Here is a 143,327-nt window from a genome sequence, read left to right as displayed (position 1 = left end):
AAATTTGTGGGGAGCTTTGTTTGTTTGTTTTCTGTGGAGGGAGAATTACCTGCTTCTTCAAGGAACTGGCCATGACGTGAGGTAAAATAGCTTAGAACATTTTTATATGAAAGAAAGAAATTTGTAAGATTTTTAAGACATGATAAAGGATACCATCTGTTGAGCTAAAACTAAACTGAACTGAAACCCAAATCAATGGAAATGGAAAGGAATAATCAATATTGAGTGCTGGGATGCTTGGTTAATTATTTGTAAAATAAATCAATTTGCCTTACACCCTATATCAAAACTGATTCCGGAGTGATTAAAGAGCTAACTGGAAAAAATAAAATTATACTTGGTGTGATGGTTCATTTTATGTGTCCACTTGACTGGGCCATAGGGTGCTCAGTCATTATTTGGCCAAATATTATTATTGGTGTTTCTGTGAGGATGTTTTCTGGATGAGATTAACATTTACAGAAAACTAAGTAAAGCAGATTGTCCTCCACAGTGTAGATGGGCCTCATCCAATCAGTTGAAGACCTGAATAGAACAAAAGGTTGACCTTTCCCCAGAGCAAGAGGCAATTCTCCTGCCTGATAAATCTTTGAGCTGGAACACTAGTTCCTCCTGATTCTAGAGCAGCCTGGTCTTTGGATTCAAATTGAAACTTATGTCTGAAGATTTTAGACTTACCTGCCTCCATAATCATGTGAGTGAATTCCTCACAATAAACTATATATATATCCTATTGCTTATATTTCTCAGAGAACCTTGACTAATACATCTGGAAAAAAGAAAGGTAGAAGAGGTTATAAAGCTTGGGTTTACAAAGGAATTTCTAGCCTTAAAAGTGATGGTAGGAGGAATCTTATGGCAGAAATTCTCAAACCTCACCCCAATCTGTGCCTCAAAATTATCTGGGGCCCTGGCCCACTCCTATGAGTCTGATTAAATTAGTCTGGCTCTTGTCTTTCTCCCTGAATTATGAACACTATGTTCTCGAATATATAGGTATACCTCATTTTATTGCACTTTACTTTTATTGCACTTCGTAGATACTATAAATTGAAAGTTTGTAACAACTCTGTGTAGAGCAAGTCTGTTGGTGACATTTTTCCAACAGGTTCAGTTAGCATTTTTTAGCAATAAAGTATTTTTTTAATCAAGGTATGTACTTTGGTTTTTTTAAAACATAATGCTATTGCACATTTAATAGACTACAGTATAGTGTAAACATAACTTTTATATGCACTGAGAAACCCCAAAAAATTTTTTTAATATATCTTTATTGATTTCAGGGAGAGGAAGGGAGAGAGATTGAAACATCAATGATGAGAGAGTCATTGATCGGCTGCCTCCTGCATGCCCCCAACTGGGGATCGAGCCCGCAGCCCAGGCATGTGCCCTGACCAGGAACTGAACCTCGATCTCCTGGATCCTAGGTCGATGCTCAACCACTGAGCCACTCCCAGCTGGGCAAAACCCAAAATCTTGTGTGACTCATTTTATTGAGATGTTCACTTTACTGTGGTGGTCTGGAGCTGAACCTGCAGTATCTCCAAGGTATTGTATGTGTGTATGTAAGGAGATGGAAAGAAATGGAAAAAGGGCTCAGAGTGACTGCTCTGGCTGGGGCAGATGTAGTGAGCCACCTGAGAGATTTCTTGGGGCTGCATTAGAAATATTTGAGAGATTGGTTATTCAATCCCATTGGTTCTAGTGGATCCTCAGAAGTAGTTATGAGGATGGGAGTGGTTCCACAGAGGCCGGGAGAAGGATCGCTGGGTGTCTGGTGGACTGTGAGCCTCACTGTTAAACCCTTGGATTCAGGTAGGCTCCAATCCCTAAGGAACTCAATACTTACTCTATGACCAATATTGCTTTCACTTTCTCTTTGTTTACAATTCAGAATTTTTAAAACTTTCCAACAAATACTACTTTGGGGCAGTGTATTTTTATTGTGGTAAAATATACACAACATAAGATCTACCACTTTTACCATTTTTATTGTACACTCAATGGCATTTAGTACATTCACAGTGCTGGGCAAGCATCACCACTATCGAGTCCCAAAACATTTTATTTTCCCAAAAGGAATCACTCCCTTTGGGGAAGCAGTCACTTCTCATACACTCCTCCTCCCAGCCCCTGGCAATCACTAATCTGTATTCTGTCTCTATGAATTTGCCTGTTCTGCATTTAAATTTTGTAGAACTGGAATCAGCCTTTTGTGTCTGGCTTCTTTCACTTAGCATATTTTCTAGGTCCATTCATGTTGTAGCATGTGTCAGTATTTCATTCCTTTTTATAGCTGAATCACACTCCATCTCATGGATATACTTCATTTTCTTTACCCACTCATCATTCATCAGTTTATGGACACTTGGATGGCTTCCAACAAATATTACTTTTGCAATCGAGAAAAATGTCAAGTATTGGATTATTGTTTGTCCTGTTTATTTGGGTTACCAAATCCCTTCTATTCATAAGGCAGGAGGAGGTTCATGTTCTAGTCTTTCCTCACCAACCAACCAAAGGCAAATACCATATTTTCTCAATTCTAAGGCTCATGGATCTTTTTTGTTTCTTGGTTTAGAATTTTTTTAATGTTTCTGAAATGAGAAGGCATCTTAAAATCTGTTTACTTTTATGGTGGTGCAGTGTTGGCTTTTTCCTTTCTGTAAAGCTGTTGCTATATTTTGGCAGTTTTCAAACTTTTTCATCTCGTGGCACACATAAACTAATTACTAGAATTCTGCGGCACACCAAAAAATATATTTTTGCCAATCTGACAAAAAATAGGTATAATTTTGATTCATTCCCACTGGATGGCTATTGTTGTGTTGGCTATTGTCATTTTTTTACTTGACAATCTAAGGGAAAAGAGGGCAGTGTCCCTGACTAAATAGTCAAGTATTGCATGTTTTAAAAATTATTGCAGCATGCCAGTTGAAAATTGGTGCTATATTTCATCAGTCTAAAAACACCATCAATGGTAAAATGCATAATTTTTTGTACCACTAAGAAAGGAAAAACAATAATTAAACTATGACACAATGCTTTCCTACTCACAATTTTCATTTCAACTTATTGCAAGAGCTATTTTAAAGACTAATTTAAACATAGATTTTTATATTATATTATTCTTAGGCTTACATTCAAAAAATAAATCAGTTAAGATTTTCCTAAGCTTTCTTAACATTCAGAGTCCAGCCTTTCTGAGTGACTTCTCAACTCAAAGTCATTGATGTCCATATTGTTACATCCATATTCTTTTCGGTGACCTTGAGTGTTATGACACAACACTTCTTATAAGAGAGCTTCACTTTTTCCAAGTCACTGTCACCTATTCTGCAAGATTTAAAACTTACCTTTCCAGAAGTTAATAGAGGGTTTTAAAACAATAACTGAAGATTTGTATTCCTTTCTTAAATGATTTGGTGACTGCAAACCAAAGCATAGAAGCTGTCCATTCACACCACCAGGAATGACAACCAAGTGTATGTATGTGTGGGAACGTGCGCCATGATCATGATTACCACCTGCTCAACAGTCATTATAAGGCATCATTTGTGTAAGATAGCCTCCCCTCCAGAGCTGACAAAATAGTTCTTAAATCTTAGAATCAATGAAATGTGACCTTAAATCTATGAGGACTTAGAACCAAATGTCATACCTGTATGATCTTGATAAAAGGAATGATAAGAGCAGAAACAAGCAAAGACACAGCTGTGTGTCCCATGTGGACCTTTGCCTTGGGGAAATTAGGAGAGTTGTGGACATTAGAGCTTCAGGAAAGACTTGTAGAAACCATCCAACCTATCCTCACTCTACCGATGAGGAACTGTGGGCCCTGGGAGTTTCAGTGATTTTCTGCTTCTTTCTCAAATGAGAAGAAACCCAGTCTTACGACACACACAGTCCTAATAGCTAAGTAAAATTGTATTACATCTTGCCAGGAGAAATTGTAAAAGACTTTCAAACAGCCAAAAAAGATTACTGGGTTATAAGTGTCTTTCATTGTCTTTGGGTAAATTGTAGAAACTGATAAAAATGCAAATTCCTTGTGTCCATAGAATTGCAAATAAATTGTATCCAGTGGAATGCAATTGATTTTGCAATATTGCTTTCTGGACAGTTTAGAAACTATTTGTAAATTCATTTCAGCACTCCCTATTGTCTATATATACGCAGTTCTTTAAATTCCATTGAACCAATTGTAGCATTTTACTGGTTCCCTCATTCATTAATAATTTAAATAAAATCTTTGACATGTACTCACTTTATATTTGTATGAGAGTCATAATTTTTACCTTTGAAAAATTATCCATGCACTATCTGCAAAATAGAATGTCAGTCAGCCAGTAAAAAATGATGTATACAGAGTCCTTTGCTTGAATGATAATAAAACTGCTTAAAAATAATGCTCAGTGAAGAAAACAAGATAAAATATTGAAAAATACAGTGGGATTCAACCATGTCAAAAATGTAAAGAAAATCAAATGGAAAGAAAGAAGACAAAATATGAGTAGGGCCTGCCAATCCTACTCAGTCCTTAGGTACAAAGACCCTGAGTGGCAGGGTTTATATTCCTCCTTCTTTATGTCATTCTGCACTTGGCACATTTTTCCAGTGGACATGAATTGTTTTTATAGTCACACAAAAAACCTTTGAAGAGGAAAGACTGCAATACATTCTCTACTCAAAGCAAGACCTGAGACTGAGAAACAGGTAGAGCAGGGATTAGGAAACGAACAGCACCGACAATACAATAAACGACCAAATGCCTCAACAGGGGAGACGCAACTGGCAATTTGCCAGGGACCCGAAGCGCCTCTTGCAGTTCATGGGTATTTTAGTTTTCCTCTTTACAAAGGAAACAGACATGGCTCAGTGTTTGCTCCTAAGAAAGCAACTTCTAGGCTAATCAGTGTAAAATAAATAGAGATTTAAATTTAAATTATATGTATAGCCTGAAAAAACACCTCCCCAGCCTTTAATCTCCACCAAGATGCTCATTAGGCAGTTTAGTGAATGCTTATTACCTGTCCCTGTCGGAGATAGTCCCAGGACCTTTTTTTAATCAGGAAACCTACCAGAACCACATTCCAGAACCTTCCAGAATTACACAAACCAGAGCATTCCAAAACCTTGTGCTTCGCAGATGTCAGGCACTGAAGACACAAAAAGACACACGCCACATAAAGATGAAATTTAATGCTCAAATAAGGTAATAAAATAAGCTCGTTTGTACCCATTATTGTATCTTCCTTTATAAGAAAATGATACATGTACGTTTTGCAGCGGTTTTCCTTAGGCCATAGCTTAGCTCCCCCCTACTTCCCCACTTCCCCTGGGTCTGATGCGAGGCTGGTCCTCTCACTGTTATCAACACATGTTGCATTAGAGGGACTAGGGAGTGCGGAGGAAGAAACGCATGGCTCTGCCTGGCAGAGGCCTTTGTGGAGTTGCAGGCAATTAAGGTGAATGACGGTGAGTGGTTTTTCCACGGGGAGAAAAGGGAAAGGAGCTCTCCAGGACAGGGGGACAGCTGAGCACTGGCTAGGCCAGCGTGTGCGCCCTGCGGCTCTCTAGGGCCGCAGGGTAAGCGGGGAGAGGCCAAGTACCCAGAGGTGTGGCGGGAAGGGAGGCAGGAGCCAGAGCACCGGGCCGGGGTCCTGTGAGGCCCGAGAGACCCAGCCCCGCAGGCCCGCTGACGCCCTCACCGCGCTGCCAACCCAGCTCGCCGGGAAGAGCCCCGCGGGCGCCCGCCAGCCCCGACGGCCAGTGTCATTGTGATCTATTCGGTGCACAAACGTTCACAGCCGGCCAGCGTTTCCAGGATGATGGCCAGTCTCATGTCAGATGGACCGGCCAGGGGGTGTCTAGATTTAGCATCGTTTCTAGGTGTGCCTGAGAGGGTGCTCCAGAGGCGATTAGCGTTTGAGTTGATGGACTCAGTAAAGAAGACGGCCCGCCCCAAAGCGTATGTGGGTCACCCAGCCCCGAAGAGGGCAAAGGCAGAGAAAGGAGATAGTTTCTCCCCTTTTCCTGCCTCGCACTTGCGCTGCACCATCTCATCTCATCTTCTTCAGCCTGGGATTTACAGCGGGGACTCCCCTCAGTCTCAGGCCTTCCGACATGGACTGAGCTACACCACTGGCTTTCCTGGGGCTCCGGCTTGCAGATGGCAGATCGTGGGACTTCTCAGTCTCCATTATTGCATATTGCATGAGCCAATTCCTCCCAACATATATGAGGAATACATATATCCATATATATATGGATAGATAAGTATATGAGGAATATATATATCCAGTTAGCACTACAAATTGGTTTGTATGTGCCATAAATCTTTCTTTAGGCCTTAAGGATTCTGGACTGAGGTTCTCACAGGGTCAGTAATCTCTTAGAGTCCAGTCAGCTACCCCCCATTTTTCTGTTCTGGGGGCTGGTACCCCTGACCAGGGCTCCTGGGCACTACTGGGGAGAATCACACCATCATGTGGACTGGTGCCCAATAAAAAATCAGGGGCTCCATCCTGGCTGTGCCCTTGGCACCATCTTGTGTCTCAGCAGAGGTTTTTCTCAGTCGTCCCCAATTCCCTCAAACCCCACCTCACACTGCTACGGACACCCTCATTCTCAAGTTAGAGAGATACCAGGCTGGCAAACCTGGGCTCTTCACCATTTCCCACTGCTTTTCCTTCCCTCAAGGACCCTTCTAGATGCCAAGTCCTCTGCCCCTCCGCAGACCTACATGCATCAGTTATCTTCATTCAGCCCTCACCAGTATTTGCAGCCTCCCCATTTCACCCATTCACCCTTCATCCCATGGCAAGGGAAATAATAAAGCTGCTTGGTACAATAGTTGCCCCTGCTGAAGAGATTGCCTTAAATTAGTGTTGCTGGAAGAGGGAGACTACATAAGTAGGTACCCCGGTGTGAGCCAAGACAGGCCCTGAACTAGGGCTGGAAGGACCAGTCTTCTCAAATAAGGGTGAAAATGCCTGAGGTCCTGGACTGACCCAGCCAAAGTCTGGGAGGTCAAGGGCTCAGCAAACTGAACACTGACTTAGAAAAGCTTAAGAATTCAATTCCTAATGACTCTGCTCTTAGAAGGGTCAGGGCAGCCCTGTGAGCCTCCGTTAGCAGGTTTGGGAGATATGAAACCCAGGCGCAGAAGAGAGAGCACTCGGTGGCCATCAAAGATTTAGGAAACCTTTGTGCTTCTTGGACATCCATTTGCCCTGTACCCCTGCACATGCATGGGCCCACCCACACCCAACTCCCACCCTTCTCACTGACCCAGCATCTTCCATTCAGTCCATCTCAAGAAACTAGCACATTCCCTGGGATTTTTAAACCTGGTTTGCATTTCAAGAGAAAGTTAAGTTGCATTCCATGATTTACTTATATTTACCTCTTCCACTGGCTGGCGCCAAGCTGCTGGAGCCCTCTACACAACAAGCCTCTTTTCTTTGAAACAGGAAGTGTCATTTGGCCCAGTCTTAAAGGAGTAGTCCTTCTAGCCCCCTGGAGGAGCACCACCCACGGTTGGCTCTGGGGCCTCCCTCTACCCCCCTCTGGGCTGAGGGAGCCATAGGGTGGGATCTTGCAGTCCATGGAAAAAGCAGGGGATGGGACCCAGGAGCAGTCCTTACTTAAAACTTGTCTGGAACTGGGACTAGCAGGACTGGGTCATGTTTGCTGGGGGAAGACCAGTATCCTGATCTCCATCACTTTTAGTCTAAAATAGATTCTGTCCTCTGCAAGGCATACTGATTAAGTGGCCATGCCCTCATTGTGACTACAGTTGGTGTGAGAAGAGTAAGGTTTGAAGGGAAGGGACGGGAGGAACAAGTCTTTCCTTTGCCTTGGTGACACTGGGAATTTATAGGTCCATATCAGCAGCAACTGGTTGAGACTCTTCATTCACCCTCAGTCTCTGTCTAGTTACTAAAACCACAGCTCTGATTAAAGAGAGTTCTGACCTGTTTCTCTTCCAGGTGATATGCGGGCAGGCCAAGGGCACTCTGTAAAATTCTAGGCTTGTCTTTGACTCTCATGTCCCCAATCCTACTCTCCCTTTCTCTAACTCCACCAGACGTGAATTCCCTGGTCAACAACAAAAAGCTCAGACACCCTCAAACAATGGTAGACTGATGGGAGGAAGAGATGGCATTGAAGTCCAGGAGGGCCTCCTCTCCTTCCTTCCAGGCCCATCATGATGACAGCTGCCTACCGCTATGGGGACATATCTTGTCTATGGATCCTGAACTGCTCTGGGTTCTAAGCTCAGCTGGAGAGCAGTCTGCTTGGGAAGGACCCCTCAAGGCTGGATTGCAGTGAAGTTACACCTGCCACCCTGGGGACAGGCAGGCAGGAAGCACCACTGGGCTTGGGGGGAACATCAGTCCTCTCATTCTGGTCCTCCTTCTCTCCTTCTCTCCTTCTCACCTTCTCACCTTCTCACCTTCTCACCAGCAGCAAAACTGGGTCAGGGAATTTGGATTTCAAATAGACAGTCTGAGAACATTATCAGGTTCAAGTACATAGGAATAAAAGTTTTCCATCCCCAGCCCAGAGACTCCATTTTCTGACCACAGGGCTCATACATACCTGTTTGGATCTCTGTGGTAAATCTTTACACTAAAGACCTAAGGCCTCTTGTCCTGGCCTGGTGGCTCAGTTGGTTGGCACGTAGTCCCATACACCAAAATCTTGCGGGTTCCATCTCCAGTCAGGGCACATACCTAGGTTGCAGATTCGACTCCAAGTTGGTGCACGTACAGAAGGCAACGGATCAATGTTTCTCTCTCATATTTATGTCTCTATCTATCTCTCTCTCTCTTTCTCTCTCTCTCTATATCAGAAAAAAAAACAATATATCCTCAGGTAAGGATTAAAGAAATAAATAAATAGAGGCCTAAGCCCTCTCTGCAATGTGATGTTACCTCTCCTCCCATCAAGATGGAGTCCATGTCTCTGGGCAGTCCTTGTGATCAATAGAATGTGGAAGAAGTGACACTGTGAGTTCCAGAGCCTGGGCCTTAAGTGACCTTACAGCTTCCACCTTTGTCCCCATGGAATGATGCTCTCAATTCAGTCTACTTACTCCTGGATGAAAGACTACATGGAGAACTAAGATGCCCCAGCCAACAGTCAAAGCCCTCTGCCAGATGTATGAATGAGACCAGCTTGGCTCTTCCATCTGTTTCAGCTGCCCTCTGACTGTTCAAAGCATTAGAAAGCCCTGGCAAGATCACAGAACTTCCTGGCAACTCACAAAATCATCAGAAATAATAAACTGTGTTGTCTTAAGATACTCAGTCTTGGGGTGGTGTATTATGCCACAATAAATAATCGACATGATCGCCTTCGCTATTACTTACAGCCAAGATGGTAGGCCCAAATGCCCACCCCTAGGCTCCTACCTTGCCCAGTGTGCCCCACTCCCCAGGTCTTGCTTGCTCTTCCCATTGACCTGGCACACCCATCCCCAGGGCCTACTAAGCCATCCCTTGACAAGCTCACTACCACTCATTAATCACCAAGAGTCGCAAAACCACCTAGCCCAGACTCCTTGATATGTGCTCTGCCTTCTTCCTACCCTGGGGAGATCACCTGCTGACCAACTTCTGTATGAACCACCTTGGAGTCCACCACCCACTTTAGTCAAGGAGACTTACCTGCTGGCTATATTTAACATGTCAGCCTCATGGATTGGCCTCTAGTGTCACCTTAGTAAGCCCTTCTCAGGCCACACCCACAACTTCTTTCAGCATCATTCTTGCCTGTCTAGATAGTTATTGGCTGGACCCTGAAGATAAAATTATTACAATGTAATTACAGATTGTCTCCCAAACTGAAGTTTTCAAGGGCAGAAACCAGGTCTTATTTATCTCTGAATCTCCAAGGCCTTAGTAGTGCCTGAAGGAATGAATGTATGAAGGCAAGAAGGCAGGAAGGATAGACAGATAGGAGGGAGGGAGGGAGGGAGGGAGGGAGGGAGGGAGGGAGGGAGGGAGGGAGGGAGGGGGGGAGGGAGGGAGGGAGAAAGGACAATGACCTTCCATTACTATAGTCCCTCCTTATTCTTAGGGGATACATTCCAATACCCCTGGTGGATGCCTGAAACTGTGGATAATACTAAACCCTATATATACTATGATATTTCCTATATACACATATCTTTTCACTTAGGGGAAACACTTTACAGCTTCTCTTGGCATATCCCAATTGCCAGTATCACTGCTCTTGAGCTTTGGGGCCATTATTAAGTAAAATAAGGGTTACTTGAACACAAGCACTTCAATACTGAGACCATCCATCTGATAACCAAGTGACAAACAGGGCTGGGAGTGTCTACGAATAGAAATGCTGGACAAAGGAATGATTCACGTTCCGGGCAGACAGAGCAGGATGGCAGGGGATTTCATCACACTACCCAGAATGGCGCACAATTTAAAACTTACGAATTGTTTATATCTGGAATTTTTCATTTAATATTTTCAGACTGCAGTAGAACATGGGTACCTGAAACCACAGAAAGCGAAACCATGGGTAAAGGAAGACTGCACCTCCACCCACTTTGCTAAATAATTTTACATTACAATAGATGGAGGAGATAGGTGTCCTATCCAATCCTGGTTGCAAAATGCCTTGGGACACATACATGCAAAGTTGGGTGCAAAGTAACTTGGCTAAAGTACAGAATATTTGTATTATTTCCCCAGGAGTGCCCACTGTGAGGTTGGGTATGGTGCAGAACTGAGATGGGGAAATTCAAAGAGAGACCTCAAAGCTGTCAATTTGTTCCTGGGAATGACTCTAACAGGGAAAGATCGGTGAGGTAGGCTTTGTTACATCAAACAGGCTCTTTCACCAAACAGGATGTTCAGTCAAAAGAGACCATTTCACAGAAAATAGTCTACTTATAATTTTAATAAACCTCCTAAGACATATTCAAGCAGCCCAATTTGCCATCATTCTTGGGGAAAATATTGTATATGAAAATAGTTCTGTTAACTTGTAATGCTCTATAAAAATGTTAGCTAATTAATTCTTCTTTTACATCATAGGCAAGACTGGAGTCCATGCTCAGTACCTTTATGGATTCCTGGCTACAGGTAACATGAGGGTTCCAGCACTCAATAAAGCAAAGCTGCAAAAAGACAGTTTAAATAACTGTCTTTGAAGTCAGACAGACCTTGGGTTCAAGTCCTGGCTTCTCCTTAGCTAGCCATGTGACCCTAAGCTACTTAGTTTCTATGAGTTTTAATTTCTTTTATCTGTAAAATGACCTCACAGGTGGTAGTGAGCATCAGAAATAATGCATGTAAAGTTCCTAGCAGAGCACCTGGCCCAGAGTAACTGCTCAAAAGTATCAGCTATCATTAATAATAAAAACATAAAAAATACAGGGTGTTCATATGGAAAATAATACAATAATTCATAAATAATAATACAGGAATAAACTGGGTTTCAGGTACTCACAGCTGTGAACCTACTTTTCCCCACTCTGTATTAGCGATTACTAATCACAGTATATTACATACAAGGAAATTAAACTCTCTTAAGGAGGACAATATGCCTAATCCTGTCTCCCAGATGAGCTGGGGACTGGGGTGCTGAACAGAGTTGTAGCTTTGGTTCCCCTCAAGGAATCCACTGCCAGGCATCCTCTCGAAGCGATTCAGCAGCCCAAAGGCACTGGGCAAAGAGGAGGAAATTATGAGTTTAAGGCAGCTGGAGGGACACTATGGGAACCAGATGAATTCAAAAGGTTCCAAGTGGGAAGCAGGAGACTAAGGAAATTCGAGAACCCAAAAGGAAGGCTGCAGCTTCGCTTTATTGAGCGCTGGCAGCCTCATGGTACCTGTAGTCGGGAACCCATAAAGGTACCACCAAGACCTGGCTCTCTTCCCCATCTCTCTCCAACCCGGTGGTAAATGTTTAACAACCAACTTGGTTGGAGTGGCCTATTTGCATATTAGTTTACTGATATAAAGAATGTGTAATACAGCTGGGCCGGGCGTGGCTCAGCAGTTGAGCGTCGACCTAGGATCCAGGAGATCGGGGTTCGATTCCCGGTCAGGGCACATGCCCGGGTTGCGGGCTAGGCAGCCGATCAATGACTCTCTCATCATTGATGTTTCTATATCTCTCTCCCTCTCCTTTCCTCTCTCTGAAATCAATAAAGATATTTTTTTTTAAAAAAAAGAATGTGTAATACAACTTACAAATAATAATAAAATATACAATACTCATTATTATAAATGCCATATATCCAATTAATCAATAAAACAAAGAAGCTTTTTATTAATTTTTGCCAAACTCTCTTACAGATAGCCCACCTAAGTTGCAATTGCCAACCGAGTATAGTTCTGACATAAATATTGGTTGATATTTTGTTTACAGTATCAAATGGCCTACTCATTATAGTACTAGAAGAATGTTTTCTCATTTTTGTGCCATTCACAATGTAACAGCTATGATACAATACACTTATAAGTTTAATACTCATTATTATTATTTTCTCCATCACTTAAAGTCTAGATAGCCAACAAAAAAATAAACCAAGCTCTGATTTGTAGCCTTTGCTAATTTCTGTGATATAAACACTAACACCATGGCCAGTTTTCAAGTTATCAACATAAAGTTACTACACAATAAGTCCAAAAATGTTTCAATACTGTACCATTATGTAGTATTTTCACCATATAGATAAAGTAGACATAACCTCAAAAACATAGAGAGTTGTCGCCCTAGCCAGTTTGGCTCAGTGGTGAGAGCGTTGGCCCTTGAACCCGGTCGGGGCACGTGTAGAAGACAACCAGTAGATGTGTCTCTTTCACATCAATGTTTCTCTCTTTCTCCCTTCCTCTCTCTCTTAAAGCAATGGAAAAAATATCCTGGGGTGAGAATTAAAAAGTAAATTAATTAATTTTTTAAAAACATAGATAATTGTAAAAATGTAGTAAAATAATTAAGATGTGATGTTTTAGTATGTATTACCTTTGTGGGATATAATTTATTTAACTGTACATTTCAATAAATTAATTTTTAATAATGGCTATGTTTAACAACCAGTTCACAAAATTCCTGAAAATTTAGCAATTGGCTCTTACAGGTCACTACGAGCCACCTCTAACACATTGCTGTCCCAATCCTTCCTTCTCCACCAAGACCCACCGCCACCTTCACCTGAGCCATATAGTGTTTTCCCAGCTGGGTCTGGTAGGAGGGCCTGACAAGGCCTGGCAACTTTTTGGAGATGAGTGTCCATCCCAGAGTCACTTCTCTGACCCTTATCAGAGGCACTGAGAAACAAAACAAAACAAAATGAAATGAAAACTTTCATGAGGTTGGCAAATTTGTAACCTCATATGAAGACAAGTAATAACATAACACTTATTAGTGCTGTCAAATGCCAGGCAATTTGTTAGGCTGTGTTTAATTCTCATTCCATCCATATGAGGTAGTTACTATCATTAATCTCCACTTTACAAATAAGGAAACTGAAGCACAGAGAAGTTGAGTACTTTGCCTAGGGTTACACAGTAATGAATGGCAGAGCCAGGATTCAAACCACAATAAGAAAGAACCCTCAGCTCTCAGTAAATGGGGGAGAAGTGTTGGAGAGGGAGTTATGCATGTTTGTGCCTGGAAAAGACTCAGAAGGCATCTGCCACCCAAATGGCCTCCTCAGGGACACAGAGCCCGCCAGGACACTTTATGTACAAGCCTTTATCAGTGAGAAGGGCATTCTGGGTGAGCTGTTACTGCCCTCACACTGTCCTACGCTGGGCGAGCTAAGATAGGCCAACATTTCTCTGTTCTTCATTTACAGAGACCTTCATCCGTTAGGCTCCAAGATAGAAACAGGACAAAATTCCATATGCACCTCAATCCTGTTCCCATTGGTCAAAACCCAAAGTGCAGCACTTGCCTACTGCTACCCCTTTCCAGACAACTCCTTTTTTTATTGACCCTCTCTTTTGAGACTCACCCCACCCGACTATACAACCCTTTTCACTTCCACATCACTTCCCTTTCCTGAATTCCTTCTCCATTAAAGAATTTGCCACCTGGATCAACCTTTCTCTGCTTCTTGGATGAGTTAGATGTCTACCCACAAAGCTAACCCATCCAAAACCTTGGCTTCACAGTTCCTTGACAGCCTCACCTCCACCTCAGCCACCCATCCCCACAAGCACCCCCTGGAACTTGTCCCCTTGCCCCACCTTGCCAACTCAAACATCCCACTCTCCAACCACAACACTAATTTTCCAGCTTGTTTGTCCAATGATTCACACTTAATTTTGACTGTCCTTAACCTCTCCAAAACCTTCATTACATATTAAATAAATGCTTAGTATACAATAGACAATGAAAATGGTCAGTTATAATAAAGTGTTCAAAATTTAATTGAAACTCAGAATATACTCCAAAGATGGGTTATTTGTGGAAATGATCATTTGTAATTAGATCTTATAGACAACTTTTATCTGTGAAGGAAAAATATACACTGTTCATGGAGTTTTAAAAATACATTTTGCCCAGCTGGGCGTGGCTCAGCGGTTGAGCATGGACTTAGGATCCAGGAGATTGGGGTTCAATTCCCAGTCAGGGCACATGCCCGGGTTGCGGGCTACAGCAGATCAATGACTCTCTCATCATTGATGTTTCTGTCTCTCTTTCTCTCCCTCTCCCTTCCTTTCTCTGAAATCAATAAAGATATATTTAAAAAACAAACAAACAAACAAAAAAACTCCATTCCACTGGCCTTTTTAACAGTTAAACTTCCTCTGTTTACTTCCCTCTCTTTATAGCTTGGATTTCATATTCCTTCATTTCTGTCACACTCCCCCTATTTTGTCATACCTGTTTGGCAAAGTTCCAATGCTATATATCCTGTCATATACTTTCTTTGTGCCTAGGCCTGGGTAGCTAAAAGCTGCTGGAGAAATTATTCCATGAGTAGAATTGTCTTACAATAAAATTCATGACCATCAACCTCAAGCAGGCACTTAACGGCCTTAAACAACTCTTCTCTCTGGCCGAGTCTCTGCGGTGACAATGTCAACTACCCTTCCCTGTCCTCAGACTTTTGATCCCCCCACCTCCTCCCTAGGGCCTAGCGGGTGACTTCGCCTCCTACTTAACAGGACATGGTTAGAGCTAAATTGCAAGTGTATGTGAGCGAGTGTGTGTGTGTGTGTGTGCGTGTGCATGTGTGTGTGCGTGTGTGTGTGTGTGTGTGTGTGTGTGTGTGTGTGTGTGTGTGTGTTTCCACCTGAACTGTCAGGGAACTTTCACCTATTTTATTTAGGTTTTCATTTTTTCCAATTCCAGCCACAAACTAAAGACAATTTTAAATTGTAAGCACTGGTTTTACTGCAGAGAAGGAAGATCACTCAGATTTAATCCAATAAAAGTATGCTACCCTTAAGCAAAGCTTTACTTACCTTAAACAAAAAACAAACCTATGGAGTAGTCTTCCATTATGTTCATTGTACAAAATAAGTTAGAGTCTTGATACTCAAATTTTTTCTTAGAATTTAAGATCTCTAGCATATAAATTTTTCTATTCCAAAAAAAACTCCATGGAATTTTCTTTAGAATTGTGTAGAAATCCATTGACTGGCTAGAAACCAATCATATTTTTATCTCTTAAAAGTTGAACTAAGGGAAATAGATGGTGGGTACTTATGAAAAAAAGGCCTTAAATCATAGCTGAGATGGCCAGTCTAGGCCACACACAAGATACACGAGCAGAAGCAGCTGGTCAGGAGGGAAATGGAGAAAAGAAGATGTGCCCAGAAACGCAGAGAGGGAGAGGGAGACAACAGCCTTTGTTTCTGCCGGCACTCAGTTCCTACCCCAGCCCTGCTCTATTTTCTGCTCTGTGTACTGGGGGATACCCTCTGCTTCCCGCCACCCCCAAATAAATCCCACTAATTACTTGATCTAGCTTGAGTATGTGCTTTTCAACCAAAAAATCATTGATTAAACAAGCAGAATGTCAATACTTCTTACACTCAAGAATATCAGTACTGGAAAGGGTCATTGCAAAAAAAAGCAAACCCCTTCTCTACTCAGTAGCTGCCATGCAGACCGTGGGATTGACCCCGTCCCCTGTCCAGGAGTGGTCTGCAAGCCGGTCAGGGGGATTCCAGTCACCTCCCCACGGTGATAGGTTCTCCTCTCTCCAAATAGTGACAGGTGTAGGAGTGACTGGAACCTTGATGTAAGATGGTCCAATCTGAGCAAATAATCCTCACCTATGTGTGTCTGTTTTAACAACAACAGAGAGGAAGAGAATAAAACTTCCTTCAATATTATGCAATTAGCATGTTTTTCCTGAGGAAAAATTTAAATACAGGAAAGCATGAAGAAATAAATAAAAATAGCCTCACTGGTAATCAAGGAAATACCAGAGAAAACCAATGAGACGTCATTTTTCATTCATCAGACTGGATATTTTTTTTCCTTTATGAAGTGTTGACAAGGTTGTGAAAAATGGATACTTTAATACTGCAACGGGAATGCAGTTATTAATTATTTAAGCCCCCATGGAGGGCAAATTGCCAGTATCTATTTAAGTTTAAAGTCTTTGAGCCCAGGGTTGTGTATCTGCCTTGAGGAAACTCGTGTACCTATGCCCAAGAAGTTGTGTTCAAGGATGTTGACTGGAGCATTGTTTGCAATGACGAAAATCAGAAACAATCTGAAAGTCCATGAAGAGGGAGTAGCTAAATTATAATAAAGCCATTCTATGGATTAGCATGCTGTAGTTAAAAGAGTGAAGCAGACCAATGTGTCGTAACACCCAACAAGGCATGTTGTTGAGTGAAAAATGCAATTTGCAGAAAGAAAGGTAGAGTCCAGTGTCATTTAAGTTTTTAAAAATGCCCTTCACAGCCCTAGCTGGCTTGGCTCAGTGGTTAGAGCGTCAGCTGCAGGCTGAAGGGTCCCAGGTTCGATTCCAGCCAAGGGCATGTACCATGGTTGCGGGCTCCATCCCTGGCCCAGGTTGGGGCTCATGCAGGAGGCAACCAATCTATGTGTCTCTCTCACATCAATGTCTCTCTCTCTCTCTCTCACTTCCACTCTCTCTGAAAAAGCAATGGAAAAAATATCCTCAGGTGAGGATTAAAAAATAATAATAATAAAATAAAAAATAAAATAAATAAAAGTAAAAATGCCCTTCACACAAAACAATCTGATTCTTATCTGTGTTTCAATATGTGTGTGTGAAAGCATAGAAAAAGCCCCAAAAGGAGCAATGGCTAAAGGGGACTTAGTTTACTCTCACCATAAAACAGTAATTTTGCTCAAGAAGACTGCAAAAACATAAAATTTTGTGATTTTACATTCATAAAATTAAGGTGTTAAATATATATATGTATATACATACACACAAAAGAAAATTTGGAAAACACAAAAAGAACAAAGAAGTAAACAAAATAATCTCCAATCCCACCTTAACGGCTAACCCTCTGGAGCCCTTTGGGAAGGGTCAGGGGTCAGCTCAGGGCCTCTCAGAGCACACCCATCGGGCCATCAGCTGCCCTTCTGTCCACAAGGGAGTCTGGCTCCATTCAATCCAGCAGACCTCCTAATCCAAAGAGCACCCTAGACTTTGCAAAGGTCATGGGGCCCACCCACCACTTGTGATTCAAAATACACAACTCTAACAAAGTCCTGAGTTTTCTCCATGATTACTTCCATCAAAATCAAAATCTTTTCAAACCAAAGCTCCCCTCCTCTCTCTTTGTTTGGATATTTGTTCTGTTTTGCTGTTTTCTGTCAGGAGTTTTTGTGTCCCTGCTTCTTGGTGCCCGGTTGACTAATCCTGCGCCGCTCCTCTCCCCACCCCCAAGAAGGCCGGGTGTGAAAAGACACACCCAGGCTGCCTGCCCCCACCCGCCCCGCATCTCTCCCGCTCTTTCAGTCTGGCCATTGTGTCCCAGGCAAGCTGCAGAACAACGAATTCTTAGCAGATGATGGCGCTGCCCTGTCTTCACCATCTGAGCCAGCCCCAGTTATGCCTGGCATCTGGGAGTCAGCATTTCCTAGGCTTCTGTGACATTTTAGAGCTTACATCCCACTTCTTCCAGCATTTGGAGAAAAGAAGGAAGGACAGAGGGCTGCTCTTCTCACCACCAATGAGCTCGTCCTTCTCAGAGAGGCTACAGGAAACTAAATTTCAGTTCATGAGTCAGGAAGCCTGAACTCGTGAAAAAGAGCAGATTCCTCAGCCGCCCGACCACAAAGCTGACCTTTCTATAAAAAGAAGAAAGAGACCGGGCCTCCTCCCTAGAATGAGACAACTGATTAAACAAAGAGAGGCCTTTCTTAATGAAACAAACCTTTCATGCCATCCACCTGAATCCTTTGATTCCTGTATACCTTCCAAAGTCACTGTTTTTTCCAGGCCTCTTGCAGCTGAAGACACATTTCTGGGAGCGCTTCCCAACTTCAACACTTGGGGCAGTATAACCACCCCTCTGAGTTTCTGTTTCTCAGTCTGCAAACCCAGATCACTAATTCCTACCTTTTTGCATTGTTGGGAGGATTCACTTTGTGCCCCCAATAGTTACTTCACTATGTTAAAATAGTGACTGCCCAAAAAACGGCTAGGAAATGGTGCCACGGGATTCGGGTTGACCCTTCATCAATACTCACTCTAGACTGAAGCCGCTGAGCTGAGGTCCCTGTCTCACAGAGCAGTGGCCTGGTTCTCTTACCACCGGCTCCTCAGAATGGAGAAGGCTCAGTGTTGTTAGCCTTCCTGTTTTCTCTCAAACTCAACTGACCATAGCAAACCTCCCGGCCAGGTTTCTGTCAGGCGTTTTCCTCTAGATTCTTTACCTATGGAGCCAGTCTGCCCCTGTTCTCTTTCTAAATGATTGCTTTACATTTATTGTCAAGCATATCTCTGACTTTCTTTTTACTTTCCTCAGTGGGAATTTTGAAGACTTTGGCATCAGAGTCCACAGGTTCTTCTTTCTCCCTTGGCCAGCCTCCAGGGCCCTCCCCTCTCTGAAAGGCATCTGATTTATCTTTCTACTCTTCAGCCTTTTGTGAGTTTGCCATGAAGATTATGTACCGATTCAGGATCTGTGTTTGGTCCAGGCTTGGAGTTTTCAGCCCTGAGCCCAGTAGCCTCTCTGCAGCTCTGTAATAAACGGTGTCTGTTGCTGTAAAGCATGGCATTGGTACACATTAGCTCCAAATTAACCTCTAGTCCTTTTATGGGCTGGTGATCTTTATTCTAGATCTCTTCTTTTATGGTACTAAAGTCACTAATGATTTTAGAGTAGTCAGGAGTAATAGAAAATGGGGGGGAAAAGCTTTTAGGTCCTTCTTCTGTGATTGCTTCATCCATTGACCCAAAGCTTCTGGAAGGAAAGGCAAAACTGTGGATGGAGGACGGGGGAGAGATGAAGAGACAAAACAAGGATTTTTAGGACAGTGAAAATACTCTGTATGTAATAAGATAATGGATATATGTCATTATACATTTGTCCAAACCCACAGAATGTACAACACTGAGAGTAAACCGTAAAATATACTACAGACTTCAGATAATTATGAGGAGTCAATATAGGCTTGTCCTTAGTAAAAAAATAAAAAGTAAGTACCATTCAGGTGCGTGATATTGAAAATGGGGGAGGCTATGCGTGAGTGAGAAATCTCTAAATTCCTCTCAATTTAATTGTATACCTAAAACTCCTCTTTTAAAAATCTCTTTAAAAAATAAACTCTGGAAAGGATGTCTGCTGTCCTCGCTTGGCTGAAGAGCTTTTCAGGAGGCTGCTCAGAGGTAGAAATGCCAAACTTCTAGGAGCCTGACCCAGAGGCATTCTGCTTCACTCAGTATAAGGAGGTCGTCTTGCTTCTTTTTACCCTCCTTTACTCTTTTTGTTTCCCCCACCACCGCTTTTCTTCATCTGGGACCTACTTTTCTCCTTCTGTCTCTTTTCCTGTCCTTGTTTGTCATGATCATTTTTGTCTTCAAAGAGGCTTAAATTGTGCCCTGACTTGCATACTAGATTGGGGTGGACCTTAAATCCAATGTCTAGTGTCCTTATAAGGAGAGGAGGGGACACACAAACACACAGAGGAGAAGGAGTGATGCGGCCACAAGCCGAGGAATGCCAGGAACTGTGGGCAGCTACCAGAGGCTAGTAGAGAGGCATGGAACAGATTCTTCCTTGGGGTTTCCAAAAGGCACCAACCCTGTCATCACCTTGATTTCTGAATTCTAACCTCTCTGTAAGAGAATAAATTTCTGTTGTTTTAAGCCAAAAAAAATAAAAGAAAGTCAACAGTGATTGATTATGGTGACGGTTACACAATTCTGTGAATATACTAGAAAACATTACATCATTTACTTCAAATGGATGAATTATATGGTATGTGAATTACATCTCAATAAAGCTGTTACATTAAAAAATTGTGTCCTGACCTGCCAGTGGCCTCTTTCCTCCCACTTTCATCACGGGTTTCAGAGGCTTTAGTAAACATTCCTCGAAGAGCTGTTTGCCTTAATTGAGCTTCTTGGCCTTCTTGCCTACATGGATCGCAGTCCTGGGGCCTGCCCACCCCAGTACCACTCTACCAGATCCAGGAAAAAAGAGAGGCACAGAGAGAGGGAGAGGGAGACCTCTGGGTTTCCCAGATATGGAAAAGATGGCTCAAAGGAATCTTATCTAGTGTTTAAAGAATTAGGGGACCCTGGCTGACACTTGGGCAACACTTCATTAGCTTCAAAACAGGCTGAGGTGCCCAGCCAGCATGGCTCAGCGGTTGAGCATCCACCTATGATCCAGGAGATCATGGTTTGATTCCCGGTAAGGGCACATGCCCAGGTTGCAGGCTCAATCCCCAGTGGTGAGTGTGCACAAGGCAGCCAATCAATGACTCTCATCATTGGTGTTTCTCTCTCTCCCTTTCCCTTCCTCTCTCTGAAACCATTAAAGATATTTTAAAAAAAAAAAAAAAACACAAAAAACAGGCTGAGGCAAAGTTTTTGCATTCATTTTATTATGTTATTCAATTATTATTCATTCATTCATTTAGGTATGCAGACAATTGATAAGTCGCATTTGTGGAGATTGGCACATGGAAGGCACTGAGCAATAAGCTCTGGGGATTCAGCGGTGAACAGTGAACGAGTTACCTGTTCCAATCCTCATCGAGCTCCTGACTGATGAGTAATGAGGTTAGGTGAGCACAGAGGACTCCATACTGTATCGAGGGTAAGCACAGGAGGGACAACACAGGAGCCACCCCCCCGGGTAGTCATCCAGCCTCTAGGCAGTACAGGTGGCACATCCAAGGGAAGTGTCAAGAAAGCCCTCCCTTTGGACATGACATGACTGCGGCTAGCATTGCCTGGGTCCCCTCAAAGGCCTTCCTTTCAGCTGAGCTTCAAGGCCCTCCTGGACACTTACAGTCCCTTTTCCTCCCAGAAGCAAGTCTTTCTCCTCCCAGCCGCAGTCACTCTGGCCTCTGGTTCTCCTCAGCTCACCCTACCTCAATCCAAAAAGTGGAGTAAGTCACAGTCTCCTCAATCCCTTTCTGTATTACTCCCCAGAAATAAAGTACCTAGGAACCTTGTTTTTGAGAATTGTACTGCTAATAACTATAAGATAATAGGAAATATAAAATATGATAAAATTTGTAATACACATGTGTTACAAATATTCCAAATTCTTACCTCATTCTTACAGTCCTGACATTGAGTCCTGTTCCTGATATTTTTCCCTGAGATAGTAAGAGAAATAATGCTGATGCTGATGCTGATAGCATGTATTGGGTGTCTAGGATTTTCAGGAAACTTGCATTCTACAAATGCACAGGTTTAGTAGAATGACTCCCCTTTTTGCAAATGAAGAAGCAGAGACTCAGTGGTAAGTGCCTTGTCTAAGGGTGCAAACCTAGTAAGAGCAGAGCAAAGGCAATGCTGTGTGCACCACACCACCCTGCCCCCAGTGGCCTTCGCCCTCCACATGTATTCCTGAAGACAGACTCCACCATCTCCTCCTCCTCCCTTTGACTAGACCGCGGGCAAAGGTCATATGGACCCTTTCCTCCACACTGGCCCCTCTTCTCAGCCTCTTTGTTTCAAGTAGGCAGTTTTCCTCACCAAGTGTTTCTGGGTCCGATGATACCTGCTCTCTGAGCTTCTGGGATGACCTAGATTGAGCACACTCTTCCTCACAGCCATATTCTTATCACGCTTAAGTAAAGCAAGGAACTCACCAAGGGAGATGTTGGAGCCTGCAAATAGGAAAGCTTTCCATTTCACATATTTTTGGAAGGATAAAGTCATTTCTGGGAAAACAGTTAACAGAGTAGGTCCTAAGTGTTGTGACTTGAAACTAAGTGGGCTTTTCACTCATCTCTAACTGGCTGGTAAATTCTTCTCAAGCCTTCTACCAGCTCCTGGCTGCTCACTCTGGAAACAAGAGGCCACTTGAACGAGCTCAGCCAACCAAGCTTCTCCCTAAGCCTTGACCTCTTCCCTGTTTTATGGGTCTCCCTCTCTCTCAGAAGGAAGGCCACCTTCCAAGGCCCACCTCTCCATCGCGCCTTAGACCCCTCTCCCCTCTGAGCCAGGCTGTGTCAAGTTTAGTCGGATTTCTCCTCCCCATCTCCTTTCCTTCACCTACGCACATGCTTAGTCTTGCCCAAGATTTTTTTTTAATATATATATATCTCTATTGATTTCAGAGAGAGGGAAGGAGAGGGAGAGAGAGAGAGAAACATCAATGATGAGAGAATCATTGATTGAGCCCACAACCCGGGCATGTGCCCTGACCGGGAATCAAACCCTGATCGCCTGGATCCTAGGTCGACGCTCAACTGCTGAGCCACGCCCGGCCGGGCTTGCCCAAGATTTTTTACAAAGCAAACCTCCTGACCTTGTCCCCCTCTCAAGTCTCTACCCTTTACTCCTTGGCCCCGTCACTACTAAACTCCTATAATGCCCTACCCACGTGGCTTCCTATGAATGTCATCATAAAAGTCACCAAGGACCTCTGCAATGCCAAATCTAGAGGTCTATTTTTAGTCTTCATTTTGCTGCCACACTTGACCCTCAAGACCACTCCCTATTCCTGGAAACTCTGTCCCACCTGAGCCGCCATTCTCAACAGGTTCTCCTCCTGCACCTCTGACCGTCTCTCACCTTCTTAGTCTCCTTTGCCACAATTCTTCTTCTCTTTAAATGTTGAAGGCCCCCAGTTTTCTCTCCTTGGCCCCTTTTTCTCCTCACTTTATACACTCTTCCTGGAAAAGCTCATCCACTAACAGATCTTCAATATTCTTCCAAATTATCATTTCCAGTCCCTGAGCACTGGAGGCAGGGAGCTAGCAATGCTTTATTGGGAATTGTAGGTTCTTTGAGGGCACCAGGGGTGGCACTATCCTACCCAAAGCTTGGAATTCTGCCTGGTGACTCACAAGCATTTTATGCTTAGCTGTCAAAGTGGATCCATGTGCAAGGCCTTCTGCTAGTGGGAGGGAGGGTAACAGCCTGGGGGTGGGGAATGTACATAGACTTAAAGCCCGGGAAGTTGATCACCTCCTCCTACTAGTGTCCCACAGTGGGGCAAAGGTATACTGGTCAACATAACAAGAAGGTATCTTCAGACCAAAAGACAAAGTAGGCAACTCCACAGAATATAACAGAATTTATTATATGGTAATTTACTTACAGGAAGATTGGGCCAGAGTCAACAGATGGCCCAGCAGTTTTGCACAGATGATTCTCCTCTAACAGACCCGTGTATGCTCTTTGAATAGTACTAATAATTAACAAGACAGAGGGACAGAGAATGCAGAAGCACCAGGGGCCATGCCTCCTAGTGGTCTTGTGATAGATGGTTGCTTATATCCAATACTATTACCAGTTTGATATTCATCGTGGTTGTCATGCCATTCTGGCTATTTCTAACGAGAATATTTATTTCTGCATTTTAAGAAACACAAATAATCATCAACTAGAAAGCTTTGATATGCTTACTAAGGACAGCGAGGTTGGTCAAAGGTCACAGCATGAAGCTTAAAAAATGAAATGAAATCTAGGACACGGAGATGGAGTTAGTTTTGTTCACCTCTACATCTACGCACCTAGGACATCCACATGACCACCAAGCCCATCCCTGCCATCACGTGTTCTATGCAGCAGAGAGAGTAATTCAAAAAGGAAGAGCTGCTCCACCTTTGCCAACACCCCAATTCCTGTCTCTCTTCCCAACACCCTACCCATCGCTCCATCCCATCCCCCAAAGTGAGATGGATGTGATCTCACATGACAACAGTGCCCTCTAGAGGGGAACTTTCAAATTGCAATGGTGCCCCCTAAGAGGGTGCGTCAGATTGCATTTTCCAAAGATAGTTACAGAAGTTGTCTCCCATCCCACCTGCTCTTCTTATAAGGTGACTTTGTCACTCGGTACATAGAAAGGTGTTTATGTTCTCTTATTCAGATGGAGCAAGCTTGGGATTATGAAGGAAGAGATGTTATGTCACTTCCAAGGCTAGGCCACTATCTCCCTTGTTCTCAGCTTTGGAGCCCTGAGCCACCCATAATCACTTCAACTGCCCTGAGGCTGCCATGCTGTAGGGAAACCAAACTAGCCCATGCAGAGAAAACCCATGGAGAAACTACTTGAGAGACAGCAGATTCAGCCCCACACTAGTCCAGCCCCAGCCATTAACTGACTATAACCACTTAGAGACCTAAGTCAAAACAGCCCTGCTGAGCCCTTCCCAAATTCCTGCACCACGGAGAACAAGGGGGATAATAAAGTGATTGGTGCTGTTTTGAGACATGGAGTTTTGGGTTGACTTATTATGCAGCAATAGATAATTAGAAAGGTGGATCATGAATTCAGTTTAGTGGATTATGACCAGTATGATTTTTAAAACTAAGCAGAACAGTCTGGGCCAGGTGGCTCAGTCGGTTGGAGCACCTTCCTGGACACCAAAAGGTTTTGGGTTTACTTTCTGGTCAGGACACGTACCTAGGCTGCCAGTTCAGTCCCCGGTCGGGCACACATAGGAAGCAACCAATCGATGTTTCCCTCTCTCTCCTTCTCTCCCTTCCACTCTCTCTAAAATCAATAAACATATCCTCAGGTGATCAGGTGAGGATTTTAAAAAAACTAAGTAGAACAGAACAGAATAGAATGGAAAACATAAATATAAAGATATACATATTGTTAAGAATTTTTTTTGACAAATGGATATGTTTGTATATATTATTCTGGACCAAGAAGTAAAATGTGCCCGGCCAGCATGGCTCAGCAGTTGAGCATCAGCTTAAGGTCCAGGAGATTACCGGTCAATTCCCGGTCAGGGCACATGCCCGGGTTGTAGGCTCGATCCCCAGTCGGGGGATTGCAGGAGGCAGCCGATCAATGACTCTCTCATCATTGATGTTTCTATCTCTCTCTCTCCCTCTCCCTTCCTCTCTCTGAAATCAATAAAGACATACTTTTTTAAAAACAGAAAGAAAAAAAGAAGTAAAATGTATTTGCTCCTGTGAATCATATACAAATTTTAAGGTTTGGAAAGGCTAGACTATTATTGCAATCCCAGAGGTTATAAAAACCAAAGCCCATTGAGGCCAATATCTGCAGTGAGTCAAGGAGGCTGGGATTTCTAGTACCTTGCAAACATGTTACAGCTGGGCTCATTTAGCTTTATCATCTAGAGTAGAGAAAGAAGCAGAAATGCATTCTGCTCATGAGTACAAGAAACAAGGTGATCCCTAGGAAAGGGATATTCTGGTGGTTCTTGTATATTTTTATTATAATACTTAGGACCTTGACTCTCTCAGTAAATACTGTTGCATTGATGGAATTTCTAAGACAGTTTGATGTCATGTTTCTCCATGAAACTCCTGCATCAGAATCACTTGAGGACTTATGAAATGCAGGTTCCTTCCTGACCAGTGTGGTTCAGTGGTTAGAGTGTCAGCCCACACACCAAAGGGTCATGGGTTCAATTCTCAATCAAGGCACATACCTAGGTTGTATGTTCGACCCCCAGGCCCAGTTGGAGCAGGTGCAAGAGGCAGTCAATCAATGTGTCTCACATCGATGTTTCTCTCTCTCTCCCTCTTCCTCTCCCCCTCTCCCTCTCCTTTCCTTCCTCCCTTCCACTCTCTCTTTAAAAAAATCAATGGAAAATATCCTCAGGTGAGGATTAACAATAACAACAAAGCCCGGCCAGGCATGGCTCAGCGGTTGAGCATTGACCTAGGATCCAGGAGATCAGGGTTTGATTCCCAGTCAGGACACATGCCCGGGTTAAGGGCTCGATCCCCAGTTAGGGGCGTGCAGGAGACAGAAGATCAATGACTCTCTCATCATTGATGTTTCTCTCTCTCCCTTTTCCTCTCTCTGAAATCAATAAAGATACATTAAAAAAAACACACACAATAACAATAACAACAAAAATGCAGGTTCCTGGGCCTCTCCTTGAACCTACCATATCAGAGACATGGGGCCCAAGACCCAGCCCCCTGGTCATGGCATACTAAAGTTTGAGTTCCACTGAGTCGCAGGGAGGACTGTCAGCATATTTTAAATTCTAACTCCCTTAGAAAATGAAGGTTAACTCTATCATGCAAAGGCTAGAATTCTGAGAGTTCTCACTGCACCATGAATGTAACTGAAAATAATCTTCATTGTCCAGAAATCTCATCCAGGACTCCCTTAAAGCGAGAGGGCCAAGGCTGGAACTCCCCCATTTTTTCAGGAGATTGTATTTCTGAGGAGGAGTATTGTCTGTGTCTGCATGTGTCTCTCTGTGCTATCTGAGTGTGTCTGAGTATGTTCTGTGATATACAATGTATTATAATATAGTACTTTAATATATAATATATATTACAGGACACACTCAGATACACTCAGATATATTATTATAATAACTATTCTATTATTTTCTGTATATGATAATGTTTGACATCTTCAAAAACCTTTCTGTTTGAGGAGAGATTGCCCCTCCCAGGGCTAGTCAATTCTTAGAGATGGCAAAGAACCCAGCCAGCAGCATTCCCTTGATGTACAAACAAAGCAATCCAGAGCTAGGCCATACCTCCTCGACCTGGCACCCCAAAGCACTATTCCTGTGCCTTAATCATCTTAGGGCCAAGTACCAAAAAAAAAAAATGCCCCCTCAGCCCCCTTCCCATCCTGATTAAGAGCAGATTTGGATTGATAAGCAGTGTGAGTTTTACTGGACCACCCAGGCTGCTCCAGCAACTAGGGACTATCCCTATAGCTAAGAGGCCCCTGAAATTATTCAAACTAGCCAATCTTAAATTGTTTTCCTTGCCCTGCCTTGCCTTTGCCAGGGAAACTCCAATAAAAGCCATGGACTAAGCACTCCCCTGCCTCCTGCCTCCTGACCACCCTGGTGTCTTTCCCATGTGGCCCTGTGCGGTGTGCCACAGGAGTGTCTCTAGGTCCTGTGAGTATAATAAACTTTCTTTTCCTGAGCCTCTCTTCTGTCTCCTCTTGTGGCTGCACCTGACTAACCTTCTCACAAAAGAATACAAAACAGTGTCTGTGTCTATCTATGTCTGAGTGTGTCTGTGTTTGTGTGTGTCTCTCTGAGCGTCTCTGTCTTGTCAGTGTATGTCTGGGTGTGTGTGTGGCCACAGAAGGAGTCCTGGGAAGGCCCTTTAGGTAAAGTGTTTCCTGATAAGCTCCAGGAGCAGTCCTTAGCTATTCATCTGAAGCCTCCTTGTGCTTCAGTGTGTTGTTGTTTTTTTACAAACAAACACTCTGCACACCCAGCAGCACACACACTTTGCCTTGATTGGTAGATACCTAAGTTCCTACTAGATGGGGTCTCCTACCTTTGTTTCTTCTTTCATTCCCAAAATGCCATCAATAGAGATTCGCTGACCTAAAAGGAAATTTAGAGATCCTACAATCCAGTGCTTTGTTAAGAAATCTGACAATTAAAAAAATTTTAAATCACCATCCATTGATGAAATGTGAGTAGGGTCACTTGGATTCAACTAAGCAGCCAAAATGATCTCACAGAAGGATCCATAGTTTATGTATATGTTATTTTATCTCATTCTGGAGTGGCAAATATTAGAACAGTTGTATTGTATGGAGAACAAAAAGCACAAACTATGACAAAAGTGTGTAATAAATACAATTCAAGAGGTCTAACACAATGCAATGATCATCAAGCAGATGATGGGCCTCCACCCCACCATGGTTGGTGACCACTGCCTATCCATGCCGCACGCCTTCTATCTCTTGTGCCTAGGCCTGGATCGCCACCACTTAAAGATAGTTTATAGCATAATAATCACAACATATGTGTGTTTCTATTTTATTACATGTTTTTAAATGCATTTAAGAAAAAATATTATCTGGCCCAGCCAGCATGGTTCAGTGGTTGAGCATCAACTTATGATCCAGGAGATCATGGTTCAATTCCCCGTCAGGGCACACGCCTGGGTTTCAGGCTCCATCCCCAGTAGGGGGTGTGCAGGAGGCAGCCGATCAATGACTCTCTCATCATTGACATTTCCACCTCTGTCTGCCTCTTCCTTCCTCTCTCTGAACTCAACAAAAACATTTTAAAATTTTTTTAAAAAAGAAAGAAAGAAAAAATATTATCTGAATTATTTTGAGAATTTGGTTTTGGTTGGTTTTAGGGTTTTAAGGGATCACCTCACAAAACAGAAATTTAGAAACTGATTTAACCTCATTTTCAGCTAGAAAAACTGAGTCCAAGAAAAGGAAAGACCTGCCCAAGATGGTACATCTTCTTTGTTTCAGATTCTCAGGAGGAAAAAACATTTGGAGAAGATTCACAGGCCTGCTTAAGACCTCCTGGTCTCAATCCTTGGGGGGCCCATGAGACACTGCAGGGAGTCCCATGGGAGAATTAGAAGAACTAGAGCTATTGCTAGAATTTCCAAGATGTTAAGTATTTAAGACATCGATCTGGTCCATGATACTAATTTAGATATTTTATTATTTTCTTAAAATGTATAACTATCTAGAGTTTATAAATAACTTACAGTCTAATTGGGTGAGTCTAATTTGTCTGTTTTTCATCCCAGCAAGACTCCAGGAGAGGACACACTCCCACTCACTGTGACAATACTGGCTGAAACCACAACGAAGTCAGATCCGTTCAGCTCCGCTATGTTCATTGGCATAGTTATACAGACCTCGTGAGATAAACACTGGCTCCAAGTTGCCCTGATTTCCCTTGAGCTCACACCCTGAAGCTGGTGAAAAGCTGCCACTTGGTTATAACTTATCATTCGGTCTGTTCTGCTCACCTCTGTTAATCTACTTGCTGTTCTTTTGTTGGATGTCTTTCTGTTTAATCTGCTCCATCCCAACTTGGTCCCAGGCCAATCAGCTCCTAACCTCACGATTCAAATCCAATTTACAGCCTGTCTTTGCACCTCCCACATAGTGCCTCCAGCCATGACCTCCACTTCTCTTCTAAGAGGCTGTCTCCATCCTGCTATTCTGCTTCAGCAGTGAAGTAAACAGTCCTCTCTACTCTGACCCCGAATAGCTCTCTGTACATAGCCTTGGAAGAACCTGAAGAATTCATCCTACCCTTAGAATCAAGCATGTCCGATGACATCAAGCTTAAGCTATAAGGTTCCAGAGGCACCTCTGGGCTGCCTGGAGGACCAGGCAGCAACTTTCCACCGGTATCTGGACATAAGAATGCAGAGGAGGACTCCACCCTGAGCCTCACAAACTGAGCGCTAGAGGCCACTGCAGGGCCTGTCCCCAAGACCCATGCTGCAGCCTCTTGGAAAAGTAATGCCTTATTCGAGATCTTCTCTAGTTGCCTAGCTCACCTCTCAAAATTTCTTAGGGTCTTATGAATATTCACAGGCAGAGGTCTACTATCTTGGATAAAGCGAAGTACAATCAATTTGTTAGTTACATAGTTATGGACTATAAATTTGCCTCTAACACCAAATTAGCAAATACTGAACTGTTGTTCCTAGGGGAAAATACAGGGTTAGGTTCCTGTGAGCATCTGGTCACAGCCTTTTTGTCAAATGATCAACACAAACTTTGGTGAATAAATGAACTATTTACTGATTACTGAATATGTTGTTCCAGTCCCAGTAACATAGTTATTTCATTTCCTCCTCAGAACAACCCAGAAAGGCACAATTTTGGGGGAAATGAAACAAGTAACCCAAAGTTTTTTAATTTGCTCTTTGGGAACTCACGGGGTGATTAAGTCTTTGAACATGTTCATTTGTAACTTACATGGTTATTAGGATGCCTGGCACATACCAGGTGCTCAGTAAATGTCACTTCTCTCCTCCATGTGTGAATGGTCCCTAAGGAACAAAGAATATATTGCAGAACCTGCCCCCATTGAGAGGCTTACACTCTGGTCACAAATTTCTCCTTAAAAGGAAGAGCTAGTTCAATGTCTATCCTCGATTTTTTCGGTTCCGCTTCTTCGATGTGCGCAGAAGAATCAAATTGAAAAGTCTGCCAAGAGCATCACTAATAATACAATAACTGACAATTGTAGAGCATTTTATAGGTCTTAACATATTGGTGTGGCTGTGTGCATGCACAAATATACATAGAGAGGGTAACAGCAGATCCTCGTGACCACTACAGTAAACAAATTAACAGGTGTCTCTCCCATCAGAAGTACTTTACAACCTCTGGCAATCCCATCAGAAGTCAAAGCTCCAGTGAGCCCCTATCTGTTTGTATACTCCAGCCAGCTCACCTGCTTTGCCAAAGTTACAGAGGAAAAATAATCCTGTTAAATCACAGAGTAATTTACATGGGCAGGCCAGCAGAAGTGAGTAGGAGGGTGTTTTCTTCAAGTTGAAGGAGGTAAGAGAAAAAAAAACCATTGTAGTAATCAGATTGTCGGTCCCAAAAATAGAGTGACTCAGGACAGGTCCTTGGCAAGCAGGCACTGAGCTAGGACAGGCCCACCCTCTGGAGAATCAGAATAGCATTATGTGACCCAAGTGGGAAGGAATGCATCCGCTCAGGAAGCCAGGTGAGGCGAGGCTGTCATTAAGGCAACCTGGGCAGAGCTATGATTACAGATGGGCCGGCCTGTCGGGATGAAGCCCGAAATCCACACAGCCAGCTCCCCAACATGGGGCCGAGCCTTTCCCATGCTCCCCATGTTACTCCAACTAGTATATCTGGGCAGTGACATGGTCCTGAGGCTTTGTGGGGAAAGCACCTGACAATATAAATAATAATAATTTTAAAGTGTTGTTGAATGAGCTGCAGCCTTACATGAGCTGACCCATCCTCATTCTCTTGCTGATCAGTTATGATAGAATGTTCTGGCATGAGAGAATTTTTATATAACCAAGGGAGACACATTTATTGGAGAAAACTTAGAAATGCCATGTAAACCTTCAGAAGAAAATCATAACTATTTATAATTCTATCATCCATATGTAACAAACCTTAACATTTTATTATGTAACTCTTCAAACTTTTTTCTATTCATATATACTTTTGTTTCCTATAAAAATAAACAAATAAATAAATAAATAAATAATCATGAGGTACAGAACGCCTTTGTTACTTGATTTCTTCACTCACTCAGATGTAACATACATCTTCCTGTGTCAGTGAAAAATACTACTATAGCATCATGCTTTATGTCTGCAGGGCACCCATTGTATGGTACTTGTAGTAGTCATCAGTTTCCTATTGTTACACATTTAGTTGTTTCCAAATATGGACTATTATAAATGCTGTATTAAACATCCTTGTTCATGTATTTTGCCAAACATGACTGATTATCCCCCTAGGGCCCTCCTTTAAAAGAAATTATTGGGCACCCTGGCCAATATGGCTCAGTTGGGCGTCGCCCCATGCACTGAAAGGTTGCCAGTTCCATTCCCAGTCAGGGTACATGCCCTGGTTTGGGGCTTAATCCCCAGTAGGGGGTGTGCAGAAGGCAGCCAGTCGATGTGAGAGCAAGGCACTGATTGGCTGCCTTCTGCACACCCCCTACTGGGGATTCTTGCTTTCACATCGATGTTTCTCTCTCTCACTCCTTCTCCCTTCCTCTCTCTCTAAAAATCAATTCTAAAATCTTTTTTTTTAAAGAAAGAAAGAAATTGTTGGGCTAAGAAGTTTTTATGTATTTATGACTTTTGATATATATTGCCAAATGGTCTTGCCCTACTGATAAGTCATACCATTTTCATCTCCACCACCATCGTATAAATGTTTTTCTTCTCTCATTTTCACCTGCAATTGGTTTTATCTTGCTATCTAACAAATTGAATGGTGATATAAAGAACAGTGATTTTACTTTTTATTTCTTAAATTTTTAGTGAAGCTGAATGTTATTCCACATGTGTATTGGTTTCCTAGAGCTATTATAACAAAGTACAACAAACAGGGTGGCTTAAAACAACAGAAATGTATTGTCTGAGTTCTGGAGGCCAGAAGTCAAAAGTCAAGGTTTCAGTAGGGCCTGGGCCATGCACCCTCCCTAAGATTCTAGGGAATATGTTAGCTCCTCTGGCCATCTGGCTTCTCTGGTACTTTCATCACCATACCACTCAGGTTTTCACACCCTGACTCTGCTTCTTTCTGTTCCTCTTTCCCAAACTTTTCCACTGTGCCCACCAGAACTTGTTCTGTGTATAATAAATCCCCCTATACTGTCACCCTTTCTACTAAATGTTTCCTTCATTTCCTTACCTTAACTGAAATGTAGATTTCTCCCCTTGGGTCTCTTCAAAAATATTTTTAAATTCTATGACCCCCATTTCATTTCAAAGCAATTTTTCCTCATTTCTTCTGCTTTCCTTTTTATTTATGTATTCATCAGTCAGCTTCATTTTTATTTGTCTACGATCCCATTGTCTCATCTTTTTCCCCCCATTTCCTAGACATTACATTTTCTTGAATTTACCTAAAGAACATTGCAGATGTTATCTGAAATCTTCTTTTGTTTACTGTCAGAAATCTTTTTCAAAGGTATTTTTTCCTTCACTTATTCTGTGTTATAGTGTCTTTCTTGCAGGGCACTGATTTTTTATAGATCTCCTAGGTTAGGGGATGGGGTGATGTCCATCAGTTTCCTCATTTCTAAACTGTAAAGGTTTTATCCAACTCTGGTATTTTTCCTAGAAACTGGGTGCATGGGTTTTTCTTAAAACTCCTCACTCTCACCCTGGCCAGCATGGCTCAGTGGCTTGAGCGTCAGCTCTCACACCGAAGGGTCTCGGGTTCCATTCCCAGTCAGGGGCACATGCCGGGGTTGCAGGTTTGATTCCCAGCCCTGGTTAGGGTGCATGCGGGAGGCAACCAGACAATGTGTCCCTCTCACATCAATGTTTCTCTCTTCTCTCTCTCTCCCCTGCTTACCCCCTTCCACTCTCTCTGAAAACCAATGGAAAAAATCCTCAAGGGAGGATTAACAAAAATAAAAATAATAAAATAAAATAAAATAATAAAATAAAATAGATCATGCCTTCATTAGCAGGCATGATCTTTTGCACCTCAGGTTGAAGAATGCAATGCCTGTTCAGTGATCCAGATGTCCAGAGGAACCAAGGCCATAGGGAATCATGAGAGAGGAACTCTTTCTTTGCAACTGTTTTCTACATTTTTTAGTGAGGTTGCTGTACTGTGACACCAGGTAGCTCTCAGCACCACTTAACATCTGTAACAAATCTTGCAAATTCCACTGTGGCTGCTGCCACAGCCAGACTATAGACAGACAGCTCTCTGGCAACCCACCAGGTCTTCCCTTCCCCTTCTCCTCTCACATTCAGCCCAGTTTTACCAGGCTGACACCTCTTGTGTCTGTAAAGAACTTGGCTAACACTCTAAGTGACTCACTCCTCGAAAACCACTAAAGGCTTGCTGCCTTGTTACAGCCTCCTGAGCCTCAGTGCCCCATTGCCACCACTGCCTTGAACCCCACTGATCCACAGGGATCACAGGAACCCCCGTCAATATGCATGAAAGCCTGGTGGTTAAGTGCATGGCCTTTAGAGACAGTTAACCTGGATGTAAACCCTGGCTTTGCTATTTGCAAACACATGGCCTTGCCCAAGGTACTCAACTTCCCTGCTTCCTCAACTATGGGAGTGAGTGTAATCCCCCATAAGATTAGAATAAGGGTTATTAAATGAATAGATATTTGCAAAGTACCTAGAATAATGTCTCCATGTAGTAGGTGAATAAATAAACTTTCCCCACCACCAGACCTATTTCCTCTATGCCCCAGGTTGATCATGGGGCCCATGGTCTTCTCCATTTATTTTCCTCTTAGTTTTTTACTTTAACTATTACAAGCACATGGGAAAGGGCCAGAGGAAAGAGGAGCCAAACCTCTCAGCAGATGGGGTGTTCTACTTCTCCAAAAAGACAGGAATGGCTGAAGACTTACAAACCACACTGTCCTAGGTTCAAGTTAAAGTTGTTTGCTGCACTGTGATGCGGTATAACTTCTGTGGCTTCAGACCTTTGGTCAACTGCCACCCACACATGCTCCACTGTGTCCATGGTACCGAGAGGGTGTATAGGAATCAGGGCAAATTCTAGTGCAAGATGACAGGGTTCAGAAATGGGATCGCACGCACAGGAGATGAGATGTGGCAGCAGGAGAGAACACACAGGCAGAGAATTCCAACCAGGATTAAGTGAGAGAAATGGAAGCCCCTTACAATTCTCAGAGAAATTGGGGGGGTGCTCAGTCTCCCAGCAGATGTAAATGAGGGCTCGAGATAATTTTACTGAAATCTTAAAGGACAGGTGGCCCCAGTAGGGAGGACTTTGCAGACATTCAACAGCCAACAGCAGCACTACACACGTCTATGTGCCTGTGCCAATGCCAAAGTGGTAAGAAATTACACCATCAGCCCCAATGCAGAGTCCTTCATCAGACAATGAAGATACCTTTGTGTTTCCTCTTCAATCTCTGCCTAGTGAATCTGACCATCTTAGTTCAGGCAACAAAGTCTGGCAATTGTCAGCGCAATGCATTTATTATGCTCTGACTTCTTCATACACTAACTTGAACCACATTTTCCTTACCACAAGACTATCACTTCCTCGTGTAGTTAGGCAAGCCTACTGTGTGCAGGACATTCCTGGGCTCCAAAGGAATTTAAAGCAAAAGTAAGATGTGGTTTCTGCTCCCTGGGTTCACAGTCAGGTGGCTATGGAAAGCTGAGTGAGATGAAGAGCTGGAAAAAAAATCATTCCCACAGGTGTTACAGAAATGCAGAGAAGTGGGATAGGTCACCATGAGTGGGACTATTCCAGGAATGCCTCTCTCTGGGCCTTGGAGGACAAGTAGGACTGTGTAGGAGGAAAGATGCTCCAAGCTGACTTGTGCCACTGTCTCCTTGGCACATCAACCGTTAGCCCAAGAGCCCCACTTCCAGCAGCAAGAGTTCAGGAATCTCATTTGAGATCATCAAATGTTTAGCAGAGCAAGAAAGTTCTTACCACTGTTGATCTTCAAAGCATAGATAAAATTCTGTCTCCTCTAAAAAATTTGAATAGAGCCAGTTAGGCTCTTTTCTTTCAAGCAACCTTCCCAGGCTCCTTCTTCACACCACACAAGCTGAGAAAAGGAAAATGTTGCCACAGTCCCAGAAAATACAACCACTCTGTTCTCCAAAGGGAAAAGCTGACTGGGGGAAGGAGGCCAGCCCTGTAGCTCCCTTCTATCAGAACAGGTCTGAGAGACGAACATACAAACGAACAGTGGCCAGACCATATGTAAAAACAGAACCCTGACCCACAACCTGCAGCAACCGGTCCAGGAAACCAACCCGCTTGTCTACAGTAAAACCCAGGAAGCCGGCCTGCTGTAAATCAGACTTGCAGGAAGCCAAATTGCTGTCTCTAATGACAATCCAGGAAGCTAAACAATAACTTTGGTAACAGTCAGCCCCAAATGGCCAGGGTTTTATTCATAACTGACAACTTCCCTAATGTTTGTCCCTACTTCAAATTTACGACCAATCAGAGAAAGCCAAATATACACCTTTAATCAATCACATAGGATGCCCCGCTTTTATTTTTTTATTTTTTTAATCCTCACCCAAGAATATGTTTTTTATTGATTTTAGAGACACTCAAAGAGAGAGAAACATCAAAGTGAGAAACATTGATCGATTGCCTCCCGTCTGCGGCCCCACCGGGGATCGAACCCACAACCTTTTTGGTATATAGGACAACACTCCAACCAACTGAGCCACCGGGCCAGGGCTAGATGCCCCACTTTTCGTTAGCTTACCTACAGCTTCCCCATGCCAACAACCTCCAATCAGGACAGACCTGAAGCCTTCCCTTTTTTTTACTATAAAACTTCCCCACTTCTTCTCCTTGAGTCCTTGAGTCTCTGCCCAAATGCAAGTGATGCTGGCTGACTCCCTCACTGCATCAAGTTCAGAATAAATAGCCTTTGCTTTCTCATTCAGTTGATCTTCATTTATTTCCACAGTCCCAAGGGATGACCACTCTATATGATGTCCACACCCCCAGGTTATAGGGAACCCAAAGTGCCATCAGGATATGGGAGCTCAGGTGGAGTAGTGATGGGGGCAAAAAAGTACAGGAAATTCAGTGCTGAAGTACACTCAAGGCTCATGTACACGCACCATGTCTGTACTCCAGGCAACTCTCTGGATAACTACTGGCTAGCTCCTTCCTTTTCTCTCACCCACTGTACATCTCACACACACAGCCCACCCTTTTGTGGTTGTCCTTTTGTGTGATACTTTATCACCTTCACATCTGCCTATCAAATACATTTTAGCTTTATTATTCCTGAGTACAAATGACTAAGAAACTTAGCCTTGGTCACACCCCATGCCTCACTCCTTTGAGATGTGCACAGTTCTCTGGGTAGCTTGAGGTCCTCTCAGGCTAGCACAGGTGAGCCAAGGGTATTTGTTTTCCATTTCTTGACACTTTATTAAGAACATGCTCACCCAGCAGGTGTGGCTCAGCGGTTGAGCATTTACCTAGGATCCAGGAGATCACGGTTCAATTCCCGGTCAGGGCACATGCTCGGGTTGAGGGCTCGATCTTCAGCAGGGGGAGTGCAGGAGGCAGCCGATCAATGACTCTCATCATTGATGTTTCTGTCTCTCTCTCCCTCTCCTTTCCTCTCTCTGAAATCAATAAAAATATATTTTTTTTAAAAAAGAATGTGCTCACCTGGCCCCTGCAGAGCGACTCTCCATGCTTCCACCAGAGAGGACAGAAAGTCATGCTGATTACCTTTCCCATTACTACCAACATTGCTTCATGTCAGGAGAGGAAATGCACTCCACCCCCTGTGCTGTTCAGACGGACCCACCCTGCAGGTCTGCTAAGACTTTAGCGGGAACCTAACAGTCCTGCCTCCTGACCTTGGGTTCTTGACCAGGAATCACAGGCTGCATCTGGGGGCCCCACCTCAGCACTGACCTCCTAAATGGCAACTCCCCCTTCCCTCCCCTTACCACCCACTAAATTAGGTTGATTTCATGACACAAGTAAGCATACAAATCTTGTTTTTAGAAATCGACAGCAACCTTTTAATTCTCTAGGATTAAGTGACTCACAGTGATGAGGGTCAGATGAGGAATGAGCTGCTTGTGCTCGCCCTGTCAGATCTGAGATGCCTAAACTTTATGTGAGTGCCGCTGACATTCTCCTATCACCAAGAGAAACCACATCGAGCCAACTAGCATCACTCTTCTTGTTAAACTCAGGTATATTTTTAATATTTGCACTGCATGGTGTTTGCAATAGATAATAGTATTCAGTGTTTATAGTAGAAGTCAGTCTTTGTGACTCCCTGGATCCCCTTTTAAAGTTTCTCCCCAATCACTGGTTTTCTCAGGAGCCCAATGTCCTCATTCTGTTTTCTAACTGCCCACTCTTTTCACCACTTATCCTCTCGACCCCTACCACTTCTACTCAGTCTCAAAAAAACCCTCAGAATGGATCTCCCTCCACTCGTATCCTTCATAACCTGGTGGTCAGGTATGTTTTCCAATTACTAAGAGACTCTCAGTCTCTTTGGTAAAGGGTATCACACAGACTAAAGTTGATGAGAACCATAGAGATAATCTAACCAAATCCTGCTAATTTTACACATAAAGAAACTGAGTCCCAGAGAAAAGAAGACCTAAGATGAGCACAAAGACGTCAACCAGAGTTCCCCAGATGGGCCTTCACTGTATGAGAAACAGAGCCCTCTGGGTTAAGAACATGTACGATAGGCCTCTCTTCCTCTAGGCTGAACTGAACACTACCCCACAAAAGGTCTTCCTTATGGGGCTCCTCAGCACTGTTCCCAAAGCCTGGCCCACAGCAGTCTCCACAAATTATTATTATCATTATCATTGTTGTTTTCACTATAACAACCAAAGTAATAAGAGTGGGAGAGAGAGAAATACAGGATTTCCAACAACAATAATAACTATTTACCTCATACCTCAGAGACACTAACTCACAGCCTGTCACCACACCCCTGAGAGTTAATAGTATTTATATAAGGGAGAAGGAAGGAAGAGAAAGGGGGAGTGGCTCTGTGACTTAGCCCAAAGACAGATTGTCAGAGGTAGGCTGAAAACAAGAAGAGTTTGATGCTCAGCCCAAGGTTGACTCTGTAGACCTGTGTTTATCAGAACCCAGATCTGTGACCTACATAATACTTCAGCACAGGACTTTCAAAACTCATGACCATTACCAACAGTAAGAAATATGATTTTACATATAGAGGGAAGGGAAAAAAAGCTTTTACAAAAACATCCCTTAACCCTTACCATGCGCCATACAGTCTGATATTTTCTCTTTCATTCCAGCCTATTCTATTTTGTTCTTTAAAGTGCTGGTTGCAGTCCCCTAAGTGTATTGCACTGGACACTAATTAGAGTTATGACCCACAGTTGGAAAACAATATCTTCAGAGGGAAGATGAAAGAGCAGTCCTAAAGGAGCAGGGCTGCAAGAGAGTCTTCTCCAAAAAAGCAGGAAGAAGTTCAGTTACACAAAAAAAGTAGAAGAAAATTTGCAAGATTAAGATATAATAGCTGCTCTGGCCAGTGTGGCTCCATCGTTAGAGCACCAGCCCAAACACAGAGGCTCATGGGTTTGATTCCTGGAAAGGTCACATACCTGGGTTGCAGGTTTGATCCCCGGCCGGGTCCAGGCACGGGTGGGGGAGGGCAACCAATAGATGTGTCTCTCTCATTTATGTTTCTCTCTCTCTCTCCCGCTTCCTCCCTCCCTCTCTTCCTCTCTCTAAAAATCAATGGGAAAAAATATCCTCAGGTGGATTAACACAACAAAAAAGATATAATAGCAGAACCCTGGCCAGCGTGGCTCCGTGAGTTGGGGCATCGTCCGGGACACTGAAAGGCTGAGGTTCGATGCCGGTTAGGGCACATGCAAGAAGGTTTCGGGTTCAGTTCCTGGTCTGAGCGAGTGTGGGAGGCGACCGACCAATTGATGTTTCTCTCACGCATCAATGTTTCTCTCTCTCTTCCTTCCACTCTCTCCAAAACACAATGGAAAAAATATCCTTGTATAAGGATTTAAAAAAAAAAAAAAAAAGATATAATAGCAGAAGTACACCTGCAATAGCATCTCACCTATACAGAATTTTTGACCAAAATGTTTAACCCAAATCTAAGCATGCAGGCACAGTCAGACAAGTCCTGATTGTGGAACATTCTACAAGACTGGAAGTCTTCAAATTTTTTATTTTCATAAAAGACAAGAAAAGGTGAGAGATTGTTCTAGATTAAGGGATTCCAAAGAGATATGACAACTAAGTATAACATGTGATCCTTAATTGCATTCTGGCTGGAGAAAGAAAAAAACCGCCACAGAGTACATTGTAAGGACAGTGAGGGATATTTGAATATGACCTTATAGCAGATGGTACTGCCGGGTCAGGTTAAGTATCTTGGGTGTGATAACGGTATTGTGTTATGTGAGACAAGGCCCTTGATCTTGGAGGTACATACTGAAGTATTTAGGGGAGAAAAGTCATAATGTTTGAAATTTACTTCACATGGTTCAGAAAAGAGAATATGTGTATAAAAAAAGAAAGAAAACGTAAAGGAATATTAACAGTAAATCTAGGAGAAAACTATGTAAGTAGATCTTCATTGTTCTATTTGTTCAACTTATTTTTTTAATATACCTTTATTGTTGAAAACATTACAGATGTCCTCTTTTTTGGCCCCATTTACCCCCTCCAGCCAACTGATGTTTCTTTCTCTCCCTTCCTCTCTCTCTAAAACATCAATAAAATCATATATGAAGAAAGAACCATTCGTTTCATATACACAAACTAGCAAGGCTGCATTACTCAAGGAATTTTAAATTCATTTTAGTGTGGTTAACCAGGCTCCTACAAGTAGGACTTGTTGGAGAGATTCGGTCTGACATAAGGAATGAGGGGAAAGTGAGGAGTTTCAGATTGTGCTCTAAAGAAGAAAGGCCTCTCAGTGGAGTATGGAGACATAAGTGTAAACATTAAGTCATGATTGAGGTTTCTACTCTAGAATCTGATGTCAGTTCACTCAGGTTGGAAATCTAGCTCCATCAATTCATGCTTCTAAATGTGTAACCTTTGGCAGGTGGCTTAGCCTCCCTCGGCCTCAGTTTTCTTCCTGACTGGGAGAAAAGTGGATAACAAAGTACTCATCTCATAGGATTGTTGTGGGAATTAAATGAAATAATCCACGCAAAGCACTTAAAACAGCGCCTGGCACACTGTAATAATAGCTAGTGTCACCCTGATTCCAGCAGCTGCTGGAGACACCTCTAGTCTGGTTTGAAGTGGAAAGGGTGCCTCAAACCCTGAGCAGCAGTGTCCAGGGAGTTTTACCAGCGCTTGGGCTAGAGAGAGCCTAGTGCTTGAACAAAGCAGCTTTCTTTTCTTTTTTTTAATCACAATTTATATTCAATATTATTTTGTATTAGTTTCAAGTGTACAGCATAGTGGTTAGACAGTGTTCCCCTGATATTTCCAGTACCCACCTAGCACCATACATAACTATTACAATATTATTGACTATATTTCCTATGCTGTACTTTACATCCCCGTGACTACTTTGTAAGTACCAGTCTGTACTTCTTAATCCCTTCACCTTGTTCACCTAGTCCCCCAGCCCTCTGGCAACCATCAGTCTGTTCCTTGTATCTATGAGTTGGTTTCTGTTTCATTTGTTCGTTTATATTGTTCGTTAGATTCCACAAATAAGTGAAATCATATGGTATTTGCCTTTTTCTGACTAACTTACTTCACTTAGCATAATACCCTCCAGGTCCATCCAGAAAGCAGCTTTCTTAAAAGGACGATAGGTTGACACAAGCTTCCCCCTGCCTCCAAACCAGAGTTCTCCTGCCATCTAGTGCCCAATGGCGGCAAATGCCTAAATTTCAATGTCAGGGCACCTTTCCTTGTGCCCCCTCACTCATCAGTCTCCTTTTCTATTCCAGGATCCAAGTCAGCAGAATCACTTGGCTTCCCCAAACTTCAAGCTATTTCACATTGTTTTGTTCACAGCAGCTCCCCGCGCCTGGCATGGCATTCTCGTCACCTCTTGTGTGCCAGGCAAGCCTCTAAGAAAGCTTTCCTAAGGCAGCAATTCCACTTCAAGATATTCTTCTTGCCAGCCTGGACCACCCCCTAGAGCACATCTCTTCCAACATTGCCTGTGTCTGCCCTCTTCACCTTCACTAATGCTCCCCTATGCACCCTTACCCCTACCTAGCACAGTGCCTCATGTCTAGCAAGGGCCCAATATGTGTTCAATAAGCATAGGATAGTAAAGTTGGGGGTGGAAGGTGAGGCATTCCAGATGGAACTGTTCCAGGAGCTCAGAAGCTGCTTGCTGTTGCTGGAACATAAATGCTCCACCTGTAGCCTCTGCATTGCCTTTGAGGCTAATATTTTATAAATGCATAAACATACATCTACCAACAATCCAACAATTCCACTTCAAGATATTTACCCAACAGTAATGGAAATCTATGTCTACAAAAGACTTGCTCAAGAATGTTCATAGTCACCGCTTTATTCTTAACAGCTAATAGCTGGAAAAGACCCAAATGTCAGCAGGGGAATGGAAAAACAAATTGTGCTATGTCCCTTTAGACAACAAACAGGAATCAACGACAGGGCTGGATCTCAAAAGCTTATGCTAGTGAAGAAATCAGACACAAAAAAAGTACGTACTGACATATATGTGGGGGGGGGGTAAAGTAGGTTTACAGTTGTGAGTACTCAAAACAGCTTATTCTTGCATTATATTTATTAATGATTGTGTTATTTTCCATACAAACAACTACAAACCTACTCTTGCCCACCCCTATATATAAAATTCTAGAAAGGGAAACTGTAACCTGTAGAGACAGAAAGTAGGTCAGCGGTTACCTGGGGTAAGGTGGTGAAGGAATAGGGGGAGCAAGGACAGAGACTGGGAAAGAGCAGGTTTGTCAGATTCACCAAGCTGTGCCTAAGAGCGGAGCATTTTTCTGCACGTTAATTATACATATCAGGTATGTGTTAAGAGTTAGAAGGAAGAGCAGGGAGGCGCTCCCCCGGCAGCTGTGCGGAGATCGGGGGAATGAGCCCCTCGCTGCGGGGGGCGGCTGGATCGGGGTGCTCACCGCAGACTCCGAGCGGCTGGGCAGGGCCGCGGGGAGCCGGAGGGGGGCCGAGCGGGAGGCGGAGAGGGGCCGGCGTGCAGTTGCTCCTCTCGGACGCCAGGGGGCGCCGGGCGCGGGGAAGGACGGGCCGCGGCGGCCCGCGACCCGCGGCGAGGGGGCGGGTCCCGGCGCCGAGTCCATGTGGGCGCCGTAGCGGCGCGGTGCCGCGCGGGCAGCCATGGCGGACGTGCAGCAGCTTCGGGTGCAGGAGGCGGTGGACTCCATGGTGAAGAGCCTAGAAAGAGAGAATATCCGGAAGATGCAGGTAGCCGGGCGGCAGCCGACTCGGGGGGAGCCCGGCGGTGCGACGTTCCCGACCCCTTCCCGCAGCCCGTTTCCGTCCCGCAGCCGCCCCTCCCCGCAGAGCCGGGTCGGGCGTCCCCAGGGTCGCCGCGGCGCCCTGGGAAGCGGGCCCTGCCCTCCTCGGGTGGAAACGCTGGCGTTTGGGCTGCGCGGATGAAACCTGCGCGTCCTCGCCCCGCGCGAGGCCGTTTATCGCCCCGACCGACCCGGGGGCGAGGAGGGGCCCGGACTCGGCTTAGGGAGCCCCTGGGGTGAGGCGTGGGCCCCGCCTTCCCAGCTAGCCCGGCCCCCGGTGCGGGCGAGCGGCCTGAGGCCGAAAGAGCGTGGCCAAGGTGAAAGACCGGGGAGGTGAAAGCGCCTCCTCAGGGGCCGGGCCATGCCCGGCTCTTCCCGCGGCGAAGCGCTGGTTTATGTGCTGTTCGCGTTGATCCCCTAAATGTTTTGTGGCTGTTGGTCCTGCTTCCCTAAGAGGATTGTGAGTTTCCCTTGTAGTACCCCCCGTCATTGATTAATGAATGGGTTACCCCCTGGTGGAATACAGATTACTAGGCTGCCGACCTCTGAACCCTGTGTTATAGGCGCCTGGTTTTCAGAATTTGGCTTCATCCGACCCTCGGCCACCTTCCCCATCCATCCAGCCCCGGAGGCAACAGTTGCCACTGAGCTAGAAGCAAGAAGGCCAGGACACGCTCTGAGAGGCACAAAGGATCATTTTCCCGTGCCTGATGTCTAGTCTAAGGAGAGGTGCAAATATATAGGCACTCCTCCTAACGCCTGTTGCACTCCATGATCATCTCTGTCCCTGGGGCTTAACTGCCTGACCCCTCTCTACCCTCCCTTACCAGGGCCTCATGTTCCGGTGCAGTGCTGGCTGTTGTGAGGACAGCCAGGCGTCCATGCAGCAGGTGCACCAGTGCATTGAGCGCTGCCACGCACCCCTGGCTCAAGCCCAGGCCCTGGTTACCAGCGAGTTGGAAAAGTTCCAGGTGAGGAATATCCCAGACAGGACTCTAGTCCTTGATGCTGTTCTTTTGCAGATGACAAGCATTTGCTACAAAACTCTTCACTTTAGTGTCTTGGTTCTATTAACACTGGTGACAGTGCTGTGGTCAACCAGTCTTCACAGTGTTTGAAATTTGGGCACAGTCCTGGAGATTGCTTGCTGTATTTCCCATAGAAACAATGAGTTACCAAGGGAGTTCATGACCAAGAGCCTTATGCTTTTTTTTCTGTAGTTACCAAATACTTTATATATATATATATATATATACACACACACATATATACATATACACACACACACACACACACACACTGTATAGTGCAAACCTTTCTAAAACATATATTAATTCCTTCTTACAATAGCAGAATCCCCAGAAAAATGGAATAGACTTGTCTTAAAAAGGTACGGACTGCCCACTTGCTACACCCAGAGGGCAGCCTCCATGTCACTAAAGAGCAGTCATTTATATGAAGCGTTATTGTTGACTCCCTGAAGCCTGCCTCACAAGCCCCTCTGAGGTCACTAGGAGCCCCCTGTATCCCTGTCTGGAGCAAAGGGTAGCCACAGCTTCATTTTACTCACTTCCTCTGAGTATACTTTTCTGGAACTTGGGGGAAGCAGGGCCCATTTCTATTAAGTTTTTCATAGCCTAGGTTTTGGTTCACATGGATAAATTATATCTAATGTTATACATTTTTACATTCTGCTGTATAAAATTCTTTAAAATTGCTGATAGGAATAATGTCTCCAAAATCATTAAACTCCAAAGGGGTTTTATGTTTATTTTGACACCTAATTTTATAAATAGGATCTTTGAAATTTTGATTCTTGGATTGCTGTATGACATTTCAGTCCTCTCCAGTAAGACTTACTCTCCTACTATGCCAGAACGGCTCTTACCATTCCCCTCCACGGGGCTAAATCCATGGGTCATTTCTCATTTTTCATCTTAATCTACTTACATCATTCGCATAGTAGCATCATTCTCCCGCTCCTTGAAACACTTCATTTAGTTGGCTACCAGGACACCTCACTTTCCTGGTTTCTACCTCTCTCCTTAGCTGTCCTTTTGTGGCCTCCTTTGCTGGCTTTTACCCTTTCCAACCTCTGCACATTGGAGTTCCCAGGGCTGTCCTTGAATCTTTTTTCTATCTAGTTCTCTCTAGTCTCATGGTTATAATTATCATCTATATGCTTACGACTTCTACATTCATATCTCTAAACCAACTTCATTCCTGATCTCCAAATTCATATATCCAACTGTTCCCTCAACATCTCCACTTATTTATTTTATTGGCCTATCTCCCCTTACTGGAATATAAGTTCTGTGAGGGCAAAATTTTATCTGTTTTATTCATTGCTGTATCCTTCATTAGAAAAATGCCTGGCACATAGTAGATGGTCAGTAAATAATTGTTGGGTGTTTTTCTGTAGCAAGGACAGGCATTAAATAATCAAGATGTTTGTAAGTCTTTCTGTAATTGAGTAACTGGCCTCTGGTTACTTCTCACTTCCTGGAAGGGGCTTCTGTATAATTTATTCTGTCATTCACCTGCTTTCTAGTAATGCTTTGTCTGGGCCCTCCTGGTGCCACCCTCTGTTTCAATCAGGATAATCCAGTTAATTTCACGATAGTGTCTCTTTTCATTTATTTTTATTGTTGAAGAGTATTACAGATGTCCCTATAGTGTCTCTTTAATTCATCAAGATAATACATGTTTGTTTGTTTGTTTGTTTGTTTGTTTAAATATATCTTTATTGATTTCAGAGAGAGGAAAGGAGAGGGAGAGAGAGATAGAAACATCAATGATGACAGAGTCATTGATTGAGCCCACAACCCGGGCATGTTCTCTGACCGGGAATCGAACCCCGATCGCCTGGATCCTAGATCGATGCTCAACCGCTGAGCCACACCCGGCCGGGCAAGATAATACATGTTGAGCCAAAACACAGCACATCCTCAAACAATGTCATTTTGTTATAACATTGACGAAATACCATAGGAACTTAACTATTTTATATCAGTTAGCCTATGGTAAATTTGGTTTTATTGTACATTGTTTTGCCGCAGTTCCATTGACAACATTAAGTAAGGACTTAACTATATGTAGAATAGGGCCTAGCACATGATAAGCATTCCGTAACTAAAGGCCAGTTTCTCAGCCTTCTCTCCCCTCTTGCCACAGGACCGCCTGGCCCGGTGCACCATGCATTGCAATGACAAAGCCAAAGATTCAATAGATGCAGGAAGTAAAGAGCTTCAAGTGAAGCGGCAGCTGGAGAGTTGTGTGACCAAGTGTGTGGATGACCATATGAACCTCATTCCAACCATGACCAAGAAGATGAAGGAGTCTCTCTCAGGCATTCAGAAATAGAAGTCTTTGCCATTGGCCATTGAGGCTGAGGGCAGGAATCTATTTAAAATGAAGAGTGAGAATTTTGGTCTTTTAAGCAAAGTTTATGGATGAAGAAATTAAGGATGGCAGCAAGTTTAAGGCATGTGTCACTTGCCCCTGGACATTGGTTCTTTTATGTTTTAATCCTAGAAAGTGAAATGGAAAAAACTGGTGCTAAAATTTGGGTCAGAGAGTTTTGAGAGCCTAAATTTTATGTGAAAAATGCTTATCCTGGTAGCAGGCATTTCCCTCAAACAAAGCCAGAGCCCTCTTGAGATACCAACAGGCTGACAGGTTCCTCTATAACCTGCCAGTGATCTGGCAGAATGTGAGAAGAGGTGTTTCTGTTTGTTGCCAACCTCCTGTTTACCAGAAGCATTACCACACCATTTTCCATAAGCTGTGAAACAAAAGCCATGAGGTCACTAATTTAGAATGGGAAAAACGGTTTCTGGGTATTTGTTTTGCTTGGTTTTGTTTTATATACAAGGGCATGAAGTTGATTTAAGATGTGGAGTTTGGGGAGGTAGTTTGGATAAAAACTTGGAAAAGTTCCTTTGGATATCTGTTTCTGTCTGTCATGTGAATGTGCACATCTTAAATTCTCACACATTACATCTTCCAGCTCAGCGACCCTCCAGAAACATGAGAGGCAGTGTCACACTGGGTGTGGAAGCAGACAGACCTTCCTTCTCACTGGCTGCTGAGATGGGCCCTAAGCCTGTCTATAGCAGAGTGACGGGACAATCTTGCAGTGGTACTCTACCTTGAAGGAAAAGGGGGTTTCGATTGTGCTATATACCAATATCCAGGATTGAACAGTGCAAGAGGAACTGTTGGCTGCTTCATTAAGTTACTAAGTACTGGATTTGGGAAAAACCTGGTTTTCAGGAATGAAACCTAAACCCAGTATTGCTTACTTAGCCCCCTCAAATAACAGAGCCCTACTGAGATAATCCTTTGGCAACAGGAAGGTCAAGGGAGAAAAAGCAAGCAACTCAGAGGTGAGCTATTGCTCCATTAGAGCAAAAGAGGGGCAGCCCCTCATTACCCAATACCACTTTTGGCTGGGGCCTTTGCAACATGTGTTCCTACCCCAGCTTTGGCACCTTACTATTTTGATAAGGACCTTGTTGTCTTTTTACCAACTTCTTACTTGAAATGATAATATAGCCTGTCTGTTTCCTGTTTCAGGGCTATGATATATTTTCCTAGTGGTCTGGTTTTAAAAAATAAATGAGGTTTAATTTTTCCTCCACTATTGTGTTTTTTATATCTGGGCAGTGAATATATAACTTTCTAAGAATGCTTTTCTTTGTAATGTGTGAAATAACTTTCTTAAGAGGTCCAGAAGAGTGAAAGTTAGGTGTTAACGGTTTAGATGCAGGACCTGGTCATTGTAAACGGGAAAATTTTCGTGGGCACCTGAAGTCCATTAATGTCAAAAGATAGAAACTGTCTATAAGACTAAAAAAACGATTTCAGTAACTATGTCAGGTTTCTAGTTTCAACTAAACACTAACAACAAGAGGTAGAAAAGATACAGTTATGACCCCTCTTGAGAATATGCAATATCTAGGATTTTAAGTACCAAGAGAATACAAAATATGTGATTAGTTTAAGTCTTTACTATCATTGGTATTTCAATACAGGGGTGGGCAAAAGTAGGTTTGCAATTGTTCATATGGAAAATACAATCCTTAATACAAGAATAAAGTCTGTGCTTTGTGTACTCACAACTGGAAACCTCTTTTTGCCCATCCTGTAGAGCCATTCCTGAAAATTGGGAATGAATTCAATTTTAGAGAACCATCCAGCACTTAGAATCACCAAAGCTTTTCTATTTTGGTCCAGGTTTTCTATAATCCCTATTGTATTTGATTCATAAATGTGGATTCTCCTATTTGGGGTAACTTAACTGGGAATAAGTCAGAGACCACTTTTTACACTTACACTCTAATCAATACCTCATGTTAAGAGAGTTTGTGTGCTGCACTTAACATTTTATGTATGGGATCCAGGTACATTTAATTTTAAATGGGGATCTGGATGCAGTGTTACAAGAATAGCAAGACCGTCCAGTCGGGAATACACACCCTGGCTCTAGACTGAAAGTCTTGAAACTGAGGCCCTGCCACGCTCCTCTTTGGCAGAGGTCACTAATTGCGATGTTAATGAACCCCTGGGTTTAGGTATTATATGCTGTGGGAATACGTTCCAAAGAATTACCAGGGGGCCACTTATCTAGAGTTTATTTTCATTTGGTATATATTAATAAGATAAACGACGCGATCCTCTAAGATTAGGGACTGACCCGTGTCGTTAAACTAGAGTCGGGACATTTATCTCAATTTTACAGAAGCTGAAACGGATTAAGGACGCCGCGAGCCCCCCCAATCCAGGCCAATCGCCGGCAATGCAACCGGAAGCTAGGGACAGACATAACAACTCAGTCTTTCCCCCAAGTATCGCGAGGTGAAATGTGAACGTTGCCGGCAGCCGATTGGCTAACAGGATCGGTGACGCCAGACGCAAAACGCTGGGCCTACCGCGGGAGCGTAGGAGCGTCCACGAATTCCGTTTGGAGGTATCTTTGAGCTCGCTTCAGCACCATGAGCAAAGCTCACCCTCCCGAGTTAAAAAAGTAAGTATCCACGAAGGCCGCGGGTGATTGGCAGCTTTTGTGTGCCTCGAGCGCCTTAGATTGCGCTCCGTTTCCCGTCCGTGCCCCTGGTGTGCTTATTCGGCTCCAGGGCCGCCGAAATCCCGAGCCAAGGGCCCGCGCTTCCGGGCCTGGCCCCCGCGCACACGCATTTTTGCCTGGTCGGCATGGTTACCCAAGGCGGCGGAGGCGCCCGTATTTAGCCGACTTGACCGAGCCGAAGTCCCGGCCCCACGTCTCCCCCACGCTCCCCCTTGTTACTTGAAGATCTCGAATGCCACCCTTTGTTAACCATCTTAAATAGCATCCTGTTCTAGGTTCTGCTGAGGCGGGATTTTTCTTGTTTGAATTGTTTAAAGCTTCAAAATATGCATATATTTTGCTGAAATATACTTATATGTTGAAGCATAAAGCTTAATACTAAATAAAACGCTACTTATTGTCTCAAATATAGAACAAGAGCTATTGGATTGGATGTGGTCTGATTACAACTTTCGATTTCTTCACAATTTTGTTTGGTTTTGGAAATAACCAAAATGTAATCAGATCTTTGTTTTTCTGTTATGGCTATAAAATCCAGTCATTGAAAATTAGGTCAGTATTAAACAACAAGAATGTTTTTTGTATTTCACATCAGTGTAAAGACTCAGTGTGCGTTAATGTGTTTTAAAACCTATTCTGCTTTTATTGATTATCTTGCCCCTTCCCAAAATACATTGCTTTGTATAAATACTAACTGGGGTGGCCCATTACTCCCTCATCCTTTACAGCAGTACAGGGTTTTTACTATTTTAAGTTTCATTATTTCTATTGTGTAAATATAGTTTTAGCAAATTATATTGACTAGCTAGTTATTATATAATTAGGTATATACCTGCTTTTGTGCTAACTTATGCTTAAGATTTTTAAGTCAGTTATATAATCTTTATCTCTGCTTTTTCAGATTTATGGACAAGAAGTTATCGTGTAAGTTTTATTTTTTTGTTTGTTTTTAATTTTTCAGTTGCTTTTTACATGTGTCTTGGCAGTATACGATGTTTGGAGCAACTTTATAAAGATTCATAGCACACAGCCTCTAATGAATGAAGCAGGTTTAGGAAAATCCTAACCAGACAGTTTTATTTACCTAAGTTTGGGGATTTAATAAATTTCACAGTACTTTAGACTTTTCATAATTTCATATAAGCCCTCCCTGTCACAAAATTAACAGAATTTCCCTATTTTGTGATATTTGAAAATTTATCATCCTTTTTTTTTTTGGACATAGAGGACTAAAAATCTAACCCGTGTAGTACTTGAAGTTTGTAGGGGTTAAGATCATGGCTTCAGTTTGAATCCTAGCTGTACCACACAGTAGCTGTATGACCTCGAACCAGTTATTTAAAAGCCTTATACTTCAGTTCCCTTGTAACAAGTTAGGATACTTCTACTTGATAAGATTTTTGTAAGTTTAAATGTGGAAGTAAATGTAAAATTTTTAACCCAGTGCTTGGCATATAGTAAGGATAATGGATTACATATATCGTATACTGGGTTTTACTCCACCTACTTTTTAATGAATACTTGATTGATAATGGCCAGTTTTATTAAAATTCCTTTTTCCTTTTTTATAGTGAAATTAAATGGTGGCAGGCATGTCCAAGGAATATTGCGGGGATTTGATCCCTTTATGAATCTTGTGATAGATGAATGTGTGGAGATGGCAACCAGTGGGCAACAGAACAATATTGGAATGGTGGTAAGTAAGGATGTGAGATTTCTCTTAAGAGATTTTATTTTTCATTTGGAATAAGCATTAACTTCCCTTCTATCAAAGTCTTGAATTAAACTGAAGTTAGGCAAACTACAGGCAAGATTAGACTTCCCATCTTATGAGTTTAACATTTGGCAGTCAATTCAACTGTGAAAATATCCCAGTTACCTTTAAGTTAGATCTGAATCTTATGTAGAACCCTCTGAGGTCCTTGGGTTTGAAATAGCTGTTAGAAATCATTTTTTAGCTTTATTCTATAATAAAAGTCCGTAGTCAATCTTTATTAGAGAGCAATAGTTCTCCATCTTAATTGCATCTTAGAATCAGATTAGTTTGGGACGTAGCATAAAGGTTTTTTTTAAGTTCCGAAGATGATTCTAATGTAAGGCAAAGATTAACCTCTAGTATAGAGTGTTTACCATTACCTGAGTTTTCCCAAAAAACAAAAACTAGATTCTACCCCAAAACAATTGAAACTTTATCTCTAGCCGTGCTTCTTTTTGTTAAAATATTAATGTGTTGTGAAGGTTAAGAACATGCTTATAAATTCTCAGGCGGTCTTTTATTTTTAATCCTTACCCAAGGATATTTTTTCCATTGCTTTTCAGAGAGCACGAAAGGGGAAGGGAGGGAGAGAGAGAGAGATAAGAGTGGGAGGGAGAGGGGGAGAGAGAAATGTGAGGGGGGAGAGATGTGAGAGTGGAAGGGAGAGAGAGACAGGTTGCCTCTGATTGAGCCTGCAACCGAGGTACTGCAACTGAGGTACGCAGGCCAACACTAACCACTGAGCAAAACCTGCCAGGGTTCAGACTATATTATAAAAATACAGGTCTTAATTCAGTAGGTGTGGGGTGGAACCTGAGATTATGCATTTCTAACAAGTGTCCATTTGATGCAGATCTGCCAGTCCACATATCACACTTTTATTTTTAATTGTGTATATAATTAACCTGGATTTCTGGTTTATTGTGCCCAAATTTTAAAAGTAGTCAAGATAAGTCCTGGCCAGGTAGCTCAGTTAGTTAGAGTGTTGTCCCAGTACGCCAAGGTTGTGGATTTGATCTCCAGTTGGGGCACATAAAGGAATCAACCAATAAATACGTTAGAACAACAAATTAATGTTTCTCTTTCTCTCTCCCCCCATCTCCCTCCCCCCTTCTTCCCTTTCTCCCTCTTCCTCCTCTTCTTTCTAAAATCTATATATTTTTTTAATTAATAAAAGTAGTCAAGGTAAAAGTTGCAAAGATGGTCAGGTCATAATTACAGTCATTCACATTGGAAGAAAACAGGAATACTGAGTTCTTAATTATAGGAGCAAACATTTCTACATTCATTAGGCCATAGTGGTATGACTACTGAAGAATTATTTTTGGTATTTCTCACCAAGACCCAGACTTTGAATCCCTCTCTTTTCCCAGCACAGGACAGTATACCCACTAAGTGGTAAGTCCAAGTGTTTTGGGAAAGGTGAATCAAAAAGGACAACTTGCCCAGCCGAGCTTGGCTCAGCGGTTGAGCATCAACCTAGGATCCAGGCGATCAGGTTCAATTCCCGGCCAGGGCACATGGCCAGGTTGCAGGCTGCAGCCGATCAATGACTCTCTCATCATTGATGTTTCTATCTCTCGCTCCCTCTCCTTTCCTCCCTCTGAAATCAATAAAGATATTTTTTTTAAAAAAAAAAGACAACTTAGCTTTAGTAAATCATAGAGCATAAAGACCTCTGTGAGGTGATAAGAGTTCCTAATTGTTAATAACTTGTTCTAATATTTGTGTTACTTTTTATTTCAAACATATTTTCATTACTGCATTTTGAAAAGTCCATCATCAGGGCTGGAAAAACAGCTTAGAGTGTCTAGGTATGACTTTGCCCCAGATTTCCTGTAAATCAATTTTTTCAGGTACATTCTCCTTGAGCTTCTATTTAACCCAATCGGATTGACCAGGGGCCTTTTATACAAGGTGTGACAAAAGTAGGTTTACAGTTGTTTATGTGGAAAGTCTTATAATAATTAATAAATAGTACAAGAATAAACTGTTTTGCATACTCAACACTGGTACACCTACTTTTGGCAAACCCTGTATTCACAGACCCCTTGCCTTACAGTTTGACTTACTTTTCTATCCCTCCTGAACTCAGTACCAGCCATTTCAGCTGTGCTATCATAAGTATCCTGGCTTATCTTCATTTATGGAGACACATTATGGCTGTGTCAGGCATTATGCTAGTCCTATAACTTCCTGCCTCTCTCCCCCATTCTCTTAGTTAACCCTTGAACAACATGGGTTTAAACTATGCAGGTCCACCTATACTTGGATTTTTTTCAATAAGTATCCCTGGGTTTCACACATCCACAAATGTGGAGAGCCAACTGTATGCATTATATAAGGGACTTGAGCATCCTTAGATTTTGGTACCTGCAGGGGGTCCTGGAAACAATCCCCTTCAAGGTATGACTAGAAGTCAGAAGCTATACACAGATTTTTCAACTGTGTGTGGGGGGGTCGACACCCCTATGTCCTGTATTAATTGTCTATACTGTTGCCAGAACTGGTCATTCCAACTGTGAAACTTTCACTGGTGCATTTTTGGTCTCATGATCCCCTCCACACACTTTTAAGATTGGTGTTTAAGCCCAGCTAGGCATGGCTCAGTGGTTGAGCATCATCCTAGGATCCAGGAGATCACAGTTCGATTCCCAGTCAGGGTACATGCCTGAGTTGCAGGCTCGATACCCAATCAGGGGCGTGCAGGAGGCAGCCGATCATTGAAGACTGTCTCATCATTAATGTTTCTATCTCTCTCTCCCCCTCTCCCTTCCTCTCTCTGAAATCAATAGATATATTTAAAAAATAATTGGTGTTTAAGGCCTTCTAAGGTTGGGAGCAAACCATCTTTGTTTCCACTTCCCTTCATAGCCTTTTACTGCCAATTATTTTCTTATCCCCCAGATAAGATACAGAATTTCCTATTTTCTTGTTAAAATTCTACCCGATTTTCAAAGCCCAGCTAAAGTGCCATTTCATAAAGCCTACTTTTCACAGCTTTCATTCTGGTTTGTTCCCTGAATGATCTTAAACCCATAAACTAACATGCATATTCTTTTGTACATATTTTCCCCATTAATTTCTGAATCCCTTAGAGGCAGTGGTGGGCATGTTATTTGAGTTCTGCAACTTAGGAGGTGAAATGAGTCATTGGAGACTTGGTATATCAAAAGGGTGGTTGTTAGCCTTTGATCTAGAAGATGTGCATCTCATTAAAAAGGGCTTAAATGGCTTCATGGAGTGATTAAAAGACTTGAGTTATTTGGTGTTCCTAAGGCTTGAAAAAAAGCCTCAAACTGACATTTAATAGTGAAAAACCATTAATGACTTAGTGAAAATTCTTTAATCATGATTTGATATGTCAAATGATTTATGGCCTTTTAAAATTTACTTTTCTCTTAGGTAATACGAGGAAATAGTATCATCATGTTAGAAGCCTTGGAACGAGTATAAAGAATGGCTGAATTCACCAGAGATGAACTGCTTCCACATGTCCCCTCTCCATGCAGTACCTGTTTTAACACAATATAAAAATCCAGTCCTGTCCATTTTCACACTGAACTTTTGTTAAATAAACTTTTGTATTGATCAAAAACTGCTTTCTCATATGTCTGAACTTAGAAAGTAGAATATTAGCTCTAATTTTTTTTCTTATATGAACTATTCCTGGTTAAGACTGATTTTTTTTCCAAAGGGGGTTGTTGTTTTTTTGCATTGATAAAGAATCTGATCAACGTAAAACAGCAAGGATGCCTTTTTCCTATCTTTTAACACTGAATAAAGAACCTATAAACCTGAGTGGGTTCCTTCTGAAACACTAACTGTAATTCTCAGAATTCTTTGATATACTCTGGCTTTTCCAAGCACATCTACATACCAAGTAGAATACAACAGAAAACAGGAAGTAATGATGTTGCTGGGGGGGGGGTTTTAACATAGGTGGGGAAATATTTTTAATAAAAGATTAGAAATAGAATCCAGAGAAAAATATTCCAGTGTATTGTTCTTTGTGGAATATAGAGTAGTGGTAATGCTTGCCCATAATATATTCATCTAGTTCAAATATTAAGGTACACAAACTGATGAAATATATTACACATGGATGTATCATAAACCTAACAAGGAAATGCTTAGGCCTGCTCTTTTCGTGATTTGGTAAAACCCCTACAAATCTTGAATCATTTTAAAACTAGAGAATGGGATACACACAAGTGAGTACATAAAGTACTTGTAAAACGACAGTGGCCCTGGCCACTTTGGCTCAGTGGTTAGTGTTGGCCTGAGTACCTCAGTTGGAGGCTCCATCCCTAGGCCCAATCTGGCCCATGCAGGAGGCAACCAATCAATATGTCTCTCACAGTGATGTCTCTCTCCCCCTCCCGTCTACTCTGAAAAGCAATGGAAAAAATATCCTCAGGTGAAGATTAAAAAAAAAACAGTGGATGTCTTACATATATCTCTAAAATGGTATATCCTATTCATAGGAAACGTGTATGGCAAAAGAACAGCTAGAGGGATCAAACCAACTTAAGGAGAATTGGGTGGTGAAGCCCAATACATTATTCCAATTTTTATTTTTTCCATTTTTTTTTTATTCCAATACATTTAAATCTTCACTGAAGTTGAAAGGCCTGATGTTTTGCAACCACATAGAGCTGAATTGTAGACCTGGTTCTCAATGTGGTTCCTAGATCAGCAAAGTCACCTAGGAACTTAGAAATGCAATTTTTTTATATGCCACTCCAAACCTATTAAATTCTGGGGGTGAGGCCCAGCAATGTTCTAAGTACTCCAGGTGAGTCCAATGCATACTCAGGTTGGAGAACTGCCTTTCATTACGCCTCTGCATCATTTTTACCAGACCCTTCTGTAAAAAGATGAGTAAACAAGCTGATAGCATTTTTCAACCAATTTTAAAAGTATATTCTTTAAAGCTGTAACTGAATTAAAACTAATATGCTTGATATACTGACAACATATTTTGCTCTTTGAGGAAGCAATTTTAGAGGCCCTGTTGGAAAACTTAATCAGAGTAGGTTTGATGCAGTGGCAACACTTTAAATTGTTCTTCTTATAAGTAAAAATATAACCTATTGCAAAATAAGTCTACAGGTGATAGAAATTAAATTAACTATTTCATTAGTATTTACCAATATAGCATATACATTCTCTACATACTATCTCCACAAAAGAAAAAATTCTTTTTAGAAATTAGAAAAAAGCTGACTCTTTGACAAACTATTTTTAACAGTACATGTTAACTTTTTTGCAGTTACTATTGAATTCACAAGCTTTTACTTGTTCTGTTCCTACCTAGGCGGTCATTCATTATCTTTGTACAGTAGATGTAGAACTGGTTCTCAAGTTTGGCTGCATATTAGAATCACTTGGGAAGCCTTAAAGACATACAGGTGATTTCAAAGTGCAGCCAAGGTTGAGAACTACCATCTTATTTCAGCAACCAGTTTCTCACTCAAAATGGTACAGTAGCTTAAGAAGTTTGAACAGCCTTGGCCAGTTTGGCTTAGTGGTTAGAGCATCGGCCCAAAGACCAAGGGGTCTCAGGTTCAATTCCCAGTCAAGGTTATGTACCTGGGTTACAGGATCTAAGTTCAGGAGGCAACCGGTAGATGTGTCCCACATCAATGTTTCTCCCCACCTCCCTCCCTCCCACCCTCTCTAAAAATCAGTGGAAAGAATATCCTCTGGTGAGGATTAACAACAACAACAAAAAGCACAAAATAAATATTTAACATTAAAGTTTGAACATATGCTGGATTTGATCAAGTATGGTGTCATGCTGAATATCCTCATGTCAACTGCCCTGGAATAATCTAGGTTGCCTCTGTTGTTACACTGTCAATACTTTCTCATTGAGAAATCATTCTTCACAAAATGAATCTGCTTTGAAAATGGATTGGATTTCTTGGGACTTTTAAGGCACTACAAACCCTTTGGAGACATTTTAGACGCCGAAATCAGTGATTCTCAACACAGGATGCACATCAGGAACTTTTAAAAGCTACAATGGTGAGGTCCTATCCTCAATCCATTAAATCAGAATCTCTGATTTGGGGTGGTGAGAGTGGGGGGTGGGGAGGTCTATCCCTATATATATATATTTTTTAATATATATTATTGATTTGAGAGAGAAAGGGAGAGGGAGAGAGAGACAGAAACATCAATGATGAGAGAGTCACTGATCCTGCAGGTCCCCTACTGGGTATCAAGCCCGCAGCCCAGGCATGTGCCGACCAGGAATCGAATCACAATCTCCTAGACCACAGGTGGATGCTCAACCGCTGAGCTATGCCGGCCTATCCCTATTTTGAAAAGCTCCACAGGTGAGCCCTGGCCTTTATGGCTCGGTTGGTTGAGCATCTGATGCACCGAACGGTCACCACTTTGATTCCTGGTCAGGGCACATGCCCGGGTTGCAAACTTTGATCTCCAGTAGGGGGCGTGCAAGAGGCAGCTGATGGATGTTTCTCTCACTCTCCCTTCCTCTCTCTATAAATAATCAGTAAAAATATTTTTTAAATATATAAATAAATAAAAGCTCCATAGCTGAAGTTTTGATAATAGAATGCCAATTTCTTCAATCAGTAGCCTATATTTGCTTTTCTTTTTACTGGAGATTTTTGTGTGACATCTTAAGGTTATACTACTCAGGCTTCTGAATTTCACCCCTGAAAAGACAGAAGCAATCAAAAGAACATTCTAAACTTCAAGGCTTCCATCATGGGTACATTTACTTTGAAAACGGTATAAATTACTGCAGCCAGGCATAAGATACCAGCTCCCATGAACTAGTCCCCAACTAAAAGGTGTGTCTTTAAGTTCTTCCTCAAGTATTCAGCTTAAAATGCTCTAAAGTTTTGTTCAAAATTCAGGGCCTTACCTCTAGATCTATTGAATCAGAATCTCCAGAGGAGCTAGGGAATACTACGTTTAACAAGTTCCAGATAATTCTTACGATCAGACAAGTTTGGAAAACACTGTTGATGGATATTAAAAGAAGAGTTAAGAAATTTTGGAACAGGCTCTCTCCAGAGTACACCCATGCCTTTCTTCCCTCTTAGGCTTGCATCTTTACTTTTCTCCCTTAAACTCTAAGGGTCCCCATAAGACTTGCAATCAGGGGAGCAATGGGGCAGCAGTTTGTCCAGGGGTAACCCCCTTAACTTGTCTCCAAAGCCCCCTTTCTCTGACTTTTCAGTGAGCTAACAGCAGCCCCGCCTTGGCTCACTTCTTTCCTATAACATTTCTAGGGAACCAAAGCAGACCACCATCTAGGCTCTCTCCTGCTGCTTCTTTTACCCCAAGTCCTTCCTCTGTTTCACTATCCTCAGCTTTAATAAACATACTCTCAGAATCTCACACTCACACTCACACACACACACACACACACACACAAAAAAAATGTGGAGATAGCATAAATGCAATAGTTACACCTTCACACTTAGACCCTTGTATTTTCTCATGACTCACTGGAATTACTCTTGTTAAACAATAATGGCAAACTATCTGATTCAAAATCATCTCTGCTCGAGTCTTGTTTTTGCCAGTGATATTCCATTTGGAACCAGAAGAAGGGGGAAAATGAAAGTGTTATCTCATAGTTCAGTTTTCAGTTTCTCATACAAGTCCTCTTGATCAATCATATGTGTGTGCCCATTCCAGCGGTGATAGGCAAGGAGAGCGGCATTGTGGGCTGCAATGGCACTCATTTCCATGGCACTTGCTGCACACTCTATGCCATTGAGGTAATAGAGTCGATCACGGAGTATGATGGAGGGGCATTTCTCTGGAGGCTTATAGATAGGATATGCATACCATTGCTGCTTCACAGAATCATCATAGGACAAAAAGAGCTTTAATATTTGCTCTTTAGTAAGAACTTCCGGGGAAAAGGTCTTCCAAACAAAAGCTCCATCTGTTGATGGTTGAGGCTTATTATTTTCTCTTACAGAGGACACAATCCCAATGCTGTTAATAAACAAATCTGAATTATCAGTGGTTAAGATTGTACTGAGATCAAATTCACCTAAGGCTCTAGAGCTAAAAGTAGTTGAATTCAACTTCCCCTTAATAAAAGTTGCCACTATATGTTGGTAGTATTGATGAAATTCCTCAATTGGAGGATCAAAGTTGAGAAAAGTTATATTGGACATTTTTCGATTCAATGGAGTGGCCACCAGGACGATGTCATAAAAGTCTGAACGGGTCTCAGATCCAGTTTGGTAGACCACTTCATACATCTTTGTGGGGTTTCCTAGAAGAAATAAGTAAGCATACATTTCTTTAGTGTTTCTAACATACTATATTTTATACCTCCTAAAAATAATTCTATACCTTCTTAATAGTTTATAATCCTAAGGAATTAAAGACTGTATCCTTTAAGCCCTGGCCAGGTAGCTCAGTTGGTTAGAGCATCGTCTCTATACACCAAGGCTGCAGTTTCTATCCCCGGTCAGAACACATACAAGAATCAACTAGTGAATGCATAAATAAGTGGAACAACAAATCGACATTTCTCTCTCTAAAAAACAACAACAACAAAAAAAACTTTACCCATTAGATAACTGTCTCAAACTGAGGCCAACTTCCTACTTAGAATAAAAATAATACCTTGTCAATAAGTACAAAATAAGGAATTTTTACTTTTAAGAATGACATTTTTTAAATCCAAGGAGTCATGCAACTGTACTTGAGTACATCTGGGAATATTTCCACGTGGCACAACACATACAATTTAAAACTCCATCATTTGGAGCTGAATGAGAAACAGAGGAAGAAAGGTTTTTTTCCTTGAGCAATTATTTTCTACAGGGGAAATCGGGAACAGTAAAATAAAAATTCAAGCTCACCTGTCTGCTTGGTCCCTGTTTTCTCCTCTATGTACATTACTGAGCCAGGTATAAGGTTGCTTTTGGAAGCTTGAAGGAGCCTTGAGCAAACAAGTTTATTGCCACCTTCTACTGCCCAAAGGCCAGAATCAGCACCAGATAGTGAAACTGCCCCTGTCAGCAGTAGGGAAAAAAATGTACTTTAATTTTAACTGTGTAAGAAGCCCTCCACCCACTCTCCCTTCCCAGTTAGGTGAGTTCTGCTCCAAATGTCTCCACACATTGCCAAATTTTGCCCTGGAGACAAAATTTCACCCAGCTGAGAACCATTCTAAGGACTCTCTCCCCATAAAAATGCACATCTACATTTACACAACTTTGCCAACAATGTCTGAGGTTTCCCAGAGAAAGGAAGTCTTCTCCAATGCATGGCTTAGGTCAGGAGTCACCATAATATCAGGTATGCCCCTCTGTGAACCAATTCTGTAACTGTTCCAAGCCTTGGCTTACCTACAAAGCCATTGATGCCTGTGCTTTGGCCGTAATTAAGCCTATGGATGGGAGCAATCATTTCATGGAGGAATTTCTCAGAGAAGCCTGCTTTCTGCAAGGTTTCAAGAAATGTTCGGTTAAGCATTCCAAGGAAGTCGTCCCCTCCTAGAGAATGTAGTAAGTTTTCTACACTACTGAAGGCATAGTCATGAGACTGGTAGCGGTAGATCCTTTTGAAAAAAAGAAAAATGGCCATTAAACACCAAACAAGACAGGGGTAAGGGGATGCTTAAAGACGGGAAATGGCATCGTAAGACTCAAACTGACTTTCAGATGTCTCTCTGATGAGTTCCTACTTAACATGTGAGATGCACCTCAGCCACCATCTTACCCAGGTATCCCAGAGGCTCTTAGCCCTCCCTCTCCCGCTGCCTCCTCTGGAAGTCCATTGTCCTTTGTATATACTCTTCTGCATTGATTTGGTCACTGGGAACACCTTTACAGAAGTGGGTATGCCTGTTCTCATTCATCTTTTTAACTTCCAGTAACACTCAGACTTGTCTAAAATTGTAACTTTATCTTTTCACCAGGCTAGATGCTCTCCACCCACTCCCCACCCCAAACAAAAACAACAGGACACACCTAACATCCAACATGTCATCCTCAGTTCACTCAGTTTCAAACTGAAACTTTTTCACTTCTCCTTTCTGCTTCTCCCACCCAAGAAGGAAACCTTATCAATCTTTCCAATGTCTCTCTCTTTACTTCATTCTCATTTTCCTGATTTTAAGTCAGGATTTATTTTCAAACTATTAAAATGAGTAACTGATCTACCTGCTTCTAGTTTCTTTCAATAAATCTCCCACAAGCCCTAAAATACCTTTTTTATTTTGTAATCTACCCACTTATTCAAAAACATCTTGCCTACTACTGCTTACTAAATAAAGTCCTGACTTTTTTTTCCTTAAATCATAGATTTTAGAGCAAAACTCATCAACCCTAATTCCTTTGCTCTAAGTGCAGATAAAGAAACAAAGTAGAAGTACTAAAAGAACTTGTTGAGCCCTGGCCAGTGTGGTCAGTTGGTTGGTCGCCGTCCTGTGCACTGAAAGGTTGCTGGTTCCATTTCTGGTCAGGGCACTTGCCCTGAGTTGTGGGCTCAACCCCAGCAAGAGGCATGCAGGAGGCAGCCAATAGATATTTCAGTCTCACACTAATGTTTCTCTCTCTCTCCCTCTCCCTCTAAAAATCAATTTAAAATTTTTTTTTAAAATAAGAAAAATCTTATGGCAAGTAGAAGGCTCAAGCACAACTTGCCCCCTCTGCCCTCATCCCCCCACAGACACACACACTCACGCCCTCCACTTGAGCACACCTGACCCATTCACTGGTCTCTAAATATGCTCTGCATATTACTCCCCAACACTGTACTGCCTCTTCCCTTCCACTGGAATACACTTCCCATTCCTAAACACAGAACAGCTACACTTCCTTCAGAGCTTGAATCACACCTCCTCTGCAAAACTTTGCCCAACTTCTCAGTCTACAGTGATGTCTCCAAAAGTCCCATAAAACTTAGCACCCATGCTGCTCATGCCACTCATTCAGCACCTAGATACTACACTGTATGATATAATTTTTGGAAAATGCCACCTGACATTTCTCTGAACTTTATGGACTTAAAAGAATGTCCACATAAATTAGTTCAAACATAATTCAATACATAATTTTTCAGATAGCAAGTGATACAAAAATGAGAAAGACATGGTTCCTTTGCCTCAAGAAGCTTACAGTTAGGAACAGGTAATAAGTTACATGCATAAAAAGTATATAGAAAAAAGGAAGAAATAAGTGTCAAAGAAAGATCTCTATCAGTGATCAAGGGAAGAGAGTTTTACATCAACCTTCTTCTCCAAAATAAACTAAATTTTTAGAGCAGGCGACAATGTCATATCCATTTTAACATTACCTACTGTCTACCAGTGTAGTGTACAAAGTATTTTGTGGGAAAAAATAATATAAGTGCCAAAACTGAGAAACTAAAGTAACTCCTTCTAACCACTTCATTTGGCTTCTAGGTCCTAGGAAATTGGGAAAAGATGGAACTCAGTTCTTTAGAAAAATAATAGACTGAGTATCTCATAAAATGAAGAGTGGCTAATGTACAGAGTGACCACTGGCTAACAGCATGACAAAAATAACTTACATATGATGTTATAAAAAATTATTCCCCACCTTCTCCCACCTGAGCCCCAACCCCACTCAAGCAAGCCTCCTAAGTAAAGGCCTCCTAGAGGGTGACATGAGCCTGCATACACCATATAAACACTGAGCATTGTAACTGTTTTACAGTACTACTTGCATTAGAATACATATTTACTAAAAAGTTAGACATGTGAGTAACTAGCAGTTTCTGCTAATCAAATTGCTTATACAGCATTTTTTCTTCTCAAGCTACATTTGTATACCTCTTTGCACTTATTTATTCATTCACTTATTCAGTCAACAAATATTTATGGAGCATCAACTTCAGTGTTCTAGATGTCAAAGATGCAGAGCTCAACACAACATAGGGGAAAAAAAACCCTGCCCTGATAGAGCTTGTGTTCTAGTTGGGGAAATGGTAATAAAAAACTAAATAAATGTGAGTAAATTACATAATTTAGAGGATGATAAGTATTAAGGAGGAAAGTAAATAAAACAGGAAGATTAGGCCCCTGGCCAGTGTGGCTTAGTTCATTGTCCTGTGCACTGAAAGGTTGTTGCCGGTTCGATTCCCAGTCAGGTCACATACAATAATCAACCAACGAATACATAAATGAGTGGAACAACAAATCAATGTTTCTCTCTCTCAGTCTCTCTGTCTCTCTCAAATTAATAAAAATTTGCCCAGCCAGCGTGGCTCAGTGGTTGAGCGTCAACCCATGAACCAGCAGATCATGGTTTAATACTCAGTCAGGGCACATGCCCATGCTGCAGGCTTGATCCCCCAGTAGGGGTCATGCAGGAGGTAGCTGATCGATGACTCATCAATGACATTTCTATCTCTCTCTTCCTCTTCCTTCCTCTCTCTGAAATCAATAAAAACATATTTTAAAAAATAAAAATATATATTTTAAAAGAAAAAAAGAATCAACTAGTGAATGCATGAATAGGTGGAGCAACAAATCAGTATCTCTCTCTCCCACCCTTCCTCTCTAAAATCAATAAATTTAAAAAAGAAAAAATGATACATACAAGTGGCACTACAAATGATGCCATTTTCCTGAGCATGTAGCAGCATGCCACCTACCTTCTTTAAAAAGTGACTGCCTGTCTCTACACAAATTATATATATATATATATATATATATATATATATATTTTTTTTTTTTTTTTTTTTAAGCGTTAAAGTTAACACTCCACAAGGTCATATTCATACAAATCAAACTGAAAAAATTTCCAGGCATACAAACTGTCATCTCTGTTAATGTGCCATCTTTCATCCCCAAATGTCAAAAATGGATTTATTTTAATGATACAAAAAAATCTAGAAAGTCAAATCCACTGTCCATTTGTGTTGGGTAAGAAACCTGTTGTCTTCATTCATTTCATGAAATCCATGTTAAAAGAACCCTGTCTTGGTTGTATATTATCACAGCACTCTTGTATTAATCCATTTTCCTCTATTTCCCATAGTGGACTGCCACCTTGATTTTTCAGTTGCAGGGTCCATTTGAGACTCTTCAAGCTGACTGGGTGTTAATGCTTCATCAACATCTAGTCCTTTGTACAGGCTCTTTAGAGATTCAGTCTCAGGATTCACATTTTAGCTGTATAAAATACAGACTTTCGCAAAGATTGCCTTTACCCTCAAATATAAAACCCCATGGTCTCAGTCTTCAAAGTGGTTTGTCTCAAATAAAAAAGCTGTATTTTTTCAGAACAAAATTTAATTTTAAGCCTCTAAGTTACCAGTCCGAGCACAGCTGACAGGACCTCAGGTTGCCTGGACGATTCCCACACCACGGCTCCTGCCTGCACCCGGTTGAGCCACAGGGCCTGCTGGCTCACAGCGCCTCTGCCATGGGAGCCAACCCCAGCGTGTGGCCCATCTCCTCTCAGCTGCGGCTGCTTTGCCTCTGCGGGCCTGCACACTGCCTGGCACAACTCTCCAGTGGTGAGCCCTGGGACCAACTGCAGCGATACGCCCCATCCCCTCATCCACCCTCCCACCTCCCTCAGGTGGCCTGCAGCCCCAGGTTCCTGTGCCTCTATATATTTTATTAGTAATTGGTTTATTGCTTTTCGCTCTACTAGAATGTATATTCTTTGAGGGCAGGGCATGTTCTAGGTTGTACATCCTCTGGACCTAGAACAGTGCCTGGCACATAACAGGCACATATGACATTTAAGTTTTACCTTTTTAATTATTTCATTACGTTGTAACACTAAAATAGTAAACCAGCCCTGGCCAGTAGCTCAGTTGGTTAGAGCATCATCCCCATATGCCAAGGTTGTGGTTTCACAATAAAAAAGCTGTATTTTTTCAGAACAAAATTTAATTTTAAGCCTCTAAGTTACCGGTCCGAGCACAGCTGACAGGACCTCAGGTTGCCTGGACGATTCCCACACCTGGTCAAGGCATACACAAGAAGCAGCCAATGAATGCATAAGTGGAACAACGAATTGATCTGTCCATCTATTTATCTCTTTCTCTCTCTGCCCCCTTTCCTGTCTCTCTCTAAAACCAATCAATAATTTTTTTTAAAAAAAGTAAACAAGCATAAAAATTAGCACATGCCAACAGCCTTGAAAAAATAGGTTGCATTTTTTCAAAATTAAACTGGTTATTTTGTTATTTTTCCTAATTACCAAAACAATGTATTTTCATACACAGAGACAATTTTGAAAATACAGAAAAACATAAAAAACATAAAGAAAAAGAGGTACCTGTACTGTCACTCCCCAGTGACACAGAACTGATACCCTACCTCTGGATGCTGCTGGCTCACTAAAACATCATGTCACAATTAAAGCTCATTTTTCTGATCCTTTCTACAAGCTCTTGCACACATGACCCCATTCATCTGATACATAACACCAGCACAGCGCAAGGATTAAGAGTGAGGACTAGAGTCAGCCTGCCGGGGTAGGAATTCTGGATCTGCCACTAATAGGTGGATATACTTGCACACTTGAAACTTCTCCATGCCTCCACCTTTCACATCTGTAAAAAGAAGCTAATAAATAGTACCTACCTAGAGAGCTGTTATGAGAATTCAAGAAGTTAATATTTGTAGAGCATTTAAGAGTGTCTAGCAACACTAAGCAAGCATTTGTGAAATACATTTTCAAAAGCAAAAATAAACTACCCTTTCAATTTTCAAGTGAATAAATGGTCTGCATATTTTATTTAAAACATTTTGCCTAACAAATAGGCCTTGCAGTTAGGTAGAGAACTGTTCCAAGAAACCATAGTTCTTAATGATCATTAGGTTAAATGGGAAGGGAAAAAAATTACCTCATAAACTTGTCCAATATATCCTCTAACCACATGTGCATTCGAAGGGGCTGAAATCCATACTGCCAAATTAGTTTAATTATGTTCATTATAAACCAGCTGCTCTCCTCAAATACCAGAGTCTCTCCATTAGAGACCCCTATTAGGCCACCAGAACTCTGAAGAGTAGACAGACCTGCAAAAACAGAGAAAGGGTAGCCAAGTCAGTAGTTTCTATGTTGATCAAATGAAAGGTAATCTGAAGCTATTGCGGGACACTCTCTGAAGTGAATTCTGGGCTTCCCCCAGTTCTCAGGAGATATATCAAAGGAGCTCTATCTTTAGAATAGTGATACAATACACTATACACTCACTACACTGTTCAAAAGCAAATTCTCTAAAAGATGGGTCATGCAGATATATCAAAATTAGACTGGCTATTTTTAGTCCGAAGAGACTAAAAAGTCAAAAGAAAAAGCCAGACTACCAACTGAATTCAACTTAAAAACAGAAATGTCAGATATGAATCTTTGCAGCATAAATTGCTGCTGGCATATACTTGCCCTAGTGGGGGAAAAAAGAGGCTCAGGAAGCACCCAAAGGAGGTATCCTAGTCCTCTGCAAATACTCTTTTACATAACTGGATATTTCAAATACTGGGAGGAGGCCAATATTACCCAATATTCCTTGAGAGAAGGGCCTGCAGAGGCCTGCCTGATCTCCCTCATAACCAGTCCAGCTCCTCTGCTGGTAGGGAAGTAGTCAACCAGGCATCCCAGCTTCTAAGCACATGTCTGTACCCACAGCTGTGAGTGACTTTAAGCCTGACACTTTAAGCATCTGGGCCTCATTTTCCCAGCTATAAAATGAGCACACTAGGTTTCCGCTAACTTGATTCTTTGATTCAACAGAAACCCACAGGTTGAAGAACGGACAACAGCAACCATCCCCACCCCCTCAACCTCTTGGTTGTAATTCCAGATAACTTAAGATGCTGATACTGGTGTCCCATTACAGGAGAGTGCCTCCTAACTAAGGCAGTGCCAACTGCTAGAAGGAAAGTGAGGAAACTAGTTTCACTGCCTTGTCTGTAAAAGACAATTAACAAGGTGGAAAAGTTTCAGTTCCCTATGTGATAAACATATTCATGGATGGTCACACAGAAAGCTCCATAGCTCTAAGACCAAATTACATACCCAGGTCCTTGACAAAACGCTTCATGTGCAGATTTAAAGGATGGATGACAGAACCTCCAGCTTCATATTCCTGCCCCTGAAGAGTAATGGTGGCCAGTCGGCCCCCCACCTTTCCTCTTTCAAACAGGTCAATCTTCACATCTTTCCCAAATTTCTGGCGAAGATAATAGGCTGCTGAAGTGCCACCAATTCCAGCTCCAATTATCGCTATGGGGTGAAAAAAGGAAGTTTCTTTCCCTCTGACCAGTTCTGTGGGTTTTGTTTGAAAGGCCATTAAGCAATAACAGATGTTACTGAAGGCTATTTATTACCAACAATTTAGGGAAGCCCGGAGAGGGGAAGGCCAGTGACAGTTGCAGTGAAGGCAGAACTCTGAATCTGGACAGAAGCACTGCCCCCAGACAAAAGCGGCAGTCAATTAACTTACAAATTGACATTCGATTTTTTTATTTTTTATTTTTTTCCCAGATGCCCAAACATTCTCACAGTTTTTTCGGGAGGCACCAATGGGCATGCACAACCTTCTTTGTGCCCAACTCGTGGGAACAGAGGAGGTGGGTCTTTCCAGCACGCATTTTAAACAAAGTGGCCGCCATTTTTGCCTAGATTTGCTGTTTCATTAAGGCAGGTAAATCATCCCAAAGAACAGTTTTAAAGGGAATAAGAAACAAAGCAAAACAAACAGCAAAAAAAAAAAAAACCAAACGACTGAAGCTAGAGAGCGCGCGGATTATCTCAGCTTTGCAAGCAGGGGCCTCGGGGCGCGGGCGGGCCCACCGCGGCGGAGCGGGCGCAGAGGCGGGTCGCGCCCCGCAAGGGGAGCGGACGGGGTCAGCTCGTTTTCGCCGCCCGCTGTACTGAGCCCTCGCGTGCCTGTCATCTGCAGCACGTAAGAGACCCGTGGCTCCAAGACAAACCAGAAAACAGTCCTCCCGAAGGAGCCGCAAGGGCAGGCGGCGAGAGGGCGCTCGGGCTCCCCCTCCCAGCGGCTTCCGAGCCAGCGGCTGCGGGGACGCTCGGGAGCCGCTTGCCCGCCCGCCTGGGTCCCCCTTCAACGGTCCGTTCCTCAAGTGGGCACATTTCACACCGGGGAAGGCACGGGCTCTCGGGCGCCGAAAGCGACACAGCCGCGAACAGGGAAGATCGCAGCCTGCGCCCGGGCTTGGCCCCCGCGGCCTGGCGGGCGTCGCGGACGCCGGGCCTGGGGCGCTCGGCGGCGGCCGCCCGGCGCAGGGCGCACTCCCGCGCCTCCTGCCGCGCCGCCCCGGTGTCGCCTACCGATCTTATCTGGCGGGGCCTGCAGTTCGGTGCTCCCGGGACACACCCAGCTGCACAGCAGCAGCCACAGCCCCAGAAGCGAAGAGAGGAGCTCCCCGGCAGCGCGACTCATGTCTCCCAACACGCAGCACTCGGGAGCCCCGGCGCGCCCGACTGAGCTGCAGCCCGCGGCTGCACGTCCGCGCGCCCCGCGTGCTCCGCCGCCCCGCCCCTCGGAGCCCTGCGCGGGTCCGCCCCTTGCCGGCTTCTGTCCCTGACGCCCCAATTCCACCTATGCCTCCAGGAGCTCCGAAAAGCCTACCCTTCTTCAGGGAGACGCCAAAGGTACCCGAGGAAGCTCACCCAGCAATCCTTCCTCCCCATCTGTTTGGATGAAACACCTTATTCCTTCACTAGGGTCCTCTTCTGTGCCATTGATCGCTCCCTCTCAAACAATGCACACAGCGAATCCCTGTCCAAAACAGACCAGGGGAGCTCCGAATACTTACTGAGCGATCACTATGTTCCCGGGGCTTGTTGGGTAAGAGATGAATGGGCAACGATGTTACCTGAAAGGAAAAATGAGGGCGACCTGGGATAGGCTGGTACAAGGTGAAGGGACTGAAAAAGTAGTGTAACCATACATCCCAAGGACATTACGCAGGCGTTCAAAAAATGTAGGACCTGTAACTATTGCCCTAGTTTGTTCGGTGAGAAAAAGGGTGGCTGAGTGATAGGTATTATGCGATCCCGTTTCTGTAACTAAAATACCCCAGCCACCCAAAAAGAAAATAAAAATCAGTATATGAAGATGAACAGTCTAGGTAGAAGGAAAATAAGTTTAATAAAATAAAGGTTGAAGCTTTTTCACAATGGGTTTGCCACCAGAACACTAGGGTGGTGAAAACCACCACTAAATCAAAGCCAAAATGGGAAAAGACTCATAACAACATCGTCATGATTGAACAGGTGGATTCTGACAAGTCTACCACTACTGGCCATCTGATTTACAACTGTGGTGGGATGGACAAAAGAACCATGGAAAATTTTGAGAATGAGGCTGCTGAGATGGGGAAGGGCTCCTTCAAGTACGCCTGGGTCTTAGATAAACTGAAAGTTGAACGTGAGCATAGTATCCCCATTGATATCTCCCTGTGGAAATTTGAGACCAGCAAGTATTCTGTGACCATCACTGATGCCCTAGGACACAGAGACTTTATCAAAAAATGGTTACGGGCACATCTCGGCCTGACTGTGCTGTCCTGATTGTTGCTGCTGGTGTTGATATATTTGAAGCAGGTATCACCAAGAATGGGCAGACCCATGAGCATGCCCTTCTGGCTTAAACAGTGGGTGCGAAACAACTGATTGTTGGTGGTAACAAAATGCCCTATAGCCTGCAAAAATATGAGGAAATTGTTAAATTACATTAACAAATTTGGCTACAACCCTGATACAGTAGCATTTGTGCCAATTTCTGGTTGGAATGGCGACAACATGCTGGAGCCAAGTGCTAATGTGCCCTGATTCAAGGGATGGAAAGTCACCCGTAAAGATGGCAATGCCAGTGGGACCACAATGCTTGCAGCTGTGGAGTGCATCCTGCCACCAGCTCACCCAACTGACAAGCCCCCGAGTCTGCCCCGCCAGGATGTCTACAAAATTGGTGGTATTGGTACTGTCCCCATGGGCCGACTGGAGGACTGGTGTCCTCAAACCCAGCATAGTGATCACCTCTGCTCCAGCCAACGTTACAACTGAAGTAAATGTTGAAATGTACCATGAAGCTTTGAGTGAAGCTCTTCCTGGGGATAACGTGGGCTTCAATGTCAAGAACATGTTGGTCAAAGAACTTCGTCATGGCAATATGGATGACTCATAACTTGTCAAAATCTACCTGTTAAGCATGACGATGTTATGAGTCTTTTCCTTTCCCATTGATCAGCAAAAATGACTCACCAATGGAAGCAGCAGGTGATTATCCTGAACCATCCAGGCCAAATTAGTGCTGCATATGCGCCTGTGCTGGACTGTCACACAGTTTATATCGCTTGCAAATTTGCAGAGCTGAAGAAGATCCATGGTGATTCTGGGAAAAAGCTGGGTGATGGCCCAAAGGTTTTGAAATCGGGTGATGCTACCAACATCAATATGGTTCCTGGCAAACCCATGTGTGCTGAGAGCTTCTCTGACTATCCTCCTCTAGGCCGTTTTGCTGTTGGTGACATGAGACAGACAGTTGCTGTTGGTGTCATCAAAGCACTGAACAAGAAGGCAGCTGGAGCTGGCAAAGTCACCAAGCCTGCCCAGAAAGCTCAGAAGCCTAAATGAATATTATCCCCAATATCTGCCACCCCAGTTTTAGTGGTGGAAGAGTGATCTCAGAACTGTTTGTCTTAATTGGCCATTTAAGTTTAATAGTAAAAGACTGGTTAATGACTACAATGCATTGTAAACCCTTCACAAGGAAAGGAGAATGTTTTGTGGGCCATTGGGGGGGGTGTTTGTGTGTGTGTGGCAGTTTTTAATTTATTAGTTTTTAAAATCAGTACTTTTTAAAAATATATCTTTATTGACTTCAGAAAGAGGAAAGGAGAGGGAGAGAAGAGAGACAGACAGAAAAATCAATGATGGGGGAGTCATTGGGGATCAAGCCCGCAGACCGGGCATGTGCCCCAACCGGGAATCGAACCTCAATCTCCTGGATCCTAGGTCAACGTTCAAACGCTGAGCCATGCCCAGCCAGGCTAAAATCATTACTTTTCAGTGGAAACAACTTCACCAAAAATCTGTCGCAGAATTCTTATTTTTATTTTATTTTTTTTAGGGAGGGAGAGGGAGAGAGAGAGAAAAACATAATGTGAGAGCAAAACATCAATCAACTGCCTCTTGCACACCCCCTACCAGAGATAGAGCCTGCAACCTGGGCATGTACCCTGACCAGGAATCAAACCGGAAAGCTTTCTGTGCACAGAGGACCCCCAACCAACTGAGCCACACAGGCCAGGACTGTCACAAAATTTTGAGACCCATTAAAACAATGAGAAACTTGTGTGTTCTTCCTCTCTCTCTCTTTCTCTCTCTCTTTATTTGATTTGAGAGAGAGAGAGAGAGAGAGAGAGAGAGAGAGAGAGAAGGGGAGAGAGAAAAACATTGATTCGTTGTTCCACTTATTTTTGCATTCATTGGTTGATCAAACCCACAGCCTTGAACCTGTGTGTTCTTTTGGTCAACACTGTAACTTTCTATTATGCTACTTAGGAGAAAGGAAGTAGAAAATTGAGTGCAAAAAGCATTCATTCATTGGACAAATAGTTGAGTTCCTTCTAAGTGGCAGGAAATGTTCTAGGTGAATGAGAAAAATCAGTGCCCATAACCTATTTCTGGTGTTATATCTGCTGGTACTTTAGAATTGGATAATTCTATTAACGGTTTTTTTTTCTGGATGGGAACTTTGTTTTTTTTTTTCACTTTCTTGTAAGGGGAGGAATCTGTTTATACAGTAAAAGCTGTGGGAGGGAGTCTGTTGGTGCAACACTAAATAGGTTAGGACAAATAAGCAAAGAATAACTTCGTTTATGTGTAAACTAGTTTGTAAAGGCCAAATTCTGTTATATTAAAGTCCACACGTTACATATAAAATTTTGTAGTTACATCAATATTGAGTAAATTTGTTGGTGTGTCAATTTTAGTTTTCCAGTTTTACTGGAATGTGAATTCACATTTACAAATACTGAGGTAGTTTAAAGAATCGAAAATGAGGCTTAAATAGTATTGAGCATTGTCTTGCTACAGTTAATTGTATCCAGATTCTAGGAAAAATAAGTAATACTGAAAAGAAAGAAAGGTTGAACTTGGAGAAAGAAAGTAGAAAATTCAGTGCCAAAAGCATTCATTCATTGGACAAATATTTATTGAGTTCCTTCTAAATGGCAGGAAATGTTCTAGGTGAATGAGAAAAATCAGTGAACAAAACAGATTTTTAAAAATATTTATTTTAAGGAAGCTGACATTCTAGTGAAGGGAGACAGATGATAATTAGAATAAATAAGTAAATTATATAATATATAGAGTGGGGTATGAGGGGTAGGAATGGGTTGCAATTTTAAATACGATGATCAGGGTAGGCCTCATTGAGTAGGATGGCATTTGAGCAAAGCTTGGAGGAAGTGAGGGGAGGGGACCAGGCAGATATCTGGGGAAAGAGCTTTCCAGGCAAGAAGAATGTCTGGTGTGTTTAAGGAACATCAAGGAGGCCAACGGAGCAGAGTAAGAAAGGGGGAGTGGAAGTGTTAATGGAACAAGATGTAAGTTGTACAAGAAATAAACACTTCTACTCATGAACATGAAAATATGAAGATTAAGTCCTCTTTTGCACTTTATCTAGAAATTAGAAAGAACTAAACTATGTGTGTCTTTTGCTTTCCCATTTTCAAATTACATTATGCCCACAACAGCTAAGTATATTAAGCCTACTAGGCCCTCAATAAATTTCTGTTGGCTGATTAGAACTGATGATGTAAATCACCTTAACACAAGTGTCATATTTGGAAAATTTCATTTCTGCTACTGAAACCTTGGGAAAGAGTTTACTGAGAGGACACAGTAAAGAGACGGTGTAAAAAAGACTTGCAAAGTGGGAGAAGTGGGAGGTGGATCGAAGGCTGTCTTATTCTGCACTCTTGCTCTTTAAAATAATACTGCTACTGAAACTCAAAAAGGTTTTTAAAAAATCATGGGGGGGAAATATTACCTCATATATGAACGGTAACAATATTGTAATGTAACAAACACTTATTCAAGAGTGGTGTTCAAAAAAGCAGTCTCTAGGAAGCAAAACGCTGAGATTCCCTCCGCCAAACTCTAACCCGGTTCCTCTGAGCCCTCTTCGTGACTAGGCCTCAACTTTGGCCTGTAAAAGTCTGGAACAAAGCACTGATGTCGTTTCTAACACCTCGGAGCCACTTCCTTGGGATAACCCTAGTTCCCCTTACAGTGCCCGAAAGAAAACTCAAGGTTCCCAAAATAATTTACTGTTTGCTCCACCCAACACATGAAGATAGAGCCCTGTGTCCCAGTCTCCGTGGGATGGTAGGAGCCTAACTGATAAGCACCCATCCTCCCACTTCTCAATTTTTGTGATCTTTCACTTCCCAGACTTGACTGGGCCCCCACTCACCCCCTCCCTATTTCTTCATTCTCCCGTTAAAGGGCCAGTAACCTCTGTACAAATCAAAGTTCAGTTTACGCTTTTCCCCATTGTAATAGTATATTGTGATTAAAATTTAAACTTTAGTGTCTGGATTATCTTTGACAACACTCAAATCTATAATTCTGTCTCTGCTCCATGTCTTTTTTCTTCTTTGGAATTGCCTTGAAGAAATTCATTTTTATACCATCTTACTTCCTCCGATCTCATTTCTTTCTTATTCTAAATAGTCTAAATGATATTAATTCTGTCTTAAACAAGACAGAAAACTCAAAGGTGAGAGTTTATAAGAATATATAAACATATTTGACTACATAAAACAAACATTTTCAGATGGCTAAAGAGAATTTTAAAAGTTTTTAAAAATAATGCCTGAGATAAATGTTTGCCACTAATGTGACAGACAAGGTTGTGGTGTATATCACGAACATACAAAGAGCTCTACAAATTGATAAAAAGAGGTAAACAACTCAGTATAAATAGGGACTAAGTATACAAATACACAATTAATAAAAAAGAAAGCAAGTGCCAATGGTCAAAAAATACACATGAATAGATGCTCAACTACAGTAGTTTAGACAAATGAAAATTAAAACAAGAAGATACTATTTTTCATCTATCATATTGGCAAAAATTAATAAGACTAATAACATCTTACTGCAGAAGAAAATGGGGTAGAGTGGATAGAAATCGCAGGAAACAACTTTCAAATGTTGTTGATGGGGGTGTGAATGACTAAAGCCTTCTAAAAACAATTACCTATTAAGATATACAGATATACTATTTAATTCAGAAATCTAATGTTTGGGAATCTATTCTACAGAAATAAAAGGATCAGTTATAAAAATATACACACCAGGATGCTTATTGCAACATTGTTTGTAGTGGGGGGGAGGAGTAGCCTGAATGTCCATCAATACTATTTATGGTCAATAATACAATTTACCATTGAATAAACTGTGGCACATTCATTCTATGGACTATTTTGCAATTATTTTAAAAATTTATTAGACCTGTGTTAGTTGAACTGGAAACAACTATAATGTAAGTTTAAGTTAGAAAAAAAACCTTGCAAAGTAATATCCATAGCATAATCACATTCTTTTAAATAACAAAAACCCCCAAGTACTTACATACATGTGCACCTGTATATATATAAAATAAGATGTGGAAGCTTATAGACTAATCTGTTAACATTAATTACCTCAAGAGAGGGAGAATGAGAGAATCATTAATCTTTTCCTTATTTACCTATATTGTTTCACTTGTCACACTTGTCACATGTATTACTTTTGCAACTTTAATCAAGTTTTCAACAAAACTTTATTAAAAATGTAATATATAATAAATAAAATAATAAAGGTCTAAAAAAGCTTTTAAAGCTTAAAAAATACTTCTGTTATATCCATACAATGGAATTTTATTTTAGTAAAAAAAGGAATAAAGTATTGATGCATGCTACGACATGGATGAACCAAAAAAGCATAATGCTAAATTAAAGAAACTTGTAACAAATGACCACATACATTACTGCATGATTCCCTTTACTTGAAATGTCTAAAATAGGCAAACCTATAGAGTCAGAAGACTAGCGGGGTGGGGAATAGGGAGTGACTGCTAATTGATAAGGGTTTCCTTTTTGAAGTGATGAAAATGTTCTAAAATTGATTATAATGATGGTTGCAAATCTTTGTGAATACTCTAAAACCACTAAACTGTACTTTAAATGGATGAACTGTAAGTTATGTGAGTTATATAAAAAAGCTCTTAGAAAATACTATCCACCATTAACAATTGTCTTATTCATCCTCAAACAACTAATATTTTATATCTTTAAATAAAATCCAAAAAATGTGCCACAGATTCTAAAGACAATTCCAAAAGTGGAAATTCAAAAGTATCTAGCCTTGCCTGGCCGGGCACGGCTCAGCAGTTGAGCATGGATCTAGGAGATCTCAGTTCGATTCCCGATCAGGGCACATGCCCGGGCTGTAAGCTTGATCCCCAGCGTGGGGGTGCAGGAGGCAGCAGATCAATGATTCTCTCTCATCATTGATGTTTCCTATCTCCCTCCCTCTCCCTTCCTCTCTCTGAAATCAATAAAGATATATATTTTTTAGAAAAAGTATCATAGTCTAAAGGAACTACTTCAAAGAGTACATCATATTTTTGGATGCACACATTCGCCTATGTTTAAAAAATATTCCACGTAACTTATGAAATTCAGCACAAAATTCATAATGAGTACACAACCATATTTCAGAGCCCTTATTTTTCTGCCTCCTCTCAAAGAGTACTGAAATTTATGGATCTTCTGACTCATTTGGTTTTAGGGTTCTTGCCACTGAATTGCATTAAATAGTCATTTTAAAAATATTTTCCAATGTACATTGAGTATACCACAAAAAGGCAAATAAAAAGAAAAATTCAGAAAAGATCTGGAAATATTTTCCTGGCTCTCAAACCTCTGGTTAACACAAACAAGACAAAGTCTTCTTAGTGAAATTCTTACTTTTTAAAAAATAGGTATAAATTATAGCTTTTTTATTTTTATTTTTTAATCAAAATTATTAGAGTGGCATTGTAAGAGTAAAATTATATGTTTCCAGAGTACAATTCTATGATACATCATCTGTATATTGCATTGTGTGCTCACCACCCCAAGTCAAATCTTCCCTCACCATATATTTGACCCCCTTTACCCTTCACCTCCCCACCCCCTTTCCTTTGGTAACCACCACCATACTGTTGTCTATGAGTTTATGTTTGTTTGGAAACGCTTACTTTTTTAAATAAAAACATTTTAATTCAGACTTTTCTGTACAGAAAAATAGGAAATCCATTCAATTGTACTTGGATGAGAGAAGAAAAATTATTTGTTTTATCAACGAAAACTGGCAGATTATAAACCCTCAAACTTTTAAGTCACTAAACAAATCCTCCTCCCCTGGGACCGAACGTTTGCTTGTATTTAGTCCTAGAACATTTCAGCGAGGAGGTTTACCAACAGCGCCGCTGGTGTAGTGGTATCATGCAAGATTCCCATTCTTGCGACCCGGGTTCGATTCCCGGGCGGCGCAGTCCCTTTTGCTCCCGCCACGAGACAATGTGAAGCGTTTAATAAATCTTTCTTCCTCTGGAAACATTTACAAATTTTAATTTCTATGAAAATTTCTATGTCATAATTCACTGGCAACATTCTAACCTGGAGAGAAAAGGCAAAAAGTCATTTCCTGAAATAGTTAATCCTTACGCCTGCGCAGTCGGAAACATTCCTAATGTCGGATGGAGAGGCGGCTGCGCAACAAGTGAACCTATGGTTTGAGGTGCCGCTTGGCGGCCGGAAGGTTGAAAGTGCAAGATTATTCTGCGCCTGCGCAGTCCCGGTAACTTCGCTGGCTGCTCCTAGGCTCCCGGCTCGCCGCCATCTTGTATTGGGGCTTCATTGTTCGCGCTGGGCCGGGCGGTTTAGTGTAATTGCCGCCGGAGAAGGAGGCGGAGTAACCCCCGGTCAGCGGAGAAATCCCGCTATTCTGCAGCTAGAGCCACTCAGACATTTTGGGAGGTAGTAAAGGGTAGGGAGCTGGACCCAGAGGCGCCGCCGGGACAGCAGCAGCCATGGAGGACGAGATGCCCAAGACTCTGTGAGTCTGAGGCAGCGCTGAGGGGGGCGGGATGGTGGTCGTCCCACAGGGAGGCCTCGGCCCCTCGCCGCTCCCCAGCCTATTGTCCTCAGTGGACTCCGCGATCTCACGATTTCCTCTCCTTAGAGCACACCTGGATGCTTAGCGACCGAGACCCTGGCTGTGAGAGGATGAGGTGGAGGGAGTGGGGCTCAACCCTCGGAATTAATCCCTTCACTTTACACCACAGCGTGGCCTTTGGCCTCGCCACCTGCCCTCTACAGTCTGGTCTCAGGCCTAGAGAAGAGACTTTCATTCAAACCTCATTTTAGAACTCGGTGAACCTTCTTTTTGTCCCATGCTTTCCTTTTTGTTTCCCGCCCCCGCTTCTTCATTAACCTCTTTTGATCTTTACAGTCGACTCCCTTTAATTTTACTTTGATTTTCTCCTGAAACTCTTCGGGTTTTTCCTCATAAATTCTCTTGAGGCTGCTTGTACTCATTTTCAGTGAGGTAAACTTTATTCTCGCAGTTGCCATCTGGGAAAAAAAAAAAAAGCCAAATATTTTTCTTTAACCTCTCTTTGGCTTCCCTTCTATAGCACTTCCTCCCCCGACCCCCCGACCAAAAAGCCTAAAACCGGACACCCTAAGGATTTTGAAACTGCTTTTGAAAAATGGAAATCTTACCCGGAGGTATATATCAACTGAGGGGAAGTAGACATGATGCTTTTTTATCATCGCTTGCTACTATTATGATTGACATGTTGCTGAAGGAGCAGGCAGCTTTTATGAAACAGTTGATAAATGCCTTAACATATTTAGTAACCTCTGAGAATTTTTACAGTTGATGTTAAATGATCTCAGCTTGGGGTATTTTCTTTGTTGTGCAGTTTCCTTTACAACATCCTCCTTTGTTTTTTCAAAGTATCGTCTGATGAGTTGATTCTGTCATTGTTGCTTTTCTGGAAAAGAAAAAGCCTGAGTTTTTACATACCTTTTGGGTTATATTCTTAAAATACTGGCAGTTTTAGAATTCTGTGCCTTAAATGTAGAACTTTAGGTTTCTTTTTGCAACTCTCTAGACATTACAGTTGTTATGAAGTACAATGTAATCAATTCTTTTTCTCACCACCAAAAGTTTCTGTTTTGTAATCTACATGATAAATGTAGTCACACTATTTTCTTAATAGATTAAACTTTTTGCTAGTTTATCTGACAATGTTAGTTACTTTAAGTATCTTTTTATAGGATGCAGCAATTAGTGCGTGACCTTTGTTTTTTGAAAGATTATATCTGTAGGTGAATACTCTCTAGGAAACAGCCCCCTAGAGCTTATGGAAACCGTTTTTTTCCTCTTGCTGCTTTGCCAGAAGTATGATAGCCAGAAGTATAGTGAGTTAAACACTACTCATCTCTTATAATGTCTTCAAATTTAAGATTTTTAAGTTATTTCAAAATTTTTAATTTCAGAAACTGCCTGAAATATCTGGGATCTTAACCTTTTTATCGTGATGGTTTGGGAATATCAAATAATGATAACTTCAGCTTTCTCCGGCCAGTCTACAAAAGCAGTTAAATAGCTTGGGGACAGGAGACCAGCCACTGCAGGAGAAATAATGAAGTTTTGTTCAACAAGTACTTAAGAGTGCATATGATTTGCCAGGTTCTGTGTGAAGTGCTTTCCCTGCTTGTTTAATTCTCATCAGAACTATGTGGTAAATGGGTTCATTTTGCAGCTGAGGAAAAGCTAAGCTTAGAGTTGAAGTCACCCAAGGTCATACTTTTTTGTTCATATTTCTGCAACTCTTCTGTCCTCAGCTCTTAGCTCTTAACACTTAGGACTTACTTTGCAATGTGTACCTCATTAGAACACCCCATCCAAGAATCTTTTTCCCAAAGTAGTCCAAACTCTAACATAGATGTCCTACTATCTCCTTTGCTTCTACAGCCTTTAACCAAAGCTACCATTCTTCCATTGAGCCCAGTCTTGATTAAATATGAGTAGGTGCTAATCCCTAAATTTTCCCAACAGTGTTTTTACTTTTAATATAAAATGTTTGTTCTAATAACCCTGGAAGTCAGGGGCTTTTAATATGTCCTTAGCACAGTATCTAGTTTGTGGTAAATGGTCAATAAATTTGATTTAAAAACTGGTACAGTTCCAAGCAGTGAATCCAGATATTACTCATTCTTGGGCGTAAGATATAGTCTGAATCTTGGTGTCACCTGTGGTACCTAAATGGCTCAGAAAATATGCCTTGATTTGCAACAAATGAGTGTTCGGCATCACCTTGTTAAGTTAGAGATTGCCAATATTCAGTTTCTTGTCAGCAGTACTTTGGAAATATATTGTGAGAAGTGGATTGATTCTGGAGACATTTTGACACTAGAGCAACAGCAGTTACCAGTGGGTTGGATGTGGGATGTGAGAATGAAGTCAACAATAAGTAGATTTATTTACAAATGTGTAATTTTGGTCATTTAAAATGATAGTTTATTGCAAAATACAAGTATAAATGAGAACAGTCTTGAGAGCATGAGTCTCTAGGATATCTTCAGGCATAGTATTAGATAAATTTGTTCAGGCTGGTTTGTATATATAGTCATCTCCAAGTAGAGGTGGTGCTAGCTAATAACATAAGAGGGTTTCAGGTATCTTGCAACAGGCTATCCTTTGTGAAGAGTAGACAGTTGTTTAATAGTCAAGTTAAGATGCTGGGTGTATAGTGTGTGTGTGTGTATGCAAAAGTAGGTTTACATTTCATATGGAAATAATACAATAATTAATAAATATTAGCGTATTCAAACTGTATGCCTACTTTTGCTATATATAAGTGGTTAACTTACTGGTAAAAAGAAAAGACCGGTGTAATGGGGTATTTTTATTAGCACAAGGAAGAAAAAGAGATTTTGTACTTTGATTTCTTTAATATGAAAATGTTATATAACTCACTTGTAGTTTATTGTAATGGTATCTAAGGCTGAGAGAAGTAGTTTCTGTAATTTCCTCCAAAGAGCATTTCTCTAAACAGCTGTGTGTAGACTTAATTGATAGAGACTCCTGGAGCTTACATCAAATGAACAAATGTGAAGGCAATACAGACCATAGTGATTTATTTATTTATTTATTTTTAGCGAGAGGGGGAGAGAGAAACATCAATTTTGTTCCACTCATTTATTAGTTTTCATATGTGCCCTGACTGGGAGTTCAACCCGCAACCTTGGTATATCAGGGCCCCATAGTACTTTTTAAAGCAGCTTATTTTTCTTTAATTTCTTTAAACTAGTTAATGTCGCTCAGAAAATATTTCTCAGAAAATCTTAGACAATTTTGCAAAGAGTAAATTATAAAATTCAGGTTCCCTAAAATTCAGGTTTCCTGTGCACTTGTCACTAGGTTATCTAGCTTTATCTATGTACATAGGTTGTTAGAATTAAATTTTCAGAAGAGCCATTTTTTAAATATATATATTTTTATTGTTGGCAGTATTACAGATGTTCCACTCTCCTTTTCCCCCCTACCCCACCCTGGAAGGGCCATTTTTTTCTTTTCTTTTTTTGTAATCCTCATCTGAGGATTTTTTTTTTTCATTGCTTTTCAGAGAGAGTAGATGGAAGAGGGAGAGGGAGGGAGGGAGGGAGGGAGGGAGGGAGGGAGGGAGGGAGGGAGGGAGGGAGGGAGGGAGGGAGGGAGGGAGGGAGGGAGATCCATTGGTTGCCTCCTGCATGTCCCCTGACTGGTGGCGAGGATAGAGCCTACAACCCAGTACGTGCCCTTGGCTGGAATCCAACCTGGGACCTTCAGTCCCTGGACCGATGCTCTAACCACTGATTGAAACAGACTAGGGCATGCCTTGGGGTTTTAATGGTAATTTTCCTCATTCCTTCTACATTTATTAAAGTTCTGCCAAAAAAAACACTATACCTGCCCTGGCTGGTGTGGCTCAATGGTTAGAGCACCACACCACCACCACCACCCCCCGCACCAAAGGGTCTCGGGTTGGATTCTTAGTCAAGGGCACGTACCTTAGTTGTGGGTTGAATCCCCAGTGTGGGAGGCAACCAGTCAGTGACTCTCTCATCATTGATTTCTCTCTCTCTCTCTCTCTCTCTCTCTCTCTCTCTCTCTCTCTTTCTCTCTCTCTCTGAAATCAAAAAAGAAGAGCTATTTTTTTTAGCTCTGCCGACGTGGCTCAGCAGTTGAGCATTGACCTATGATCCAGGAGATCGAGGTTTGATTCCCAGTCAGGGCACATACCTGGGTTGCAGGCTCAATCCCCAGTACAGGGAATGCAGGAGGCAGCCGATTAATGAATCTCATCATTGATGTTTCCTTCCCTCTCCCACCCCCCCGAAATCAATAAAGATACATATTTTAAAAAACAGATAAATTTTTTAAAAATAAAATTAAAAAAGCAATGGAAAGATATTTTCAGGTGAGGGTTAACCAAAAAAAAAATTTAAAAAAGAAAAGGCTATTCTTCCCAATCCAAGATTCAGCCAAGTATTATTTATTGTATTTGGTTGTCAGTGTCTTTTAAGCCCTTTTAAATCAAGAACAGTCCTCCCCTTTTTTACTTTTTTTAAGGACAATAACATTTTTAAGAGATCAAACAAGTGGCCTTATACAGTATCCCATATTTGGATATGTGTAATTGTTTTATATAGCCAATATGCTGTAAACTTCAACTAAATTTAAGCTTGACTAGATTAAAGTTAGACCTTTTTGAGTTGACTACTTCATAGGTGATGTTGTATAATTCATAGTGTACACACAATGTCTCATTGTCCACCTATAAAATGATTTAAAGTTGGATCACTGGATCAGAGTGGTAAAACAGCCAGAGCTCTCACTTTTTAAAAAAATATATGTTTTCATTGATTTTAGAGAGAGAGGAAGGGGGGGCATCAATGTGAGAGAGGCTGCCTCCTGCATACCCCCTACTGGGGATCAAGCCCACAACCTGAGCATGTGCCCTGACCAGGAATCGAACCAGTGACCTTTTGGTGCATGGGACAATGCTCAACCAATTGAGCCATGCCAGCCAGGGCTGAAGCTCTCATTTTTAAGATAGGGTTTTCCCTTCAAGATTGTTAAGTGATTTATGTGATAACTTTGGCATCATGCAAATACTCATGGTATAATATCCAGAGGGCTTACACATAGTTAATTTAATGTGGTCTGTCTAAATTTATTGATTGGCATTTTTCTGTAAAGAAGAGCTTTTCCCTCATCAACTAGAGCTATTAGATTACACTATACTGGAGTTTCTACTCAAAGGGCAAGGTAAATGCTTAATTCTTTCCCTTTAATTTCTGATTTTCAGAATAAGGTCTTGGTGTAATAATAACCTCTGATCCTGGAAAAATTGCTGTTGGGTAGATATTGGTTTTGCTTTTTTGAGTATCATTATTCTACTTGATAGATTCGGCACTTCTCTCTTTACCATTTTAACCTATTCCAGTGCCTTCATAGTAATCACTTAATGTATGTTTGTTGAATGGGTAAATGGAAGGAAGAAATTGAATACACATTTTCTGACATGTATAGATGTTTATTTTTTCTGGGAAAAGAGTCTGTATCTTTCAACACATGGTTTCTGAAGGATTTTTGGTAGAGGAATGAGAAACTACAGTTATTGAGACTACATTCTCTGATTGCAGAAGTGATAAACTTCTTTCTAACATGTCTAGAGGTAACCTCATTTCAAAGTCTCATTTTGAAAATTTATTTATAAACTCTTTAAGTTTTCCCACTTATATGGTCTTGTATTACACTACACTAGTTAAGTTTCCTAGTCACCAATTCATATTATCTGTTAAAGGTCTCTCCTAGACTCTTTCTACTCCTCTCCACATCTGCTGATCAGTGATAATTCAATTGAAAGATTTTCCATCCCTTCGTGAGCATTTACAACACCTGATAAATAATTTACCCATAATTTTTCAAAAATGCTTATTGTGTAAACCAAAGTATACCTAAATCGGACAATGTTAGGGGAATTGTAAATTAAAAATTGAGACAATTTTAATATTCTTTTTTTTTTTTTTAATCCTCACCCAAGGATATTTTTCCCATTGCTTTTCAGAGAGTGGAGGGGAGAGAAAGAGAGAGAGAGAAACATCAGTGTGAGAGAGAGACATCCATTGGTTGCCTCCCGCTCGCATTCCTCCTGGGGCAGGGGATTGAGCCTGTAACTGAGGTACATGCCCTTGGCCAGGATCGAACCCAGGACCCTTCAGTCCATGGGCCAACACTAATCACTGAGCCAAACCAGCAAGGGCTTAATGTTTTAGTAATACTGTAGTAGAAATAATTGCAAAGCTTTCCAGAATTGATTGTATAAAAGTTCTGTATATCTAATGATTCATCTGAGAGATTTTTAAAGCGTATCTTCCTAAGGTAGGCCTAGGAACTTAGAAATAAACAACAGGTTTAATTTGCAACACCTTGACTAAGAACACACTAACTTTCTACTAGCAGTGTCTAATATACTTGCAGGTTACATATATTACATCTGTTTTGAAAGAGATTTTAAAGTTTTGGCAAACTTTTATAAGTTATTCCCAGTTAGTGTAGTTTAAGGTAAAGATCTACCTATTTAAATTCATTTTTCAGTAAGCAACTTTAGAAACAGATCAAAAGAAGCAAATTTAAAATGGTAAATGTTTTTCTTTGTGTTTCAGATATGTCGGTAACCTTTCCAGAGATGTGACAGAAGCTCTAATTCTTCAGCTCTTTAGCCAGATTGGACCTTGTAAAAACTGCAAAATGATTATGGATGTAAGGGTATTTTACTTAAGTTAACTTTAATCTTTTTTATGTACATTATTTAAATCCATTACTTCCAGGAACTCTCAAATTAGTTTATATAGTCTGAATTCAGAGGGATTTTAGTGACTTTCATAGTGAATCAGTTTTGGCCACTGAGTTTAATTCATTTTATTAAATAAAGGAAGAAGAGCAGAACTAATCATTTTTAGAGCAGATGAGAACACTCTCTTTCTCTCTCTCTCTCTATATATATAGGCTCTTTTTTTAAGGTACATTGAAGCATCAGAATTGTTTATTGTATATGGTATCAGCTGATAGGCTAATCTAGAAATTCACTTATTACAATTAGTTTGGGACATTGGGTCAAAAGTAATAAATGTGATACTTTGAAATGTTTTTAACTTTATTTTTAAAGGTTGTGATTCAAGTTTTTCTTGCATTATGGCAATTAACCATCCATCAGACCTTAATGTATAGAAAAAACCTTGAATTAATTCATATAATTGGTGTTAACCCTGAATCATATATGTATAAAAAGACATTTAAAAATTTTGTTGATGGGAAAGACAGTGCTAAAGAGAATCCTTTTATCCCGTGGTCTCTCCTTTTGGTTTTCTTTTCCCAGGAAAGAAAATCATATATGTGTATATGTATATCTGATACTTTCTTTTCTATTGTTTTCCAGCTTATCTCTATTTTTATTTGGTATTCATTCATTCATTTATTTACTTATTTTTAATATATTTTTATTGATTTCAGAGAGCGGGAGGTAGAGAGAGATAGAAACATCAATGATGAGAGAGTGAGTCATTGATCGGCTGCCTCCTGTATGCCCCCTGCCAGGGAACGAGCCTGCAACCTGGGCATGTGCCCTGACCGGGAATCGAACTCTAATCTCCTAGATCATAGGTCAGTGCTCAACCGCTGAGCCAGGCCAGCCGGGCTTTACTTGGTATTTAAAAAGTAATTGTTTCCCTAGCCAGTTTGGGTCAGTGGTTAGTGGTTCGGTCCACGGGTTCAATTACTGGTCATGGGCATGTACCTCAGTTGCAGGCGATCTGAGGCAACCAGTCCATGTGTCTCTCTCTCAACAATATTCCCCCCCGCCTCCCACTCTCTAAAAATCAATGGAAAAAATATCCTCATGTGAAGATTCGCAAAAAATAAAATAAACGTAATATAAAAAGTAATTGTTTAGCCCTGGCCGGTGTAATTAAGTTGGGTGGACATCATCCCTTGCACCGAAAGATTGCCAATTCATTGTTCAATTCCCAATCAGGGCACATGCCTGGGTTGTGGGCTCAATTCCCAGTAGGGTGGCATGCAGAGGTAGCCGATCAATGTTTTGCCCTCACATCGATTTTCCTCTCCCTTCCCTTCTCTCTAAAAATCAATTTTTTAAAAAAATTTTTTTAAGTAATTGTTTAACCAATTGGCTTTGGTTTGTTGTCAAAGATTTAAAATGTCAAACTCTTCTCCTAAAGTAGCAAGGTCATCTGCATTTAATATAGATGGATTCAACTAATGTTTTTGTCCTTTATTCTTCTCTTAAGTGTTCTCTTGTCACATTTAATATCGGTATGCCCTTGGATAAAGAAGAAAAGATCCCTGTACCCATAGAGAAAGATAAGAAGTGCAGACTGGAAAATGATGGAGAATTTAAAACAGTCTTTCCTTGATGTGGGTCTCCTTCCTTATCCCAGTAATAGCATTTATAGAATGCTTACCTGTTATTTTAACGCTGATGCATTATCACAAGTGCTCAGCAGAAACATTGTAAAGCACATTATTCCCATTTAATATATGCAGAAATAAGGCAAAGCAAGCTTGTAAATCCAGATTGAACTATGTGATTATAAGTTCTCTTCATTGGTTTGTAGGCTGCCATTCTCTCCCTGTCTGGGTCATTCTAGATATTTGTCTGGTAAAGCTCACTAGGCAAAATGTTAATGACTGCCTGACCTACAGTAAAGGCTAGCTATGTTAGCCTTTGCCACTTCATATAAAGTTTGCGGTTTTTTTCACTCAGAGGCTTAGATTAACATTTTGTTTTTATTATTATTAAAGTCTAAATTCCAGTTTATTCATATATAAGACTGATGTCCGTATTTATGAACTTTACACTTCCTAGAGTATTAAGGCTGATGATGTGTATGCTTAGATTCTTTTTATCTAAAAAGTACAGCTTTTTCTGGGTACATATCAACTAAAGTGAACATTCTTTTTCATTTGATTGCTCTACTCAAATATAAGCTACTTTCTCTATCAATGTTGATCTTTGTAGTAGAATTCTCATTAAGTGTAGTATTAGTTTGAATTATACAATGTTTAAAACATTTTCATATTCCCTAATGTTTTTAAAATAAAATAATAGGTAGTGTATCAATTTGTGATTTCTTCTTTACTCTAAAATTCATATATATATGTGTGTGTGTGTATATATGTACATATGTATATATATATATATATTTGACAGTATTACTTTAAAATTCTTTTTTTGGTCAATCCTCACCTGAGGACATTTTTTTCCATTGATTTTTAGGGAGAGTAGAAGGGAGCAGGGGAGGGAGGAGGGGAAAGAGAGAGAAAGAAACATTAATGTGAGAGAGATACATCAATTGGTTGCCTCCCGAACGTACCCCACCAACCGGGTCCGAAGATCAAAAAACCTACGACCTGCCTGACCGGGCATGGCTCAGCAGTTGAGCATCGACCTAGGATCCAGGAGATCGGGGTTCCATTCCCAGTCAGGGCACATGCCCGGGTTGCAGGCTGCAGCTGATCAGTGACTCTCATCATTGATGTTTCTCTCTCTCTCCCCCTCTCCCTTCCTCTCTCTGAAATCAATAAAGATATATTTAAAAAAAAAAAAAAAAAAAGCCTACGACCTAGATACGTGCCCTTGGCTGGGAATTGAACCCACCACCCTTCGGTGAGTGGGCCAGTTCTTTAACTATTTAGCCACACCAGCCAGAGCCTCTAAAATTCTTAAAAATCATTACCAGTGACTCTTTTAAACTATTGTGCTTGAAACAAAATGGTATCTTCTAGTTTTTGTTTCTAAAGTATATATTTTTTTATTGATTTTAGAGCGGAAGGGAGAGGGGAGAGAGAGAGAGAAACATCAGTGAGAGAGAAACATCACCCAAATGCTGCTTCCTGCACGCCTCTTACTGGGGATTGAGTCCACAACACAGGCATGTGCCCCGACCAGGAATCAAACCAGTGACCTCAAGGCTCAGTCCACTGAGCCACACCAGCTGGGCTCGGCTCATTCTAGTCTTTTAGCTTCTTATTTTAACAACCCTGCTTTGGAGAGTATAGAAAGACTTTTTAAATGGTCTATGAAGTCATTTGGTATTTTGCACTGATGGGTATAAAATATTGGGGAGTTTTTAATTTATTTTTTGCTTTAATTTATAATAAAACATCCAGACTTCATGTTTCATCAAATGTCAACCACTTGGAACGCCAGCAGAAAAGAAGAGAGAATTTTTAAAAGCCTACTAAGCAACTAAAAAATCATGTCAGAAAGTCTAAATTCTTTTTTTTTTTTTAAACATATCTTTATTGATTTCAGAGACAGGAAAGGAGGGGGAGAGAGAGATAGAAACATCAATGATGAGAGAGTCATTGATCGGCTGCCTATCCCGCAACTGGGCATGTGCCCTGACCGGGAATCGAACCCCAATCTCCTGGATACTAGGTCGATGCTCAACCGCTGAGCCACGCCGGCTGGGCAGAAAGTCCAAATTCTAAAACCTCCTCTAAAACTTTACTGACCAGATAGCCTCTTCAGTTTTCAGAGCCTATTTATTTATATTTTAGAAACAAGCTTAAATTAAGATAGTTGGTTGACATTTTCTGCTACTCAGTAAGTTAGAGGTAGCAAGAATATATGTACATGTATAGCAATAAAAAGTAACTTCACAGGGAAGAGACAGAAAAGCCAATACCAATACTTGAGAACATAGGATTCTAGTCAAACTTAACCTCTATAGCTTAAAGAAAAGACCATATTATATGATGATGGGGAGAATGTAGCTATATACTAATTTACCCATAATTAGGACACATAGTCATTAATAAAAGATTAAATTATATATGTAGTAGTCTAGTATAACTTGCTGATGAAGATAGCTTTCTATAAAAATAGCTAATTTTTAAGTGTTTGCTTCCTTATCTAAAGATTTACTTGTGGAATGGACCCTCTATTTTCCATAGCCTGATAAATGAGATGTGATAATTTTAAGGTAATGGGAGTACAAAACTTAAAATTGGCTGTTGTGTGTTTTTCTTTAACAGACAGCTGGAAATGATCCATACTGTTTTGTGGAGTTTTATGAGCATCGTCATGCTGCTGCAGCACTAGCTGCTATGAATGGGCGGAAGATAATGGGTAAGGTAAGCTGTCATAATTAAAGGTGACTTGAACTACAATTTTTTTTTTTGTTGATCCTCACCCAAAGATACTTTTTCCATTGATTTTTAGAGTGAGGGGAAGGGAGAGAGGGAAAGGGAGCAGAGGGTGGCGGGAGAGAGAGAGACAGACATCAGTTGGCTCCCTCCTGCCTGCGCTCCAACCAGGGCTAGGGATCAACCCTGCAACCCAGGGACGCACCCCTGACCTGGAATTGAACCCGCAACCGGTTGCAGGCCAACGCTTTTTACCATCAGGACATACCGGTCAGAGCAAACTAGATACTTTAAATTGGATAGTTTTGTTTCCTTTTTAGAAGCATTATATTCACTTTATAGCAGAAGATCACATTTATTATTAAAAAGGCAGGATAAAACTTTTAGAGTGCATGTTTATGTTAGTATTTTTCCTGTGTGCCTTGCACACAGTAATACTAAAATACTTGTTGAATTACTCAAGCTTGGATGAAACATCTAGGAACATTGGATGCAAATGGGGAAGAATAAAAGACAAAAGTTCATTGGTACTTAGGTAAGAAAGGTGGGTTGAATGGTAACAGAGAAGTATGTAAGATTAGGATTTGACAGCATTATTTGCAAAAGTATAGGTTAAATTATAAGAAGCTTTGACTAGAACTGGTATCCATTTCATCTCAAACATACACATTCCTATGTGTATATACATTCAAATCTTGTAATATCTGATTTTGAGCTTTATTTTTATGGAATATAAATGTAGAAAATTTTTTTTAGGAAGTCAAAGTGAATTGGGCAACAACCCCCAGCAGTCAAAAGAAAGATACAAGCAGTAAGTATATTTTATACACTTTGAACGTTTGTTTTTATTGTACACAGTAGTTTTATTGTAAAGCATATAAACATCATACGTGTTTGCAGTAATGTTTTGATCGTTATCCTAAGATATGATTGAATGTGTTTGTGTTAATAAATTTAAGAACAAATCTAATCTTTGTCATCAGGTAGTACCGTTGTCAGCACACAGCGTTCACAAGGTAATTGTATCTTCTTAAACATAAAATGAAATCTCTTGAAAGGGTATTCACTAACCACCTGAAGTTTTTTTGTTTGATATTGGGGGGAGTGGGGAGGGAGGAGGTCGTATTTCTACTTGTCTCTCTGGCAATATTTTTCCCCCTTCTCCCCAGTGTTGACCAAGTGTGGCTTTTCCACTACTTTGGTGCTATTTCAAGCTCTCTGACCCTCTTGGAGGCAGCTGATGCCTTAGAAATACTTTCACCAACTAAAGGGCGAGATACCCTGCTTCCTTGAGGTCACGATCTGTGCTCCATATCCAGATCTTCTGATTGCTTGAGTTGCTCCTGAAACTGTGTTTCCCAAATGGCAACCCAATATGTTGCTTAAGGCCTGCCAAGTAGGGGTAACTTTTCTTTCCAAATATACTTTGTCAAAATTAGTATATATGTCTGTTTTAAAGTGTTGATTCAACTATTTTGTATTTTTTAAGTGTTTCTTTTCTTGAGCATTGTCTTTTTTTTTTTTAAACTTCACATGGGATCGTTATTTCTCTCCGATGCTTTTTTAATGGCTCTAATATAAAGTGAAGGGATTACTGTTTTTATTCTGTTGCCTTCAGTCTTAGTTCACTTGCACATGGATTCACATAAACTGAATGGTGTAATGTCTGGGCAACCAAAACTGTTGGCTTTTGAGAAAACTGTCAAATACTTTAACATCAAACTGTTGCAATGCAAGGTATTTCTTTGCTTGTTCTTCACAAAATATGGTTAAACCAAGTATATCATGTAGCTAGATTCAGTGAATTGTCTTAACTGAGGCAAATCTAGTCTACATAACTCACAATACCACTATTTTATTTTAATTTGTAAAGCTTTAATATAGTGGTAAACTGACTAATTGTAAATAATTACTATTAAAACTGATTAAGTCATTAATTTTTTTGTGCAAAACTTGTTATATATTATTAGTTTATTTTCTTAAACCCGTATAATAATTGACTATAAGCAGAGATATAACTGTCAGATATATCAGTCTTGAGGAGAGTCTTTCCTGTATTGTCACCTTGATTATGTTTAAAACTGATAGGATTTGTATAGATATAGGATAGTGTTTTGTTTATATGTTACTGTAATCCATAAATTACTTAAAAAATAATTTATTGAATAAATTTTAGTATTTTTAAATTCTAAAATTTTATTTTTCTTTTCACTTCCCCATCCTTCCCCTTATAAGATCATTTCCATGTCTTTGTTGGTGATCTCAGTCCAGAAATTACAACTGAAGATATAAAAGCTGCATTTGCGCCATTTGGAAGAATATCGTAAGTAACAAGATAAAAGTAAAATACTTTTAATTAGAAACAATCTTATTTAGAAGTACTTTGAAAATTTATTGTGAATTTTGGACATTAATTTTAACACTTGAATATAATGTATTACATTGTTTAGAGACTATTTAAGCAGTTAAGAGCCAAAGATTGTTTTCCCATTGATAAATCTTTGGTCTTCAATTATCTTAAAATCTTTTTTTCAATTAGCATTAGCTTTTAAGAGACAAGTTTACTATTCTACATAATGTTTCATATATAAGTGTCTTGCTAGCTTGGTCATAATCTTTAGTAAACTTGTGCTGTGACTAAGGAATTTAGAGCTTTTGGGCACTATATGACACCACGCATTTTGTGCTAATATGTTTTAACAAAAAGAAACCTCATTTTAACACCCAAAACAGTTACTAAATGTTAATTCCAAGGTAATCTATCCTTTTGTTGTTGTTACTGTTAACAACAACAGTAACAGTAATAATGCCTTTTAGTTTTTTGTGAAGCTCTGTCATGCTTGCATTTGTTATTAATCATACAGTTTAAGCCCTTTGTAAATAGCTCACTCAAGGTAGTGTTCATCATAAAAGAACTTTAATATTTTGAAAAACATGCCATAATAGAGTAAGAATAATAATTTGATAATAGTACTTTCTTACACGTAATCGTTGAATTTAGAAAACAGAATTTTTTTAGGGTTTCTGGTTGCTTTATTATTGTTCCAGCTAGAAGAATAGTAAATTATCTTAACTGAAGCAAAAAGGAAACACTAGCTTTGGTTTGGTTTGATGAACAGACCAACAGCGAACATGAGGTGAGGAGAAAAGTAAATGCCGATAGTATTGGTGATGAATCTTGGGAGAGTTTTTATTTGAAGAGTTGTTCATTGGTAGGGTGATGAACATGCATAGTAAGAAACCACCTTTAGAGGCATTTGTGACATTACGGTTTATAAATGGACTCTTCTGTTAGGTGACATTTTTCTTTATGAGAATAGATTAGGAAAATAAGTTCTCATTTCTTGATCTTGTTAATCTGTCTCAGGGTTTTGATGATGGTTAGCTTGCTTTCAAGTATCTAGACTGGCAGATACTAACCCTTGCCCTCTCAAAGGCTCTATAAATCTCTGTATGCAAAGTGTTTTATTTGCTTTCCTTTTGGTGTGGAGTATCTGTGTAAGTTCTGTTCTATTTTCAGAGTAGTCATAGGACCACAGAAGGATTAAAGAACCCTGGTCTAGATATTTGCTGCTTCTTCCTTAGAGAACCCTTTCAGAAATAAGTAAGAATTAAATGTATTTCAAGGCTAATGTTTCCTGAAACTTAACTCTAGGAAGAAAATTTTCTAACATTTTAACAGATTATATAGCTATTTTATTAAATGCTTTAATTTTGATTGAAAACTTTTCTGAAGACTTGGGAATTTTAGCTTGTGATTAGATAAAGATTTAACAATCAGTGAGTTTAAGTTGAATGACATTCAAAATTTAGTAATTTCATGACTTTTTAATCATGCATCAATAATTTCTTTTCATTAAATATGTTGGTATCATAATTATAGTCTGCAGATTTTACTATGGCCAGCCATGGTTATTAAATAAATATTAGTTTTTCTTGGGTAAGGCCTTTCTTTAAGTTTTATAATTTTCAGTTGAGGTAATATATAAATAATATTTAAGCTTTAAGCTACTGAAGCAATGTGTTTCTAAATTTAAAAGAACCATTTTCAGTAAGGTAGCATCATTTCCTGATTTTTTTTTGTTAAGGGAGATAAGTTGATAACTACATATTGAAAGGTTCTTATGATAGTCTCAGTAGAGATTCTACAACAGTGAGTTATAGAAGATATGCAGTAAACGGTGACCTATTCAAATATTTAATATAAAATATATAGTACTTTCTTTCTCTAATTAATATATAGTACTCTTCCTATTCCTTGAGTTTAGGATAATCTAACAAATCTTGGTATAGAAGTGAATTAGCTACTAAATTAATGCATGTATACCATACAGATTATTTAATAAGTATTTTTACATATTAAGAAGTGACTTGCATTTTTTACCACTACCTCTTTGTCATTTTGACCCCTAAACACTTCATAGATCACTCCTAACTAGATCAAAATATGCTTATGTATACTTTAATATAAAATTATATTGCATGGCTTTCTGACTTGGGTTTTTGTTGTGAAAGTGCCTGTTTTGTTCATGTGTCCTGAGAGAACAAGCATTGTGACATACCTGGCTAACTTAAAAGCAGATTGCCTGTGAAGCACAATTTGAGTCCAATTTTTTGAGGTATGGAGTTTTAGCTATCATGGCTGGGTTTTTTACTCAATCTCAAATAATAGGGCTCTGGTTATTTTGCAGAGTATCTCTGAAGAATGGACAGAATTGCCCTGGCTAACTACAAGCTACGGTTCACAATGGATAAATGTTGGCGTGCTTTTTTACTTTCTGACTTTTTAAAATTTTGCTCTTATATCTTGTAGTTTCCAATCAATCTTATATGATTGCTATTTTAAAATTCAGTATAAAATCCTTTCATATATAATTTAAAACTAGTGTGTGTCTAGTTTTTTCTTAGATTATTTAGCATTTCTGAAAATGTCAAGTTCTCAAGTTTATAAATAGTCCAAAAGGGGGGGTGGGATATGAATTGATCTGAGAAAATAATTTACTTAATTTAGGGAATATACAAGTTTTCCATTCTCTTAGTTTCCAGTTTTCTATTTTAATTTTTTAATGATTAGGTAGTATATGGTATCAAATAGCAAATTATAAATTGCATGGTTAAAGAAAGCCATTCATCTAATGTGTCTGTGAACCTATAAGTGGTTAAATAATTCATCTGAATAGCTGTCTTCACCATGCTTAATATTTAAAAGTTTGAAACTTTTTGAGATGGGAGGCAGTTTCTGTACAATGCATACGTACATATTTAAGAAGTTACTGATTTGCATGTTTATAAAATTAAGCTTCATTTGCTAATACATTATAAATTTTATAGAATAAAAGGTAAATTTGCATTAAAGGTTCATTTTAATGAAGATGAAACATGAAAATGAGTTGTGTATGAAATTCTCACTTGATATCCACAGGAGAGTTTGCAAACCTAAACTTCTGATTGTTCTGATTTCAGAGATGCCCGAGTGGTAAAAGACATGGCGACAGGAAAGTCTAAGGGATATGGCTTTGTCTCCTTTTTCAACAAATGGGTGAGCTCAATAAAAAGTGCATGTGCAGTGCTTCAAGAGGAAAGAATCAAAATACTCATGTTTTAATTATTGATCTTTACTTTCATCTGCCATATTCATTTCACTAATAATTAACCACCCTCACTAAAAGATATGTTCATTATCTCCCTGTTTTATATTCCCATAGTAATTTAAGACTAGCTAATAAAATGTTCCAGGTGGGTACTTTTTAAATTGTTTATTAATGTATTAGAAATGTCTCATTTTTTCTTTCATTCAACAAACATTTACTGAATACCAATTTACATGGACTTCAAATTTCTGGTTTTTGCAGAGAAAAAAAAGGACAGTGCAGTTTGAAATGAGAGGTGAGAGTAGGGTATAGAAAGAAGGAAAAGGCTCATGTTTCATGTAACAGCTGGATAAAGTCTTTGGCTCATCCTCCATACTATGCAATACTGTGCCGTTATTTTTTTTAAAAAAAAAGAATGAGGAAGCTTTGTAAGTACAGATTATGGAAAAGATTTCCATGGTATATTGTTACGTGGAAAAGCTCATTTGTGTAAAAGGCAAGAGAGTATATGTTTGTGTGGTGTACGAGTGTGCATGTGTGTTTTCTTTTGCTCATAAACAAGGACCTTGTTTCAGGGTGTGTAGTAAGAGTTAGGCACATGAGGACACAGCAGGAAGCTTCTCGTGTTGTATGGTTTGAAGTTTGAACCCTGTAAATCTATTACAAATTCAAATAAAATGGTTAATTTTTTAGTGTGATTAACTGAATGTTCAAAACAGTTAAATGCAGAGATATCACACTTCCAAAAATATAGGAGTGGGAAAATTGAGAAGCACTAATCTTGGAGTATATGCTAAGGTTTCATTAACTTTGGGTTTTCTTATACTGCCTCTGACTGGTTTTTGCCTATGATAAGTACAGATATACTGTACTTTTTGTGTAAGAGTGCCTTCAAATGAACTATTAAGAGTTTTTGATAGTATTAAATGTATTTTAGAAAGGCCTTTCTTTATTAAATGGAGTATTTGAAATAAATATATTATTTCTTAATGGCTTCTGGTTGAATGTATGAGCATCAGTTATTGTGCCAGTTTCTTCTGGGTTTTTAAAAATATATCTGTTGGCAGTCATGCCAAAGAGTGCCAAACTATTTTGTTTTCACTAGTTCCTGTGTCTGCCTGCATTGGAACTAATATCTGGTTATTCCTTACTATGAGCTCTTACTGTCCAGATATTTGCTATAGCAGCTTGCAACCAAGCTGGGTAAATTTTTGCCCAAAATTTACTTTCCAAACAAAAAATCTGCCCTAAAAATGTTTACATGGCTTACAAATTCAGGCAAGGAATGTAGAATGCTATTGTATCTAAGCACTTCGCACAGGAACGTTGTATCTTGTGGTCAGATTACTTAAGTGTATTATGCAGTGTAGCTATCTTCCTCTCATGAAGTGAAAATGTCTTCCAAGAAAGTAGAAAAACCTGTGAAGAAAGTGGATAAGACTAAGAGGTCAGGAAGAACCCACATATTAAAAGAAAAATTGGAAATGGTAAAGTATATTGAGAGATGAAAAGATAAAAGCTCCACCATGTATGTGTCCCATCTACCAGTTACAAGATTTTTTTCTGTGAGATGAGAAAATAAAAACTATTACAGTGTAGTTGGTTCTGAAACCTTTACTGTTAATCACAACATAAGTTAGGAACCCACAATTAGTGTGAGTTCCTTGGAAGGTTGATAAACATAGGATTTTATTTATTTATTTTAAGTATATCTTTATTGATTTCAGAGAGAGGAAGGGAGAGGGGAAGAGAGATAGAAACATCAATGATGAGAGAGTCATTGATAGGCTGCCTACTGCACGCCCCCTACCTGGGATCAAGCCTGCAACCCAGCATGTGCCTTGACCAGAAATCGAATCTCTATCTCCTGGATCATAGGACAATGCTCAACCGCTGAGCCATGCCGTCTGGGCAACATAGGATTTTAGTGTTGTGCTATTTGAGAAAATAAGTTGGGGGCTTGGTGTGGACTAGGAATTTTTTTTTCCACTTGAAATTATGGAATAAAGGCTCCTGCTATATAAAAATCACTATTAAATGCATGTTTAATATGTGATAGAGTCAGATAGCAAAGGATGTCTTGTGTGTGGCCTCTGGAGTTAGCTAGAGATGAATTTGGATCCTGACAACTGTTATAAGATAGATACAACTCTGAATATGTGATTTAATTTAATATTCCCGAGTTTACATTTCAGCTTTTTAAAATTTGTGATATGTGATCAGTAGGCCCTCTGGTGTTGTGAAGTGCCACAGCCCTGATTCCATTTACCCCCACTCCCTTTTCCTCTCTTCCTGTGTTGTGCATGCTAGGCAGACTCCAATACTGGTTGAACATAGTTTTTCTGCCTAGTCTGCCATAACTGAATATTGCTAGAAAAAGACTGAGTCAGCTGGTTTCTCTTCTAACTTAATGTTCATGCACATTAAATGAGTTCTTGGTGCTATGTTTGCAAACCTGTGTTTCTCTAGTAAGTTTAATTTCCCATTCTTTGATAACTATTTCATGTTCCCTCCTATCTCCTCAGGTATTCTTCACTCTTTTCTCCATCATCACCCTGAGCTGCCAACCTATGCTTCAATGAGAAAATAGAAGCTATTCCTCAGCTTTTAACCACCAAACCTACATAAAGTTCATCTACCTTCTTCTTCTTCCTCCTGTTACAGTGGAGGAAAGATCCTTCCTGTAAAATGTCAAATCACTTACAATTGGGCTCCTACCTCTCTTGCCTTTTCAATGACTTTGATCCTGTGCTCATTCTTTTTCTAATACGGCTTTATTGAGATAAAACTCACATACCATAAAATCCACTCATTTTAGGTGTAAAATTCAGTGTTTTTTTAGAATATTCACAAAGTTATGCAACTATCACATAACACAATCTTAGAATATTTCATCATCCCAAAAGGAAACTGTACTCATTAGCAGTTGCTGTACTTTTCCTTCTACACTCTCTCCCCTCCCAGCCTTGAGCAATTATTAATCTACTTTCTGTCTGTATAGATTTCCCTGTTCCAGACATTTTCTATAAGTGGAATTGTATATGTGCTGTGCTTGTTCACTCTTTTCTCCATCATCACCCTGAGCTGCCAACCTGTGCTTCATTGTCTTCAGTCTTTCCCTCTCCACTGGATCATTCCTATCAACTAAAAAGCATGTTCTATCCCTAGCTGGGTAGCTTAGTTGGTTAGAGCATCATCCTGATGCACCAGGGTTGCTTGTTCAATCCCGGATCAGGGCACATACAGGGATCAACCAATGAGTGCATGGACGGGTGGAATAAATCGATGTTCTCTGTCTCTCTCTCTCAAATCAATTAAAAAAACACACACTTGACCCTCACCCCTTCCCTACCTATATCCCCATTTCTCTGCTATAATTCAGAATTAGGCTTCTCAAAAGAGTTGTTTGCATACGCTTCCACTTCTTCATCACTCATTTACAACCATACTTACACATGCACACCATAAAATGTTTTTTCTCTCTTTTGAGCAAATAGTTGTATTTCTTTCCTAAGGCTGTTTTATCAGAGTACCATATGGAGAATGGCTTATGGAGGATAGAAGTCCAAAATCAAGGTGTCGTCATGGCCATGCTCCCTCTGCAGGCTCTGTGGAAGAATCCTTCCCTCTTCTTAAGTTGATAGCAATCCCTGGTATCCTTGCCCTGTAGCTACATCACTCCTATCTTTGCCTTCATCTTCACATGATCCTCTTTCCTCTGTGTTTATTCTCACCGGGTTCTTTATTATAAGGACATCAGTCATTCAATTTAGGGCCAACCCTCATGCAGTGTGACCTTGTCTTAACCAGTACATCTGAAAAAACCCTATTTCCAAGTAAGGTCATGTTCACAGTTATAGGAGTGGGGTGTTACTTAGGGTTTTATATCAATTTAAGAGACTCAGTTCAACCCATAACAATAGTTAAAGATCTCCTGGAATTCAAACTGGTTAGTGTGGAAAAAAACAGTGTTTTTTTCTTTTAAAGAATACAGTAGTCCCCCTTCTTACCGCAGTTTCACTTTCCTTGGTTTCAGTTACCCATGGTCAACCACTCTCTGAAAATATTAAGTGGAAAATATTAAATGGAAAATATTAAAGGGAAAATTCCAGAAATAATTCATAAATTTTAAATTTCATGCCATTCTGGGTAGTGTGATGGAATCTCACTCCATTCCACCTAGGACATGAATCGTCCCTTTGTCCAGTGTATTCATACTGTATACACTACCTGCCTGTTAGTCATTTAGCTGTCTGTTATCAGATAAACTATAGCAGTATCACAGTGCTTGTGTTCAGGTAACCCTATTTTACGTAATTATGGCCCCAAAGCACGAGAGTAGTGATGCTGACAATTCAGAAAGAGAAGCCATAAAGTGCTTTATTTAAGTGAAAAGATGAGTACAGTACAATAAGATATTTTAAGAGAGACCCCACGTTCACATAACTTTTATTGTTATATTGTTAAAATTATTCTATTTTAATTGTTATTGTTATTAATATCTTACTATGCCTAGTTTATAAATTAAACTTTATCATAGGTATGTATGTATTGTGTGTATATGTACAGGGGGAAAAATAGCATATATAAGGTTCAGTACTATCTACATTTTTAGTTATAAACCGGGGATCCTGGAACATACTCCCCACAGATAAGGGGAGGCTACAGTATGTATTTACTTTCTGTGTGTCTCAAGAATGGCTCTTAGCCTTGAATTTGCCTGTTCTTTTGCTAGTTTAAGCCCACATTTCACATATGCAGACCAAAGCTACACTCTATTTACTTTTTAGTTCACTCTAAACTAGCTTTTGTTCTCTACCAACTCTACCACTGGCTACCAACACTACTGTTTTCAGGTTCACCTCTTGACTTTTGCTTTCTTGGCTCTGTGACAGTATACTTTTGTGGACTTCTTCCTTCATCACTATCTACTACTACTAAGGTCACCTCTCTCTCTCTCAAATCAATTAAAAAAACACACTTGACCCTCATATCCCTTCCCTACCTATATCCCCATTTCTCTGCTATAATTCAGAACCTCAGCCTTTTGTTTCTGTCATGGTATATACAGTTTGTAATTACTTTGTCACCTCAAAAATGTAAGCTCCATGGCAGCAGAGACCATGTCTGCCTCATTTACCAACGTATCCCTAGCACTTAATCTGCTGCCTAGAACATGATAGCTGTTCAGTATTTACTTGTTGCCTGGCCTGGTGTGGCTCAGTGGTTAAGCATCAACCTTGAATCCGGGAGACTGAGGTTTGATTCCTGGTCAGGGCATATGCCTGGGTTGCAGGCCTGATCCCCAGTTGGGGGGTGTGCAGGAGGAGGCAGCCGATCAATGACAACTCTGTCATCATTGATGTTTCTATCTGTTTCTCTCTCCCTTCCTCTCTCTGAAATCAATAATACACACACACTTATACATATTTATTGTATAAAGTAAGATTTTCATCCATAATAGTCTTTTTTTTAAAAAAAATATCTTTATTCGGGGGGGGGAGAGAGAGAGAGAGAGAGAGAGAGAGAGAGAGAGAGAGAAACATCAGTGATGAGTCATTGATCGGCTGCCTCCTGCATGCCCCCGACTGGGGATTGAGCCCGCAACCCAGGGAATCGAACCCCGATCGCCTGGATCCTAGGTCGATGCTCAGCCACTGAGCTATGCCGGCTGGGCCATAATAGTCTTAAGTTGTTACATGAACTTTATAATAGCTACCTCAGAAGGGCTTTTGGGCTTTGGACTTCTTTGGGTGATTAACAACCAAAGTCTGATATCCAAATAAAAGATAATTTAAAAGCGCAGTTGCATTTTAGGTGAGCTATCATATATTGTGTATCTCATAAAGCGTTTTCATTCAAAAAATATTTGTGAAAAGCAAAAAAACAGTTTAACATCAACTAATAGTGTCTTCTTTGTCATTTCTAATATTGTGTGGAACAGGATGCGGAAAACGCCATTCAGCAGATGGGTGGCCAGTGGCTCGGTGGAAGACAAATCAGAACTAACTGGGCAACCCGAAAGCCTCCAGCTCCAAAGAGTACATATGAGTGTAGGTGTATTGGAGAAGAAAAGGAAATGTGGAATTTTGGAGGAAAATACACTAGATTATAAATGTTAGAGCTGTTCCCGGAGACTTATTGCAGAAATAGATGAGAAGCAAATCAAGACTACTATTCTAAAATGTACTTAGTTTTCATTTTTGTAATTACAAATAATAAATATTGTCTCTAATGTGAAGTCTCCTATTAAATAGAGAATATTGAGTAATTTTTTAGACATTCTTGGGGGAGGTTTAATCTTCAATCATATGTAATATGTATTATATAAGCATTTTGGTCAAGGTAAATATTACCATTACAGTAGTGTAGTTAATGCTGCATTTCTCTTTCTGAACATTTTATGTAATGAATTAAAAATATAAAACTTCCTATCCCCAGCAAACACCAAACAGCTGTCATACGATGAGGTCGTAAATCAGTCTAGTCCAAGCAACTGTACTGTATACTGTGGAGGTGTCACTTCTGGGCTAACAGGTATGGGAGCTTTACTTGTATGGCATCTTGAGATTAATTTTTAAACTGAAAAGCTTAATATTTGTAGAGTTTTAATATAACAATGTTTTTGTTTGTTTTTTTGTCTAACAGAACAATTAATGCGTCAGACTTTTTCGCCTTTTGGACAAATAATGGAAATTCGAGTCTTTCCAGATAAAGGATATTCATTTGTTCGGTAGGGGTGGTTTAAAAAAAAACACAACCCCCCCCCAATTATTTTTAGATATTTAACTTAGTGGTTTTCTTAAAAATTTGCCTTGATTATAAAGAAATAAAAATTTCTCTACCATTTAGCATATTTGCTCCTGTTTTTTAATAGCTCCCTTCTTCCAACACAAAGCCAATAAAACATCTTTATTAAAAGAAGTTTCTCCAGAATTACAAGATCTTTGGGGGGGAAAATGCCATTTTATTGATTCTTTTATTATATGAACTGCCTGGCTCAACTTGATTTTTAAAAATAGGTTTTATTCTTTAGTTTTAAGCAATTTATATTGGTGATTCTTAATATTGTTTTCAATAGATTCAACTCCCATGAAAGTGCAGCACATGCAATTGTTTCTGTTAATGGAACTACTATTGAAGGTCATGTTGTGAAATGCTATTGGGGCAAAGAAACTCTTGATATGATAAATCCCGTGCAACAGGTGAGAGGGTTCTTGACTTTGCAAAGTAATTACTGGGCTAATACTAAGGTTATTTTAGAATGAAATTATTTATAATCCATGTTAATAAGTTTCTAGTTCATACTGAAATGATAGTATATAAGGGCTCATCCTACATGTATTATAGTTCCAGAGTGGTGGCTCATGGATTGCAGTGGTGACATGATGAATGTGACTGCCTCAGTTGACTCATACACAGTGGATTTTAAAATGCTCCGACAAACCTAACAGGGTATTAAATTTTTTCTTAATACTTGGTAGATTTATTCACATATTATATGGAGAATTCACAAGCATTGTTGATTCTATTGAAATAAAAATATGGTTATATTTATGTTTAGGGCCTTGGCATTTTGCTGCTTTTGTTTTTCCAGGCAGCTTTAGTGGTTAACTTGATCCCACAAAGATTTCTGTGAGGGAATTGTAAATGGAGCATTATGATAGGAATAAGAAAATCCTAAACTATAAGGTCTTTAAGTAAACTGAATATAGAAATAATCTTTGTATCTTCCTTATCTAAAGGAAATAGTGATGTGAATAGTTTATAAAACACTTAAACATTATACTGAGTTTAATATTTATTACTAGAACATTACCCACTGCCTTACAAAGAATATGTCATTCAGAGCATCACGTCAAGTTAAAGCGATATAACCACTTTTTTTTTTTAGCAGTCACTTTCTAAACTCTTGTTTAGCCTTTCATTTTAATTGTAATGATGGCCCTATGTCTTATGGCTATGTATATTAGTTATTTGTGGTATATTAGGACATATAACTTCAAATAATACTAAATTATCTGTTATAATTTTATTTAATAGCAGAATCAAATTGGATATCCACAAGCTTATGGCCAGTGGGGCCAGTGGTATGGAAATGCACAACAAATTGGCCAGTATATGCCTAATGGTTGGCAAGTACCTGCATATGGAATGTATGGCCAGGCATGGAACCAGCAGGGATTTAAGTAAGCATATTTGCTCTTTTCCTTTATTATTAACCTTTAAAAACTCAAGAACTTAGGAAGAGATTTTAAGTAATTAGTAGGTAGTGTGGCCCTCTTTCTAAAGCATAGCTTTAGCCTTTGAAGGACTTAGTTTAGAATGTTGTTGTTTTGGTTTTGTTTTTTAAATATATCTTTATTGATATCAGAGGGAGGAAAGGAGAGGGAGAGAGAGAGATAGAAACATCAATGATGAGAGAGTCATTGATCGGCTGCCTCCTGCACGCCCCCGACTGGGGATGGAGCCCACAACCCGGGCATGTGCCCTGACCGGGAATCGAACTCCGATCGCCTGGATCCTAGGTCCACGCCCGACTGGGCTAGAATGGTTTTTAATTTCCAGTTTTAGGTATATCTCTTTAAAGTTTTGCCTAGAGATATGTTGCCTTGAGGTATAACCAGCGTTATAAGAATTTTGGTAATAAAGCAACTAATATTTAAGTAAAAAATAAGAGCTTAATAGTTATTAAGTTTTTTTGTGACTAATGCTCACTTGGCCATTTTTTTTTTAAAATATATCTTTATTGATTTCAGAGAGAAGAAGGGGAGAGGGAGAGAGAGAGAGAGAGAAATATCAATGATGGGAGAGTCCTCATTGATCTGCTGCCTTTTGCACACCCCAACTGGGGATGGAGCCCGCAACCCGGGCATGTGCCCCGACTGGGAATTGAACCTCGATCTCCTGGATCCTAGGTTGATGCTCAGTTTTTGAGCCACGCCCAACCAGGCCACTTGGCCATTCTTGAATACAGTTATTGTGATGCTAGTTGTTTCATTCATTCTGAATTTTTTTCTGTGCAAAAAGGTTTATTATTACATGGAAGCTTCTTCATATACCCCGAATTATGCTGTTTTACTTAAATTTTGAGAAACAAACTGGAAATTAAAATATTTTACAGTTTTTAGTTAGAGAATCTTATATTTAAAATGTTGAAAAAATGTATGTACTTACATATGCTAATAATTGTTTTACTTTCTTCTTTGAGTAATATAAATGCTAGTCTTATCATACCAAATGGTCAGATTTATTTCAGGGAGTGGCTTGTTCAAGTATGTCCAACCCAGTTATACAGTATTCTGCCCTGAGATGAAAGATGAGTTTTTTCTGAGGTCAAAGGGGATAAATGTTTATAGGTTAAGGGTATTTTCTGTAATTAAACTAACAGAATTAAACTGTATAAATTAAACCTATAAGGATGCTTGTTTTTAAGGGGGAGGAAAATTGCCTTTGCTTTCCTTGGCATAACAATTCTTATATTTGAGCTTAAAAAGTATATTTCCTCTGTATGTATTAATTGTTCTTGGAGTTACCTTTTATTTTAATCAGTGGATTTCCCTCCCCTCTGCTTCTTCCATGTGCTCTACCAGTCAGACACCATCTTCTGCACCGTGGATGGGACCAAATTATGGAGTGCAGCCGCCTCCAGGACAGAATGGCAGCATGTTGCCTAATCAGCCTGCAGGGTATCGAGTGGCAGGGTATGAAACCCAGTGAAAAAGGACTCCAGAATCTAAAGCCAGTGGCTTGAGGCTACCGAGAGTGTAGTAAAGCCGTTGTTTACTTAAAGATTTATCAAATCAGTCAGTGCAAATGTCAGATACAATGTATTTATTTAAAAGGTTCATTTTTTAATCATGAAATTTCTTAACCATCCGTATTGTTTTAAAAAGAAACAAGATGCTGGATGTCTGCCAATTTTTGCCTTCATTACCTTTTTTAATAAAGTTTCTCAGATCCTTGTTTCAAATACAAATGCAGGGATTGCTGCCACTTTTTAAAAATTAAGAGGCAGAAAATTGCACAATGTTGAACTTTTTTCCACTAAAGTAGTGTGCAGTTCTAGTTTGCATTCCTGATATGATTTAAAACATGTAATATAAAGATATTAAAAAAAAAAAAAAAACGCAAAAAACCAAAACTGTGCAGAGTCTAGAAGTTCTTTGTAATCTTCAGCTTGTGCACAATTCTGTTTTAGGTTTTTTTACAAAGGTATTGTTTGAACTATCCCATCTCCACCGTTTTCCCTTTGGGGTTTTTAAATATAAATTATTAGTTTACATCATTTTGTATCTACATTTTTTCACAAATTTGTCTTGCCTTATTCAAGTTCTGTAAAATATACTTAAATGGAAAAACAAATGTTCACTTAGTTTTCTCAGATGGATTGTTAATTGCATTCATCTTGTGTTTTATATGAGAAGGTGCCTCAAGAACTCCCTGTTGACTTTGTTTAAAAGAATTTTTATCTTATGTGATAAATTTTGCTGTGTACCAGGAAATATAAAAACAAAATCTTGTTACTAAAGAAAATCTCTGAAATGTGATAAGTTCTTACGAACCCGTGCTAATTTCATGTGTCAACTTCTACATCTACATGTATTATTTCATTATGTTAAATGTTTTAGCAGTTTAATATTTTGCACAGTTAGCAAACTTTGTATGCCATTTCCTTCTTAAAGGTATCATGCAGAGTTGACAGAAGATTTATAAGGTTTTAAGTTGTTGCATGTGAATATCAAATACACGCTTTGGTAGTCTTTGAATACAAAGTCATCTGCTCTTGTTTTTGAGAATTTGGAGACAAAGTTGTATGTAAAGGAATATATTAATTTCCATTTTCTAGTTTATATTTACTCAGAAAGAGTAAATCAACTTAATTTTAATATGTACAAATGATAGCTGTGAAACTAGAATATCCTTATGTCAGGCTTGGGGTTCGTTGTGAACTCCAAAATTAGCCTGAAGGACCAGCCAGGCAAAGCATTTTTTAAGTGTTCAGAGGCCAAAAGATAAACAAACAAAAACCCTTAAAATCCTACCTCCTTAAACAGCCTTCAAAGAGGAGAATCCTCAGTGCAATCATTATTTTGATTCTTTTGGTACCTGTTTTCCTGGAGTTCCCAATTTTATTATTTTGGAGTGGCTCCAAGCATTAAGAGGTTTAATCTTTGATGGCATTGTTCTAGTTTTGAAATTTCTAGTACATTTCAGAGTCTCTTAGAATAGTTATGGAAGATTTTGTTATGTTTTCAGTGAAAGTCACAAACTCCCTTCTTTCTTGACTCACAAAGGGGAAGGGTCCCCAATATATGTATTTAGGTGGTCAGTTATTTTTAAGACCTTCAGATAGCTCCTAGTACTTTATTTAGGAACAGAAAAGGCCTGTGAAATTTTAGTTTCCTGGCCTGTATCTTCCAAGTGGGAGCAAATGACTCTAAGCTGGTCTCTAAACCAATACTCTCATAAACTGGAGCCCAGGAAAGACAACTCGTAAGTTTATAATTCTCTGGAGCTCAATTCTATGCAGTTGTACTAATGTTTCATTAAGTCACTGTGTATTTTTAAGTGTTACTACATTAAAAGTTGCTTTATGAAAGATGAGTAAATTTTTTAAGTACTTGGAAATTTTATTTCCTTGTTAACTTCTACAGATCAGGGCATGCAGCCAAAAGCAGCTTAAGTGAAATACTCAAAAAATAAAATATCAGGAAGCTATTTTTAAATTCTTCTGGCGTATGTTTCTATTTTAGGACCCTTATTTTTCTCTGTTTCAGAAATATTTACTACACTTCTGTGGAATGCAGGGTAAATTATTTGGGCATAAATAACTTAAGCAAAAGTATAGTTTTTCTTTCATTTTTGACTGTCTGAAGTAATAACACTTTTTATTAGCTGGTATATTTTTTTATTGCACAAATCTTAAAATGTACATTGACTACTTTTTGAAAAGAAAGTGGTATTATTCATGATGAAAAGGTTACTACTGAACAAATTCATAATTCAGGAACATTGCTAACTTTGGTTTAAATCTTACTCTGAATGTTAAACAAATCAAAGATTTTTTTCAGTCTAAACTTACTTGCATTAGTATCAGGTAAGGAAATTTAAAATTTTTTAAATGGTTTTATTCTCTGCGATATGCATTCAGATTTTACTTTAAAATACATCTGGTACTGTAAAGAACCTGATGTGACTCACTCTTAATGGGTCATTAATCTAGTATTCTTTGCCCTGACTGTTTGGATATTAAAGTTCCTTTATGTTTTCTATAACCTGTGGGATCTTCTTGCAGTGATTATTGTGTGATAGATTTTTTCTTTTTGGTATAGCCATATTGTTATATTCATTCAGATATTTGTTAGATTTTTTAAAATCTTATTCCAGAAGCCATGGTTTGCATTGTGTTAGTGTTTAATACAACAAAGAATTGGAATTATCTAGATTCAACTCATAAACAGAGATCTCATTTTCCTTGTTGATACCATCTCTTTGTTGAAAATGAGATTCATGTAGTTTTATTCTTCTGTTTTGTCCCTGTGCTTGCTGCTCTTCCTTTTGTATGTGTGTCAGAGTTCTATTACATTTGAGAAGGCAGTTGATAGGACTAGGTTGCATATAGAAAGAGAGTTAGGTTTGCTGAGTGCTATAGGTGATCTTGAGGTCACAGTGAGTTTGAAAAATAAAATGTGTTTATAGGAAATAAAAAGCACACCCTTTCAATGAAAGAGTGATTTCTAAAAACAAAATCATTTTTTGGAGGGGTTCTTATATTTTTTCCAGTCACTGCATTTTACTATTGTGTTTAGAACTTGAAGAATATACCTCTAAAACAAATTTCAACTTAAGAGCTTTAATAAAATGTGTCAGTGTGTCTCAGCTGAATAATATTTCACATTAGGCCTCTCAAATTGGAGGCTGGAGTTATTCTGATAGCATTTCAACTAAAAAAAGGAAAAAAGTAGAAATCTGACTCAGGGTTGCTAGGCTAGGGTGAAATGCTATAAAGAAAACAGGGATTAAGCGCAATCTTATATACTAGATAAATGAGGTCCCTAGTTCCTCCTCCTTGTTCAGCTCTAGAACACGAGTGGCCACACTTGCCGCACCAAGAAGGATTTGGATGATCCTTCCATGGAAAGACTAAACTCTTAAGAGAAAAGACATGCTGATATCTGAGGATCTCCACCAAAAAGTCAAATGGCAAGCAATCCCCCTATAGTGGGTGGAGTGTGCCAGTCATTAAGCCTTTCCCATGTACACAGATCTTCCAAACAGGTTTTTAGTGCTCACTAAAGGATTGCCAAAGATCACTAGAAATTGAGAGAAACATTGTGAAAGGTAGGTCTAAACAAAAAGCAACTATCAATCAGAAAACTTCCAAGAACTGTAATATCCTGAGATGAAAGATGATGTATTCAAGAAATTAGAACAGGCCCAGCCAGCGTGGCTCAGTGGCTGAGCAATGACCTATGATCCAGGAGATCACAGTTCGATCCCCAGTCAAGGGCACATGCCAGGATTGTGGGCTCAATTCCCAGTAGGGGGCGTGCAGGAGGCAGCCGATCAATGGCTCATCATTGATGTTCCTCCCTCCCTCCCTCTGAAATCAATATAGATTTTTTTAAAAAATTAAAACAGGATACTAGTAAAATGTCAGAACAAGAAACTAAAGTTGGAATAAATTCAGTGAGAATGTTAAAAGACATGTTCTTAGAACAGAAATCAGAAGTTGAGGGGAGCCTGACCAGGCATGGCTCAGTGATTGAGCATCGACCTAGGATCCTGGAGATGGCGGTTCGATTCCCCGTCAGGGCACATGCCTGGGTTGCACCCTTGATCCCCAGTCAGGGGCCTGCAGGGGGCAGCCGATCAATGACTCATCATTGATATTTCTATCTCCCCCTCCCTTCCTCTCTGAAATCAATAAAGATTAAAAAAAAAGTTGAGGGAAAAAAATAAATATGGATCAATTCAGGAGGTTTAATATACAACCAATAGGAGTTCCAGGAAGAAAAAAGAAAATAAGGGAATGGGTGAAATACATTAGAAAATAAAAGTTCCTTGATGAAATAATTCTCAAGATTGTAAAAAGGCTATTATTGAATTAGCACAATAAAGGTATACCACCATGGAATTTTAGGACACCAGACGACATAAAGAGAATACTCTAAAGTTTACCAGGTAGCAAAAGGGTTGAGAATAATACTCAACAGAAGAAACATTGGAACCTCGGGATCAATGGGTTACTGTCTTTAAAAGTTTGACTTATCCAATTACTCTGTCATGATAAAAATAGAAAAAAGCATTTTTAGACATACAAATTTTCAAAAGATTTTCTTCCCGTTCACTGGTTCTCTACTGGATACATTCTGTCAAAACAAGCAAGTAAATCAAGAAAAAAATATGTAGTGTTTAGGAACGGGATCCAACACAGGAGTAAAATAAAAGGAAGTCCCAAGATAACAGCTATGGAGGAACTTGGCACCTAGTCCAGATTGATGTTCAGTGGGCTAGACTTGATTATAAGACAGGTTGGGCTATGCAGACAGTTACATAGTGAGGATGTCACCACTGGAAGAAAGGCAAAAGAGGAAATTGTCGGAAAAACACTGACAAGGAACGTTCCCTTCCTGAGCCAAGTAAATGCACTAATAATATTTCAGAAGTTTTTCTGATCTGTAAATATTTGTACTATTCACTGCTTCGGTTTTCTTTGAAACTCCAATTACATGTTGGATCTCCTATCATCTGTTTCTAGCATTTGTTCTTAATTCTTTTTATCTTTGCTTTTCTCATTTCTAATCTCTGCTCCTTAACATGCATCCTGTGGTATCCAGACTAGGGCTATCTCTTCACTGAATTCTTGTATCTTTTAGCTGCAATCATTTCAATAGATTTTTAAAATTCACATTGGAATGTTGGTATATTGTTTTCAACTGCTTTGTGGGAACATTTTCCTTGTGAATTTTCTCCAGGGAAACGAAGTTTTGCAACTCTTTCATACTTTTAATTAGAGTATGTTTGTATAAATGCTGTGCTATTTCCTTCTCTTTATTCTTATTTGAAATAGTTGAATTTTCCTAGACTGAATATCCACAGGAGAATGAAGGTTCCCTGTGTAGGTTTCTCACCTCCATCCTCTGTGGCTGCAACAAATCTCAAAGTGTAGCGTGGGTCCTCTCTTGGGATGTGACCTTGTTCAGAAGGGGTTCTGTGCGAGCTCTGAGCTCCCCTGGTTCCTTCATCGGCTACATTAAGGAACCTAACTCTGATCTTTCAAAGAGATCCCCTAACTTGCTTTCTGAAAGCATCTCTAGACCCCATAGGCATTTCCTACTTCCCTTCCTCTCCCAGCTCTCACACACTAATGCAGTCCTCAGGGCAGACTCCACTCTGGGTTTAGTTCTCAGAGTGAGTATTTGCTAATGATTTCTGAGGCCTGCCACCACCAGCCCCCTCCTCCCTTTTCTTCCCCACACCGCACTCTACTGGCCTCCCATCTATACCAAGATTCCACTCAGTGTGAAATTAATAAATTTTCCTCTGCCTCCCTAGTTTCACTTAAGATACTGTTTATGAGAATCAGTGGTCATGTTTTCCTTGTTGTTCTTTATGGTTTCCAGTAGGAAAGATCCAGAACTAGGCTGCTAACATTGTCCTATCAGAATCAGAAGCCCAGCCCAGCCGGGCATGGCTCAACGGTTGAGCGTCGACCTAGGATCCAGGCGATCAGGATTCGATTTCTGGTCAGGGCACATGCCCAGGTTTCGGGCTGCAGCCGATCAATGACTCATCATTGATGTTTATTTCTCTCTCCCCCTCTCCTTTTCTCTCTCTGAAATCAATAAAGATATATTAAAAAAATGAAAAAATTAAAAAAAATAAAAAAGAATCAGAAGCCCAAATCTTTTAAACATGTAAATCTGATCTTGACACCCCTACTTCAAAGTTTTTGCTTCAAATTGCATTTAGGATGTAATCTAAAATCTAAAGTGCAATCTGTACTTACTAACTTCACAGCAAGTAATTCTCCACTCTCCCATAAGCCTTTCCCACTCCACAATCATCTTTCAGTTTCTTGAATAAGGAAACAGTTTATATATATATATATATTTTTTATTGATTTCAGAGAGAAAGGAAAGGAGACGGAGAGAGAAACATCAATGATGAGAGTCATTGATTGGCTGCCTCCTGCATGCCCCCTTCTGGGGATCAAGCCTGCAATCCAGGCACGTGCCCTGACCGGGAATCGAACCTCAATCTTCTGGATCCTAGGTCGATGCTCAACCACTGAGCCACACCAGGCCTGGCAGAGCCAATTCTTTATGCCATGCCTTCCTGGCTCATTTGGATATAGAGAGGAGAGGAAAATAGATGAGTTTAAGAAAGCAATAATTATTTTAAGTCTCAATGAATAATCACAAAAGTAAATGACCACCCCAAAAACAAACCCACAATTTAACCATTCAAATACAAAACAAAAAAATTCACCACCTTCTTATATAGAAAAATGGAACTACTGTACAGTTAAAGAACACGTGTAGCCTAGCCAGTGTGGCTCAGTGGTTGAGCATCGACCCATGAATCAGGAGGTCACAGTTCCATTCCAGGTGAGGGCACTGCCCCAGGTTTCAGGCTTGATCACTTGCACGGCATGTGTGGGAGGCAGCCAAGGGATGATTCTCATCGTTGATGTTTCCCTCCCCTTCCTACTCTCTCTGAGAAAGATATCCTTGGGTGAGGGTTAAAAAAAAATAAAAAGAATGCATGTGTATATACTGTTTCTCTAGGATAGAAATTGAGTGATGGGTTAAAGAAATGTGAATTGCAAAAACTATTATACATATATTGTCAAATTGCCCTCTTAAAAGGCTGTACCATTTTACACTCTAACCAATAATGTCAGCACTCATTTCCCCCTACCAATGCTGTCATCAAGCTTTTATTTTTGCCAACTTTATGCCTGTAAAATGGCCTCTTTAATTGTATTTCCCTGATTGCAAGTAAAGTTATAATCATTTTCCATGATAATTGGCTGTTTTATATTTCTTTCTGTGACATACCTGTTCATATCCTCTATTTCTTGGTTAAATTGTTTGATTGTTTTTATTAATTAGTAGGAATCCCCTATGTAGTTCGGATACTCACAAATCCTTACTGGAAGAATGTATTCTCCATTCAGGCCTCTCAGGATTACCTCAGATTGAAATCACCTGGAGCTCAGTCAAAAACTGACATACAAGCAAACAAGACCCTACAAGGGATTCAGCAGAAACAAAGAACAGTGGAATTCGACCTCCAAGGACTTTAGACATAATAATCATATACTGCATATGTAATAACTAACTTTCATATGCCTTTAAAAAGAAAAGATGCAATAAAAATATGAGCAAGAAAGAAGTGACTTCTGAATGATTAGGTGGGATTTTAAAAGAAACTAATAGACCCTCTAGAAATTAAAAATACAGTAGCTAAAATTAAAAATTCAATGGACTGACTGACCCAAATTAGATACAGCTGAAGATATCTGTAAACTGGAACAGTACACAAAGGGGTAGGAAATATGAAGAGAACATGGAGAACAGAATGAGATCTACAATGCATTTAAGCTTGAGCTCCATAGAGAGAAAACAATTGGGGGTGGCCAATATTTAAAAAGATAATGATTAAGCATTTGCCAGAATTGCTGAAAGGTAGGAATTCTCCAACTCAGGAACCACAGTGAATCCCAAGAAGGGTAAAGTGAAGTCCATACTTACTTACAGAGTCAAACTGCAAATTATCAAAAACAGAGATCTTAAAAGCAGCAGAGGAAAAGAGAGACTACTACAATGATATGACAATTGGATTGGTATCAAATATGTCAGCAAGTTGATAGTCCAAAATTCAGAGGGATAATATCTTCAGTGTGCTGAAACAACCAACCTAAAACAGTCATACAATGAGAATGAAATAAAAAAATAAAAGCCAAGAGAATTTACCAACAATCTGATACTAAATGAACTTTTAAAGCACATATTGCAGAGCCCTGGCTGGGTGGCTCAGTTGGTTGGAGTGTCATCCTGTACACCAGAAGGTTGTGGGTTTGATCCCTGGTCAGGGCATATACCTAGGCTGTGGGTTCAATCCCCAGTCAGGGCACATACAGGAGGCATCGATGTCCCCCCTCCCCTGCCCCATCTCTCTTTCTCTCCTCCACCTCCAAAAAAATCAACCAAAGAATGCATGAATAAGTGGAACACCAAATCGATGTTTCTCTCTCTCTCAAATCAATTTTAAAAATCAGTAACAAAAATTTGTAGAAATTCCAAAACACGTGTATAAACTAAATTTATGAACCAAAGAAGATACCACAGTAAAAATGTTTACATATTTAAACTTTTTAATGAATGGAAATACTGGATATCAAGATTTGTGGAATGCAAGTAAAATGGCACTTTGAAAATAATGTATAACCTTAATGCTTACATTAGAAAAGAAGGGCTAAAAATTAATAACCTATGTTTCCTGCTTAGGAAGTTAAAAAAAAAAAATAAGGAAATAATGAAATAAGAGCAAATATTAATGTAATTGAAATCAAATACATAATAAACTAGCTCAAACAAGCCAAAAAGTTTATTTTGAAAAGATTAATAAAATATGTAACATCATGGTGAAACTGATCAGGAAAAAGAAAGCAAAAATAAAATTAGAAGCAAAAAGAGGATGTATCACTATAGATACATCCAAGATTTTAAAAGATAAGAAGTTGGGCCCTAGCCAGTTTGGCTCAGCAGAGCATCAGCCTCGGACTGAAGGGTCCCAGGTTCAATTCTGGCCAAGGGCATCTACTTGGGTTGCAGCCTCGATCCCTGGCCCTGATCAGGGCACCTGCAGGAGGCAACCAATCTGTGTCTCTCTCATGTAGATGTTTCTCTCCCTTCTACTCTCTCTGAAAAGCAATGGAGTCCTAGCCAGTTTGGCTCAGTGGTTAGAGCGTCGGCCCTCATACTGAAGGGTCTCAGGTTTCTATTCCGGCCAGGGGCATGTACCTTGGTTGCAGGCTCAATCCCTGGTCCCAGTCAGGTACATGCAAAAGGCAACCAATCAACGTGTCTCTCTCACATCGATTTTTCTCTCTCTCCTCTCCTTTCCACAGAGGATTTTTAGGGCAGTGAAACTATTCTGTATACTACATTGGTCCATACCTATAGAATATACACTACCAAGAGTGAACAGTAGCGTAAATTATGGATTTTAGGTGATAATGATCTGCAATGTAAGTTCATCAATTGTAACAAATGTATGTAGCAGTGCAGGATGTCAATAGTGTGTGGGGTAGGGAGTATATGGGCATTGTCTGTACTTTCTGCTCACTTTTTTTCCAATCACCATTTATCTACCCATAGCCTCTTCCACCTCCACACACCCTCCTACACCTCCGCTCAATTTCAATGTGAACATACAACTGCTCTAAAAAGTAAAGTTTATTGCCCTGGCGGGTGTGACTCAGTGGTTAGAGCATCGGCCAGTGCACCCAAGGGTCTCAGATTTGATTCCTGGTCAAGGGCACATACCTGGGTTGCAGGTTCGATCTCTGCCCTGGTTGGGGTAAGGGAGGCAACCAATCAATGTGTCACTCTCACACTGATGTTTCTCTCTCTCCCCCTCTCCCCCTCCCTTCTACTCTCTCTAAAAATCAATGGGGAAAAAATATCCTCAGATGAGGATTAACTAAATAATAAAATAAAAAATGTTTATTAATTTTAAAAAAGATAAGATACCAAGAACAATATGCTTATACTTGAAAACTTAAACTAAGTGATTTCCTAGGGGGGAAAATAACTAAAAAAACGATCTCAAGAATAGAAATAGAAATAGAAGATGTCAATAGTCTAATAGCCATCAAAGAATTCAAAGCAGTAGTTAAAACTCTGCACAACAAAGAAACAAAAACCAACACCAATACTCCCCCAAAAGCAGGCACAAATAGCTTTAGAGGTGAGCTCTACCAAACACCCCATCAATAAAACCATATAAACTCTTCCTGATAATAGGAGGGAATAATCTTAAACTTATTTTATGAGGCCTAAAAGTCTTGAAACCAAAACTTTAGGCAAGAAAAGCAAGAGAAAGGAAAAAACACAAGCCGACTTCATTAATGAATAACATGATAGCATCTGCTGGGAGTGTGACTCACAGAAATCTGAGCACCTCATAAAAATTAGGACAGGTTAGCCATTAAGACAGATTATCCACTGTCGGAAGATTTTATTTCTCCAGACTGTTAAACTTAGACATGACCATATGACTTGCTTTGATTTTAAAAAAAAAAGCGAAAGTGACCTGGAATATTTCTGGACAGAAGCTCTAAGATCTAGTATATTTTTGCCATGGTTGCCAACAGTGAGTGTTCCAGATAGTGGATGTTCTGCCAGCCTGGATGCTGGAGTAAGGAAGATAACAATGCAGGACAGAATCCCCAGCTAATCTAAAGTTGTTGACTCAAACAAAAGGCATGTTGTTTTAAACCACATAGATTTGAAAGTTGTTTGTCACTGCTAGGGTCTACCTATATTGATTGATATAGCCATGCAATGAGATACTTCACAGTTATTGACAAGAGTGAGTTAGCTGCATGTACTGAGAAATATGACGATGGTGTATTATGTGAAAAAAGCAAACTGCAGAAAAAATGTAGCATTTATCTTTGAAAATAATAAAGTTTTGAAAATAATACTTTTGACATAGACATCTTTCTTCTAAATGTAATTAGAGTAAAAGCTAGCCTCATGCAAATGGGAAAATTCTAGAAACATTCTCCTTAAGATCAGGAAGACAAAGTTATTCACTATTACTATTAATTAATATTCTGAACCTATGGCAATTAGAAAAAATGATAAAAACAATGAGAGAATTCAGTACAGTGGCTGGGTAAAAATATATACTGAAAATTAACATCATAACTTATTATTTTTAAAAAGGTCTTATTTCTTATTTTTATTGATTTTTAGAAAGAGAGAAAGGGAGAGAGACATAGAAAAACATTGATTTTGCCAGCTGGTGTGGCTCAGTGGTTGAGGGCCAACCCATGAACCTGGAGGTCACGGTTCTATTCCCAGTCAGGGCACATGCCCAGGTTGTGGTCTCCACCCCCGGTAGGGGGCCTGCAAAAGGCAACCAATCAGTGATTCTCTATTATCATTGATGTTTCCATCTCTCTCCCTCTCCCTTTCTCTCTCTGAAATCAATAAAAAATGTATTTTTTTTAAAAAACATCGATTTTGTTGTTTCACTTACTTATTCATTCATTGGTTGCTTCTTGTATGTGCCCCTTCTGGGGATCAAACCCCCCAACTTTGGCATATTGGGACAACACTCTAAGCAACTGAGCTACCTGGCCATGGCAAACCATAAATTACTTAATTACTTGAATGTGTTTTGGAATTACAACACTTTTTTTTATTTTTAGTTTAATTTCTTTATCATACACTGGTGGTTTTTTTTGGTTTCACGGAAGTGCTGGATGTTATGAGGCTTATATGGATAAAGATGGACAGCATTTAGCACAGAGCATGCAACATTGCTAAGTGCTTGATAAGTAGTCACTGCTATTATTTTTCATATTCTGGTTTGCCACATATTTGGAATTTTCAAAATATTACTTCTCTAATGTTTTCATTTCTTTGAAGTAGTAAAATAATCGTATTATTACAAAACATCTTGATACCAGTGAGGCTCACTGTGACTCAGGTGTCACAAGAAGTATCTACCTCAAGCTTGAAATAATAAGGTTCAGAGAATAGGGAAAGAAGGCTTATTGTGTCAAATCATAACTTGAGAGTATTATTAAATTATGAGAGTTCACCCTGGCCAGTGTAGGTCAGTTGGTTGGGTGCCCTGTGGTGCACTGAAAGGTTGCCAGTTCAATTCCTGATCAGGGCACATGCCAGGGTTTTCGGCTCAATCCCTGGTAGGGGGCATGCAGGAGGCAACTGATCTATGTTATACTCTCACATCCATGTTTCTCTCTCTCTTTCTTCCTCTCTCTAAAAATCAATTAACTATTTTTTTTTAATTCTGAGAGTTCCATTTATGAGAAGGGGCCTCAGAAAGGACTTCTGTGATGGCAGTGTTTCTTCAAAGTCCCTTCTTTGAAGAAGGAATAGAAGAACCCTGAGTGTCTGGCTTGGAAGAAAGAAAACTCTTTTAGAATGGTGTGGCTTGGTAGTTTCCTTCCTGACTGAACATATAACGTGTCTCAACTAAAAACCCCACAGATCTCTTAGGACGAATTTGGACAATTCCATTAAAAAAAAAAAAAAAAAAAAGCTATACACTCTCTTTACAATAGAATCTCTCAACTTTTGCACTGTTGACATTTGGGGCCAGATAATTAATTCTTTGTTGTGAGGGCTGTCCTGTATATTATAGGATCTTTAACAACATCCATGGCATCTACTCACTAGATGCCAGTAGCAGTGCTCCCAGTTGAGAACAAATACTGTAGATAACCACTCGGCACCAATACAATCACAAACACAACCAGGCATTGAAACCCCACAGTATTGTTAGAAGATCATTATCCAGATGGTCCCGGATATGCTGACGATCATTTTAAAAACTTATAATTGAAACAGAAAGACAAAATTGGGGGAAAAACTACGAGAAAAAGTGTGCCCTTCTCCCTTACCTCCAGTTTAAGAAACAACATAACAAACCTTAGTCCTGAAGGAATAGAACCATTTTCCCAGGCATCCTGTCCACAGCGCTATCACCAGTAAGTAGCAGGACGGGGGCCAAAGTTGCAGGAAATCAACATACACAGCCTCACCATTAACACACTGCACTCAGGAGCTGTCTTCAGTCACAAACATAAAGCATTTAGATTCATTCTGTGTGACGCCAAGGACCAGAACTAGGGCACAGGAAGCCGATTTCAACTCATTATAACGGAAAATGTTAATGTATCAGACTGTAGTTAATGGAGAAAAAGATAACTTGATATAAACACAGAAGTGATATAAACAGCGCATACTTCGGTGCACAAGACCTCCTTTGACAAAACGCTAAGTTGCAAGGGACATCTGCTAATAACGTAGAAAATCTTATGCGATTTTTTCATTATTACCAATGGAACTCTATCCAGAAACAGGACTCTCTCAGACCTGAGACAGTCATGACCAGCCCTAGAGCTGCGTCGGTGCCTTCGGAACCAGCAGGGTCGTCAGGAAACACTCCCGCCCCAGAGAAGAACCTGAGCGAACTCCCCAGGTCGGCGCACATTGTCCTCCCCTACGGCGCCCCTCAGCCGGTCTCAGCCTCCTCCAGCAGGAACGAACTTCAACTCCCATCAGACAACGCGAGCCGAGGTGGGCGGGCCCTCGCCGCGCGTGGGCGGCCCTGGCCAATAACGACTGTCGTTACAGCGAACAGTTTGGCCGCGTTTGTAAAAGACCGCGGCAGGCGAAGAGAGAGGAGGTGAGGGCGGTCGTCAGCGTTGGGGCCCTAGGGCCGCGGGGTGCGGGGTGGGGGGCACAGGGCAGGTAAGGGGCCGTGTTCACAGAAAGCGGGGGCGGCGGTGGAACGGGTGTGGAGCCTGGAATCCCAAGGCAGAGCGTGTCCTAGGAGCAGGGTGCCCCCCAGGCTTTGCTTCTGCTTGGGCCTACTTAGAACCGGAAGTGAGCCCTCGCTCGGGGAGGATGCCGGGAAGCAGGCCTCGGTGGGGCGGGGGGCGTGCTGGGTCCTGGAATCGAGGCGGGGGGTACCAGTGTGGAAGGCCTCTTTGCCAGACACGTTTCGCGTTTCTCCACTGGCCGGTCTGCGTCCTTCCGAGGCCGCGCAGGGCTGAAGGAAACAGCCTGGACCGGGAGTTGGGAGTTCTGGCGTCTAGGCCCGCCCCTTCCTCTCATTTGTGGTTTGTCAAGGAATCCAGCAGCTCCCAACTCACCTTAGACTGTCTGGGGGCTATGAGACGTTCATCACAGCATTACTTTCTCTGAGTCAATTTCTTCACAGGTTCATGGTGTAATGTAAGAAACATCCAAACCTGTAAGAATTTGTATGTTTATTTGATCCAAACTGACAGTTTCCGGGAAGCAAAATCTCAATGGATTGAAAAAGTGCTCTAGAGAGTAACAGTTTTGCACCTTATTTTATATGTTAGAATCAAAGATGAAGACATAAGGGCGTTCCATGAAACCCATTGGTGATAGATTAGGAAGGTGGGAGAAAGCAAAGGGGGAAATCTCCGGGGTTGGATAAAGCAGACACTTTTACAAAGGGAGGTACAGGATAGTTAACGTGATAACAGTAACAATGAGGGGCTCTGGTCTCCTGCTGCTGTGACAGGTTGTTACCCTGAGGGGTCTGTAAAAAGGAAATTACCCCGCTATTCCAAAGGTATGCTATATGTAGATGCAAAAAAAAATAATAGGCTCAGTTAAGATAAAGATTGACCTTTGTCAAGGAAGATACTGGCCTAGGACATAACTACAGCCATGATTCGTTTTTAGTTAGGAATTTTACATTTCAGACCATTCTATGTGGTTACTTTAGTCTCTGATTTTGTAAGGCCTGCCATGCAGCTTCCCCTGAGCTTGTAAGGTTTAGTGTGTGACCCTTTTTCGTCCACAATGGTGAGCAATACATGAGTAAAAAAAGTAAACTTTTTAAAAAAAATTAAAAAGGGCATTAGTGGAAAAACTGCTGAAATCCAAATAAAGTCTATAGTAAATAGTGTTGGTACCAATGTTCAAACCTTAGTTTTGCCCTGGCCAGTGTCGCTTGTTTGGTTGGAGTGGTGGCCGCAGCACCAATTGATGTTTCTCTCTCACCCGCTCCCTTCCTCTCTAAAATCAAACCAAACCAAACCCTTAGTTTTGGCAAATGTCCCAGGGTTGTTAAGATGTTAACAGTTGGGAAAGTTGAGTGAAGAGTATACAGGAACCCTCTGTATTATCTTTGTACGTTTTCCATGAACCTAAAATTACTTCAAAATTAAAAGTTTTTTTAAAAAGAAATGTGCATTTGCAATTTTGAAAGATACTAACAAATTGCCCTCTACAGACCATGATCAAAAAAGTAAAAGAGCCTGGCTGGGCATGGTTCAGCAGTTGAGCACGACCTAGGATCCAGGAGATCGAGGTTCGATTCCCGGTCAGGGCACATGCCGGGGTTGCAGGCTCAATCCCCAGTCAGGGGCGTGCAGGAGGCAGCTGATTGATGACGACTGTCTCATCATTAATGTTTCTATCTCTCCCTTCCTCTCTCTGAAACCAATAAAGATGTATTTTTTAAAAAAAAAAGTAAAAGAGAAAAATAAGAGGAAAGAGTGGAATTCTAATGATGATGCTAAAAACTGCAGCACCTTAAGGCTCCACATGTATGGCAAACCAGTTTCTTAATAAGCAAAGTTCTTTTTTCCACTTTAATGGTATGTTAAATCATATCAGTGTAGTTTTTAGCTAAGCTCTTTCATATATATTAATGTTTTTTCTAGTTTGCAAATGAAAAACAACCTGAAGCTCAAAAGTTAAAAGTCTTAGCCTCAGAGATAATTGGTGGTAAAGGGCCAACGAAATCCTCCATCTTTTTACTTTTGGAACTACATTCTCTCCTAAGAGCCCATGTTTAGCTGAATGAGGATACTTGCTAAAGAAATTTATTGACCTAGGAAGGAAATGCTGTGTAAACAGGTTAATGTCTCTAGATCAGTAGCTTTTAATGAGCGATGTTAGCCCACTGGAGGACATTTAGGAGTATCTGGAGACATTTTTGTTTTTTTACAACTTGAGGAGGAGGTGTTGATTGCTATTAGTATCTAGTGGGTGGAGCTCAGAGATACTACTAAATATCCTGCAATGCATAGGATACCCCTCTAACAACCAAAAATTATCCAGGCCTAAATGTCAGTAGTGCCAAGGTGGAGAAACCCTGCTATAGACCATATTTCAGAAAACTTTATTCACTCAGTGGATACTCAGCAAGCAAATATCACAGTTAGGGGATTAATTCATAGCACCAGTGAAAAGATGGGCATTCTTAGACTTATTTGTACCTTTCACTTTGTTAATCAGTGGACTATAGAAGATATGGAGGGAAATGGGGAAAAGCAATGCTAACAGCCTATTTCTAAATCACAAGCAGATTACTTTTTAAAAAAAAGCATTTAAAATACTGAACTAGTTAATAACATGCATGCTGAACTGATGTCTGTAACTTACTTTGAAATGCGTCAAAGTAGAAGGGATTGATGGATGGCAAGGGGGATGGATAAACATATGTAATAAAGCAAACACAGTAAAATGTTAATTGTAGAATCTAGTGAGTGAGTACATGGAGGTTCACTGTATAATTGTACTTTTTTATATGTTTGAAAATGTTCCTAATGGAGGGAAATCAAAAGCAGAGATTTATACTCTTAACAGACACAAGGTTAGTGTAAACTGCATAGCTAATTTTCCTGGGTGACCTCAGGCAAGTTACTTAACTTTTAAATTTTCATCTGAAGAAGGGTTGTTGTTTGGCTTAAATAAGAGACTAATATTGTGAGGTTCAAATAAAATTATGAATGGGAAAGCACTTAGAAAAGCATAAAGCGCTCTAAAAATGTAAGGCATTAGTATTAGGAAGGATGAGTTTTTGACTGATTATATACCATGGCTCTAAGTGTTCTTGACAACTCTCTGTGTAATGCCATTAGCACTGTTTTCTTGCAATTAGAAATATAAAACAATAATTTCCATAACAATTTCTGTCAAATATTTCTCAAATATTTGTGAAATACTTAGATTTCTATTCTGAGAGGAAAGAATCATTCTCTCTTTGCATAACTTTATCATTTTTTCTTGTTTTATTTATAGACTGCCAACATTTCCACATAGGGAATCTTCTTTGTGAAACATTGGGCAGGAGCTTTGCCATTGACTGGCCAAGAAGGAAAATGTAGAATGTCTGCATTGTTACACTGTGGAGTCCAAACTTCAGAAGACTTTGAGTTAAGCAGTAACATTTACTCTGTAAATGATTATGTCTTCACCTGTCCTCTGTGATCATCACAAACTAATGAAACATCTTTTTAGGTCTTATCAATTTAGGTCACACTGTTTTCTGGATGCTCTGGCAGCTGAAACAGGTAAGATTGGGCTGGGTGTTATGAGGAAGGGTGGAAGGGAAAGAACTAACCTTTCCCATTCTCCAGTCCTTGCTCAAGTTAAACATCTGTGCATGTAAAGATAGGTTAACTAAATCTAGGTCGTTGTATAGGACAGGATTGAACCTAGAGAAATGCTTTAGTTGTTACAGTAGGATTTTAAAAAATACATAGAGATATGAAATGCACTGTTTCCTCCACTTTTGTTTTGTTTGAGGGTTTCAATTGATGTTGTGTTTGAGGGTGCAATTTGAAAATAGTAGATAGCTTCTTTATGTCTCACTTTCTGTACTAAATATCGTAAGTGATTTTTTTGTATTGTAAATCCTCGCTGGAGGATATTTTTTCTGTTGATTTTTAGAGAGAGTGGATAGGACGGGGGCGGGAGAGAGAGACAGACAGACAGACATCAATGTAAGAGAGACACATCAATTGATTGCCTTCTGCACATGCCTGGGCCAGGGATCGAGCCTTCAACAAAGGTACATGCCCCCCTGGCTGGAATCGAACCCTAGACCTTTCAGTGCATGGGCCAGTGCTCCACCACTGAGCCACACTGGCCAGGGCTGAATATCATAAGATATTTTAACTGCGTGTGTGTGTATTCATGCTGATGGGTTTATTGTCTTTTCTAGGGGCCTATGAAAAATGGAACCAAACTCTCTGAGGACTAAAGTCCCAGCTTTCTTATCTGATTTGGGAAAGGCCACATTGAGAGGAATTAGAAAGTGTCCCCGATGTGGCACATATAATGGAACCCGGGGACTGAGCTGTAAGAACAAGACATGTGGAACCATATTCCGCTATGGTGCACGGAAGCAGCCTAGTGTTGAAGCTGTCAAAATCATAACTGGCTCTGATCTGCAGGTCTACTCAGTGCGGCAAAGAGACCGGGGCCCTGATTACCGATGCTTTGTGGAGCTAGGTGTTTCAGAGACTACAATCCAGACAGTAGATGGGACGATCATCACTCAGCTGAGCTCTGGACGGTGTTATGTCCCCGCCTGCCTGAAAGCTTCCACCCAGGGTGTTGTGGAAAACCAATGCCAGCACATCAAGTTGGCAGTGAACTGCCAGGCAGAGGCCACCCCTCTGACTCTGAAGAGCTCAGTCCTGAATGCAATGCAGGCCTCCTCAGAAACCAAGCAAACCATCTGGCAGTTGGCCACAGAACCCACAGGTCCCCTTGTACAGAGAATTACTAAAAACATTTTGGTGGTGAAATGCAAGGCAAGCCAGAAGCATAGTTTGGGGTACTTGCATACATCCTTTGTGCAGAAAATCAGTGCCAAAAGCTTGCCTGAGCGCCGTTTCTTCTGCTCCTGCCAGACTCTGAAATCGCACAAGTCGAATGCCTCCAAGGATGAGGCAGCACAGAGATGCATTCATTTCTTTGCTTGCATCTGTGCCTTTGCCAGTGATGAAACATTGGCTCAGGAATTCTCAGACTTCCTAAATTTTGATTCCAGCGGTAGGTGGTATGATTGACACACTGTTTTTCTAAAATGACAATGAAAGAGTTCCACTGTCGGCATTTGGAAATTGTCCTAGCAAGCTTCAGAAGCAGTTGCTAGATAATTCAAATGAAAAGCATTTCTTCTTTTAATCCCAGTCAGCACTTGCATAAAAGTTGATTGGTTGGTTGGTTGGTTGGTTGAATTAATGATCAAGAGACTTGGACATTTTCATTGAGACAATGAATCTAGTAAAGTTAGCCTTGCTTTCACTTTTTTACCCTTCTACAGATGCCGTATGTTAATAAAAACAAAGAACAAAAAAATTCCCTTTTATTTTGACTTGTTTGCTTGTTTCTTGTCTTTGAAGATAGAGAAAACAAGTACCTTGCTCAAAAGAAAACCTTTAAAGTTTCTGAAGCAAGTCTTTTGTTGTTAACATATTTTTACCTTGTAGATACTTTTTATTTTCATTTCCTTTTTTTTTTAAGGTAATGAACTTTTTTTTTTTTTTTTTAAGAGTGGGAGAAAAGGAGAGAGAGAAAGAAACATCTATGTGAGAGAGATACATTGATAGATTGCCTCCCATACTCGCCCCAACCAGGGATTGAACCTTCTACCTTCTGGTACATAGGATGACGTTCCAACCAACTAACCCACATGGGCCAGTGCTATTTTTATTTCTTATTAATCTTTAGTTGGCAGCAGCTCCCAACTTTTTAGTTTTACATTTCTCTGTTGAGCTGTCTATCAAGTTAACGTTGTACGAACAAAAACATGTTTTTGGCTGTCCTTTAAAGAAACTTTTTTTTTTTTGCAGATCCACAATCTTTTTTTAAAATTAAATTTATTGGGATGACATTTGTTAGTAACAACATATAAGTTTCAAGTATATAATTCTATGATATGTCATCTGTATATTGCATTGTGTGCTCACCACCCATTGTCTAGTCTCTCATATATATTTGACCCCCTTTACCCTCTTCATCATCCTTCCACCCCTTTACCATCTGTTAACCTTCAAACTGTTGCCTGTGTCTATGAGTTTGTTTGTTTGTTGTTGTTCTTTTTAATCCTCACCGGAGGATATTTTTTTTCATTGATTTTTAGAGAGAGTGGAAGGGAGAGGGAGAGAGAAACATCAACATGAGAGAGAGAGAGACATTGATTGGTTGCCTCCCACACGTGCTCGGACCAGGACCAGGGATTGAACTTGAACATCCCCTTGACTGGGAATCGAACCCACGACACTTTGGTCCACAGTCCAAAGCTCTAACCACTGAGCAAAACTGGCCAGGGCTGTTTTGTTTTTTTTGTTGCCTTTTTTTTTTTTTTTTTTTAAATATATCTTTATTGACTTTAGAGAGAGGAAGGGAGAGGGAGGGAGGGAGCGAGAGAGAGAAACAGCAATGATGAGAGAGTCGTCAATGATTGGCTGCCTCCTGCACGCCCCCAGTTGAGGATTGAGCCCGCAGCCCTGCATGTGCCCTGACTGGGAATCAAACCACAATTTCCTGGATCCTAGGTCAATGCTCAACTCCTGAGCCACACCCAGCCGGGCTGTTTGTTGCTTTTTGTTTCATATCCCACATATGAGTAAAGTCATATGCTTTTTGTCTTTTTCCATCTGACTCATTTTGTTTAGCATGTTATTCTCAAGATCCATTCATGCTGTCACAAATGTCAGTATTTTAATCTTTCTTATGGCTGAGTAGTATTCCATTGTATATATGTACCATGTCTTCTTTATCCAGTCATCTTTTGAAGGATGCTTAGATTGCTTCCATGTCTTGGCTACTGTGAATATTGCTGCAATGAGCATAGGGGTACATATATCTTTATGAATAAATGTTTTCAATTTATTTGGGTAGATACCCAAAAGAGGGATTGCTGGGTAATATGGTAGCTCTATTCTTAATTTTTTGAGGAACCTCCATACTGTTTTCTATAGTGGCTGTTTCAGTTTTCATTCCCACCGGCAGTGTATGAGGGTTCTTTTTTCTCCATGTCCTCTCCAATACTTGTTATTTCTTGTATTATTGGTAATAGCCATTCTAACAGGTGTGAGGCAGTATGTCCTTGTTTGATTTGCATTTCAAAGGAACTTATTTTAATGCTGGCAATCACTCCATTGTTTGGGGATTTGGGTTTTTATAAATTAATTTTTCTCTAAGTAGAGGTTGATACTTCCTCTTGGATAGTAGTAATAATTTAGAAATCTGTTATATTTTAGGTCTTAAAGAGATTATTGTGCCCCAGTTGGGCTGCCCTTCAGAATCAACAGTATCAGCTTGTGAGTCTCCTCCGTCTAAGGCGAAGAAGAGGAAGAAGGAGGAAGTACCTGGTGAGAAGCTGTTTAGTTGGTTGGTTTGATGGTGTTGTCTTTAGAGATTGTTTTACTTGTTTCACTAAATCTCAGCAATTACAAGAAACAGTTTTTATGGTGGTTTTTTTCCTGAAAAAGTTTTACCCTTCATTAATGATTCTTTGTCCAGTCAATTTAAGTATTGGTTTTACTGACTAAATATAAGAACGAATCAAACTCAGCTCTTATTATTGAATATGTTTGTTCATCCCCTAAACAGTCAGACTAGTCTTACACCTTAACCTGCCTTAGGACAATGTTATGAGGTTTTCATCCATAGAGTAACTTGTGACAATAATTCATTATCTTTTCCACACTAATGTAGGAATATACATTTATATATATACATAAATATATATGTGTGTGTGTGTTTAACTAAAATAATACCATTGTCAGTTAATGACTCTTACAAATCAATATGAAAATGCTGAATTATCCTAGTAGATAAGTATCAAAAGACATAGACTCTAAATACAGAGAACAAATTACCTGGTCCACAAATGTGGACCAAACTACAAACTCACTAGTGAACAGAGAAATGCAAAAATTTTAGAAATACAAAATTAAAATAAGATACTTTTTGCTACCAAATTAGCAAAGCTTTTTAAAATGATGAGACCACAGGTAAAGGTGAAATTCGGGCTCTCTGTCATGGCTAGTGTAAATTGCTATGATTATGAGTATAGGGAGTATTGCTAGAGGTGGGTCAGGTGATCATGCACAGGAGTTTTGGTGCTGGGAAGTTGGAGAAAGGTGGAGAAACAAAGTGACATCATTTTCATGTTTGTAAGAGATAATTCTGGCAGCAATGTAGAGCAGAGATTGTTGTTAAATGTCTACTTATTGGTCTTTCCCAGGAAAAACTGAAGTTCAAAAAATAAAGATCTTACCCTTTGATGCAGGAGTCCACTTCTAAATAATCATTTTTAAGGAAACAATCCTTGGTACAGGAAAAGCATTTTGTCTAGAGATGCTCATTTTATGGTTATTCATAATATTGAAAAATTAGAAACAACTAAGGGCCAACCACTAGGGATAGTTAAATGAACCATGATAAAACCACCTGCTAGACTATCAGACAACCATTAGAAATGATTATGTAGAATTTGGAGAAATGTTTAGGTCACTCAGGTAGCCAGATAAAGTACAAATGCTCAAACTTGACTTTCAGATAAACAGTTGAATAATTTTTTAGTATATGCATCTCTCTTGCAATATTTGGAACATACTTACATTAAAAATTCCTTTGTTTGAAATTAAAATTTTTTTTTACTAAATCTCACAGTCCTGGTAAAATTACAGCTACTTAAAATCACAAAAACCAGCAAAATAGTCTATTCATAGAAAAAATGGAAGATAGTTCACCAGGAAATTAATAGTGATTGTCTGAGAGGTGGGAGCAGTGGGTGAATTTTTTTTCTTCCTTTTACTTCTGGTTCCCCCCAGTTTCCTACAAAGAGCTTCAGAAACTTAAAATGTTATATATAAAGGCTAATGCTAATTTAGAAATTATCAAAAACTTTTTATGTTTTAGATTTTTCAGAAATTAATACAGAATCTATTTATGTTCTACAGACATGTTATTAAACACTATAATGATTTATGGTTTAGGTGCACAGATCAACAGTTCACTGTTGCCTCAAGACACAGTGAGCAGTAATCTAAGGAAAAGTGGCCTGAAGAAACCTGTGGTTGCTTCTTCATTAAAAAGGCAGGGTAAGTTTCCCTGCTTCACAATAGGCTAAAAAGGTGGAAAATCATCTGAAAGAAGGTAAAAGCAGTAAATCCAAAAAAATGTTGCATGGTGTACCCCAAGGAATGCTAAGATAAACACTAGTAGGCACTGAGGCTGAAGTCTGTTCTGTCCCACTGGTCTCAAATTATGCTCAAAACCAAACTGCAGCCCTGGCCAGTGTTGCTCAGTGGTTAGAGCACCAGCCCTTGCACCAGATGGTTGCAGGTTCGATTTCCAGAGGTAAAGGGCATGTACCTGGGTTGCAGGTTCAATCCCCACCCTGGTCAGAGTGCATGTGGAAGGCAGCCAATTGATGTGTCTCTCTCACATCAATGTTTCTCTCTCTCTCTCCCTCCCTCTCTCTCGTTCTTCCTCCCTTCCACTCTCTCTAAAACTCAATGGTAAAAATATCCTCGGGTGAGGATTAACAAAACAGAAAACAAACAAACAAAAAGAACAAATTATATCTTTAAATAACATGGAACAAAAATTACTGACATATTTTGGCAGAGGTATTTTGTAGGATTTTTCCTACAAAAATATGGATATTTAAAGTTAAAGAAGAAATACGTTTTATAATTATTCAGTGATAAATATTTGTTGACAAAGGCAAATATAGTCTGTTCTCTGCAGTTAGTAAAGTTTGAAAACATACCTAAAAACAATAGCATGATTATCATTCTGAATTTATGAAGACAGAATGACTTAATTTGAACATAACATATATTTATATATATCACTTTTCTAGCGAGAATAATTAATCTTAGACATTTGAGGAATCAACCTTTTCTTAAACTTTTTATACATTCTGGAAAAATAGTTTAGTTCGATTTTGGTAGTATTTATTGAATACTTGCTATGATATTGTTGGTCATATAATATGGCTGGGTGATTAAAAACTATACATCATCCTGCCCTCATACTCTGATTTGGAAGACCAATACATAAATATAAAATAAGACCAAATCTTAATGAACTAATTAAGAACTTACACATTCCAGGAATAAATGTCTTTGGAAGGCAATAAATAAACAGATCAACTGTATCAGGTCTAAGATTTTCAACAAATTTTCATCACTTCCTTTGACACAAAGAAGAAAGAAAATAGCTTTTAATCTAAATTATCACTGTATGCATTTACCTATGAGAATTTTAATTTCAAATGGATAGTAGTTATGGCATTGGTATCTCTCTGTAGAAGAGAATGTACTTCAGACATGTGAAGACATTTCAGGAGAAGAAATAGAATAGAATGTCTCTGTGAATAGAGAAATGTTAATCAGAAATAGGGCCAATTTATAGATCTCTAAAACAGCCATTATACAAAGCCATTCTTCAATGTGCAGTTTAGTGTTGAAAGGCTGCAGACTTCCTGTGGTTACTAATCGTGAACCTATTAGTATCTCAGAGCTTTTCATTTCTTTTTTCCTAAATGGATTCTTAAAAAAAAAAATCCTAGAATCTTCCATTTCACTTAATTTCTTTGAATTTCAGCTTCTTGTTCTTTTATCTGTACAAACTCCTTAACTTTTCAAACTTCAATTAACTGTTTATTTTGTAAGAAAAAATAAGTTACTAAAGCTTTTTTTGTTTTTCGTAGTCTGCGGTCAGCTGTTAGATGAGGCACAAGTGACCTTATCTTTCCAAGACTGGCTGGCCAGTGTCACAGAACGCATCCATCAAACCATGCACTATCAGTTTGATGGTAAGTATTAGTCCCGCAACTGGGCTCTTGCTGCAAGTAGGAGAAATTAAAGTAATTGTGCTAGAGTTCTCTGTTTTGGTAGGAAAAGTAAGTGGGCTTGACTCCAGAGTACATTGGGCCACAAAAAGTAGAATTCTAAGTGAAAGAAAGTAATACTTTATTTCAATGCAGGATCAGCAAAATGAATTTAGAAATGGAAGAGGAAAAACACAGCAAATAATAAAGCTTAGGGTAGATAGCTTTGACCTGGGGGGAGGGGTGTTTGGTGAAGGATATATCAGAGCCTTAGAAGATCGTTGTAACTCTCAAACTTATAATTGAAGCAAGAGGGCAGAAAGTTTAGAGAAAATCTAAACATGTGAGACAAAAAGTTACATAATATTACATAGACATGCTACAGAATATTGGAGAACACAGGCTAGGTATGATATATAGACTCATGGAACCTCAGCAATTTCAGAGGTGGACCATCCAGCCAGTCCTTTCCCATTGCTTTAAAAGCATCTTTGACAGATGGTTTTCCAGGCTTTGTCCAGTGATGAGGAGCTCACTGCTTTCCAAGGTAGTTCATAACATTGTTGGACAGTGATAGGTGTGAGGAAGTTCTTCCTCATGCTAAGTGGACATGTTTGCTTATAATACTTCCTATTGGTTCTTGTTCTGTACTCTAGCCACATGGAATAGGTCTGTTCCTGTTTCTGAAAAACAGCCCTGCTACTGCACACACATCCATTGCCCTGCTTGACAGGTCTTCCCTTTTCTAAGTGTTACACCTTAGGTCTTCACATATTCCTCATGGCATATTTACAGATCTCATATCATTTTGATGTTCTTTGATGATTATATTGCAGTTTATGGATATCATTTTAAAAATAAAATGTACTCCAAACTGAATAGTAGCCTGATAGCAGATACTCAGTAAAAGAAGATGAGTGTTGAAGGATTAGAACAGTTATGACTTTATGTTGAGGAAAGGCACAAGAATGGAGGTCTTGAGATGGAGGTCATGCTTGTTTATATTAATTCAGAAAAAAATAAAACTTCAGAAGTTTTTAGAAAATAAACTAAGGAAGGTTAAACAGAGAATCTATGTTTTCCTTTAAAGATTTTATTTATTGTTTGAAATAATATAATAAATACCTAGTAACCCACATCCCAGAACAGAAAATAGAACATTGACAATGTAAGCTATACTATACACTGTGATCCTTTTCCATCTTATTCCTGTACCACCCCCTCACCATCTTCATTACCATCACCTTTGTCCAAGTCACCATCTCCTGGACTGTGAGTCTGTCTCTTTTATGAGGGCTTTTCAAGATTAATTTGTAAGCCTAAGCTGTAGCCTCACATCAGCTGAGTTCTGCTGAATTAGCACTTTATTTATTTATTTATTTATTTATTTATTTATTTATTTATTTATTTATTTTTAAATATACCTTTATTGATTTCAGAGAGAGGTAAAGAGAGGGAGAGAGAGAGATAGAAACATCAATGATGAGAGAGTTGTCATTGATCTGCTGCCCCTGCACGCCCCCTGACTCGGGATCAAACCCCGATCTCCTGGATCCTAGGTTGATGCTCAACCACTGAGCCATGCCCAGCTGGGCTAGCACTTCTTTTAGAGCTGTTATGATCTCATATGTAGCCCATATTCTAATTTCAAGAAGAAAGATTTTAAAAGTCTTTCATCTGGTGACTTCTCTAAACTACCCAGATATTACTATTTTAGTGCTTCAAAAGGAGTGACAGTTTTGTCACTGAGATTCTGCATTCAATAAAGAGGGCAAAATCAATTGAAAGAACATAAAGTCTCTCTCTATGGAATTCTAGAAGATCTTTCATTTTAATCTTCCTTCACTTGACCTTTGTTCCAAAAAAACATCTGAGCTGTCTTTGAGAGTCTTCCTTTAAGAGACATTCTTTGAGTTGCATATTTATCCACGTGGTTCTGGATGTTTTCCCTTTGCTGGGACTAGGTAGCTCTTTGGACACAGCTTTTTTTGGTTTGCTTTTTGTTTTTTAAACCCTCACCCGAGGATATTTTTTCCATTGCTTTTCAGAGAGACTGGAAGCGGCAGAGAGAGAAAGAGAGAAACCTTGATATGAGAGAGACACATCGATTGGTTGCTTCCCACATGAGCCCTAACCTGGGCCAGGGATTAAACCTGCAGCCAAGGTACATGCCCTTGGCCAGAATGGAACTCGGGATGCTTCAGTCCATGGGCTGATGCTCTTAACCACTGAGCCAAACTGACTAGGGCACTGGACACAGTTTTTTAAGAAAAACTCAGAACTCTTTCGACTACTACTTTGAACACTCTGTTGACTTTTGTTGACCTAGTGTCTTGTAAGTTTCTTTAAAAGGTTTTTTAAGTATTTGCAAACATTTTATCTGCCTGAGATCATATTCAGAGAGAAAGACTGGTGTTTATTGGATAGTGTCCTAATTTTGCGGTCTTTGGCATTCTTCATCCAAATCATCTGAGGGAGAGCATGTATGTACTTTGATTAGACATGAATGAATATAGCAAGTGCCTGGGGATAGTAAGCAGGAGTGAATCAAGTTTGCCTTCTCAACTCTGCTTCATTGTTCTCATCTTACTTCATATACTCTTTCAAGGAAAATATCTGTGTCATGGTGGTGTTTACAAAATTGGGGATTCAAAAGCTATCCTTGGTGGATAACAAGGGTCTGCTATATTTTTTATGATTTCAAGGGATCAAGAGTAGGGCTGATTGCCCTACCCAGTTTGGCTCAGTGGTTAGAGTGTTGTTCTGCAGACTGAAGGGTCCTCCTGGGTTTGATTCCGGCCAAAGGCACGTACCTCTTTGCAGGCTCAGACCCGGCCCTAGTTAGGATGTGTGTGGGAAGCAACCAGTCAATGTGTCTCTCTCACTGTCTCTTTCTCTCTCCCTTCCACTCTCTCTGAAAAGCAATGGAAAAAAATATCCTCAGGTGAGGATTTAAAAAAAAAAAAAGAGTAGGGCTGGTGACAGTGTTTAACTCATAAAGGTCAATGAAAACCTTCTTTTTGCCTCTGTATAAGAAAATCTTTTTATAAAGCATTTTTAGTCATTACTGTCCTTCAATTCCATTTCTTCCACCTCTCTCTACACATAAGAAAGTCCATTGAGTTTCTTTACATTTTTTTCCCCTTTGTTGTGTACATGAGTTTCTTTAAGTGAGTTTGTTTTTTTTTTACTTTGAAGTAGTTTTTTGGCTCATAAAACCTTTATATATATAAAAATACCCAAAACACTATGCAGTATTAAATCACAATTACATTTTTTACCAATTAAAACTACCCAAATTATACATTAAAAAAAAATCCTACACCCCTGGGCCATGTTGCTCAGTTGGTTGGGCTTTGTCCCGTGTACCAAAAAGTTGCTGGTTCAATTCCAGGTCAGGGCACATGCCCAGGTTGTGGGCTCAGTCCCTGGTAAGGGGCATGCAGGAGGCAGCCAATCGATGTTTCTCTCTCTCTCTTCCTCTCTCTCTAAAAATCAATTAAAAAATATATTTTTTAAATCCTACAGAACTAAATTCTGAAGTGACATTATGACTTAAATACTATGACAAAATAGGTAATTCGTATAACATTAATTCACTGCACAAAGCTGCCAGATACTTTCATAAGTATAATCACTGCAGAGTGCAAATGAACATAGTTTCAACGTTACACATTTAGTTGAAGAAACTGTGCCTCTGCCTAAGGAACTCTCAGATTTCTGGCACAAGAAGTTGGTCTGTTTTAACTGAATGAGTTTCTTCTTATTTCCTAAAGGCAAACCAGAGCCACTGGTGTTCCACATTCCTCAGTCCTTTTTTGATGCCCTACAACAGAGAATATCTATTGGAAGTACAAAAAAACGGCTTCCTAATTCCACCACAGGTATGGGATTTTTTTATGTCAGGAACAGCAGCAAATGTCTTGCCTGGAGAGAATTATGTTTAGAAAAATGGTGTGAAATTTTTAGGAGTAGGACTTTTAGCCAGATGCTGAGCTCATGAAGCCTTAGCCAGTCAGCTCTTGGAATAATAATCACACTCTTCAGTGTGACCCTGTACTTACTCCAGTGCAAGTTAATGGGACAATTCAGAAAGCACAAACTTGGCAAAAGAACAACAATGAAGTGCAGTGAAGGTGCCCACCAAGAAGTTTGATGTTTTCTAGATATGAATCAATTTCAACAAAAGCATTGCAGGCTCCAATCATTTGGGCTGGCTTCTTGGAAGCATATTACAGTATGTATCAAAAACTAAAACTTGTTTTTTGTGATTTCCAATTTTTGACAAAGGAAGATTTCATTTTTAGAGTTATTCTTAGGCTTGGAACACTATCGTTACATTATTTTGGTACTTATTTCTTGGTTTTATATAACATCTTTCTACTAGACATTTCAACATACTTATTGGGAAGTATAAGGAAATAAGGGAGAGAAAAGGAGGAAGAAAGGATTGCTTGGTGGCAATAGCCCAAGAGTAACTAGAGCTAGAAATCAGTGCTATTTCTTCAGCAAATTGTTATTTGATGATATAATAGGGACTATGGGGCTGTTTGAGGTTTAATTCTGTTTTTGAATAATACAAGCTGCGAATGAATCACTATGTTTAGGGCCATGGAAATCTTTGTCTTCACAGCTTACCTACCTGACTTTTGAAGCAGTGTTGATTCTTTCTTTCATTTTAAACTTTAGGCCTAATATATTAATTTTAACCCATCCCTTAGCTAGTTTTGCACTTTCAGTGGAACCCCTTTATAATCCTGCAGGCAGGACAATGGAGCGGCAACCATGTTAGCAGACTTAAACTCCGTGTAATTATTTTAAGGACTATGATTTGACCTCTGATATATCTAAAGTTATAAGAGATGTAGAAGCTGGGGGCGTTTGTTGTTGTTTTGTTGTTTTTGTAGGGGGTTTTTTAATCCTTACTTGAGGAGTGAGGATATTTTTTCCATTGATTTTTTAGAGAGAGTGGAAGGGAGAGGGAAGGGGGGGGTCGGAGAGAGAGATAGAAACATTAATGTGAGAGAGACACATTGATTGGTTGCCTCCCACATGTGCCCTGACCAGAGGTGGGTACTGGGCCTGCAACCCTGGCACGTGCTCTTGACCGGAATGAAACCCTCAACCCTCTGGTGCACAGGCCAACATTCTTAGCCATTGTGCCACACCGGCCGGGGCTAGAAGCTGTTTTATAATGGAATCCTGTGCATGTAGATTCACCAAACAAAGAAACAAGTTTTTAAGGTACTAGAAATAAGTAGCATCTCAAAGAAGCATCAGAGAGAGATGTTATATAGCAGAAATTTTTATCACTTGATTTGTTACATTTACATCAAACCCTATTATATATTTGCCTCTAGATTTTCTCTTTTAAATGTGCTGAGAATCTATAAGGAAAGAATGGCACTGCACTGAAATGTCTGGAAACTGGGTAACAAATACTGAAAGAGATTGTTATTTTTTGGTAGGCTAATTTCGTTCCCTTTTTACATTGAAGCTTTTGTTCGAAAAGATGCCTTGCCACTGGGAACCTTTTCCAAGTATACCTGGCATATCACTAATATCCTGCAAGTTAAACAAATCTTAGATACTCCTGAGGTAAGAGTTTATTTCTACAATAGTGGGAGGGCAGAGCGAAGAGAGGGAAGCAAGTGTGGGAAGTGTGTTTCTACCAGCTCCTTGAGTTACAAGACACCAAAGAGAATTCTTTTTTTCATATTAAGAGATTATTCAGAAATATTCATGGCTTTATAATGCTGACTCTAATTTTAATGGGTATTCCCTAGAGCTTGAAAAAGTATCTTAAATTGGAGTCTTTTTTTCTTTGCATTTGGGATTAGAAAACAGGAATGATTTTTTCTATAAATTAAATCATGATCTCCTACTAGCTATGGTGAGCCCTAGATTAACTGGCAGGCAGCTAAAAAATATATAAATAATTTGAGATGATATACTATTTGTGAAATTAGTGGGCCCCGCACAATTAAACACTCCTTCCCAAACTGCAATTTAGTTCTCATTAGAAAAATGACCCTTAGTTGGTGTTCTTTTTCAAGGGAAATATTAGATATTTTTAAACACTTTTTTCCAGCAGACCCTGAAAATTTGAGGATTTTCCCTTCTTACAATAATGGATTATTATAGAAGATTCAGTATAATGTGATTTGATGTGTTAAGAGGAGCTTAATTTCAAGACATTGTTATGTTCAGAAGAATAAATTGCTTGGTAGCTGTTATGTTCGGAAGAAGAATAAAAGGCCTATGTTAGCAATAAAGACATTTGAGGAACTTCCTTAAATGCAAGATATCAGAGGCACCTTCTAGCCTAGAACAAGTGATGTTTAGGGAGACACTGAGCAACCGAGAGCAAAGTCAAGTGAGGGAAAAGAGTTAATAATCATTGAGCTTCTATCTGTTGGGCGTTATTTACCTGTATCACCTCATTCATGTATTTTGCAGATGAGAAACAGGCTTTGAGAAGCTCACCCTGCTGTTTAGTGGCAAAGACAAAATTCAGTTCAAGTTCTGTCTGGCTCAGTCCCAAGGATGGTGTGAAGCACACAGGATGGTGAGGTCAGCTGTAGGTGCTATCAATAGAGTTTTTAGGAAAATGTTCTAGCAGAGAAGTAGGGGAAGGGAAAAAACCAATTTTAGAGCAGGTCTGTGCCAGTAGTGGTCATGTAGCCATGAAGATGTTTGGCTGGGGTTCAAATTAAAGTTATATAGATAAAAAGAAAGCCAAGCCATGAATGGTGTAAGGAATGCAAGGCAGATTTGTTGACAGAATTTAGTTGAAAATGCAAGGGGGAGAAAAAAGAGAATACAAGGGGAAGATTTAATTAATTTGAATGTCCTTAATAAGGAACAGTGAATACATTAAAGATCTATTCTCATCCAAGTGTTTGTCTACTTTGAAAGTTTTTCTTTCTCACCTTTCTTGGTATTGTCTCCATGTCCAGATGCCCTTGGAAATCACCCGAAGTTTTATCCAGAACAGGGATGGGACTTACGAGCTGTTTAAATGCCCTAAAGTGGAAGTAGAGAGCATAGCAGAAACCTACGGTCGTATAGAAAAGCAACCAGTGCTGCGGCCCTTGGAACTAAAAACTTTTCTCAAAGTTGGTAAGTGATTGGTGGTTTCAATAGTGCCTCTTCCTGTGAAGACAGCTATGTGCAAACATTATCCTAGATTTTGGATCTTGACCTTAAAAAAAGAAGGAACGTTTACTCATCTTGTAAAAGGTAATCATACAATAAGGTATTTTGCTTCATTTGAGCCAGGGCTTTAAAAATAAAATTATAGGAGTAATACAATCAGCTGCCTCCTGCATGCCCCCTACTGGGGATCAAGCCCGCAACCTAGGCATGTGCCCTGACTGAGAATCGGACCAGTGACCCTTTGGTGCATGGGACAATGCTCAACCAACTGAGCCACAACTGTAACCATTTTTAAGTTCTGTGACATTAAATACATTCACATTGTTGTGCAACCATCACCACCATCAATCTCCAGAACTTTTTCATCTTTCTCAACTGTAATTATACCCTTTAAACACTAACTGCCCACTCTGCCTCCTCCTAGCCCCTGGCAACCACCATTCTACTCTTTTTCTCTTTGAATTTGACTGTTCTAGGTACCTCATGTAAATAGAATCAGACAATATTTGTGTTTTTGTAACTGGCTTATTTCAGTTAGCATAATGTTGTCAACATCCATATGGTAGCAAATGTCAAAATTTCTTTCCTTTTTGTTTATCCATTCATCTGTTGATGGACACCTGGGTTGCTTCAACCTTTTGACTATTGTGAATACAACATTTTTAACAGCTGCATAAAATTCATTCATTAAAGTACCTCACACTAATCAGTCCTTTAAGTTGTTTCAGACATTTTGCTGGTGTTTTATTTAGGGTTTTTTATTATCTATTCATAGTGATAATTGCCTATAATTTTCTTTTTTGGAGGCTATATTTTTTTGGATTTTGGTAAAAGTTATATAGAAAATGATTTTGGAAAGTTTGGGGAAAAATTAAATAGTTAGGAGATATCCATTCCATAAATGTTTAAAAACATTATTTTCTGGACCTAACCCTTTCTTGCAGGTAATTCTCTAAAGTCTTTCAGCTTTTTCTGATTTACATTTATATTCATGGTTTGTTTATATCTTTTTTGGAATCAATTTTGATAGTTTATATTTTCCCCAGGGTTCATCTCTTTTGATCTCAAATTTAAATTATGTTGTGAAAATTAATAAATAATAACTTCATTTAAAATGGAGTCAGGAGGCTAGAGAGAGAATTCTTATGCACGTCACTCAATGCACACTACTGACCCCAAGAGGAAACGAGGTATTTTGCATCTTCAATAGACAGGAAGTGAAACTAGTTTACTACTAAGCAGGAGGAAAAATAGATTCCTCCTTGCCCAGTAGCAGCTTAGTCAATGGAGATTGGAAAGGCAGCCAATGAAAAGTCATTATACTTTGAACTTTCAGTTTCCTCCAATGGATTCTTCATTTACAATAGCCCCTCTCAAGTCTTTCAAAGAGCAACCCTCTCCTTTATTTCTCTGGGCTTACTGTGGTACCCCATCTGACTGCAATTCTTTGTTATTTCCTAATAAACTCATTTTACTGGGAACTATCTGGCTGTCTACTTGTATATGGTCAACAGTGTACATTTTAATAATTTTTAGTGTAGATGATTATAACATAACTTTATTTATTTTATTATTATTTTTTAATCCTCACCCAAGGATATTTTTTCCATTGCTTTTTCAGAGAGAGTGGAAGAGAGAGAGAGAGAGAGAAAGAGAAAGAGAGAGAAAGAAACATCGATTGGTTGCTTCCCGCTCACAGGTGGACTGGGGCCAGGGATTGAGTCTGCAGCCTAGGTACATGCCCTTGGCCAGAATCGAACCTGGGACCCTTCAGTCCGTGGGCCGAAGCTCTAACCACTGAGCCAAACAGGATAGGGCTATTTGTTTATTTTTTTTTAATTTGTTTTTTAAATAAACTTTTTTTTTTTTTAAATATATCTTTATTGATTTCAGAGAGAGGAAAGGAGAAGGAGAGAGAGAGAGATAGAAACATCAGTGATGAGAGAGTCATTGATTGAGCCCACAACGCGGGCATGTGCTCTGACCGAGAATCGAACCTTGATCGCCTGGATCCTAGGTCGACGCTCAACCGCTGAGCCATGCCCGGCCGGCTATTTGTTTATTTTTTAAGGAAATTTATTTCCTCACTTTTTTCCCAGACTTTATTGATTTTAGAGGGGGAGGAAGGGAGAAAGAGAGAGAGAGAAACATCGATGTGAAAGAAAGAGATACATTAATTGGTTGCTTCCTAGACATGCCCGACCAGAGATCAAACCTGCAACCTAGGCACATAACTTTTAAAATCTGTTCTAACTCTGAAGTTATACACTCTATCAGAATTTTGTCTGTTCTATGGTCTTTTTCAAAGAATTGGCTTTTGTGTTTATCCAGTTGTTCTAAATTTCTGTTTTGCCCAGCCAGCGTGGCTCAGTGGTTGAGTGTCAGCCAGTGTACTAGGAGATCACAGTTCAATTCCCAGTCGAGGCACATGCCGGGATTGCAGACTCAATCCCCAGTATGGAGCTGCCGATCAATGACTATCTTTCATCATTGATGTTTCTCTCTCTCTCTTCCTTTTCCTTCCTCTCTCTGAAATCAGTAAAGATATATTAAATGATGAGAGAGTCACTGATCGGCTGCCTCCTGCTTGCCCCCTACTGGGGATTGAGCCTGCAACCTGGGCATGTGCCCTGACCAGGAATTGAACTGGTATCTCCTGGATCCTAGATCAATGCTCAACCACTGAGCCATGCCCTGCTGGGCAATAAAGATATATTTTAAAAAGTTTCTCAACAGAAACTTTGCAGGCCAGAAGGGAGTGGCAAGAAATATTCAAAGTGATGAAAAGCAAGAACCTATAAGCAAGATTGCTCTACCCAGCAAAGCTATCATTTAGAACTGAAAGATAAAGAGCTTCACAGATAAGAAAAAGCTAAAGGAGTACATCACCACCAAACCAGTATTACCTGAAATGTTGAAGGGTCTTCTTTAAGAAGAAGCTAATGAACAAAATAATCTGAAAGACAAAACAGACCCAGAGACATTGAATCATGCAACAGACTGTTGTATCTCAGAGGGAAGAGGGAAGGGGGAGTGGGAAGATATTAACCAAAGAAGTTATATGCATATCTGTATAATCCATGGACACACAATAATGGGAGGGGGTGGGAGCAAAGTGGAGGGGGCCAATGGGGGGGGGAATGGGACACCTGTAACACATTCAACAATAAAGATAAAAAAAAACCCAAAACTCATAATTATACTTTCAAATAACAAAAATAAAATAAATAAAAATAAAAACTTATTTAAAAAAAGATTTAAATTTCTGTTTTAATTATATTCTGCCTTTTTAATTTCTATTTTTTTAGGAATTTAGAAATATTTTCTCTCTAACCTGCTATATGAATTTGTGTTAGCAAAGATGCTATTTATCTAATATAAAGTCTTACATAACTTTAAAATGAGTCATATAATTTTATTATTTAAGTCTTCATCTTCACTTATTGTCTCTTTGATCTACCAAAGACTGAAGGACATGAAACAATTTCTTATTACAATTATGTTTTTGTTTATCAATATATCTTGACTGGTTTCAGAGAAAGGAAGGGAGAGGGAGAGAGAGATAGAAACATCAGTGATGAGAGTCATTGATTGGCTGCCTTCTGCATGCCACCTCTGGGGACCAAGCCTGCAACCCAGGCGTGTTCCCTGACCAGGAATAGAACTGAGATCTCCTGGATCATAAGTCACTGCTCAACGGCTGAGCCTCGCCGGCCAGGCTACTATTATATATCTTTTTTAATGATATATTTCTAAAAGTCTTTGCTTTATTGTATTTAAATATTGTAATACAGTGTTTTTGGCACATCGATACAGGTGTCGTATTGACCTTAAAGTCAGATATTTCTCCAGCAAAATGGGTTTATTTGGCAACAGCAAAGGATTGTAGTTCATGACATGCAGCCTAATGGCAAACCATGTGTAAGTCCAGAGAACAAAGGGGAGGAACTGTTCTTTTACAGAGGAAAGGGGTTTGTTCAAAGAGGATTGTTGTAAACTAGAGTCCATTGGAGAAAACTGGGAGTTTGACATGTAATGTCTTTTCATTAGCTGAACTGTAACAGTCTTTCATTGCCTGAGTGGTTGCCAGGTGTTAAGATCCTTCTTGGTGCTGGAGTAGTAGAATAGAAACACATCTTCCTGTTAGAGATGGAAAGTAATCTTTTCCTGTTTGGGGTAATTGACAATGAGTGGTAAAGCCCTGAGAGCTCCCCCTTTAGGCTCTTCCAACTCCAGTTTAAATGAGGTTTCTTTTTATTAATCTTCACATTGTCAATGTAAATTGTATACTTTTCTTAGTCCATACAGGCTGCTATAACAAAATGTCACAAATTGGGTGGCTTATAAACAACAGAAATTTATTTCTGATAGTTCTGGAGGCTGGGAAGTCCAAGATCAAGGCATTAGCCAGTTTGATGTCTGGTGAGGGCTGACTTCCTGATTTATAGATGGCAGTCTTTTCACTGTGTCCTCAACGTGACAAAAGGGTGAAGGCTCTCTGTAGGGTCTCTTTTATAAGGGCACTCATTCTTCAGGGCTCCACCCTCATGACCTAATCACCTGCCAAAAGTCCCACCTCCAAATACCATCACATTGGGGATTAGGTTTTAAATTTTGGGAGTATACATTCAGTCTATGGCAATACTTTGTCAGTGTAAAAATAAATTTTGTCCTAAAATTTTTTGTCCAGTTTTACAACAGTGACACCAGTCTTCTTTTTTCATTTTTCTGTTTGCCATCCTTTTACTTTTAACTTTTTTTGTGACACTTTGTCTTAGTTGAATCTATTATCAATATTATATAGTTGGTTTTGATTTTTCTCCAATTTTAATAATTTATTCTCTTCATTATAATTGATATAGTTGGTCTTCTGTCTTCTTGTTTTGTTTTCTGGTTTGCTAAATGGACTATGTTTTCTGTGCTTAATTGTCTCCATAGTTTTGAAGATGTTACCACATTATTAAATTCTGCTGGTGTTTTATATTTCTTAAAAGCATTCTTTACTAAATTTTTCATGTTTAAGTCTTTGATCCTCTAATTTACTTTGATGTAAGGTATGTGATAAGATTCTGCCACCTTTTATTTTCTTCTAGTTATCTGCTTGATGCACACCACTTATAAGAAACACCTGCTTGTATTTCTTTTACTAAATGAAAATTTTGCCTTTACCTTATACTAAATGTCTATTCTATTTGTGTCCACTTTGGATCTTTCTGTGTTGTTCTTTTAATCTGTCTAGACATACGCCAGTACCACATTCTTTTGGTTATTAAGGATTTGTAATACATTTTAGAACCACACAGATTTTAATTCTATTTTCTTTTAGTTTTCTTGAAATGACCTTTATTTTTTATTTTTTTAAAAATTGATTTGAAAGAGAGAGAAACATCCATGAGAGAGAAAAACATCAATCGGTCGCCTCCCGTATGCATCCTAATGGAATCAAACTCAAAACCTAGGTATGTGCCCTGACTGGAAATCAAACCCACAACCTTTTGGTGTACAGGACGACACTCCAACTAACTGAGTCACCGACCCAGGGTTGAAACTACCTTTTCTTTTTTTTGTTATTTTAAATATATCTTTATTGATTTCAGAGAGAGGAAGGGAGAAGGAGAGAGAGAGAGAGAAACATCAATGATGAGAGAGTCATTGATTGGCTGCCTCCTGCCCAACTGGGGATCAAGCCCGCAACCCGGGCATGTGCCCTGACTGGGAATCGAACGTGATCTCCTGGATCCTAGGTTGACACTCAACTGCTGAGCCACGCTCAGCCGGGCTGAAGCAACCTTTTCTTACTGGTCTTCCTTTTAATCTCATCTAGCTGTCTTTTCCTCTCAGTCTGGGCTCACGTTATGATTCTTTTGGTCCTGTTTTCATAAAGTCTGGGTCTTATTTTATACAAGGATGCCACACAGTTCCCTGAAATTTTCTTTTGGACAGATACAGCAGTATTTGCTTTTGCCTTCCCTTGGTTCTTGTTGTTTTTCCCTGTTCTTTTTTTCTCATATAGTTTTCTTTTTTTAACTTCTTTTTCCTTTCCTTTTTTATTACTGAACAGAGCAAGATCTATCCAGACTCAGATTTTGGAATTTTACTAATCAGTGTTCCTTTCTTGTTCTTTTCTTTTTTTTTTTTGTCTTCAGGCAACACTTCCCCAGATCAAAAGGAGCCAACCCCTTTCATCATCGAGTGGATCCCAGATATCCTTCCCCAATCCAAGATTGGTGAGCTGCGGATCAAGTTTGAGTACGGTCACCACCGGAACGGGCATGTGGCAGAGTACCAAGACCAGCGGCCCCCCTTGGACCAGCCCTTGGAACTGGCCCCTCTGACCACCATCACTTTCCCTTGAGACAAAACAAGAGTCTTTTGCTGCTAAATTTGCACATCCCCACCCCTTGACAACTTTAAATACTAGTTAGGTACTTAGATGGTCTGTTCCTTAGTGAACTGCTTTTAGCTAAGATGCAATTTCTTAACACATCCAAGTGAATTCTGTTGAAGAAAAACTCTCCTTGTAAATAGCCTTTTTGGTGCTGTGTATAGTCGTCATTATAGATGGGGTGGTATTTCTGGCTAGAGTGTTTAAAGGAACAAAAAGAAAACCAGCTCATTTTCCATTTTAAAGGATTCACCTTTAGAGTTTGTTTCAACCTTTGAAGTAGTTAGCAAAACTCCACCTTACACTAACAATGTTGGAAAGTTAATAACACCCTTGTTAGGAAGAATGTTAAGGACCATCCTGGCAGAGTTCCAGTCATGCCCTTTTGTTCTATTATCAAATAAAGCACAGTGTCACTAATTTTTCCAAATTGTACCTCATGTTGGCCTGATTTTAAAATTATGAACCTTTTTCCCTAGCTGGTTTAGTTCAGTGATTAAAGCATCAGCCTACAGACTGAAGGGTCCCAGGTTCGATTCTGGCCAAGGTCACGTACCTCAGTTGCAGGCTCAATCCCTGACGACAGGGCATGTGCAGGAGGCAACTAGTCAATGTGTCTCTCACATCGATGTTTCTCTCTCTCCCCCTACCCTTCCACTCTCTGAAAAGCAATGGAAAAAATATCCTCAGGTGAGGGTTAAAAAATTAATTAAAATTATGAACCTTTTGGGGGAATTTAGGTGATGGTGAAATAGGAAAAATAGGTCCAGGTGTCAAGGGAGTATTGACAGGTCAAACTAATGCTTGTAATTGCTTATTCACTTGATACTTATTTCCTTCTTTATTCTCTAAAAAGTTTAACATCTGGTAAAATTCAATTCCTACTTCTGAGTTCATTGACCACAGAATGGAGACATGAAAGACAGAGAAGTAGAAGTCTATTTTCAAGGAGAAAAGGGAATGAACATTTTCCTATATGCCTACTATGTGCCAGGTACTTTTTTTTGCATTCCTACTTATTTTTCTCATTTAGTCTTCATTATTCTTTGAGTTTTAAGTATTACCCCTTCTTTTATAAAGTTAAAGGAACAGCCTCTCTGAGGTTAAGTATCGCTGGAAACAACATTATAAATAATGTTTTGTTTTACTTCAAAGTGCAGATTCTTTCCACTTTATTACATTGTTTTGTATAAATTCCTTATAATTCATTGACCTTGGGAAGACAAGAAAAATCCATATGAAGTAGTCTCTTGGTTTTATTTTGATTGCAAGTAACAAAAATGCAACTCTCATCAGTTTAGGCAGAAATAGGAATGACTGATTAGTTCATAGACACTAAAAGAGGGCTGGACAACCAACTGAGTTAGAGCTGAGGTGTAGTTAGCCAGGCTCCGTCTAATCCATCTCTGCTTTTGTGGAGCTTCTGGTAAGATTCTGGCTCCTGACATGCCTGGAGGTATGGCTTCCACATTAGAGCAGAACCTACTGCTGTACTCTCCCTGACCCAAAGGGCAAAAACTCCCAAGAAATGGAATTGGCCTTATTTGAGGGGGTGGGGTGTGTGTGTGTGTGTGTGTGTAGGGGGCTGAG

The 143,327-nt window shown here is 40.0% G+C and overlaps 5 protein-coding genes and 1 pseudogene across 16 annotated transcripts; 5 read left to right on the top strand and 1 right to left on the bottom strand.

Moving 5' to 3' along the window:
- The first annotated feature begins 42,790 nt into the window (after positions 1-42,790).
- Positions 42,791-47,679, top strand: FAM136A (family with sequence similarity 136 member A). Its single transcript, XM_081157264.1, has 3 exons — positions 42,791-42,989; positions 43,873-44,013; positions 46,217-47,679. The coding sequence occupies exons 1-3, from the start codon at positions 42,903-42,905 to the stop codon at positions 46,403-46,405; spliced, it is 417 nt and encodes a 138-aa protein (XP_081013390.1). The 5' UTR covers positions 42,791-42,902; the 3' UTR covers positions 46,406-47,679.
- Positions 47,680-48,785: 1,106 nt separating this feature from the next.
- SNRPG (small nuclear ribonucleoprotein polypeptide G) lies at positions 48,786-54,872 on the top strand. Of its 3 annotated transcripts, none has more exons than XM_081157265.1 (4): positions 48,786-49,070; positions 50,032-50,054; positions 50,702-50,826; positions 54,292-54,872. In XM_081157265.1, the coding sequence occupies exons 1-4, from the start codon at positions 49,039-49,041 to the stop codon at positions 54,340-54,342; spliced, it is 231 nt and encodes a 76-aa protein (XP_081013391.1). In that variant the 5' UTR covers positions 48,786-49,038; the 3' UTR covers positions 54,343-54,872. The 3 variants fall into 3 exon arrangements, with proteins under 3 accessions (XP_081013391.1, XP_081013393.1, XP_081013392.1); XM_081157266.1 differs by lacking the exon at positions 48,786-49,070 and adding an exon at positions 49,666-49,682 and having other exon boundaries at positions 54,292-54,479; XM_081157267.1 differs by lacking the exon at positions 50,032-50,054 and having other exon boundaries at positions 48,985-49,070; positions 54,292-54,479.
- Positions 54,873-58,329: 3,457 nt separating this feature from the next.
- PCYOX1 (prenylcysteine oxidase 1) lies at positions 58,330-68,392 on the bottom strand. Its single transcript, XM_081157263.1, has 6 exons — positions 68,187-68,392; positions 66,909-67,115; positions 65,734-65,908; positions 60,249-60,460; positions 59,760-59,912; positions 58,330-59,164 (listed from the first exon to the last, which is right to left on the bottom strand). The coding sequence occupies exons 1-6, from the start codon at positions 68,296-68,298 to the stop codon at positions 58,506-58,508; spliced, it is 1,518 nt and encodes a 505-aa protein (XP_081013389.1). The 5' UTR covers positions 68,299-68,392; the 3' UTR covers positions 58,330-58,505.
- A 67-nt stretch (positions 68,393-68,459) lies between these two features.
- On the top strand, positions 68,460-70,496 carry LOC308566247 (elongation factor 1-alpha 1 pseudogene; annotated as a pseudogene). Its single transcript has 3 exons — positions 68,460-68,510; positions 69,054-70,043; positions 70,111-70,496. The product of its transcript is annotated as an elongation factor 1-alpha 1 pseudogene (transcript).
- Positions 70,497-76,745: 6,249 nt separating this feature from the next.
- On the top strand, positions 76,746-106,059 carry TIA1 (TIA1 cytotoxic granule associated RNA binding protein). Of its 5 annotated transcripts, none has more exons than XR_014000204.1 (14): positions 76,746-77,018; positions 83,687-83,783; positions 88,080-88,178; positions 88,947-89,001; positions 89,174-89,206; positions 90,426-90,513; positions 93,654-93,729; positions 99,726-99,834; positions 100,223-100,318; positions 100,430-100,514; positions 100,863-100,986; positions 101,132-101,236; positions 101,825-101,970; positions 103,375-104,553. XR_014000204.1 is itself a non-coding variant. In XM_081157140.1 (13 exons), the coding sequence occupies exons 1-13, from the start codon at positions 76,993-76,995 to the stop codon at positions 103,499-103,501; spliced, it is 1,158 nt and encodes a 385-aa protein (XP_081013266.1). In that variant the 5' UTR covers positions 76,746-76,992; the 3' UTR covers positions 103,502-106,059. The 5 variants fall into 5 exon arrangements, 3 of the variants coding, with proteins under 3 accessions (XP_081013266.1, XP_081013265.1, XP_081013267.1); XR_014000205.1 differs by having other exon boundaries at positions 101,828-101,970; positions 103,375-103,894; XM_081157140.1 differs by lacking the exon at positions 101,132-101,236 and having other exon boundaries at positions 101,828-101,970; positions 103,375-106,059.
- Positions 106,060-117,181: 11,122 nt separating this feature from the next.
- On the top strand, positions 117,182-142,981 carry LOC308566111 (uncharacterized protein C2orf42). Of its 5 annotated transcripts, none has more exons than XM_081156122.1 (11): positions 117,206-117,247; positions 120,631-120,764; positions 120,850-120,902; positions 121,556-122,391; positions 124,608-124,718; positions 126,351-126,455; positions 128,075-128,179; positions 131,971-132,078; positions 133,692-133,792; positions 135,154-135,316; positions 141,499-142,981. In XM_081156122.1, the coding sequence occupies exons 4-11, from the start codon at positions 121,569-121,571 to the stop codon at positions 141,705-141,707; spliced, it is 1,725 nt and encodes a 574-aa protein (XP_081012248.1). In that variant the 5' UTR covers positions 117,206-117,247; positions 120,631-120,764; positions 120,850-120,902; positions 121,556-121,568; the 3' UTR covers positions 141,708-142,981. The 5 variants fall into 5 exon arrangements, with proteins under 5 accessions (XP_081012245.1, XP_081012248.1, XP_081012249.1 ...); XM_081156123.1 differs by having other exon boundaries at positions 117,242-118,168; XM_081156119.1 differs by having other exon boundaries at positions 117,182-117,247; positions 120,631-120,902.
- Positions 142,982-143,327: the final 346 nt, after the last annotated feature.

Source organism: Miniopterus schreibersii, assembly GCF_964146895.1.
Source record: "Miniopterus schreibersii genome assembly, chromosome: 13".
NCBI lineage: Eukaryota > Metazoa > Chordata > Mammalia > Chiroptera > Miniopteridae > Miniopterus > Miniopterus schreibersii.
The sequence above is the reverse complement of the archived record's forward strand: the minus strand, read 5'-3'. Positions and strand labels throughout refer to the sequence as shown.

What these genes read in the sequence shown, in the direction of transcription:
- FAM136A (XM_081157264.1), top strand. Translation starts at nt 42,903, where the DNA reads ATGGCGGACGTGCAGCAGCTTCGGGTGCAGGAGGCGGTGGACTCCATG. An exon ending in AGAATATCCGGAAGATGCAG is followed by an intron (nt 42,990 to 43,872) that starts GTAGCCGGGCGG and finishes CTCCCTTACCAG; the next exon opens with GGCCTCATGTTCCGGTGCAG. An exon ending in GCGAGTTGGAAAAGTTCCAG is followed by an intron (nt 44,014 to 46,216) that starts GTGAGGAATATC and finishes CTCTTGCCACAG; the next exon opens with GACCGCCTGGCCCGGTGCAC.
- PCYOX1 (XM_081157263.1), bottom strand. Translation starts at nt 68,298, where the DNA reads ATGAGTCGCGCTGCCGGGGAGCTCCTCTCTTCGCTTCTGGGGCTGTGG. An exon ending in ATATTGGACAAGTTTATGAG is followed by an intron (nt 60,461 to 65,733) that starts GTAATTTTTTTC and finishes TTTTTTCAAAAG; the next exon opens with GATCTACCGCTACCAGTCTC. An exon ending in AGGCATCAATGGCTTTGTAG is followed by an intron (nt 59,913 to 60,248) that starts GTAAGCCAAGGC and finishes TACTGCTGACAG; the next exon opens with GGGCAGTTTCACTATCTGGT.
- LOC308566111 (XM_081156119.1), top strand. Translation starts at nt 121,569, where the DNA reads ATGGAACCAAACTCTCTGAGGACTAAAGTCCCAGCTTTCTTATCTGAT. An exon ending in CCTAAATTTTGATTCCAGCG is followed by an intron (nt 122,392 to 124,607) that starts GTAGGTGGTATG and finishes GTTATATTTTAG; the next exon opens with GTCTTAAAGAGATTATTGTG. An exon ending in AAATCTTAGATACTCCTGAG is followed by an intron (nt 133,793 to 135,153) that starts GTAAGAGTTTAT and finishes CTCCATGTCCAG; the next exon opens with ATGCCCTTGGAAATCACCCG.
- TIA1 (XM_081157141.1), top strand. Translation starts at nt 76,993, where the DNA reads ATGGAGGACGAGATGCCCAAGACTCT. An exon ending in CAGCACACAGCGTTCACAAG is followed by an intron (nt 89,207 to 90,425) that starts GTAATTGTATCT and finishes TCCCCTTATAAG; the next exon opens with ATCATTTCCATGTCTTTGTT. An exon ending in AAAGGATATTCATTTGTTCG is followed by an intron (nt 100,515 to 100,862) that starts GTAGGGGTGGTT and finishes TGTTTTCAATAG; the next exon opens with ATTCAACTCCCATGAAAGTG.
- SNRPG (XM_081157265.1), top strand. Translation starts at nt 49,039, where the DNA reads ATGAGCAAAGCTCACCCTCCCGAGTTAAAAAA. An exon ending in CACCCTCCCGAGTTAAAAAA is followed by an intron (nt 49,071 to 50,031) that starts GTAAGTATCCAC and finishes CTGCTTTTTCAG; the next exon opens with ATTTATGGACAAGAAGTTAT. An exon ending in AGAACAATATTGGAATGGTG is followed by an intron (nt 50,827 to 54,291) that starts GTAAGTAAGGAT and finishes CTTTTCTCTTAG; the next exon opens with GTAATACGAGGAAATAGTAT.